This window comes from Colletotrichum karsti (assembly GCF_011947395.1).
Source record: "Colletotrichum karsti strain CkLH20 chromosome Unknown Scaffold33, whole genome shotgun sequence".
Taxonomy (NCBI): domain Eukaryota; kingdom Fungi; phylum Ascomycota; class Sordariomycetes; order Glomerellales; family Glomerellaceae; genus Colletotrichum; species Colletotrichum karsti.
The window spans coordinates 303811-419459 of record NW_024065933.1 but is presented as its reverse complement, the minus strand read 5'-3'; the positions used below and the strand labels follow the sequence as shown (position 1 = coordinate 419459).

The window sequence follows — 115649 nt, the reverse complement described above, 5'->3', positions numbered from 1 at the left end:
AGAAGCTTGGGTCAAGTCACGTCGCTCTTGGAGGTATCGCTACATGCCCAACTCTGGCGGGTTCCTGGAGCAGCGACCACATTTTGCCCCTCCACATCCCTCCATTTCCCATCTTCCCCCCTTCAGATTCTGCGAGTTCGAATTCGGTAAATCTGTTGCTGAGGACTCGACGTCGCGGCTGTTGCTTTCCGGGTCCCCGTTTGTTGACGGGCCAGGCTGCTATCATGACACCACTTTCCCACAACTCGTATTATTGAGCCACGAACACGTATCGACCATCACTAATCCGCCGATGACGCCAGCAACAGAGTTCCTTGGAGGCGAGCCTCGTTCAACAGCCTTCCCGCCAAGCTCCAACAAGCTCCAAAACTATACTTGGTTGAATGTCGCAACATTGAAGAGTTGGCCAACAGGAACGCCGCGATAAGACGCCGGCCGATAGGAACCCGAACAGAGTTGAGGGTCGTCGGAACGGGTACATCCAGCTGGTCCTGGAGCTACATTGCCATTGTACCCAGGGAGCTTAATGACAAGGCCAAGCTTGGTGTAGTCTAAGACACAGAGCCTCGCGCCGGTCTAACGCTTCCTACGTGCGCTACTCGACGTCGAGGGGCAGGTACGGCGCCACTAGACCGAATTCAACATTCCGACAGCTCGGGAGAAGGACGCGAGGGAAAGTGGCAGACACGGCGAGCTCAGACAAGACGCGCCACGAAGCTATCCGTCTTACCATCTTGATATCTCGGGGTAAGATATCTACATACGTTTTGAAGCTGTCTCGCTCTGCCTCATGACATGGCATCAAGCGGCAGGCTGGACAGAAACGGAAGACAGAAGAAAGCAAAGGGATCACGCACGGAAGGAGATACTTTCTGGCAGCTTGTCAATATTGGCTACTGCTGTAAGCCATCTGATGCATGCAGCATGATGATGATAATGCACCTGACAGCTTGAAGCTCTCCGCACAGATCCAGCACTGACTCCAGTCTGGGCTGATGACCAGAATGCTTGGCCAGAATCTTTCATGCCATCGTAGCCTCTTCGAAATCAGCGCGACTTACATCACGATGAATACTAATCTCATCCCATTGCCGCAGTTATTATCCAATCTCTCCGACGGACGTGATGGTGTTGAAGCGCCAGACGTCAAGGCAAGCAAGCAGTGACGACGTCCAATATCCCTCCCTGGCGTCCCTCAAAAATGCTCCACCGTCCCACCCTGCATTCCCCCAATGAAATGGTTTTGTGGGGAAGGGCCCCCTGATCGTCCCATGCTCGATTCGGTTAAGCGTCTGAATATGGTTGAGGAGCTCTGGTACCGGTGCCGTCTGGCGCCGCGGCGACTGCAGGAGAGCAGCTTCCCACCTGCATGGGGGGAAGAAGAGACCGCCGGGAAGTCCATCGTGAAGTGAAGCATGGCAAGGGATCCACTTCTTTTTTTCCCTCCCTCCTTCTTCCCTCGCAAGAAAAAAAAAACACCGAGAGAAACAGAAACAGCCAGTCGAATGTCTCTTCGCGCCCAAGTATGGGTACCCTGTGTACAGTACATGGAGATGACGGCAAGTAGCGGTACCTCTGGCCAACCTCACACTCCAATCCAGTACAATCCAATCCAATCCATCCTCCTTTCTCACGTCCACACCCTTCACCACCGCTTCCTTGAGCCGGTGGGGGCCTTCGCCTGGTTCAACAATCGTCTTTTTCCTGCTGGTCCCAGCACATCCAATCCCTCCCTTTCCAGTTGGTGTCTCTTCAAAGTCCCCCCAAGAAAGTCAATCAAGTGCCAGTGACCCGATATCGAGGGGCCAGAGCCACCATCTCGACCTTGACTTTCATTTTCCATCATATCCAAACCTCTTCCCTTCATCCGTGGCTCTGCCAGTTCCATTTCCTCCCACTTCTTCATCTCCCTCGCTCGCCTCCCCCAGATTGTTCCTCCCTCTCTCTGGCGCGGACTTAATCTCCCTTGAACAGCCCACCCACCGACTGTCCAGAAAAAAAGTCTTGCGAGCTTGTTTGCCCTGCTTCTCTCATATACCCACGCAGGCAACACCAACAAGACGTCTCTTAGGAATCCGACCTCCCACGGCTCCAACGAGACTATTTCCAACAAAAACGTCACTTCGTCGACGACGACTTTAATCTCAATTCCCCGGTTCTCCTCCCAGCTCCGTGTAATTGAGCTTCCAGCTCCTCCCAGCTGCCCAACATGCGTCCCGAAGTCGAGCAAGAGCTTGCCCACACCCTCCTCGTGGAGCTCCTTGCCTACCAGTTCGCCTCTCCCGTCAGGTGGATTGAGACCCAAGATGTTTTCCTCGCCGAGAAGACCGCCGAGAGGGTGGTCGAAATCGGTCCCGCTGATACCCTCGGTGTGATGGCCAAGCGCACCCTCGCCTCCAAGTACGAAGCCTACGATGCCGCCAAGTCCGTCCAGCGTCAGATTCTTTGCTACAACAAGGACGCAAAGGAGATCTACTACGAGGCCGACCCTATCGAGGAGGAACCCGAGCCGGCTGCCGCCTCTTCGAGCGCCCCCGCCGCCGCTCCCACCGCTGCTGCTCCCGCGGCTGCTGCTGCCCCTGCCGCCGCTGCTGCTGCGCCCAGCGCCGGTCCCGCTGCTGCGGTTGCCGATGCCCCCGTCCAGGCCATCGACATTCTGCGATCTCTGATCGCTCAGAAGCTCAAGAAGCCCCTCGCTGAGGTGCCTCTGAGCAAGGCCATCAAGGACCTTGTTGGCGGTAAGTAGCAAATTTTCGAGAAAACCATGCAAAAACGTGTGCTAATAGCTTCAATCCAGGCAAGTCCACCCTCCAAAACGAAATCCTCGGTGACCTTGGCAAGGAGTTCGGATCGACACCCGAGAAGCCTGAAGATACCCCTCTTGACGAGCTTGGTGCCTCGATGCAGGCTACCTTTGACGGCCAGCTCGGCAAGCAGTCCCAGGCTCTTATTGCCCGTTTGATCTCCTCCAAGATGCCCGGTGGCTTCAACATTACCGCTGCGAGAAAATACCTCGAGACAAGATGGGGTCTGGGTGCTGGAAGACAGGACGGCACTCTGCTGCTGGCCATCACAATGGAGCCCGCCGCTCGTCTCGGCTCCGAGGCTGATGCCAAGGCTTTCCTCGACGATGTCACCAACAAGTACGCCACCAGCGCTGGTATCAGCCTGACCACAGCTGCCGCTGCTCCGACCGGCGGCTCTGGCGGTGGCATGATGATGGACCCTGCCGCCATCGACGCTCTGACCAAGGACCAGCGTGCTCTGTTCAAGCAGCAGTTGGAGCTCCTCGCCAGATACCTCAAGCTGGACCTCCGTGCCGGCGACAAGGCTTACATCAACTCGCAAGAGTCAGAGAAGCTTCTGCAGGCCCAGCTGGACCTGTGGACGGCCGAGCACGGCGAGTTCTACGCTGCCGGTATTGCTCCCGTCTTCAGCTCTCTGAAGGCTCGTTCCTACGATTCTTCCTGGAACTGGGCTCGCCAGGATGCTCTTACCATGTACTACGACATCATCTTCGGCCGCCTCAAGGCTGTCGACCGTGAGATTGTCAGCCAGTGCCTCCGCATCATGAACCGCGCCAACCCCACCCTCGTCGAGTTCATGCAGTACCACATTGACAACTGCCCTGCCGAGCGCGGCGAGACTTACAAGCTCGCCAAGGAGCTCGGTGAGCAGCTCATCGAGAACTGCAAGGAGGTCCTCACCGCCAACCCCGTCTACAAGGACGTCGCTGTCCCCACTGGGCCCCAGACCACCGTCGATGCCCGTGGTAACCTCCACTATGAGGAGGTCCCCCGCGCCAGCTGCCGCAAGCTGGAGCACTACGTCCAGCAGATGGCTGAGGGTGGCAAGATCTCCGAGTACGGCAACCGCACCAAGGTTCAGAACGACCTTCGCCGCATCTACAAGCTCATCAAGGAGCAGCATAAGGTGTCCAAGTCCTCTCAGCTTGAGATTAAGAACCTGTACGGTGATGTCCTGCGTTCTCTGGCCATGAACGAGAACCAGATCATTCCCGACGACAGCCCCTCCAAGAAGGACAAGCCCGCTACTGGCCCCAAGGGCAAGGTCGAGACCATCCCCTTCTTGCACCTCAAGCGCAAGAGCCTCCACGGCTGGGACTACAGCAAGAAGCTCACCGGCCACTACCTGCAGTCTCTTGAGGAGGCTGCCAAGGACGGTGTCAGCTTTGCCGGCAAGCACGCTCTCATGACCGGTGCCGGTGCCGGTTCCATCGGTGCTGAGGTCCTCCAGGGTCTCATCAGCGGTGGTGCCAAGGTTGTCGTCACGACGTCTCGCTTCTCTCGTGAGGTCACCGAGTACTACCAGTCCATGTACACTCGTTTCGGTGCCCGCGGCTCCCAGCTTGTCGTTGTTCCCTTCAACCAGGGTAGCAAGCAGGATTGCGAGGCTCTCATTGAGTACATCTACGACACCAAGAACGGTCTCGGCTGGGATCTCGACTTCATCGTGCCGTTCGCCGCCATCCCTGAGAACGGTCGCCAGATTGACAGCATCGACTCCCGCTCTGAGCTTGCTCACCGCATCATGTTGACCAACCTTCTCCGCATTCTCGGCAGCGTCAAGACCCAGAAGAACGAGCGCGGCTACGAGACTCGTCCCGCTCAGGTCGTCCTGCCCCTCTCCCCCAACCACGGTACCTTCGGTAACGATGGTCTGTACTCCGAGTCCAAGCTCGCCTTGGAGACTCTGTTCAACAGATGGCACTCTGAGGACTGGGGTCACTACCTCACCATTTGCGGTGCCGTCATTGGCTGGACCCGTGGTACTGGTCTCATGAGCGGCAACAACATCGTTGCTGAGGGTGTTGAGGCTTTCGGCGTCCGCACCTTCTCCCAGCAGGAGATGGCCTTCAACCTGCTCGGTCTCATGTCCCCCGCCATTGTTGACCTCTGCCAGAGCGAGCCCGTCTTTGCCGATCTCAACGGTGGTCTCCAGTTCATCCCTGACCTCAACCAGACGATGACCAAGCTCCGCAAGGACATCATGGAGACCAGCGAGGTCCGCCGCGCTGTCACCAAGGAGAACTCTATTGAGAACAAGGTCGTCAACGGCCCCAACTCGGAGGCTCTCTACAAGAAGAAGACTGTCGAGCCCCGTGCCAACATCAAGTTCGACTTCCCCACTCTTCCCGACTGGGACGACGAGATTGCTCCTCTCAACGACCGCCTCAAGGGCATGGTCGACCTCGAGAAGGTTGTCGTCGTCACTGGTTTCGCTGAAGTCGGACCCTGGGGTAACTCCCGCACCCGTTGGGAGATGGAGGCCTACGGTGAGTTCTCCATTGAGGGTTGCATTGAGATGGCCTGGATCATGGGCCTGATCAAGAACCACAACGGCCCCATCAAGGGCAAGCCCGCTCCCTACTCCGGCTGGGTTGACGCCAAGACTGGCGAGCCTGTCGATGACAAGGACATCAAGCAGAAGTACGAGAAGTTCATCCTCGAGCACTCTGGTATCCGTCTCATCGAGCCCGAGCTTTTCGGTGGATACGACCCCAACCAGAAGGAGCTTCTCCACGAGGTCGTCATCGAGGAGGACCTCGAGCCCTTCGAGGCCTCCAAGGAGACCGCCGAGGAGTTCAAGCGCCAGCACGGTGACAAGGTCGAGATCTTCGAGATCCCCGAGTCTGGAGAGTTCACTGTCCGCATGCGCAAGGGTGCTGCTCTCTGGATCCCCAAGGCGCTCCGCTTCGACAGACTTGTCGCTGGCCAGATCCCCACTGGTTGGGACGCCAAGAGATACGGTATCCCCGAGGACATCGTCTCTCAGGTCGACCCCGTCACTCTCTTCGTCCTCGTCTCAGTTGCCGAGACTCTCTTGTCCGCCGGTATCACCGACCCGTACGAGTTCTACAAGTATGTCCACGTCTCTGAGGTGGGTAACTGCATTGGTTCCGGTATGGGTGGTGCTGGCGCTCTCCGCGGCATGCACAGAGACCGCTTCCTGGACAAGCCCGTCCAGAACGACATCCTCCAGGAGTCCTTCATCAACACCATGGCCGCCTGGGTTAACATGTTGTTGATCTCTTCCTCCGGACCCATCAAGACCCCCGTCGGTGCTTGCGCCACTGCCGTCGAGTCCGTCGACATTGGTTACGAGACCATCATGGAAGGCAAGGCTCGCGTTGTCTTCGTCGGTGGTTTCGATGACTTCGGTGAGGAGGGCTCGTACGAGTTCGCCAACATGAAGGCCACCAGCAACGCCGTTGACGAGCTTGCTCACGGCCGCACCCCTGCCGAGATGTCGCGTCCCACCACCACCACCCGTAACGGCTTCATGGAGTCCCAGGGTTGCGGTGTTCAGCTGATTATGACCGCCAAGCTTGCCCTCGACATGGGCATGCCCATCCACGGTGTCCTGGCCCTCACCACCACCGCCACCGACAAGATTGGCCGCTCCGTCCCTGCTCCTGGTCAGGGTGTCTTGACCACTGCTCGTGAGAACGCTGGCAAGTTCCCTTCGCCCCTGCTCGACATCAACTACCGCCGCCGTCAGATCAACCTTCGCAAGAAGCAGATCAAGCAGTGGCAGGAGTCTGAGCTTGAGTATCTGTACGATGAGGTCGAGGCCATGAAGGCCCAGGGCTCTGAATTCAACGAGAAGGAGTACGCCCACAACCGTGCCGAGCACATCAAGAAGGAGGCCGAGCGTCAAGAGAAGGAGGTCCTCCGCAGCCTGGGCAACAACTTCTGGAAGAACAACCCTGAGATCGCTCCTCTCCGTGGTGCCCTCGCCACTTGGGGTCTCACCATTGATGACCTTGCGGTCGCTTCCTTCCACGGAACATCCACCAAGGCCAACGACAAGAACGAGTCTTCTGTCATTTGCCAGCAGCTCCGCCACCTTGGTCGCAAGGAGGGTAACGCCGTCATGGGTATCTTCCAGAAGTACCTCACTGGTCACCCCAAGGGTGCTGCCGGTGCCTGGATGATGAACGGCTGCTTGCAGGTCCTGAACACTGGCTTGGTTCCTGGTAACCGCAACGCCGACAACGTCGACCCTATCATGGAGCAGTTCGACATGATTGTCTACCCCAGCCGCAGCATTCAGACCGACGGCATCAAGGCCTTCTCCGTCACCTCTTTCGGCTTCGGTCAGAAGGGCGCCCAGGCCATCGGTGTTCACCCCAAGTACCTCTTCGCCACCCTCGACGAGAAGACGTATGACGAGTACGCCTCCAAGGTCCAGGCCCGCCAGAAGAAGGCGTACCGCTTCTTCCACAACGGTCTCATCAACAACACCCTCTTCGTTGCCAAGTCCAACGCGCCTTACACCGACGAGCAGCTCAGCAAGGTTCTGCTCAACCCCAATGCTCGCGTGACCGAGGACAAGAAGACCTCCACCATTTCTTACCCCTCCAACTTCATGAAGGCGTCTGAGAAGACCGTGTCCCCCACGGCGTCTCAAGCCACGCAGGACATGATGGAGGCTCTGGCCAAGAAGGTGGCGTCCAAGAACAGCAACGTCGGTGTTGATGTCGAGGACATCTCTGCCATCAACATTGAGAACGAGACCTTCATTGAGCGCAACTTCACTGCTGGCGAGATCCAGTACTGCAAGTCGGCGCCCAGCCCCCAGAGCTCGTTCGCCGGCCGCTGGAGTGCAAAGGAGGCCGTCTTCAAGTCTCTTGGTGTTTCCAGCAAGGGTGCTGGCGCACCATTGAAGGACATTGAGATTGCGAAGGATGAGTCGGGTGCCCCGTCGGTCAAGGTAAGCCAGATTCCCACGCCTAAATGATGACGCAGTCTGCTAACATTGACACAGCTTCACGGTGATGCCGCCGCCGCCGCCAAGAAGGTCGGTCTGAAGGATATCAGCGTCTCCATTTCACACTCGGAGTCGCAGGCGATCGCTGTCGCCATCGCAAACTTTTAAAATGGCGATAGACTGTATAGTGCATTTCGAGTTATTGGGATATAGGCAGGCATGGGATCTTGTCTTGTTCGCTTCAATCGTGTTTTGAGATCATACAGGCATGGGAGTATAGAAGGTGACGGCACTTTGGGAGGAGTGTCATCGCCTCATCATCGTCGGATGAATTGACGAATAATGCACGAGGAGGGAACGGCGCAACGCGATAGACTGCTAGTTCCTCAATGCCACAATAGAATCTGTATCAATCCAACCACAGCTTACTGATCATTGCTTGAGATGAGCCTCGAGCGACACATCTTGACCTTGTCCTGTCGCTGCGGGGCTTCACGTCGGGCTTATCGTTATCTAACCTTTCCACCTGTCACCCCTATCCCACCAGTTCGGGCGACAGATGACGATCAGGATGGGGAATAAGCAGCGTGATCCCGGTCTTAGCATAGGGGAATTTCGGCGTGCCCTGCTCGCGTCTGATTAAATGGGACGAACGAGTGGGATGGTTTTCACCCTCGACCGACGTGATTGGCTTGAGGTCGGGGGTGAAAATCCAAGGTTCAGTCCTTCTTCAGAATTCTTCAGAACTGGGACTATTCATGATTGTGTTTTTCCGGCGCCAATTCTCCATGGCGACGAACGTGCTCGTTCACCGTCCGTGGGCGTCCGTTGAGTACACGGTTCAGAAGTAGGTAGTTTTGGCGGGAGTGGTGGCTAAGGCAAGGGCGTGAAAGCCAAGACGTTAGACAAGATGCGGGAGAAGGTCAGTGTCTCAGGGGTTGAGAGAGAGGGACAGACGGGAGAGGGCTGTGCCGTCACGGAATCGGACGCCTGGACGCCGTTGCCGTTGGGGGGAGGGGAGCTTGGACGCGTTGGCTTGGCTTGGCTTGTTTAAGGCGTGGCTTGTCATCGTCATGGTCTTTTTTTCTTTCTCATCGCTTGGGTGACTTTGTCGATTAGAAAGAGTGTCTTTAGGATAGATCAGGTAGGTCAGGTAGAGAAGAGTTGTTTGGGTATTCTCGCTTCTCTTGTTTTCCCGTTTCATTTCTTCAAACGTTGTGTCCATTATGTTGTGCGTCTTTATTTCGTCTGATGATGGCCCGTCACCGTCACGGTGGCATTTCTGACGTGAGCCAAAGATAGCACCCGGCCTCAACTGATGGGAAAATAGGAGGTCGAGGAGGTGGTCTGCATTGAAACCGCGACGAGGAGTGACCCTGGGCAATTCGAAGATCTGAAACTGGTCGAAAATCGGGGCGTCGTCGCTCTCCTCCGATGACTGCCAACCAACATGCTGTCGTCTGCTCGGCTGCCGGCTTGGAGTGGTGTTGCAGTGATCAATTGATCGACGAGGCCCGGGGGGGTTGCGCAGGGGGTTTGCACTGCCGCGACGGGATTTTTTAGAGTCAGAGCCAATCAGAGGGCAGAGAGCCGAGTTGGACCCCTGCAGGTCGTGAATTAAGGCTTTTTATGCGGTGATGCATCCCCTTTTTTCCCCTTCGCGCCTGGCCCTGTCGATCAGCCGTCATCTTCATGGTAGATTCTGAAGTGTAAGGTGGAGGGGCATTAAGTGGTCTTTTTCTTTCTGGTACTTTTTTGGAGTGGCGCAGACGGCTAGGCGTTCAGATCTCATTTCTGAGGGGTGGGAATGTGGTGACGGATGTTTATGCGGACACGGACTGGGGGCGAGGAGGAGGAGTGTTTGAAGGAGGATGGGAGAAGGTATAAGGGAAACGGACGCCCCCTTGGAGGCGCGTGGCGGGCGGATTCTAGGACTTTCTCAAACTTCTGTCTACCTCTTCGCTCGTTTTTTTGTTTTCTCTCGCCGACGAAGGTGTGGGTTTTGTGGGAAAGTCGCACTGCCGAACCTTTAATTCCGTATTCCGAAGCATCGACGTCGACATTGACATTTCGTGTTAATCAGCTCTCAACCTCCACCGAACAACCGACCGACCGACTTTGCCTATTGAGCGGATTAGATCGAATCGAACTCCGACAGAAACAAAAAACGACAACAACAGCAAACATGACCAACATCCGAGGTCTCACGGGCAAGGGCGTCCCGCCCACGCCGTCCTTCTTCTCCATCCTCCGCGTCGCCGTCATGGTCCTCTCCCTCGCCGTCCTCGCCGCCTGCGCCTACAACCTGTCGCTCCTGGGCGGGAACGCCGCGTCCAGCTACAGCGGACCGCCGGGCTTCATGCTCTTCGTCGTACGTTTTCTTCCTCATTCTTTCTTCCTTCCCTCTTTCTTCTTTCTCGACGACAACATACATCCTGCGCGCAAAGATGAAGAACCCTGCTGACTCTCACGACAGACCCTCTTCACCCTCCTCGTCCTCGGCGGCGCCATGGCCCTCGAGCGCTTCGCGCCCCACCTCTACTTCCGCATCGCCCTCCTCGTCGCCTACGGCACCAACGTGCTCTTCTGGCTCGCCGGGTGGGCCTGGTCCGCGAGCATCGCGGCGCTGTTTCTCGGGAACACGTGTATCGGGAGCACGTGCTTCGGGCCGACGACTGGGGAGAAGAGGTACGGCGGGAGCATGGCTGCTGCGGCGGCCATTGGCGCTGTGAACTGGTATGTCGTTAACCTTGCTTCTTTTTCTGGTGATATTTTTCCGGAAAATTTGCGAATGTGGTTTTGCTGACATTGTTGTGCTCTCGCAGGGTCATGATGATTGCCGTCTTGTTCTACTTCATCAAGGGGTGCCTCGCGGACCCGGATTGCTATGGTGTGTCGACGGGACACGGTGCTGAGATGGGGAGTGTCAAGGCTGAGGGCAAGGCGCCTGCTCGGACGTCCGGGTCTGAGTGAGGGTTGCTTTTGCCGCTTTGAATGATGGGAATATGACTTACCGGGGCCCGATGAATGGGTCCTGATGAATGGGGTTTGAGGGAAATGGGAACTGGGAGTGGTAATGATTGGAGTTTGAGGTCTTCACGGAATCGGTCACGGCGGGGGAGGCTCCTCCTGAGGCATCTTGCGGGATGGCTGCTTCCGGACATAGAGATGTCCACGGTTTTTCACGGTTTGGGATTTGATAGAGATACCACTGGCTCTTATTATCTAATAAGATTTGCTCAACATCACAAATATGTCACATCGAGTCTTCACTCGTCAAGGTGTAGCAAGACCTAGAGCTACTCGTAAGCCTTGATTTCATGATGGTTATATAATCTGTACGAACCCTGCATACCCAGCAAAACAAAGAACTTTTGGTGACGAGCAAACGAAGTAATCCAACATGCTGCCCAACTCCGAATTCTCGCGGATTCCGAGAACCCATTTGCAGCCAGAGCTGGACGGCCGTCAAATGAAGCCGATCCCCCTATACCCATCACCCTCGATCCCTCTTGAGCTCATGTGAACAAAACCAGCAAAGGAGGAGAAAGAAAACAGATCCAAGTCATCTACTCCTCCATCTCCTCCGTCTCCTCCGCCTTCCTCTTCTTCTTCTGGGCCCTCTTCTTACCAGGCGCTTTGTGTGCCACCTTCTCTGCCAACTCGGCCACTCTCTCCTCCCCCTCCACATCGTAAGTGAAGTCAAACGCGTCGAAGCGCCGGTCCGCGACCATCTCACGCTTGACATTGCCGTCCAGATCCTTCCAGTCTCCAACCCCAGCACCGAGCCCCACAGCACAAGCCTTCCAGAACGCAAGCTCCGCGCGAAGCTCGCAGATGGCTTCGGCGCGGTGGACGATGGCCCTCTTCTTGCGGTCCCGGGAGCGCGCCGCGGCGGTGTTGTTGCGGAGCTTGTCGTTGGCGCTCTTGAGAGCCGAGAGTACATTGTTACGCGCGATCACGGCGTCCTTGTCGGGGCCCTCTGGCATGCCGGCGGGGTTCTGATAACCCTCGAAGTTGAACTTCGGGGGCAGGGCGGGGATTGTGACTCTGGCGGGCTTCTGGCGGATCCGGTGAGCCTCCTCGACGGCTGTGTCGGGCTGGACGAAGTTCTTGATGGTGGGCGAGGGAGGGGGGAGGGGGTGGTCGGTGTGAGGATCGAGAGTCTTGAACATGGTCTGCTCGCGGTCGAAGCGCTCGATGGGGGTGAGAGTGGAGGGGATCGTGAGGGCTGAGGCGAGTTTGGAGGCGAAGCCGCCGCGGACGAGGTATGCTCCATTCAAATTGGTGGAGGAGAGCTGTGCCGTGAAGGGAGGCTCCAGCTCGGGGGTGGTAGAGCGGATGACGGGGTCGAGGGACGTGTAGACGGGCTCGGTGCTCTGGTCAGCCGTGAAGGTCTGGTACTGGAAACGATCCTCAGGAATGGGGGCCTGGAAGGCGTGCTCGTATCGAGATGCGTCATCGGGGTTCAAGAACGGTGTGGCGTTCTCCTCGCTCATGGGCGGGCTCATCAAGAGGTCGGTGTCCGTGACCGGAATGTAGCCACCCATCTGACGGCTGCTGCTCATCTCGGCCTGAGTAGTGGTAGAGGGGTCGAAAGGCTGCTGGTAAAAGCCGTTGAGGTTGTTTTTGGCGATGTAGTAATCGAGATCGGAGTCTTGGAAGTACGGCGACATCTTGAAAACTAGGATTGCGATGTTTGTTGATAGGCGACGGGATTCCTGACGGGTTTGTGACTCATACGAAGCGAAGCGGTGAATCGGAAATGCGAGCTTTATGCTTCGATCAAAAGGCAAACTAGCAATGTTGCTTCAAGAGTGCCTGTGTTTGTCTAAGCGACGATGATGAAGATGAGAAAAGGCCTGACTCACGAGAAGGAAGAAGATGTTTTATCTTGCTGCTCAGCAAAAACAACCGAATCACTGTGTCGAGAAGAGATGAGAATTGCTGAGGGGAATAAACATGAGATCAAAACAGACCCTCCGAGTCCTGTCGGCCTGATGAGAGGGAGCGCGTCGCAAGGAGGGAAACACGTGAGTAAGGGTGGACTTGGGACGACTAAGCATCCAGTCGTCGAGTCGTCCACAAGGCACCAGACCTCATTGTGCCAGGTGATGCAGCTGGGTGAGCCCCACGATGACTTCAAAACGGGGCTAGGCTCTTTGTGAGTGCGGCTCATGTGACTTTGTTGACATGGGATGACTGACGGGGCACGGCGAGGAAACAAACGTGGGCGGGTGTTTGGAGGTGTTGCAAGACTTCGTGCTTGGCTGCCCTCGTCAAAGGTAGATGTGGCGAAAAGAGCCAATTTCAAAGTGCGAGATCACAAACCTCAAGCTAAATTTGGATATTAAATCGAAACGTTACTGAAGCGATTTGATTAACGAGAATGACTCAAAGCTCACGAGTTCAGCATATGGCCCCGTAAGCGGAGCCATATCGAGACTGATGGCATTGCCAGCCTCGATGGCACTACATACTTTGTCCTTGAGTGAGAACCTTCTGTCGGATATGATAGCATCGATTGTGGCTCTGCACCATACTCTGAGGAAGGCTATGCGAGTAAAACCAAATTGCCCACTCTTCCGTCATTGTACTGAACTGTTGAAGACGTCAGATCCTGACCAGAGCGACCAAGAAAGCCCAATAATCACATATAAAGACAGCGATGTCTGTGACATTAATCATGATCGAAAAACACAGCTAAAGGCAGTGTCGAGTTGCGGCATCAATGGTTGTCGAATCCGCATGATGCATCCTACCGTTCACGTATGGCATTGTATAGCATAGAGAAATCTTCTGCCCTACGAGAAAACGAGTACTGACGTTCTGGTTTCCTCGATTATCCCAAACGAAACCTCGCAGGACAAGGACGCCTCGGAACGGCTAGACAAACATCAACTTATCTAGCTCATGGAATCACCTCGGTGGAATCTCTCGATTAAAGGTACCGCGGACACCCGCTTGAAGCTCTTCGACGCACTCATCGGCCGCTTCGGTCGCTCTGCCAGCTTGCAGGTTTCGCCATAATGTTTCATGTTCATTCTCTTGAATTCAAGGAAGCGTTTATAGCCAAAAACACATCAACTTAACAGCTGACTACGTATCCTAAATGTACCCAGGTTCATAAATGGAAGAGGAATGCTACCCAAAACGGACCCGTGAGCGGTTGGAAAATAATAAAATGGCTTTGGGATCGGATTTAACGCATTCAACGACAGTGTGGCCTTTGCCGAAAAGTTTTCTGGGTGGAAGTGTCTTGAGAGGTATGGACAGATATTGCAGAAAGTCTTTCGAAAAGCCATGAGTTCGCCGTAGAGAAAGAGCAATCACATACCTCTTGCTTCTCGAGTATTCTTACAGCGTCTCACAAGAAAGACGACGCTGGAAAGTGAACCCCAATTGAAATGAGTGTTTAGCTGACGTGAATTACTGACTTGGGTTTGGATTCGTTCTCGAATGAAGATCCACAATTTGTTGTAGCTGAAGTACCAAGTTCCTCAACTTCAGGTGCGCTGCGGCATTGTGAGCCCGGCGGCTCGGTTAGTGACACTTAAGAAGGTGGACTCCGATGTGCTTCACAATTTTACGTCTCCCAGAAATCGTCATCAACCTTGACAGTAGATGGAGGGCTGGCTGCCCCGGCATGATCCTGACCAAGATGGCCAGAATCCCCAGGAGAAGACTCATATTCGAATACATCAACAGAATCACCAGTACGCTGGCACTTCCAAATATAATCAGCACTTGGAACTATTTTCATGTTGAACAGGATCGAAATCAGTTCTCTACATTGAAGGAGCAGATATCCGCACCACTAGACAACAACCCTCATCTTCCCGTATCATTCAACCATTGTCGGGGCCTGAAAACTCACAGACCCCGTGAGGCATCTTCTCCTTCGGTATTCCCGCAGTATTCTACAGGAAAGAGAAGGACGCTGGACGTCACTTGATGTGAATGCTGAGTTCATGCCAAGTCTCTGCAGCCAAACTATGTACGCGTGGAGGTCCCCGCGTCAACATCCAACATCGTAACAGGGGACAGACCTCCCGTTCATCACCGGTTTGGTGATACCGAGCTGATGCTGTCAAGAAGAAAACCCACAGAAACTGAGCAAACCAACGACTATAAATACGTTGACGCCGTCGATCTGTCTTCGCCAACCGTGTATAGGTTCAACCAGTGGTAGAAGCTCGTTACCGCGAACCCATGTTCTTGAGCTGTAGGTGAATGCTCATATGGTGATCATGCATGGGTTGTAGCACAGGGAAATGTACATATTGCGAATTTCGAGATGCGATGCAGCTCTGAGCTTTCCCCACAGGCGACCACCAATCCGAGTGCTGCTGCGGAGAGGCTTGGATGACTTATTCCAGAAGTCCCATCACAGTCTTCGAGATCAGCGAAACACTATTCAGCCTAGTCAGACACCGATCTCAGACATCGCCGTCTGTCATCGCCGTCGTCAATGTATTCCTCGGCCTCTCATTCGACGATATGATTGAACCAGAATTCACTTCTAGTATTGCGTCATTACCGATGATTCGCGAAGTCTTGTTGACTTTAGCCATGGACCGAGGTGCATAGGATGTGTCAAGCTGATCTAACGTGGCCTGGACTGTTCAAGAATGTGGCCGATTGAGATTCACTCTATTTATCCTTTTCTTCCTGATTACCTGGACACATGGCTGGAAATAATTCCTATTCACATAGTTCATCGGAGACTGTAGATTCACAACAGAATAATCAGTCATGTGATCGTTCTTCGGCGCGCGAAGGATGCAAAGGATCCCGTAGAACCCCTGTTGTCAAGCGCAATCACCATTCCGCCTCCTCTTGAGTATAAATTGGTTCGCGAAGACGGTAATGTCTTCGAGAACAACAAATTGATCCTGGCCGTCTCAAAGGGAACCAGGTTTGATAGAAGCAATCTCGGCGTATTTCTCTCTCGAGACGGATCTCCTCGCCTTGTACGTAGCGTAGAGCCGGCGGTGCGACGTATGAATTCCGTCGACAACGTTCCAGTCGCAAATAACCTGAGAATAAACACAAGACGCAGAGAAAAGACAAGCGAAACCACCACCGAGATGACGGGTAGCATATAATCATCACGATGGATGATCATGTGAGAAGATGGATGCAGTTTCAGGATGCTTCCGTAGCCCTGCGAAGAAACTCTCCTTCCGACGCGAGCGATGACATGGTTCAACAATCGCTAGAGAGCTCAAAGTAGCGGAATTAGCCTTTCCTGTATAAAGCTATCCACGCACTGCAAAGTCGATCGAGGAGATAAGATGAGTCTCGCCGATCGACGGCGTTGAATATCCCGCCACGACATCACGCGGGGCTCTGAACGACTACTCTTTTCAGGTTCTTCACATTATTCTTCCCAATGAGCACGAATCATGAAAGTCTCGGACGTTCTGCCCAAAAATCTGTAGCTTCATCTCCCGTGAAGCAGCATGTTGCCTAGCAATCTTGTATGTCGTCGGCGACTAACCAACACCGTGCCCCGAGATGCGGAGATGCGGTTGGAAGTGGGGCCTTCTACCCGGTCGCCGATCCGGGCGCTAGCAGGAAAGCCGGGCCATCAATCATTCTGGACACGTGGTGGCGAAAACGTTCAACAAAAAAGTTGCGAGACATAATATGTGTATGTGCTTGTGTACAAAAAAAGCTATTCAAATTCTATCTTCACATCTATGCCGAGCCGGTTGAACAGACTCTATAATGACAACAGAACCAAGCCAAACGCTCCTGGATATTCCCATTCGGCCATCTTGGGCTCGTAAACCGTAGTTATCGTGTAATGCAAATGCAAATGCTCCCCGTATTAGAAAAAACGCCCAATAGAAATGCCAGTCACCCGGCCGCGGCGCCGTTGAGCTCGCCGGCTCCTCTTCTCCCGTCTTTTTTCTTCTTCCAAAAACACAAAAGGCTGCAGTCGAAACAAAAGGGTCTATAATTTGCTCTTCTCCACGTCTTCCAGCTCTTTGCGAATGAACTCGTTGAACTCGTCGGCGTTGTCGAGGTAGAGATGGTGTCCAGCCTTGGATATGATCTTCACCTTGGCGGACCCGTTCTCCCTCCTCTTCTCCTCGTCCGTGCCGTGGAGCAGCGCCTGCAACTTGGCCTGCTTCAGCTTCTCCTCGGCGGCCAGGCCGCCCGCGACGTCCATCCAGTCGTTCTCGCCGTACATGAAGACGATGGGGATGCCCGTCTCCTTGATGCTCTCGCCGTTCTTCTCGATCGTCTGGCGGCCGACGCCGTCTATCCTGTTGATGATGGGGCTGCGGGCGTAGGCGCCGGGGGCGAGGATGTAGGGCAGGGCGTACTCGCCGCTGCCGCGCTGGCGGAAGATGGAGAAGGCGTAGTCGTGGAGGGAGCCGCGCTCGGCGGTGGGGAGGTGGTTGAAGCGGCGGGAGGTCCAGCCCGAGACGAAGCGCGGGCCGAGGGGCCCGGTGAAGCGGACGATGCTGAAGGGGGAGACGTTGGCGTCCCAGAGCCAGACGAGCCAGCCCGGTAGGGGGCGCTTGGGTGCGTTGGTGGAGTTTGTGGGTGCGTTGGGCTTCGCGCGGGAGGTCGCGGCGTTGTGGTCGTCGCTCGTTACGGTGTTTTGGTCTTGCGTGAACTCGTTCTGGAAGGTCGACTCTTCGGGCTCGGGCATGGCTGCGTTGACGGCGTAAGGGTCCTCCGGGATACCGACGGGGGAGGCGAGGATGAGCTTCTTAATGTGGCCGGGGTATTTCAGCGCGTAGGCGACGGAGAGGTAGCCGCCGAGGGAGTGACCGATGAGCGTAAATTTGTCGATGTTGCGCTTTTTACGCCACTCCTCGAGCGCGTCGATAAACCAGGCCTCAGCCTCAGCGGTCTTAGCCGCTTGATCCTTCGCCGTCACCTTGAAGGCTGGCCGGGTGGAGTTGCCCATACCGAGCATGTCGATGGCGTAGAGCTTCCAGCCCTTTGAGCGGGAGAGGGGCTCGAAGTTCTTGTAGAAGAAGCCGAGGCCGGCGCCGTAGCCGTGGAGAATGACGAGGGTGTTGTCGACCTGCTCGCCGACGCGCTCAACCGAGTACTCGTTCAAGGCGCGGTTCTTGCCGGAGAGCTCGACCATCTGAGACTTCCACACGCGCTGGCCGAAGGGATCGTGCCTGTCGACATCGAGAGAGGCGGCATTTTCGCGGGCTTCTTTGAGGTAGGGGATGTGGGAGAGGACGTTTCGCTCGGCCATTTGAGGTGTTACGCTGCACCACTGGGAAAACGAGTTAGTCCGACGTCAACGAGGCTCGCGCAAGGAGCGAAACTTACCCATTGGTAGGCGGCATCCTTGTACCCCAGGGGGAAGTAGGTGCCGGCAGGACGAGAGCGCGCATCGGGGCGCGCGGGAGCGGCGGAGGCGGCCATGGTCTGGCTGTATCGTCGTTGGACGGAATCTTCAGAGGAGGCTCGTATGCTGGGGGAAGTTGACTTGACGCTCGCGGAGGACGAAGTGATGACTGAAGAGGCAAGCTTGAGTCGCGACCCGTTCACCACAGCAGAGGCAGTTTGTTGCTGTAGCATGCCGGGTAGGAGGGGTGGCGAAAGGGAGGGGGCGAGCGACTATATACGTGATTGCGACAGCCAGCCCAAAGAGGTAGGCGTGGGATAGGCGAGGTATGGTCTTAGTGTGGCTGCGGCCGCCGGATGTACGTGTCCGGAGAACGGATTTTGCGTTGTCTTGAAACTTGCAGGTTGCGACGACTCATCAGTCAGCAGCAGGGGCCGAATACAGCTGCGGACCGGGGGCGTGGTATCGGAGCGGAGGATCAGATCGAGGGAATAGCAAAGAAAGATAATCTCGGGAATCCTTCCAATGGAGGGCAGGACCGTTGCGCGCTGTTTCGGCGTACTATGTAGGCGGGTGTCTTCGGAGGGGGGTGGGAAAAGATGGTGACGCAGATTTGGTTGGCAGGCAAAATACCTAGGTAAGGTAGGGAACAAGAACAAAGACGCGGGATGGAAAGACTCCGTAATTCGTCAAGCTTGTTGAGCAGTTGAGTTGAGTCGACAGGGGTACAAAGTACCAGGAAGACCTCCCCAGCACGCGCAACGGCTCGACCTGAGTTGGGCGGGTTGCGGAGCGGGTTCATGGACTTAGCACTCGGAGTTTGGCGGGATGATAGTGGGGCGGCCTGTCGCATTGAGCCGTGTCGGCGGTAAGGGACCACCAAAGCCCCGATGTCCCGGGCGAAGCTTCCACAATGAATGCTGACTGCTTACGCCCTTGCAAGTGCAGTACGTAATCTAGAATTATTTTTCTACAAGTAGGCAACAATCTCTTCGTTATCCGGTTGGAGTTATGAGCATGTGCCTATTCAAGAGACGCAACGTGGACTCAAATGCATGACATCAACACTTGATAGGGTCTGCATAAAGAGCAGATTGGCTTCGAAAGAAGGGACGAAGTTTATTGGTATCGAATTGTTTCAATATCCATGGATGTGCTCCTCTCTCTGCAACAGAGGAAGGTGAGTTGACAACACTTGTTTGGCATAAATGTTTAACTACGTTCACAGTGTTATCATGTATAATTCTCTTCTTATCTCCTCAAGTCAACAAGCACAAAGACCACGAGCGTTAAGTTGGCTTAAACACAAACTCATGGCAAATTTTAGTCCCTGAAAATGCAAACACATGGACTAAGACCCTTAGCTGCACGCCACATAATAACACTGATTCACCAGTAATCCAATCAGCCAATGATGCTGGGGACACGTTCAGGTCTAAATTGGCTCAATTCTTTGGCTCCAATTCAATTCTCAAGCTTCCCCTGACTCTCATTTTCTTCAGCATCCAGTCCAGTTCCCCAACAAGTCTTATCGCTATCGCTATCGGTTATCGACCAGAGGCACGGGCCACCCCGCCTCGCTATGACGTTCCACCACCTGCCACCACAGCGGAATTTCCAACCCCAGCAGCCAACGGCCAGCCAGCCCACTTCACCTGCAGGCCAGCTTCCGGCGGGCACCTTCTGACATCTGACCACCGTCCAATTCCGCCCTTGTCTCGCCGGCAGAAACATCGACACCGCACATTCTCTCTCCCTCCTCTCAACCCCAAGGGCAGTGCAGCAGCTTCTTTTCGTCGCTCACTCCTGCACCTGCACCCCATACTCCAATTACCAGCCACCGCATCGTCCGACCACCGCGCATGCCTGCATCCACCTGTTGACGCGCCTGCCGTCAAGGTCAAGGCCCCTCCAAAACCTCCAATCCCGCTCCGAACGAAACCTGACCGACAGAGACGGGAAAAACACAATCACTTATTCTCCCGGACCACCCCGACCCGAACCATGGCCGACGTCGACTCCATTGTCAAGGGCGCTCCGCCTCCGGGCAAGGAGAGCAAGGCCGCCGTCGGGACCACCGGCGTCGCCCCGGACGCCGGCAAGCAAGGCGATCCTTTGAGCCACACCCCGAGCTCCCCGTCCATGATCTACCTCAACCTCCTGATCCTCGAGGCCTCCCTTCGCGCCCAGTACCTCGAGCTCCGCGCCCGCCGTCGTCACCACACCTTCTTCTTCACCCTGCTCACCGCCTGGATTTGCGGCTTCGGCTACGCCCTCTTCTTCGCCCCGCGCGAGGATGGCCGCGGCGTTGGCGGCTCCGTTTATTGGGGTGTCGAGACTTTCGAGAAGATTTGCTTTATGGGAGGCGTCATGACCGCCATCCTTGTGTGGGCTACCGGCATCTGGGAGCGTGGGATACGGTGGCCGCGCCGCTGGTTTGCGATTTCAAACCGTGGCCTGCGCGGCTTCAATTGCAAGCTTGTCATCATTCGCAGGCCGTGGTGGGCGGAAATGGGCTCGACGATTGGATTCTTCCTGACATACGGCCTCTTTTCCCACACCGCGAGCTCTTCCTACCGTTACGTTGAACCGTCTATCCTGCGCGAAGTCGAGAAGGAGCTGAGCCTCACCGCCGACAACCATCCCACGCTGCCGATCCTAGTCGAAGATGAAGAGAAGGGCGGACACGAAGAGGACCTCGCCCCCGGAGGAGACTACGTCAAGCTGCTTTTACTCGCGAAACCGTTCACGCCGACATTCAGAGAGAACTGGGAAATCTACCGCACGGAATACTGGGAGAAGGAAAACGAGCGCCGCGCCCTCATCCAGAAGAAGCTCGCCGCCCGCGATCGCCAGGTCGCCAAGCAGCGCTGGGGTATCTTCTGGTGGCTGCCCTGGCACCGCGTCGACCGCATCAACCCGGCCGCGACCGCCCCCTCCCGCCAAGGCAGCGAAAAGACGACGATCCACCCCCGCGCCGCCGCCATCGAGCGCGAGCACAGGCGCCGGAGTAGTACCACCAGCGTCCCGCGCCGCAGCTCGACGAGCTCGGCACGCAGCCTGACGCCCTCCGTGGCATCAGGCGCGGAAGACGGAGACGGAACCGTCAGCAGGAAAGCCAGCACGGGCTCCAACGCTTCCGATAAGAGGAGGAAGAAGCTCGGGTCCATGTCCAAGTCGAAGCGTCCCCACATCGAGTCGAGATCCGTCACCCCTGACATACCCTCGCCCCTGGCCAGAGAGAGCAGCATGACGCGGTCGGACAGCGGTTCTGGGGCCGAGTCCGTGGCCGAGAGGTCGTTACGGCATTCGTCTTCCAAGGCTAGCATCAGCTCTTCCGCCAACTCCGTGCGGGAGAAGCAGCGGAAAGTGAGCGAGGCATGATACATAGGTTTTTCGTGTATTTGATGATTCGAAGAAGGAAGCGAAGAGATGAGAAATGAATATGGCTCCAGCGCATTGCTGCATTTCGTGTTCTTGTCCACCGTGATGAGGATGAGCTGACCGCTATGTTTGCTTTGATAGACAATGATTCTTGCGATGCACGATATCAATGCCGCCCCTCTTCTTAATGTCCGGTAAGGCCCTTGGTGCAGGGTTTGGACGAAGTTGCCAACGTCTTCGTCTACGAGTGCTCTTCGTCTCACGATTCCCACCCCACTCAAGATGACCATCTTTCATCATTCCTCTTCTCGAGCGACTACAGCCGCCTTCCCATTTCGCCTCATTTTGGACTTGTGTCACTCGAAGTCGACTGAAGGTGGCGCAGATCTTTACAAATCACTTGGCTGCTGTGCCACTGGGCGAGAACAGCAAATCACGAGTGTTCGCTTACACTGTCAGGTGTCTAGGCTAACCCTACATCAGGCTGCGGCTGAATGCTTGGGCGTGATTCTGCCAGTTAGGCATTCTCTCCTCTTCTCATCTTCATACGTGTTGAGTCGTCTGTTGCGCAAGTCATCTCCTCTACATCGAGGTTGAATAAAGCAACTGCCCCAGTCAAAGTACCGGGAATTTTTATCTGCGCAAAATACTTTCAAATTTGGTGCCAATCAGAATGCCCGCCCACGAACCGAAATTCGTCTTGGTCTGGACTTGCGTGAGTGACACTTAAAGCCGAGAAAGGTTTGATAACATACTAATCCTCACTAGTGCCAGTGCGGTGACTCTGGAATGAACTATCATTCAACTCCAGGTTGCCCTACATGTGGGAATTACAGATGCGACAAATGCCCTGTCCAAGAAATTAAAGCAAAGAAGCCTCGGCTCAAAGACTTTGGGGCTACGTTCGGGACCACGGCCGTACCCAAGGGACAAGCCACTCCCTCTAAGAATGTCGTTCATCTGAAAATGGGGGCCTCTGTGGGATCCGAACTGGGCATCGGCTCTTCAGCTTTGGGTCCGCTGGTTGGGGTTTCTGAAACCCTGTACTGGCTGGTGCCAGCTCACGTCTTCCATGGACTAACGACTGATGGGCTCCCGCCCGTTGGAGCTAAGCTCGTACATCCGGCTCCGGTCGACTGCTCTCACGGTGTCATACCAAAGGAAATAGGCGTCATGAAATTCTGGTCAGGGGTAGACCTCCAGATCTCTCGGGATTCGGGATCTTCAGAACCACCTGTGTTGCCCCAGGCTCGCATTACAGAAAGCGACTGGGCTCTGTGCGAGGTTCATGACGATATTGCTAGACATCAACGATACTCTCCTCGAGGCCAATCACTTCAAGGAGGGGGCAAAGACACGTCTGCTAATAGTCCCGAACGAGACCCAAGCGCGAATGTAGAACGGGAAAGTCTCGATGAGCAAGATACGATCACCATGATAACGGCAAAGTTGAGGGATGAGACACAAAGCGAAGAAGTCGAAAGCGTATTCATGCCTGAAAACATATTGGATATCTTTGACGCAATTCAAGCCAAGCACCCCGAACTCAGCTATCCAAATCTGTTGGGGGATATGCGGGATACAACGGAGTCGACGTCCGAATGGGGCTTGCTGGATATAAAGACTCGCATCAAGGACTCGAGCAAAACAATCATGCCAGGTCCTGAGCAAATTCCACATGTGTCAGCCAACGCGGAATCAAACCACATCTCGGCTTCTCCCGAAAACCAGCGAGTAACCGAATCTGCATGTGGTCAACCGACAATAGATTCAAAGCAGAGAACGCCTCCGGAACAGAACAATCCTACTTCGGAAGAAGCAGTCACAGGCGACGACAGGGGTCAGCGTCAATCTGTCCAAGGGCACCTCCAGTCAAGTTTGGAAGGACCGGACTTTCCTGACGATGATGAGGTCTTACACCGACGTTACCAGGGGCTATCAACAGGCGATGATGTCATGGTAGAGTTCCGCGCAGATGCCGATACCTTTGCCAAGGAGCCAAACTTGCAAGCCTCTCGGAACGACGGCGCCGAGCCGGAGTTCGACGTAGAGCCCAGTGAAATCGATTCGGTGATATCTGACACTGAGAGCATCTGGTCAGACGAAGGAAGCAATAGCTCGATGTCTTCTGTCCAAGGAATCGGAATGCAAGCCTTGAGGGAGGTTCTTGCAGACCTCTTCGCCAAAGAGGCTGTCGTAGCCTCCGCTTTTGGGGCCGGCTTGAACACAGAGGGTGCCGGGGCAGAGAGAATCGCGAAGGAGTTTCGTCATGGGTTGCGAGACTTGGGTAAGGCATTGAAGGGTGACTCTAGGACCCTGGAGCAGCGAACATGCGCGAGTCGCGTCAGGAGAGATGCAGCTTATATCACTGACATCGTCAGAAAACGCTGCGATCCTAAGTTCGAATCTCCCCATCTGCATCTTGACAACGATCGATTGTCGAGGGAAGCGCTGCGACGACACATCATGACCATGTGGAGCAAGAGCACGAAAAAGACGGAGAACTCACAGTCCGGACAACAAGAGTCCTGGGAGAGCAGTGACGACGACCAACTTGATCCTGAAACGGAGAAGGCTCTGGCAATGAGGATGAAAGAAGTTGAGGGCTTCATCTTGAACAGCAGACACATGACGGCTTTGAGAGAGAGGCTTCAAGGCCTGACTAATATGGTGCTTCTACCCACCTCAGACAATGTAGAGTCATCGAGCACATGCCGGTCGCCAAAGGACTTGTCTCTCTCCGAACTTATCGATAAGTGGCTCCCCCAATGGTTCGACTTTCTTTTGGAAATCCCGGCTCCTCCTAGTGTGGAACGTATGAGATGGACTTGCGTGAGTGCCCAATGCACTGAATACCCCATCGAACAGCTGCTAACGCTTACAGGGATGCGGCAAGCGTCTATATGACGACTATCACGGCCTCACATCTGCTGAATTGGAGAAGCTGAGGATCTTTTTAGACAGCTCAGCCTCATTCCACCAGGCTCAGTCGACAACTGAAACTCAAACATCGACGGGTTGGGTAGGCCGTTTAACAAATTGGACGCCCTCGGTCAAAGCTGCTGTCCGGCGTTCGCCTTTTAGTAGCCGTGACACAAACAACGTCATCCCTATGCATAACGTACAGACCGGATGCCCTCCAGCGAATCCCCAGAGTCCGAACGCAACTTTAGACCGCCTATTTCTATTGTTCTGTGTCCAAACTGGGAAGGAAGGATATGGAAAGGTCTTACAACATGCGAAAGTGGACACGTCCAAGCTAAGAAACGACAACGAGCTTTTCGACTTTCTTTCGCAGAACTACCGGGAGACACGAAATTTGCGATCTCGCTTATCGTTACGTACCGTCACAGAAATCGGTCACTGCAAGGTAAACTCGTGTATCATTGCGTAAAAGATCCAAGACTCATGCATGCGCAGGTATTTGTGGACTTTAGCAAGTTCATCTCCGATCTTCAGAGGCATTCAAAAGCTTGTCCCAATGGTTCCAACTCTTCCTGCCAATGTTGGCCGCCATCAGGAGATACCGGTTATCGCTACATGACCCAAAGGTCCGCCGAGCCTTACCTCATGGGAAAGAATTATCTTTTACACCACTTCCATAACCCGGGATGTCTTGACCCGAGGCAGAACTCTGTGCTCAGCTTCGTACCAATCAAGAAGGACACTCAGCTGGAAGGGGCTGTCAACTGCCCCATGCCCGGTTGGGGCATCTATTTCGAGGAAGGGTGGGATATTAAAACGATATGTGTTGTGGTAACGGTCCTCATGATCGTCACCAGCATCGTGTTGGGGGTCACTTGGTGGAAGGTTGAGTCGGACTTCTCGGGCGGTTGGGGCGTGGCCAGTTTCTGCGTCACGGCGGCGACGTTGGTCGTGACGGTTTTGGTGATTCTTGGAAAGCAGAGTTACTGAGAGATGGGATAATCATGCTATGCGCTGGAGGAAAAACGGTCGAGGGCCTTCTCATAAACGCTACATCCTTTCACGTAAACGCCAATCGGCAAACGGAAGTGCCTCCCAACCAACCTGGCATTAATCTCATAACTGCGTTCAAACTTTTCGAGGTCATCAGAGTCTATGCTGCTTAGCTATACAAGAGTTTCACATCCTTCCGCAAAAGCATTTCTGAAGACTCGTTCCTGGGGGCTTACACCGCGCATGCACTCCTATCAATGTCCACTCTGCGCTACATGATATCAACACCTTGGATATCAGATTCAAATGCCTTTTGCTCAGTTAATACCTGAAAAAAGCTTTACGCTTTTATGCTGAAGGTGTCGTAGTGCATAATGTGACAACGACTTTCAATGAAATCTGCCTTTGAAGGCATTCGAACATGCCGACTTGATTTTGTCGAGCCTGGCTCATCACATCTGTTAAAAGGGGCGATCCAAATAAAAGTACAGGCTAACCGCAAAACGGAATAATGGGCTGCCAGGTAGTGATGTTGTGTTGGTTGCTTCACCCCTGCCCAGCGTGGCTGGGTATGCTTGCAATGATAGAGGTTGCAGGTAACATCAATCAGGCTGGCCACTGAGTGAACAGCCCAGATTGGTTTCCGAGAATGACCGTCCAAAAGAGGATTCCTCAGCTGACACTCAGAGAATCTCACACGCTTTCAATTGGCGCGTAAATTGCTGCGCCGTTATGCTTGTCAACTCTGCGAGCTATCCATACTCTTATAAATAAGATATGCTACTTACCTACGTACGCTGGCACCTCGAACATGACGACTTTGCTATTAATGTCAGCCCGAATCTCTCAGAACTCGAAGACACTCTGAATGCCTCTTCACACGATGAACTCACTCGGGCACACGGGTTGCCGTGAGCGGACGAGATACCAACGCGCGAACGACAGGCAGGAAGATCTCAGCGAATTCTCAGAATATGTTCCCTCTCTCGGCAAGCCAGAGAAGAAAGGCAGGGTCTATCCCATGCATATCGCGACAGCTGCAACGTCGCTTGTTTGTCTCGCCCTGTCCATATTGGCAACTGCAAACGAGAGCATTTCGTGGCATCTCGGCGTCGAAAATCGGCAGCTCATCGTTGTCGGGTTTTTGTTAGGCGTCATGAACTTGTGTCTGAGCAACGTCGCGCCGCTTTTATTTTAACTACCTACTGGAGGCTCGATTCGGCGAATCCACCGTTCAAAACTACGACGCACTGCTTCGCAACAGCTTATTAGCGCCCAAGATAAGTTTCATCTGGCGTGTGGCTCTCAGCTTCATGCTGGTACTTCCCCTGGGGCTCAGTATTGCGTATAAAACCTTTACTGGCGGCGAAAGCAGCATGGAGATTCGCAGTACGGACTATACCGCGAGCGTGCCTTGTTATGGCATGTTCAAACAACCTTTAGGCATCATTTCATATACTGGGGTTCCCCAGTTTCTCAACGCAACAGCATCATTAAGAGTTGCTACGAAAGCAGCACCAGACGGCTCCGGTCCCTCTCTTCCCGCCGCATTCCCACAGCCGTACGGTCAGAATATTCTGACACTAAGCAGCAAAAGCGCCGCGGTGTTAGATACGCCGCATTCAGACTACGTGTTTGCCATACATAATATTCTCAATGCTGGCGAATCAAGGGCCGTAAATGTGCCCGTGGTGGGCACTGTCGCTGTCCTCGATGAATCAGGAACCCGAGAAACATACCAATCCGTCTGCGAGAAAGCAACCCGAGATTACGCATGGTACGATAACGGCAAGACGCTGTACAACAATTGGTTTTTCATCTGGGCCAACCAAAGGGACTTGTCAGATCAATCAACACAGTACGTTGGTTTTGCACCAGAACACCTTAAAGAGAACTGCGAGGAACTCTCGCATTACGTAGACCTCTACAACGTCGACCGAAGACGGTGTGTGGCCACGTGGTCGGTCAGTCGCGGCGGTATCCAACTCCGTGGGGGCTCTTGCGACACTACCGCCTTGCCGTGGGCGCAGCAGCAAAATATCAAGTTCAATAATTCGGGACTTGAATCTTTGTACTTGATTCCCTTGGTCGAGACACTCAGCGAATTCACCGCATCCAACGAGACACTAAATGATTCGGTTCCGAGGGGCAACGAGTCTGCCTGGAAGGTTCCCTACGTTGCAACGTCCGTCGCCGCAATGTTATGGTCAAGAATTGGAACTCTGCAGCCGGACGTCAATTCGGGAACGTTTGATCCGAATTCCCGCGCCATTTCAGTGAACGGCACCGATCTGTGGCACAAAGAACTTGAAGATGTTTATCTTATGAGTCAAGATGATCAAACAATAGTATACAACAGACAAACGTTGAGGAAATCACCTTGGCTGTATCTGGTTCTGGCTACGCAGCCAATCTTGACGATGATTTTTCTCGGGGTAATTTATTTGTTGTATTCGACTCCTGTTGGCGACGGCTTCAACTTGATATCTGTGTTATCGGGTGTCAGCCGTCGGAATCTGGGAAGCTTATCTGGAGCATCACTTTCAGGACAGCTTGTACGACCTATCAAGCTGATTATGAATCCTGCCAAGTCTGACGGTCTGGATAGAGTCACGTATCGGGTGGCGACGTCGCCCGAAGGGGTTAGAAGCGGAGAGTTGACCCCAAATGTCATTTATCATTAGGAAAGTTACCAAGAAGACTCCTTAATTAGTTTAGCAACTGCCACTTTGAGCGTACATCCTTACATCTCCAGTATAACCCAAGACCAATAGACCAAGGTACCGCAGTTGTGAAGGAAGCGATGAAGACTTCAATTATGCTCTAGTAACCCGTTTGCCGTCTGATTCATTATTTGCTATCCCGCCATGACATGATTCTCCACGCCGCTGGTAATCTTTCGTGCCTGTTCTCACAACCTGAGTCCCCGCAACCTAGACACAGATCCTCCTCCCACTTTCTAGCCTCAAAGATTTCCTTGATAATATCGTTGAGAGCCTGAGAAGGGCGGGATACTTGCCTCCTCTCCACTTCTTCCCAGCTGACCACGAAGAATTCTCGCTTCCCATACCAGAACTGCTCCGGAACAGTGCTGATTTGGTCTTCGACAGGAACTACGGGTCTCAGGAACGGCTTCTCCAAGAACTCGCGTTGCGACCTGGCCGTTTCCGAAGCCGTTGGCTCCAATGCTGATGAGTCCTCATCGAGGTCATCCGGGCTGATAAGAATGTATAACACCTCAGGCCGGAAGCGTAAGAACAAGAAAAGGTACAACGTCGTACCCTCTCCCTTCGGGCCGCCTGGCCATTCCAGGGCAACGTATCGGGCCCTTTGTATAGGCAAATGCGGGCTCCGGTGATGAATGCCATGACCGACGCGCATATGAAGAGCAACACCATTCCAACCGTTTCGGACGATGACCAGGTCCCGTGTGCTGTCTACCAGCAATGAAGGCACGTCGACGATCCTTGGCGCTGGGTACTCGCCATGTGAGTTCGGGTCGGTGGGGGGAGTTTCATCCAGGTAGTCCCTCCACATATCGCCGAAGATGTCCTCGTCCTCAACCAGCTCATTGAGGGCATCAATTCTCCTAGTTCGGTTTGCGCCGTAGAGCTGGAGAGTATTGTCCAGCCCCCAGATTTTCTGGAGCCGGAACACCGCTCTTCGAGCGGCCATGTTGACATGCTGGAGGGCGCAAGACATTTTTGCACTCCCTGTCGCTAGCTCTGGGGGCGGAGGAGCGCTTACGAGAACCTCCGCCATGGGAACAATACGATAGTAGTGTCTTGGGACGTCCGACCACTTCCGGATGAATTTCGTGAGAGGAATCTCTTCGAGGGTGGTATAGTGAGCTGAGCGTTGGCTGTCGAGCGCAAAGTCCCATATCACATCCTGTATCTCGGTAGGGAGGTGTGGGAAGCAATGAAACTTTCGCTCTGGTTGTATTTGGGTGATTTTCTTGTCGGAAGAAGCCATGATGATCGGCAAGATTAAAACTTGTGGGACGGTATTCGTGAGCGAAAAGTTTCAGCAAGAATAGGGGGTAGGTGAGTATGATTTGTTTGCTGTTGGCTGGGTAGGAACAGCAGCAAGTATTTATGTTGGCTGTGTGTCTAGAGTCTAGGTGCCTAACAAGTCATCCAGTACCAACGAAAGGCCGTTCTATATTTAGAAGCGTGCCAGCTCAGTTGGGGGTCAAGCGGGAAGCTGCAGCAGACCCCATTACCAGTCGTCCTCGTACAGAGTGCTATACTCCATCCACATCATCACCTTGTTCTTCCCATTGGTGTCCGGATCATGCTTCACAACCACTTTTCCACGCGCCCCACTATCAATCGGATCGTCTGTGACGAGGCCCTCTGCCTCGGTCGTGATTTCCAATATCTGATTTTGGTCCAATAACGCCCAATCAATTTGCCCGTCTTTGTCAAGCTCCTCGCGGGACTTCTTGGTCACTTCCACGGCAATGTCGAAAATCTTAGGATCGTACAGCTTTTCCTCGTTTTGGCGTGGGGTATACTTCACTTCCGACCACCGCAGATCCTGGTTGAGTTGCGGGAACTCCCTCTTCACAAAGGATTCCAACTTTGTCCATGCATCTCTGTATGGGTCGGTGACTGCGTTACCCTGACCGTCCGTAGCACCATCCGAGGGGATAACGAGCCACGCCCGTAGAGATGAATCATCGATCTTTTCCTTGACCGCAGCTAAGGAAGGATGTGCATTTTTGGCTCTCTTCCCGTTCTTGATCAAGTCGATGACGGTCTTGTCGAAAGCGTTCTCCTTACCACCGTACTTCCGGAGCCATCTGGCCTCTGGGTCGAATGATATGTCTTCAAAATAATGTCCCATGAACACACCCCTCCGGCTTACGAGTACCAGAGCAGTGCATCCTACAAGCCTGGCGACATTGACACTTCTCTCCTCTTTCTGATCCCAAGTGACAAGACTTGCAGTGTTCTCACTGAGGTGCACATTCTCTCGTGGACACCCGCGCACCGGAGTTTTTGCGCATTCTTTGGACATGAACTTGTCCATCGCTTCGCGGGAGTTCCCCTCCGGTAGCACTATGGTGCGTCTGGCGAGAGCATTGTGATCGTATCGTAGCGTGATGTTTTGATCCTCAACGGAGTGCAACTGGCGTTTGACCACCGAGCCGCATGCCGTAAAGATGCTGCCGCAGGTATGTCGGCCAGGGGGTCCTCTGACCCCATTCGCATATTGAACGATGCTCTTCGAAAGGCCAGAGACATTTTCGGCCTTGACTGCTTGTGAAACTCCATGATTAGATACCTCTGATCGCCCTTTTCACATGTATCTGGGCTAGACTTACGGACGGATGCTGATGCGCAAAGCAGCAAAGTCGCGGCCTTCATCAGGTTCGAACAGAGCTTCATGACTGGTGGAATGACAGTTTTAAGGTGTTTAGATGCATCGAAACGACCAATCTGATGCTTGAAGCAGAATATGCAAGGATAAAGGTGATGAGATAGGAACTCTTTTGATTTCTGATCTTCATAACGGAACTGAAGCAGGGCAATCTCTCTTCTTTATAGCAAACGCCTGATTTCACCTACGAAAGCAAGCGACCATTGGTATCTATCCTAGACTGCACCGCATGAAGCCATCCGTCCTCAAGAATGGAGCACAATCTGGCCACATGTGCTAAAGCAAAATGACCCCAGGGCCCCAACTGGTTCCGATGGAGACACAGAACGGCATGAAACGGGCATGAGGGATGTCAAAACATCCGCCCCCATACCCAGGAGGCCTGAGATTTGGACATACACACGAGCACACTTATCAGACATGAACCTGTCAGTGGAAGGTTTTGGGCTATGGCTTTTGGTCCCAGAATAGAAAGTAGATTGTGGCTACGCAGCATGGTGTCAGGGTCGGCTAGGGGTCGGAATGGCAGTTCGGATCGAAGAAAGGGAAGGGATCTGGTGACCTACTCTACAACGTTGCTACTTAGGGGCTGCCAAGCTGCGGTTGCATGTGCGTCAGGCGATGGATTGAATATAATATCTGAAAACCAACGACTTCTACTTCAGCATGCTCGGTGAAAGCGTTAACCGCCGACCCCAGTTTTCAGTCTGGCGAAACCAACGAGGTCGCGTCTAACACTTGAGCCCCAATGCTACATCATACATATAATCTGCTGAACGTCTCACCTCGCGGCACAATATTCATGGTGATTCATCTCCAAAGAAACCAGATCTCGTCACATTCAATAATTCGAGACTTTTGTGTTCACAGCCGCTTCTTGAAATATGGCAAGATTTGGCAGTAGCTTTGGAGCGAAACCTCCGTGATATACACAAATTACCAGGGATCCATGCGCAGTAGAAAGCGCTCTGAGTGCCTTAAAGCGAGCACCCAAGTTCTGGGTGCTTTGACCATTGAATCAGTCCCAGTAGTATTAACTATCATGTCATGATACATCGCCATTTCCAAGTATACTAAAAGAGGATATTTCTCTGCAGACGTCTCCCAACACGCCCCCAAAGCAAGGTAGCCTGTTCGCTCCCCCAAAAACGGGCGACGACATCGCCCCTCACCCCCAAATCAGAACAATCATCACAAAACACCATGATGCATACAGCCGCAGCTTGGGGAGGCCGTACCGTCACTCGCGTGACGGTGCGGACGAAAGACAAGTCATAGATACAACAGAATGCATTGAGGTTGTTTTCAAAATCACGATGCAATACGTCAAGCCAAGCCTTGGAGCAAGTTGGGGTTTGCGGCGGAAAACGACACGGCCAGGGTCAGGGTGACCGTCAGATCTCGCGGCTGGATGATATATAACTCATCATTCTGCTGCGTTTTGCTGGCTGCCAGCTGTGAGAAAGCAGATCGACATCCTTGTGGACAGATCTTTGATCCTTGTACATCTCAAGTTCTTCGAAAAACCCCACACCTCAGTGCAGTCATCACAACCTTACCGATTCCTTATTCACGGATTCGAAGTTCATTCCAGCATGCGTTACGCCAATTTCTTGAGCTCCAGCACCTTACTCGCTGCCATCAGTTGGTCGGCCATCGTCACGCTGACGACGGCGCAATCCTCCAACTTTGATCTTGGTAACCTTGACCTATATCAGGGTACTGATGTATGTCAAGTTCCAATTGACGCGCTATATCCATCGAGCCATGGCCATTGACTGTTCTGTCTACCTAGGGAAACGTTCCTTCTTTAGAGGGCGACAGCCTGTGGATGACGGGAGCTGAGGACAGCGGATTTCATTTAGTCCTCTCTGCTGACCTCCAGAAGAAGGTCCAAAAAGGCCTTGATGATTGCGGAGACGTCAAAGATGAATGCTTCCAAAAGCTTCACCGAATCATCAGCTCTTCTACCACGCACATAGACAATGCTTTGGAGAAGCGTCACTTCGGCCACCTGCTCTCTAAAACCTTCAAGAAGGTTGGAGTCATGTTCACGGTGATTTCGAGCATTCTACTGTGGTCGTGGGAGGAGAAGCATACGCCTCCCTCGCCCGTCTGGTTCATTCCCCAGGAAAAAGCCAGCTTGGCCTCTAATGTTGCCAGCCCGGGGACTATTGTCATGTCTGGAGGCGGGGCACCCATCATGACGATAACACCGCCTCCGGATACACCCAGCGCAACTGGGTAAGTACGCTCTTGACACACGCTTGAGCAACCTCACAACACATACGTGCTGGGAGTTGATCAAAGTCAGTGGATGCTTCTTCGGCTAACACCGTTACTTACTTAGCTCCATCACCCCAGAAGTGACCTTTGTGGCCACCGCATCTGCAGGTCTTAAGGAAGGCGATCGCATTGTCAACATGGACGTCGACTTCGCCAAGAGATTCCAGGATCTTCTCCACATCTTCTCGGGCGATGGGGCCTGCAAAGAGGGTCAAGGCTTTGTTGCGGACCAGACCTCCGGCCAGCAGGCGAGTCCCCGGTCCGGGGGGTGGGATGCTGCCATATGCGCAGGTCTGGGTGTCATGCCCCAGGTTCTTGACAATGGCCCGTTGGGCGACCTCCGGGCAATGGCACCACCTCAGCCCCCCATCCAGTTCGACCTTGCCCAGGCGGCGGGTCGTGCTGCTCAGATAGTCATCGAGGCGGCGAGAGACTACGCCCCTCTTTTGAACATCCCGGCCGAGCTCGCTGACGAATACGGCGTGATAATCTTCGCCATGGCTATCAACGCGCTCGTGGAGAACATCGATCTCGGGAGTTCGAACACGATCCGGGCCGCGTCGCTCGTGAGCAAGACCCAGGGACCATCCGCAACGCCCACTCCGACCTGCACGGGGGCTAGGTCATGCAAGGCCTTCTGCGGCGAGGTAGGTGCAATCGAGCAATGCGTCACCGAATGCTCTACAGTCACGTCCGTATGTGCGACTTCTACTACTGGAAATCGCGTAATCGTCACCGAGACAACTAGCACATTCGCCTGGCCAACGGTACCGGTGTCTCAACCTACAGCGACGTGTGAGAGCAGCGATTCGGGCCTGCAGTGGGATATCTTCTATGGAAAGAAGTACAACGTCGTTCAGAAGTTTTGCCAGGCGGTATCCGACGACCAACAGGCCGCCCACGCCTGGGTTGTTGACGAGTTCGGGAACGAGACTTCCTCGAAGTCCCGGAAGCGCTCCCCTCCAGTCACTCCTAAGACGTACAAAGACTACAGAATCGGGCTTGAGTGGAAGCCGGACAGCAGTCTGAGCGAGGATCCCTGCCCACGAAGCTGTACGGAGGCATATGAGGCCATTGCCAATGGACCATGTGAGTTCCAGAATCCGAGGTCGAATGTTTGGAGTGATCTTAGATCTCGCCGTCTTGTCGCTAACTTGTCTTGCGCAGGTGGCCAGAATGGACGTCAAGGCCTGACCTTGGCCATGTCCGGATCTTGGAATATAGGATGCGGCACTTACTCCTGGAATGTCAAGCCGCCATCGAAAAAGGAGCCGACAGCAAGACTGGAAGTCGGCGAGGTAACCTGTAACGATCAGACACAGTTTGGGGCTTACAAGGATGTCCACGAAGGCGATGTGCAATGGGCGGCCATCGGACTTTGCGCCAGAGAGCGGAACACCGAGCTGGGTCCAGGTGAACAATACCCTGCCGACAAGAAGGCTGCAAACATCAATGGTCACTGGAGGCAGTCGGAGTTGCATGCTTGGGTTAAATGGCGAGAGGGCTGCGTCACGACCGTGAACACGCAAAAGGTAGGTAACCCGCTGAATACCGTGACCGATGGTACCGTTACGGGACAAGACCCATGCATAACGACGTTGTTCAACAACTACAAGAAGTGTAAGTATAAACTGATGACTTGGAATGGAACATCGTCATGACTGACAATATTATAGGCACCGGTAATAAGGGGGCAGGAGGCCAAACCGACATAGGATGCTTGACTTACTTCTTGGGACCTGGGCATGTATGATAGGATCGCCTGCACGAACCGGAAGCTTTGATTTAATTCAATTTCTTTCAAATTTGATTCCAGTGGTAGATCAGGGTTTTCTCATTCAGTTGATGATGAACGGTTTTGGTCGAAGGCCACATGCCAGATAGGACATCCGTGATTGCCAACTTCATCACCAAAGCACTGCCATTTGTCTTGTTATTATGTTTCTTTCTCATATAAGTTCTCATCGCATGTATCGTTTGGAGACCAGCGTCTTCTAGCGTTTCCTAGCTTGATGCTTGGAACTTCTCTTACACTATGCATCTTCTACACCCCCACCCCGTGAGTTAGCAATACCGTCCCTAAAGTGCTGGAGAGCTATGTCACCCCAGCGAACAGAGATGGGACTTTTTCACGTTGAGAAAACCCAGTAATACGAGCAGTCCAGCACGTTAGAGTATGAACTGAGAACAGAACTACACATTCCGAGCAGGTATTGGATTCAACAAAAACGTCGTAATTGATGGAAGGTAGTAAACAGCCTCAGTACCCACAAAGCAACGGTTCACGCCTTTCTCGTCATTTTACAAGGTAAATTACGTCAAACCCGACGATGTCAATCTCATGAAGGCATTAATACAAGAAAGACTGTGAAGATTTCTACTTCCTCGATCCAAGATCGTCCTCACTCTCGTGAAACATACTCCTCCTCAACGTCCCCGTCCCGGCAGGACTAACCGGCAGCATCCTCGCCGAGATGTAATCCTCCCCGTCCGAAGCCCCCGTCGGCGGACTCAGCGGACTCGGGTGCCCCGGCGTCGGCATATCGGGGATCCCGGGCGTGGGCGTCTCGGGAACGGTGGCCGGGACGCCCCGGGCGCCCTGCTGCGCCCCGGACGACGAGACCTCCTGCTCCCCGCCGGACGAGGCCGAGCTGACGGTCGCCTGGCTGACGTGTCGGAGGTGTCGCGCCTCCTGGTCGCTCAGCCCCGAGACGTCGGAGTCGTGGCGTCCCGCGGGGACGGAGTTGGTGATGGGCGGGGACGGCGGGCCCGGGGACGGTGACTGGGCGCGCGTCTGGTAGCCGAGGACGCCCGAGGAGCGCGAGAGCGAGGAGGCGTTCTCGTTGCTGGAGACGGAGGCGTAGTAGGAGGACTGGTGCGTCGTGGCGGGGTTGGAGGCGTCGCCGCGGCCGAAGTGGGTGTGCTTGTTGATGATTTCGACGGGGGTGAGGCCTACGCCGTGGAGTTCTGCGCGAGGAGAGGTGTCTGTGGATGATTAGAATCGCGACGCGGTATGGAGATTAGATTTGGGGGTTCGACTTACCAGGCAACTCGGCGATGTGGTTGTCGGCCATTTCATGAGCCACAGCCGGGGCGGGAGATGCCGCCGGAGCAGGAGGCGGTGTTCGGACCTCTGCCATGTCCTGCGTGGAGGCCTCCTCCGTGGTGACAGTCGGGGCCTTTGCGGGTTCACTGGGCTGGCCCCTCATCCAGGAGATGATGCGCGATCCGTTGTCGTCGGTGGCAGTCGCGGTGCCATTGCCGCGACGAAGAACCTTGCGCCGACGCCAGAGGCAGAAACCGACGAGGATGGCCGTGATGAAGACGAGGCCCAGGACAACTCCGAGAACGGGGGCAACCCACTTCGGGGTACCACCACCGCCACCGCCGCCACCGCCAGGGTCTCCGGTGATGGTTGGTCGAGCGCTGGTCTTGTCTTCGGAATAGGGGTACCAGGTGTTGATCTTGTTGGTTGCGTAGGGAGTCGCGAAAATAGCCTCCACGCTGGGATCTGCCCAGCCTGACACAGCGGGTACCGTCGCCGTTGCTGAGCCTTGGCCGTTGCCCCCGATCTTGCTCTGGACGGCAGTAGGAACGGTGTAGTTGGACCACTTCGAAGGACTGTACTCGTCCGACCACTCGGCGCTGGAGACGTTAAACATGCGAAAGAGTCCTTTATCGAGGCAAGGCGGTTTGCCGCCACCGGACTCCGGTGCGAAGCCTCCAATGACCATCATCTGATCGGGGTATGGCATCACACACTGATGGCCAGCACGCGCGTGGAGTTCGGTGCCTTGGGAGACCTTGATCCATTGGAACGATGGCAGAGACAAGACCCAGACGTCGTCGTTGAATCCCGTCTTGCTGTCGACGCCAGCGTATCCACCGTAGTAGTAAACGTTGAAGCTGGAAGCGTCCTGGGCAGTAGCTACCACGGCACAGCCTTTTGTCAAAGCAGGTGGACCATCTTCCGTCTCCTGTTGGAACCATGACTTGCTGGCAACGTCGTAGATGTCGATCTTCTTCATGAACTCCGGGCTTTCTCGCTCCTGAGGAGGTGTCAGTTTTGGCCCATGAACGACAAGCATCAAGTCCGACTTACGTTGAGAACGGGGTCTTTCGACTTGCGAGCGGCGTAGTTAGCGACCTCCGGGTTTGTGACGCCTCCCACAACGACGAGTATGCCTTCCTTGCCGACCGGCACCCACACGACAGATGGATTCGCTCTGGGCTTGATCTCAGGGGGCAGCGAATCGTTCGAGAACTTTTCGAAGTTCTGGTTCGTCATGTCTAGGGTGATGAGGGTGTTTGAGGTATTGCTCGCCGTGAGATTGCTGCTGGTGCTCTGGCGATAGATCTCGCCCCATGCGGAGGAGCGCAAGCCTCCCACGTACCAGGCCTTGTTCTCTGATGGGGCGCTGGCAGCACCTCCATAGGCGACATATCTCGTGATACCGTTGCCGAAGGGTATCTCGCTGCCTCCAGCCTCGAATAGAGGGGCGTTGTTTTCGTTGTAGTAACGCCAAACAGGGGCTTTGTCTCCGTCTGGGGGAGCGGCGGCGTCCGTTCTGATGCGGAGTACGCCCCCATACATAAAAAGCTCCTCATCGTTGTATAGTAGTGCGCCATCGATCATGTTAGCAGAAATGCTGTTACCTTTTGATGTGGTGTTAATCAGCGTGGTGATGTTTGTTGTCGCCTCAAACGACTTGTTGAAGCTGAAGGAGTACATGAGTCCCTTCGGGTTGTCTGCGACCATCAGCCTCTGGCAGCATCGCCGGCGCCGCGAAACTCACTCAGTGAAGATAAGTCACCAGGGCTTCCATCCCTCATGGTCGGAATCCAGGTGAGAACGCCGCCATCTAGCCAAACTGTGTCGCGTATAACAGCAGCTATCCAACAGTCAGTCTACAGGAATGGGAGCATATATGGCACTACAAACCTCGCGGAGAATCCCAATAGCACATCGTGCTTGCAACTTGTTCAGGTTCCCAGCCTTCATATTGGCCGGTCGCAAGGCCGACTAGGGCCACGAGCAGAAAGGAGCGCACGGCAGTCATCGTTTCAACGGCGTTTTGCCCGAGTTTCTCGACCGTTGAGGCGTAATGCAAGAAATCACGTAGCCCTTCGCTGTCTCAGCGCATGGCAGCAGTCCGGGGTGCTTATTTGGGGCGGAAGAGCACTACGCTACCAAGACCAAGTGGCAAATGTTTCTGCGGAAAGGTGACCGCGGACGAGCCAGAGTAAGCAGAGAGAAAGAGAGAGAGAGAACAGAGGCTGATTTGTGGGCAGGTCCACCTTGCTGAGGATACTAGATAGGCAAGCTCTAGAGCCTCTTGAGACTGATAGACCTGGGTGGTGACCGTGAAAGAGTCAGCTGTTGAAAGAGGCACGGTTCTTCTCCCGACGTGTATTGGCAAGAGTATGGAAACGGAAGAGTCGAGAGCACGTTCGAGATCGACGAAACCCCGCGCGTCGCCTTCGCCGGACGCCCGAATGAACGGTTCGGTAGGGTGGCAATGAGGACCGGATGGAGGAGGGCCAACAAGTCGGCAGAGGCACTGATAGGATTGTCGCTGCGAGAACACCAGCCTGTCCAACAACAGTTCAACCCAGTGAATGGTGTGTGAGAAATAGTTTGTAGAGTAAGGCTGGGCCCACTGGGCGAAGCACGACCGGAGGAGGTAATGGAGAAGATGGAGGGTAGCAGAGGGTGCGATGGGCTTATGCAAGTCTTTGGCCCCCCGTCCAGGCATTTGTCGGGCTCGGCGGTCTCTTGGAGAGAACCACACACGAAGACAGGAAGCTCGTACCGGCTCACTTAAGGGTGCGAGGCGATTCCACGGTGATTGGTGGGTAAAGATGGTGAGGGTTGGCAACCCGGAGCAGAGCGACAGTCGCTGTGCTGATCTTGGGAGCTCGCGGAACGTCAGCCTCATCGCCAGCTCTATGAATCATGAACTCATACTCGCTATGGATGAACACGAGATTCAGATGGCAGAAAGCCCTCTATGGGTTTGTCGGCTCTAGGCTTGTCTCACTCGAGCGAAAGATGTCTCGTCCGTAAGTTGTTTCCGCAGCTGTGCTGTTGCCTCGTATAAAGGTCGACCACGAAAACAGACAGTGCAGCACCGTCATGGTCATGGCATAGAGCAGAGACAGATTATGTGCCACAATCAGGCTGTGCCCAGTATGAGGAGACACGGCGGCAGCACAACATTGACAAATGCGGTGGATGAGCAAGCGCAATTGTCTCCCTCAACACTCGTTGTCGGGACATACCAACGCACAAAGGGACCGTCTGCCTGGCAAGCAAACGTGCTGCCGTGTCGGCAGATCGGCGGTCGAACATGCTTTTCACATCCGGAAGAGGACGACTTGACTTTGCGGGCGAATGCGAATTCGAGAGTAAGGTAAGCACTGGTGGTTGTATTAGCTCTTCGCGGCAAGTAGTCCGAGATTATCATGGTGACTTGAACTCGAACGAGCTGCAAGACAGCGCACCTGCCGAGGTGATATGATTCGAGCGAACGATCTGGAGGAGGCAAAAGCTTGCTAGTTGGCAGAACGTAGATAGCTGCTGCCTGTGCCTCTCATCAGCAGCTTCTGGGTGCAGTGGTTCCGACATAAGCATGCATATTTGATGGTGTAGTGGCAGTGGCTGTTGCATGGGAAGGCTGGCTGCAAGTCAGTCAATAGACGGGTCGCCAAGTCAACTTGCAAGGCCTGGATGGTACCAACACAATTGCAGGTTGGGGCTCGGGCTAGGATCGGTGACAGGGGAGCTTGTGCTCGCGCCAGAATCGAGCTCCCAGTCTTCTAGGTCAGGAACAGGCAGAGTCGGTAGCTCACTAAATAGAGTGTGGTAGGATGACGGCGTCAGCCCTGTAGGATCGAAGTAAGACGTATCCTGGACAATAACAAGAGTCGGTGAACCGTCAGACAATTCAAGGTCTTCGGCGAGGTATTCGTGCCCCGACATCAGCCTGTTTGGTGATCATTTTTGAAAGTGCACAGACGGATAAAGATGCGCCAGGCCGATCGAAACGGCAAAAGCATCCGATGGCTTTCTCATCTAGATGGTCTCATCGGGGGCGGGGGCGATGGCGAAGGCCAGCCACAAGGCCAGCTGTCGTTTAGAAGTCGAAGCATCAATTTAAGGTGGAGGACGGGAAGAAGGACGGGAGAACAACCGGCGGCGATAAACGGTCGGAGGAGTCGAGGATTCCCTTTAGTTACCTAAGCCAGTTAAAGACTAGCGCAGATGAGGTAATCCGTTTCTGTCCAATGGGATGTCGCGTTTTGAGAGGCTGGTGGAGTGGCAAGCACGGACGGAGCAGGCCCACTTTCACCCATTACCCCTCTTTCCCTCTCCAGGATTAGATCAGCACGCTAGTCCGTAAGTAGACAGGTGGACCCGGGAAGATCCTCTCATAGGGCAGGAACAATGCTCCCCTGCCATGGCGCTAAGCTGAACTCGGTCTAGTTCATCTCTATTGTGAGCGCGTTTTTGGCCCCTGTTCCTGGTCATCTCATCTCTGCTGACTTCTTCTCCTTCACATCACATTTTCCACCCGGCCGCCGTTCCCTCAGCCTGCCCTGCCAACCACCCCGAGTCTCTTCGGATGTCGTTGCATACGGACTTCACAAAAGCAATACCCATGTACGACGATGTCATGGCTTCTGACATCGGTCAAGCAACCAGACTCGCACTCGCACGGTGGCCACAAACTGGGCAGCGAACCTGTCATGAATGACCTTACAAGCCCAATAACACCATTAGTCTACTACTGCCCCCGATACTTCGTGGTCGAGACTGAACTATGCTTACATTCCTTTCAGCCTCGCCTTCAACCGTCGCAAAAGACGAGTAGGAAAATGGAAGGCCCTCTGCCGAGAGAGACCCGCATTGAAGACGGCACAGCATTATCCAGCGCATGGCCATGGCCTGCTGCCCCGGAATTCCTTCGTTTGCTTGCACCGCATCGCCGATGATTGCATCAATACGACCGCATTACACGAAATCTCCCTGAGACAAGAATCCGTCACCAATTGTTCTCTCAAATCGTGTCGTAATGTGCACAAGTGGCGCATCTGGGCTCATGTTGTACGACTTGCATTGCTTCACAGCCCCATTTCCCGCTGCAATCGACCGAGCAATGGCATCTTGGACGACTCGATAACAGGCTGTTCTCTCTGTTGCCGTGGATCGATCTTCCGCAAGGGACTCTCGGACGGTGCCGTCAAGCCATGCCTGTCGCACAGCTTGCTCGGGTTTTCTGTCTCTTGTTTATTCGTTTTGCCACAGTTTGGCACCTCGACCAACACGTCTTTCGCCGTCCCTGGCAGTCCCGAAGCAATATGGCCTGCGTCCCTGGGACGATGATCGTCAATCTTATTCCCCACGCCGGAGCTCAACCGTCGCAGGCGCTTCGCATCCCGCATGCCTGCTACCCTACTGCTTTCCCGACACGGCCAGGCCCCAGAGTTTGTCTTGGCCCAGCACCAACACGTATTCTTTGAACCGTACAAAGTATTTGTTACGTTACTTATCATATCCACCTTCTTCTACCTCTTCACACCAGGCCGATCCAACGAAGCAGGCAATGCAGGCATATACGCACCTCTCAACCTTGGTATGCAGCGTGATGGTTGACTCTTGCGCAAGCGGAGCCATCGCTGACCAGTCACATCCGCCATCCATGCAAAAGTCCCCTGGATGTGCAGGAAGCTCTTCGGCCTTGGCCCTTGTCAATGCCACCCGCCCCCGACTTAAGCACGACGACAACGGCCGGCCGATGCCGCCCTGGCGCGCCCGACCTCATCCATGTGGCCAGGCTCGTAGAGGGCAACAAGTGCGGGTCGCGAGTTGTTTTTCTCACCCTCCACCATGTGAAGGACTCGGTTTTGTCTTACAGGACGCCCAAGTTCATTTTCTCGCTCGTCTCTTCTTCCTGTTTGCCGTTTTCTCTCTAGGCCAATCCACTTGGTTTGCAGCTGCCTTCACCTTCAGTCTGGATGATCAAGCCAATTCCCGCCGAGTCAATGTACACCGATTTGCCGCGAGTCATCTGTCTGTCAAGGGTTTCGGCCCAAGTACTGACAGCCTCGTCGATACAAACGCCGACCGATGCCGTCTTGAAGTCAAGGTGGTGGATGCATGCAGACTTTTCTCGGGACGCGTACCCAAGTAGTCCATGCTGTCGTTATCACTTTTATTGATCTTGGCAGCCATTGAATTGGAAGTGTTCCTGTGTGCTGTTGTCATAGATACCCGTCGTCTTCATAATGCGCTTTGCCTTCCTTTCAAGGCAGTAGCTTGCCATTTACAGACCATATCCCTGCCGTCATCTTCGCGGGTCGGAGCAAGGATCTCTGTGCCCATGTTCCCACACCCCTCCTCCGGCGTGCAAATCCACCGGCTTTCTCGCCTCTCGTGTACCATTTGCTCTTTTCCCGACTTGAACATTCGCCAATGACCATCGATTGAAGCATCATGGCAGAAGCCCACAGCTCCATTTGCCCCGACTGCCGTCCGAGGCACGCCCCACGAAGGTGGTGGCACGTCAGTACACGAGGGCCTAGAGCTTAGCTCCCATGTTGTTGGATTCCTTCGTCATCTCATTGTCCCGTGGCTCCCTCTCTGGCTGGCTTAATTAGCTAACCCCTCCCCATCTGCGTGGGAGAGGAGCGTGAAAGATTACCGGTTCACAGGTCGTCCACGTTTGTCAACACCATCTCGGACGGAGGTCCCGCCTGCCGGACACTACGCTGGAAGCTTACGAGGTACGGACTGCTTTCTCTGGCTAAAGCCTGCGGGGAATCTCATCCTGCTATTGAACGGAGTCCTCTTCCTTCCTTCTGGGCTCAGGTAAGGCTGCCTCGCCAATTCAGCTCTCAGCCTCTCTTCCCCTCGTTGCATCCCATCATACATACATATGAGCCCCCAGGTACCATTCTCACCCCGTCTGAGTTTGTTCTGCCCCCAATTCCCACCCAGCACATTCTGTGCGCGCCTTCAGCTTCAACAGTCGCCCTCCCACACTCGTTAGTCGATCGTCGCAACGCAGCAAGCTTGCATACTGCATTGACAGTGGGCGCCTTGGGGATCCGTCGTCGTTCGTTCACTTCAGCTTGTCACCATGCTGTTGAGATCACTGCTGGTCTTTGGGACCTTGGCCATCAGTGCCACCGCGCAGGAGGATTTGTACGCCAGACAGAATGATTCCTATACGGTAGCCTCGGTACTCTCTGCCGAGTACACTCCTTCGCCTTCGCCGGAGTCGATCGCCGAGCCAGCTTCCTCATCCACAGCAAAGGTAGAGTCAGCAGCTGAGCCAGCTTCTTCGGTCGCAGCTCAGCCAGAGCCAACACCTACCAACGCTGAGAAGAAGACCGGAGATTACGGTACCAACACCGACGACTGCGCGCATTGGGGTTCGAAGTGCCCTTGGGGAGAAAAGGTTACCGTCACTGTCACCGACAAGCAGAAGTACACAGAGACCATCACCAAAACGGAGAAGGAGACGGTGTACGTTACCGACAAGAAGACCGTGACTGAGGAGAAGACGATCACCAAGGATAAGACAATCACGGAGGAGAAGCCCGTGGTTTCAACGTAAGTCAACGGTACCGTCGCAAAGCGTCCTGACAGTCTTGGCTAATACGATCACAGTGTCATTGTTGTGTCTAAGGAGACCATCTACACAACCGAAGCTTACACCACCACGGACTACGAAACCACCACGGTTGTGAAGACTCAAGTATCATCTTACCCGGTCACAACAACAGTTGCTGTGTAAGTGAAGCTCACATAGTGCTCGACTCTCCTTCATATATCTGACTGATTCCAGCTGCAAATACCCCTCTGAGGCCGCGTCTACATCTGGGCCGGCCGGCTACCCGACGCAAGGAGGATACGGCAGAAAGAGAACCGACAATAAGATCTGCGAAACCAAGACAACAACGGTCTGGAAGACTACAACAGAAAAGTTCACTGAGTTTTCCACCGTCCCCGTACCAACCACGATTGAAGTCACCAAAAAGTACCCAATCACCGTCACCCACAAGGACGTCGAGACCCAGAAGTTCACGGAGACCAAGGATCGCACTCAGACTCAGAAGTTTACCGAGACTCAGCAAGTCACTGCCACCAGAATCCACACTTCAGTCTCGACTTACACGACGACTAAAGTGTACACTACTGTCATTCCCACGACCGTAGTCTCCAGCGTCACGAAATACCTCACGACAACGTATACGACAGTTGAGACCTCAACGGAGAAGTACTACTTCACGGACACAATCACTCAGAAGTTCACCGACACCGCAACTGTGACCAAGGATGTGACCAAGGATGTGACCAAGGACGTGACCCAGAAGATCACCGACACCGCTACAATCACCAAGCCGGTGACCCGGACCGCTACCGTAACTTCTGTGACAACTTTCACGACCCCGACCACCATCGTGTCTACTTACAAGTACACGACCAAGATCCCGTACACGATCACGGTTGACCACACGACAACCACAACCGCTTACAGCGTGTCTACCTGGACCAGCTACGTGACTTACACCACTCCTGTCACTATTACGGCCTCTTTCACGGACTTCCAGACCAAAACTGCGACTGCTACTCAAACAGCCACGGTTACCGACAAGCAAACTGAGAGATACACCGAATGGCTTACTTCGTCGACAACCATCTATGTCTCTACCACATTCTTTGACACGATTACCATCTCGACTAGCTACCCAGTCACGGTCCCAGTGACTGTCACGAACGATCGTACTATCCGGGAGACTTCGTACACCACTGTTGTCGAGACCTACATCTCCACGATCATTTCAGAAGTGCCCGTCATCTCGCTCATTACTCTGCCTGCCTCTACTGTGAGAGTCCCTACGTCAATCTTTGCCACGGTTACCGCACCTGGCGCAACCATTACTTCGCCTCCTCAGACTGTCACGCTTCCTGGAGAGACAAGAATTTCGACTATTGCAGGCGAGGTTACGACAATCACTCTTCCAGGAACCACTTTGACTCTTACCACGACTGACCTTGACACCGTCACTCTCCCGCCTGAGACAACCACTCTCCCCGGTAGCACCGTCATTACCACTGTGATTGAGACCGCACCTGCGTCCACAGTGACTATTACTGAGGACGGCACGACTATCACCAGCATTATTCCCGGCCCGACTTCCGTAGTCACCACGACCTTGACTGTGCCGCCCATCACTATTACGTTGCCTCCCACAACGGTCACCCAAACTCAGACAGCCTGCCCCGCTCCTACCAACACCGGTCTTGCCGTCAACTCTGTTTTCGACCCGAAGTCAGACCTCACCTGGGGCTGTAAGCCTGGATGGGTCTGCAATCCTCGCAAGCCTGCAGGTTGCAAGCTGTGGCAGGACTCCCCGGCAGACAACTTCGTCTGCGACCCCAACGACTGTGTTCGCGCGCCGCCCTTCACTCTAGCAAACTGGAGGGACAACGAGACAGGTTACGTCCCCCCGAACGAAGGCTATTTCAACCTTGACCCCAGGGCCTTCGGTCTGACGTACGATATTTTCGAGTACGAGGTTATCGTGAAGAAGATCAAGGGCAAACACGGCTGGAAGAAGACGACTATCACAACAGGCAACTGGGCCTCCGCCACTGACTTGACTCATTACCCACCGACCGCTTCAGCAACAACGATTGCACCTGCACCGACTTACAAGGCGGAAACGGGCGGTAAGCATTACCACAAGGAGGGCAAGACTTACGAACGCCGCGCCTTCCTCCGCAAGCGCGACGAGACTGTGTACCCTTCTCAGTGCTACGAGAGCTGCAACAACCCGTATATCGAGCTTCAGAGCATTGGTAAAGACAACAGCCAGCTTTGTGCCCCGGGCTCAGCATTCCTGGAGGGCGTTGACACGTGCAAAGTTTGCGTCGACTCTAACTCTGACGAGAAGAAGACTACGGCTGCTTATCTTGACCCCAAGTTTTCTCAGTTCATCAACTTCTGCTCAGGTCAATCAACAACGCCGACATCGACCTCTGCATCGCAAGCTGAGCCTATCGTGACCGGAACCTCAAGCGTCACTACGGCAAGCCAAGGAGCTGGTGCAACCGATACGTCCGCCGTGCCTATCCCTGACACCACAACGACGACGTCTGCCCCGGAGACAACCTCTACTCCAACGCCTACCCCCACGCCGTCTAGCAGCTCCTCCGTGGTTCCCACTACAGAGTCGACTACAAGCACCACAGAGTCGACGGCCTCCACTAGTTCGTCTGCTTTAGAGACCCCGTCATCGGAGTCTTCGCCTTCAAGCACGGTCGCCAGCCCGTCTACGACCACGACAGTGACTGCTTCCGCTTCTGAGACAGCTTCACTCTCTGCGAGCGAGTCTGCGTCTGCGACCGTGTCTCTTTCTGAGACCGCACAATCGACTGCCACTGCCACTGCCACTGCCTCGGCTTCGGCGTCGGCTTCAGTTTCAGCTTCGGCTTCAGCTTCGGCTTCAGCCTCCACCGCACCGCCCTCGACAGAATCCACCGGAAGCGGAACCGCAACCACCGGCACCAGCCCCAGCACCTCGGTATCAAACCCATCTGAATCAAGCACGGTCGTGCCGACGGCGACCGGCGGAACCCCTAGTTCCAGCTCAGGCGCCTCCACGACCGTCACCGAGCCCAGCTCATCTTCAACCGCGTCCGCCCCGTCCAGCGTACCCACCGCCGGAGCGGCGAAACCCGCCACCTCCACCCTCCTCGCCATCCTCGCGCCGCTTTTGGCTATTCTTCTCATCTAATCTTCTCATGCACTCCTTCTGACCACATATTTCCACCTTTCTTCTCTTCTTTATGGATCTATACCATACATTCAGGCGGGAAAAGTTATTTTGCTTTATAATTCACGACATTCCCTATGGCTCCAAGCCAATGACAATTTCGGCGTTTTGACGAAAGAGACCTTTGACGACACGATTCGGTAACGGCATTCACGACACTCCTTAAGAATAATGAATAATTCGGCATATTATGGGCGGGTAAACACATTTTGCATATTTATTGGACGGATTGACTGGTTATGATACCCCCCGACACTCCTTCACGGCGCGCGCAACCCGGGAGCCCGGTGAGGCTTTCGGCAGGGGTTACTGAAGATACATTGAGGCAAGAAGGCTTTTGTCTGCGATGAATCTAATGGATTTGAGATTGGAAATGTTAGAAATTCTTGACCTTTTGGAGGTTCGATAATGGGAACTCGGGTGCAGGTTGAGGCGAGGTGGCCTCTGTGCCTGGTGGTTGTATGTGAGAGCACGATATCCATTGCATTAATGTCTTTTGATTCTCCGAAGTATCCCGCGCGTGTATGTGATGTTTCCATATTCGGCTTTTGACTCATTTTAAAGAAGCAATCTGTCCTCTATTCTAGGCTCCGTGTGGGTTTTGAGCGATCAGACCCGCAATCGCGCGGCGGCACAGCAGAAGTCGGGCGACGACGTGACTCTCGGTGATCCTTTGGGACTCCGCTTCAAACTCATGGCCTGTTCGAACACGTCTTCTTTGAACATGATGAGCACGATAATGAAGACGTGTTTTGAGATGAAGCCACAGGCTTCAGCCTGCTTTCGAACGCTGTTTAAAAGAGACATGAGCCCGTCACGACGAACCACGGGATATGAGCAACTCATCACACCAGCTTTTCATCACTCAATCTCCATCCGGCCTTTACCATGAAGACGCGATCAACCCTATCCCTCTTCTTCTTCTCCGCCCTCCTATTTCAAGACCTCGCAGCAGCATGGCAATTCCCATCCCTCCAAGTCCCCCTCATCCCCTCATGGCATGGCAGCAGCAGCAGCGGCACCCCGGCAACAAACAACATCCCGCAATTCATCCTCGACACCAAACACCCCTGGCTAACAACCCATGCCGACGACCTCTCGCGACTCCGCCCCGACGACGCGTACTCGCTCTTCTGCGACCCCGTCCCGGCCGAGAACCACCAACCCGGCAAGCACGGCGGGCTAGACCTCCCCGCTGACCTCTTCCACCGCCTCCGCGTCAAAGACTCCCCCACCGACATCCCCAGCTGGACCAACGCGCGCGCGCTCCTCAGCGAAATGAAGCATTGCCCGCGCGCCCTCTCCGAAGTCCGCGAACTCGGCGTCCACCTGTACCCGCGCACGGCGGACTGGCTCCTTGAAGAGCTCAGGGAGCCCGTGCTCCCGCCGGCGGGCTTGCCTGAGTTATTCGCCGAGGTGTTGGGCTCGATGAAGGGCTTGGAGAAGCTGGATTGGGGGATTAGGGGGTGGGACCAGAACCAGGTCATCCGGGCCGCGTTTGAGGAGCACGGGGTGAGGTTGGATGATGTGCGGGAGTTGGGGGTCGATATGTACGCGTCCTGGATGCTGGATGTCGCGCCGAATGTGCAGAAGTTGCAGATTCGGAGGGCCGAGGGGGCAACGCGTCCGGAGGATCCGAGGGGGTATAAGATGCAGGTGTTTGGGGGTTTGAAGAGGTGGAGGTTGAGGGAGCTCGATCTCGAGCTGGAGAGTTGGACGCCGGAGATGACGCGGCGTAGGTTCCCGGATGGGCGTTTTGCGGAGTTGACGCTAACGAACGATCACAGTCCTGCCCGAAATGCTCCCCGAGATCGAAGACCTCCGCTTCCAGAGTTTCGAGAGAGGTCCTCGCGCTGCTCGGGGAGAAGCTTTACAAGTGCGTCGAACCCGACGAGCCTCCTACGGAAAGCAGCACACTAACACGAACAACAGAACCTGACGCGAGCCCTCGGCTCCCTTAACAACCTCCGACGACTTCACCTCCCGTGGTCGGCCGAGCTGGGGCTCGGCTTCGACGGCGGACCGCTGTGCGGAAACTTTTACGACGGCGCGGACGGCGCCAGGTTGAGGCGCCGGGTCGAGATGGAGAACATCAACGCGACGGAGCGCGCGGGGGAGATTGTGCGGGCGAACGTGCCACGTCTGAAGGGGGTAGATGTCGGCGGGTTCTATGGGAACTTCACGGTGGACGGTGAGGGGAGGGATGTGACCGTGTGGCCGTGGACTGGGAGGTTGGAGGATTGGCTTTTGGAGATTTATATCTGATTTTGTGGAAGCTGTTGTATGGTTATCTCGGGGTATTATTATCTGCCCGTATAATGTCATTGGACTTTTGTCGATAGACAACTTCAAGCTTTTTTCACGTCCAACTCACTTCGATGGGGATGGAGATGGTGATGGGAAAGTTGCAATTATCACCACCATGCATCTCAGCCCCGATTATGAACTAGGAAACCGCAGGATTGATTACTCGGGATGAACTAGATAATACTGCTGCATCTCTCATTTATCGTAGAATATAGTAAAGCCCTCCCTACTTAACCAGTCACGAAGCCATTGTTGTTTTTGCAGGTCATGGTCCGCTCCGTCTTTCATTGTTGGCGATGATTACAGAAACACCGTTTCACGGGTTGTGATAGGATACCGCTGTGTGTCGGCATGCAAGTTGACCAATGAAGTCGATCACGTAGAGCATGCACAGCCACGGTATCTAACGCGTAATTCTGAGCGTTTCAAACAGTGATTGGGTTGGTCGCCTTTGGAGATGACGCGGCGGGGTGGCGTGAGGCTACCTGCGAACATTTGTGCCAACATCGTTCAATTGCCTTTGAACCTTACCCTCTCAACTTTCTGCAACGTGTTACAAGAAGCTCACGCTGCCTGCTCGACCGTTCAACAGGAAGCATGGAAGCAGCCGCTGGTATCGTTGGCCTGCTCGGCTTCACTGGACAGCTGCTGAGTGGGCTGTCGAAGCTTAACGAGTACCTCGAAGACAATAAAGAAGTGGGCGGCAGAACCGAAATCGCCACAGGAGAGGCATTGAGACTGGTTGTGACGGTCAAAGAGGTGGAATCAATCCTCGAAAGTCTGAAGACCAGCCGCATAACCAAGAACCGAGATTCTTGGGATACAGTGATCGCCACTCTTCGAAAACAGCTACAGCGATGCAACCAGGAAATAGACGAATGGGTTCAGAATCACATTTTGAGGAAGGATTCTTACTCAAAGGTGCAAAACTTTGGCGACGTCTTGCGAAATCGCAAGGTGAGGGCAATCGAAAAGTTGGAATCCAGGCTTTCATCACACAGAAGCCAAATCACCATGAGCATCTCGGTTATCAACACGTGAGCATCTCTACCTGAACTTCTTGGTTTAATAACTAAATGATGTAGGTCTCTTTCTGGAATGGGGATGGAAAAGCTGGACCGGTTTGAAGCCGGTGTCCAGCATCTGACGGAAGCTAATCTGAAGTTCAGTACGGAGAACAAAGAGCTTACCTCAAATGCCATGGCAAAGTCAATCATGCTACACGAGACACTGGTGGGCCACGTATCAACTTCTTCGGCAGAGCAGATGAAGAGGAGTATGCTGATGCATGAAGAAACGCTCAGTCACATCTCCAGTCTCAGCAACAGTCTATCTAGCATTGCTAGCGCTACTGAGTCTCTCAGCCGAATGGTAATAACAGCATCATTGGGGGAGAGAAAAACATTTGAGGCGACTGAAAAGCCCCACGGGAAACATGAAAAAAAGGATGATGTTCCATTGATTGCTTCTCAATCCCCTGGGGGCTCTGGCCAGTTAGGTCAAAGCTGGTCCTGCGGAGCAATTCTGGGAATTGATGAGACATACGTTGAGTCAACATCGCATCACTTAACTCGGTGCCTGTTCTGTTTCGGAGACCTTCGCAGTCGCGGATTCCGTGCAAAGGCCAAACACATTGTCGAACGGCACAATTATTCAGGATGCGACCAAAGTACGATGTATGCAACGCTCGATGATTTCAAACTTCATCTACAGGCGGAGCACGCGGCCACAAATCTTGAAGTCTCTGAGAGGTTTCTATCACGTTTTGCAGTGTGTGCTGGAACGCGTTGGGACTTGCGGCATCCAGGAGTGTTAGGGAAGCCGCTCGTCGTAGAGAAGGCTGCGGAACAAACTCTCTTTGCTTGGGAGATGACATACTTGCTTGCTAGGACACCACACCTGAGTTCCATGAGATCAAATAGTGTCAAGAGCAACGGAAAGGTATATCAGGCGGTCCCTGTTGAGTTTGGAAGACTGAATACTGCCATGGAATGCCTGGCTAAAGACGTATTTTCACCAAACACGTCAGCATCTTCACCCGAGTTGGCAAGGATATTACACCAAGCTGCAAACCTGGAGCAAGAGTTCATCGTCAGATTTGACCGGCCGTTTCCCAAACGCTGGGCACCCGTTCCGGACTGCTTGCTGGGGGAATCATCTGGGATCCAGCGTCAGGAGTTGATGATGGACGACAGCCAAATTCACTTGCGGCCTTTTCTACACGGAATGCTCTGGCCGACAACCAGCGAACACGCAGCGGCAACAAATTATCAGTGCTGCCGTGAGTGTAGTGACCAGCGGAGGAAACGCTACTACACAGCCAACGCATCCGGGCTGTGTAACTCGCACCAGGCCGCAACTCTGCGCAAGATCTGCCCCGACAGTGCACACGAGTGGTGCTCACTTCGAAACGACTTAAAAGTATCGGCTCTTTTCTTCTCGCTGAAAGACTGGATCTCTCCCAGAGACAGGGTCGATTTGTGGATGCTGGATGTCCTGCACAAATCCGACCATCTCTTGGCCATGTTTCGGTGCGGTGCTGTGGTCGGCAAGCCGTCAGACTGCTCGGCAGCCAGCTCGCCCAGTCCAGTGGTGGACGAGGTGCTACTAGACACAGAGCCGCAGTTCTGGGGCTGCGAATGGACTCAGGACTTGCTTGGCGCTTTTGAAGACACGATTCTCCTTGACGACGACTGCGACGAGTCTGCTCACGCCTTCTTTGGCGCGGTTTCCGAAGGGGCAGTGGACAGTCGTGATGATTACATTGGTTTGGCGGCGTCTCTGCGATCGGTTTCGAGAAACAAACGAGATACTGGTGGCAATGTAAGCCATGACGAGAAGGTGAAAGCTCCATAATCACAACACAGAAAACCTCTCTGCATTGCTGCGCGGTGAAAGCAAGTGCTAACGTCTATTCTAGAATAGTGTTTGTTGAATGAATATCATTATAACCTAGAACCCTGCCCGTCGGTACCCTGAAATGCCCTTCACAGTTTCCTGGTGCCCAATACGGTAAGACCAGGGATATTCAAATAGACTTGAAGCAAATTGAATAAGATTCATCTAACTAATCTTGACTTATCGGGAGAGGTACGTGGAAAGTTCACATAGTTACCCTAAAGCATGGCTTTTGAAGCCATCTTCACATCGTAATAGATAGGCAAACGGTTGTTACTGTATGTATCCAATGACTCGATATTTGTTAGGGAAATGCTCTGGTACCCGTGAAAAATGCGGAATATTTGCTTTGGTCTGATTACCCCTCAAGGGCTACGACAACGAGGCTGTGGAATGGCCATCCCGTCTTGAGGCTTTCATATCTTGTGTTCGATGATCCCTTAAGCCTGACCCAATGATAGCCAATCCAGGTTGAAACCATCATCATCGTCTTCATCTTCCACCTCCCACTCAGCTCTCTTGATTGAGTCCCAGTTCTCCGGCCGGTATCCAGATCCTTTGCTCTCTGCGGTATATTCGTCCGCCGTTATATGTATACCACCCTCGTCCTCTTCGGCCGCCTTCACCCATCCCCAGAAGCTTGTAGACATGTCCGCCTTGTCTTCATTCTCAGTATCTCTCATGGTTTGATACTCACCGTAGTCTTCCTCGTCCTCCGAGACCTCTCCGACCTCCTCGACCACAAATCGTCCGCCTGTTGCTGGTCCATACCCGTAGGGGAAGTACTTTGCCGCCTTCGCAAACACCGCCTGCTTTGCTCTTTGCCTCTCGCCTGCATACGCAGAGTCCAGACCCTCATTAACGTTGATCCTGTTGTTGGACGCAAAGACCTTGGGCTTCCACTGGTATGGGTCCATCGGCAAACTTGCAAAGTGCGCTGCATTGTCGGCGCCCCAGTCCAGGTGCAGCACATAGATTGGAATGATCTGCGCTGGGTCGAAGACGATGTATTCAAGCTCGCGGTTCGCCACGTGTGAATCAGCGCCCTCGTATGGCCTCGACTGCGTGCGCCAGTTGTCTTCGCGGAACATCTGGCGCGCGCGACCCATGATGGTGGCGCACACAATCAACTTGAGGCCGAAGTACTCGGTCGGCGATGTCGGCCGCGCCCAGTAATCCGTGTAGCACAAGGAAAAGTCCGCGCTGGGCGAACTGTAGATGCCGCGACCGTAGGTCGACCCACAACGGACCTGGTGCACGTTTCCATCGTATCCTCCTTTGTCGCCCTTTGGCACGCGCGAGCCCGGCTTGAGGAAGCCGTGACGGACGATCGAGGGAACGAAGTGGCGCTGCGTGCCGTGAAACGTCATGCGTGGACGAATGAGATGCTCAAGCTTGTCCTCGAGACGGGTATGCTTCACGCAGCAATTCGGAAGGCTTTTGTGGTGGAGGAGGAGCCTTTCGCGCAACCGAGCTCGGCAAGCATCGAAGCGGGCAGCTAGATCACGCCGGATGACACACTCGACGTGAAGAACTCGGTAACACGAAGGAATCGTCTCGCAGATCTCCCTAGCCGACATGCCCAGGTACTCTAAGGCGATCTCGTTGGTTGTAATCGCCTGGACGGCCTTCCTTTGAAATTGGTCCGATGGTATGCGTCCCTTTTCGTCGGCTTTCTGGTTAGATCGACTTTGTACCGCCTTCACCAGAGCATCCACCTCTTGGGCCATCTTCAAGACAACCTTGGTCGCCTCAAAGATTCCATACGTGCTATTTTCCCTATCAAGCCATTTTTCGACGCAGTTCGTCTCGGCCGCCTCCTCGATCATGCCGCGAAGGGTAGCACGGAGGCCATCTATGTCCCTACGCGAGAGTGTGAGGTTGATGAGGTCAAAGGCGGGTGCCCTGACAGGATAGTGAATACCAGCTGTGACTTGGAGGATGAGCTCTTCGTGCGTAAAGCAGAGTACGTCGTCCATCGGTGAGGATAATCGGTGGTCGTCGCTGAGGAAGCCAGCGTCGATGAGAGCGTCTGTTTCTTCATCACGAAGTAGGGATAGCTGAACGATATCTTCTTCAGAGAATTCGAGATCAGCCATTCTGGAGTCACGGGCGTGGCCTGAATCCGCACGATGCGGATAGTCGGTCGGTGTGGGAGGGAGACTTTTGAAGCGTTTATGAATTCCCCATAGCTAGCGCGGCTAGCGAATTGTTCAAGGAAATAGCTCACCAAGAAAATCGAAGTGGTGAGCTCGATTGATAACAATGCCAATGTAGGTTGTCTCAGTGATTAGGGGTTAGGAGAGGTTTTTCGGCTGAATTTAGTTAGCAGAGGATTAACCTAGTGTAAGCCATTTTGGGCTCACCGAAGAGTCATCGGACTAAATACACTTCGGACAGCACTAGCACTATTTTTGGCAACCAGTGAAATGCAGCAAACGTCAATAAATCAAAGCGTAAATCGTGCTTTCCCCACGAAAATCAACGTTGTCTGTTGACCGACCTCAGCGTGAGCCAACAAGAAAGGTCAACAAGGCAAAGCGTGAAATGCAGCAAGTGAAAACCAGCCAGCCAGCCCCATGAGGCCTCAGATGAATCACATAAATCACTTGTTGACAGCGCAGCTACTCAAGTAGGCGTATCAAGTCTGCCATCCCGAAATTTAGAGAACGCAAAACCTTGTGGAACAACGTTCAGGGACTTGACACACTCTTGAGCTGCATTCTAGAATCCCTGAACAAGCCAGTTCCACTTGATTCGACCATCGACAGCGACCTGTCTGGCATTTTGGGTCAAAGAAACCATCAACAAATGCAATAACACTTGGAATACCTTGGGTATTCTGCGCTAATCATGCAGTGAACCAATGAGAATAGCCTGGTTGAACTGCCTCTTTTGTGATATATACCCCGCTTTCCGCACGTCATATTACTGAACGCTCACCCAGGCAGCAGTCCATCACATAGCCGCATATTCATCTTCTATTTCTAGTTGGCGTCCATCCTCAGTCAAGAAACACATACGCCCTCACTGGGCTCTTTACCATCCAATCAGTATGGCTCGCACGAAGCAAACAGCAAAACCCTATCAAAAAGGGCTGACAACATGGACACGATTTTATCTACCGCGGGAGCAAGAGTGGCCGACATGGTCTGTAGACCACGCTGATGTCCACGTTGGCCCGCTTGCAGACGTAACAGGTTGTCGGAAACCATCATTAGGAAGGATGGTCGAAGACCCAGAGCAGGCCGCCTATATCATCGGTGAGTATAATCTGCATCGAAACGGGTGGTGAATATCTCGACTAATCGTGTACAGAATGGACCACCTTGGATGACCTGAAGAACTTTCAGTCCTCCCCCGCCTGCGCAGAGTTTCTGCGAAATCTCCCTGAAAGCAAAGATCCACGAGTCTCTGTCGAATCCGGTCAAGCTCTGGGGCATCTGAGCTTCGAGGATGCGTCCGCTCAGCCGTCGCCTGCTTCGTCGCGCTTCTTAACCTTGAAACATATCAAAGAGGAAGTGACATCAAACGTCGAGGGCCGCGTGACGTTTACTGCCTTCTCAATACCGCAAAAGATCGACGACGTTCGGGGGATGTGGAACGACAAATTCAGCAGTGCGTTTGGCACCTTCGTCCCACGCGGCTCCGAGTTCATGAAAAGCCATCGCTATTTCCGACACCATCTCTCAGCCGTGTGGTTCTGGGTGCTTGAGGAAGACAATTGGGTGGCAAACAAGTTCGGAAATTCGGACCAAACACAAGGACATAGCCACGGCCGGACAGTCTTCTGCCAGTTTTACGTCTGGCGTCGTAGACTGGATGTCACTCCGGAGCACGAAGAAGCCTCGGCAGCGGACCCGCAGGCGAGGGAGTCGTGGGAGCAAGCGATAGCGCAGGTTATGCCTCCGGCCACCGCCTGGGAACAGGAGCGTTGGGACATCCGGGGTGTGCCACGGTTCTTTCCCCCCGAGCCCGATGTAGATCCCGAGTATCCTGAGTATGAACTGGAGCAGCGAAGAGCCTTGGATGAGTATCTCCAAATGCATGGTTTCAAAGTCGGTGAGACTTCACAAACTGACTAGCTTTACTACACTAAGTAGGCAACTAAACGAGAACCACAACTAGTATTTACAAGAATAGATCGTAACTGCTCCTTTGGGCGGGCATTTGCAAGTTCCCGATTTGTGACCTTCGGCAGCGCGCATTCTTTCCAGCCGCCTAAGATGGAGGCTATGCTGCCCCAAATACCCGGTTTTGGCCTACGCCTTGGTGTCTAAAGGTCCATTGGTGTGGAATAGACCACGCTTCATTGGCATCAGGAACTCCAAATAAGTGATACATGTGAGCAATGAAGAAGACGTAGTTCTCGGGGTTGATCTCAGCCTCGTTCGGGTTACTCCTCGCAAGGTTCTGGCAGGCGGCAATGTCGTCTGCCAATGAATGTGTTAGCATGTCTTCTCTACACAAATGGAAAGTCGGGTACTGCTGGAAAAAGCCATACATGTCTCATCATCTCCTGCTAGAAAGTACCCTCCGTAGAGAGTGTGGAACATCTCATGAAGAAAGGTGGCACTCTTGGGAATGGCATCCGCGAGATTCGTCGGCGGGCTGTCGGTGATCAAGTTGTTTGCGTCTCTGTAGGTATTTGGCATGTCGGTTCTGTCAAAACTGTGCGGGCACATGATCAGGCTTGTTTTACTGTCACCAGTCACAGCCTGGCCGTTGGCTCCTTGAATGTACGGTTGAATGTCGGCGGTGACGCCGAGGTCGTCATCGTAGCAGTAGTTGGCGCCGTATTCCGTGAAGAAGTACCCCTTCATGTTTTCCAGGAGATCGCCAGACCACCAAGCCTTGTTGTCGGGATCTTCGTTCAGCGCAGTCCGGTATTCCGGTACGCTGTCAATGGGAACTGGGTCCCCGTTCTGGTCTCGAATCTCGTTGCCTTGGAAATCGAGTGCTGGGTCGGTTCTTTCATGCAGGGTGAAGAAGGTGCTGTCACAAAAGAATAGGTAGTCGTCTCTGTTGTAATCAGGGTTGTCGTTGAGAAAGTCTCTAACGCGTATGATGTTTTCTATTCACACTGTCAGTCCAACCGGTGCTTTTGGTATGGGAAGACTGAGGGACGGGAGATGCGTGTGGTTTTCCAGCGGCATCTGGAAGAAGTACCGAAGAACTAGATGGCAATCGAAACTTACCTCTGACCCTCATTCTGGCTTGATACGAGGGTGTATTAACTCCAGTCCTTGCTCGGTTTGCAATTCCAAAGAAGACGCTCAGTGACCGTCTGACTTCTACTTCTCTGTCATAGTTGTCAATGGCGGTCACTGCCGCATCGGTACTGTAAATGGATTCTGTATGCCAATCATCCAAAACGGCCAGTCTGTCGTTGCAGCCGCCATCATTTGAACGGTCCTGAAGCGTAAAGATGTCGCCGAGCTCGAGAGCGAGGATTCCTGACAGGAAGAATAGGAGGCCTGAGAACAGCCGAAGAAATGCAGAGCCCTTCGCCATAGTGTGAAGACTCAGACAATGCGCGAGCAAAAGGGCTCTTAGCTTTGATGTGCCTAGGGCGAGTGAAGATGAATCTAGGACGAAGAGAAACGAGGGACGACAGCGGTGTTAGTGGCAGCGGGCTCGCGTTGACCGGGCAGAAACGATCACCACCATATTCATGAACTCCTGACCACGCGCGAGGCAGCAACCTTCCCTTCCCTAGAACCGGCTCATCCGATTGTCACCTCGTGAGCAGCAATTTACAAAAGGCCCGGCGAAATCTCCGCGATGTACCTAGCATGATGTTGCGTTATGGCTTCACGGTTGTAGACACTCTGCATACAGGTTGGGGGCGAACGAAGGATTCTCGATAGTCCCCAAAGCTGATCAGGCGAGTGTGACAACCAGGACGAAGGATGCAGTCTGTGAGGCATCCGTATGAAGTATGTGATACTGCTGAGCCGCGAAAGCACATGGCAGCTAGACGGCTGCGTGCAGGCCTTGATACCGAAGTCCTTACATGATACAACTCTACCTAAGGACCTTCCTTTTGAGGCGATAGCTAACAAGCTGAATTTTGATAGCGGTCAGCTTACGTGCATGATCAGGTATTCCACAACGTCAGGGGGAGAGTGTGCCTTGCATGATGGTTTGCTGGTGTAAGAATCAAAGAAAGCCGGACCTTAGCGGCGTGGGGTAATTCTCAGAAATACCACCATTGTAATAACAGGGTCCTTACGTTGGTCAGCCCAGCCAGGCAGCCAAGGCTCATCCACATTCGTTTCCTCGGGAAGATCACTTGGCTTCCCATGTGGACTAGCGTTTATATGCATCCCGGTATATCGACATGGTTTCTGTCATTTTAATTGGCTTGATCGGGCGGAGAAACAGATTGCGAAGGATTTAATCACACTCAAGGCATGGGAGGCACGGGAGGCACGGAAACGAAAAGCTTGGAGCGCCACACGGGAAATGCTTGATTTATCTCTCGCATCGGCAGTTGCCAGCTACAGCCTAGTCTCATGTCGAGCTATCGATATGCAGGCCCAGTTCCTACGCTCCCGAAGCCACAATCTTGACGATGATGCCACTGGTAACATAGCCGGCAGGGTAAGTTGAGCCCGAGTACGTCGGGTTGGCGGTGTTGACAATCACCCCTTCGGAGCCGCCGTCGGTGCCGCAACCGATGAGAGCAGCAGCCTGCTGGGTTGAGTTGGCGTTGACTCCGCCGTCGATGGTGGTGGCGATGTCGGCGAAGAGCACACTCGAGTTGACGGTGTTGTCGATGTGTTTCGCAAACGCCTGCGCCGTGCCGTGGGCATAGAGGAGCCATTCGCCGCAGTCAGGCGCGTCGGAGGCGGCCATGTTGAAGAGGCGGCCGGTCCTGACCTGCGCACCGTACGATCGAAGGTACGCGGCTATGAACAAGACATCGTCGAGCACCACATCTTGCGGCACGTTGTCCGGCGCCGTGTAGCAGAGCTGACTTGGCGTCTCGGTCTCGTAGCAGACGCGAACTGTTGGGCCTTCAATGGGGGCTGCGATAGCGCCGCCAAGGAGAGCGAGCGAGATGACGCTGACGAGATTGGAGAGCATTTTGAGGGCAAATTTGAATCAGCTGAGGTGTTCCGGTAACGATGGCGAGTAATTCGGGAATGCGGGAGCTGAATCGTATAGATTGTCGTGGCGACTTGGAAACGAAAGTTCCTTGGCCAACTTATAATCGCCCAAGTCTAAGTTGTGTATCACGACAGTGAGAAACCGTGGAAAAAGCCTCGGTGCGTGAAATCACGGTTCCTAGCATCCTCGCATCTTTCGGTTTGCTATCTAGTACGTATTCAACTGACGCCGGACAGCTGGGGAACTTCGGTAACCAACGCCAAGAGTGAAGTAGACAATCACTCGCCGCTGCGCCGCTTCAATACATTTTACGTCGTAATCTCAGGATGACTGCATCAGTCTTTTCACTAGAGATATTGCAGCCATGCCTGCACAGGAAGGTTGCAAAGACGTAAGATGAGGCCTGCACGATCGGCCCGCTGACTGCAGCCGAAAGCTTGATACCTGCAATATGAAGAATCCCTCGTGAAAATGCACCATGTTGCGGCCTGGGTCCGGATAAGACGGTGATAGGATCATGCATGCATGAGTTGCTAGGCTTTCAAACCACAAGATTCTTCAATCCTAGGCCACAAGGAATGATCATACGGGATCAGGATGGTTACTCCGATGGAAGGCTGGAGCCTAGAGCATCGTAGTCATCTGATCAGCTTTGCGACCAGATGGTGTCCTTCCCAGGAGGGCAAATAGAACCGAAGGCGCGGCAAGTACGGAATAGGGGCGAGCCCGGGACGTGGTGAGGCTATTCCTAGCTCGCGGTTGCTTATGGTGAAATGATGGGAGTGCCCTTCCCCCCGAGCCAAGTTTCTCTCCGTCAAAGTCACCGCGCTTCTCTGCGTTTCCTCGAGATACTGCTGTCCGTGTTGGACTCATAGAGCACAATGACGGTGCTGTTCACTCTTTTCTTTACTTTGCTGGCCGCGCAATGGAGCCTTGTGCGGTCAGCGAGCACGGCTCGTGGTCTCAACTCAACTCACCCATCTCTCAACACAACCCAGGGCGCTGGTGGTCCTCGAGTACGTGTGGTATCCTGCCATATTTGAAGATAGTTACTGACATCTCTCTTCGCAGCCGGCACCGGCCTACATGGTTGATAATCAGCACAACTATTACAAGACGGCGCCAGACAAAGGCAGGCAAAATGGTCCAGTTTGGACATACTCAGGTAGCCTGGATAACTACTTGACCAATCTTCAGAGTGGTTTCGTAGTCCGCGGCGGCTATGCCAGATCCAATGGCACTAGAAGGATGAAATTGAAGTCCAATTCGACTGCTCAGAAAAGGCAATCATCTGACTTTTGGCTGTCAAGTCTGGGACCTTTGGGAACTGTGAGTTCTACGTCCTACTTCTGTTATAGATGGTTCTAACTGAAAAAGCAACCGCACGCTGGTGGGGGCGACTACCAATTCTTCCGTAACGTCGTGGAGGACTTTGGCGCCGATAACTCGGGAGAAACAGACGCGACCGAGGCACTCAACGCGGCTTCGGCCAGTTGGAACAAAGACTCGGTCGGTGGCTCCCAGACGCGATGCGGCGAGAAGTGTGGCAATACGTTCTCGCAGGGAGCCATCGTCTATTTCCCCGGAGGCACCTACAAAGTCTGCACGCCAGTGATTCAATATTACTACACGCAATTCGTCGGTGACCCGAACGACATGCCCATCATCAAAGGTTGCGACGACTTCCAGGGCATCGCCTTGTTCGACGTGGATCCTTACATCCCTGGCGCCTCGGGTTCGCAATGGTACATCAACCAGAACCAATTCTTCCGTCAGATTCGGAACTTTCGCTTCGATCTCACCGAGATGCCTGAGTCGACCGCCGAGAATGACCAGGACCTCGTGCCCACGGGAATCCATTGGCAGGTGTCTCAAGCCACATCGTTGCAGAACTTGGTGTTTGACATGCCTACGACAAGCACCACGACCGCCGTCGGTATATTCACTGAAAACGGCAGCGGTGGCTTTGTATCTGATCTTGAGTTCAACGGTGGTAACATCGGTTGGCGTGCCGGTTCTCAGCAGTATACGGCGCGCAACCTGGTCTTCAACCAGTGCAATACGGCCGTTCAGATGGTCTGGGACTGGGGCTGGGCCTGGCAGCAGATCACCGTCAACGGTGGTTCCATCGCCTTCAATATCTCTGGCGTCGGCGGCGACAGCGGGCAAGGCACCGGCAGTGTGTCCATCATCGACTCCACCATCAGCGACGTGGAGACTGGTGTCTTGACAAACAGCCTCTCTACCTCCCCCAACATTGTTCTCGATAATACAAACTTCAAGAACGTGGCCAAACCAGTCGCAGTCGAGGGTGGAAGCACCATCCTGTCGGGAAACTCCGATCTATGGGCTACCGGGAAGCGATACAATGGCTCTGACGGCTCAGTGCAAACAGGCGCCGTCACAGCCCCTGGAAGGGGAAAGGGACTGGAAGATTCCAACGGCTTGCTATACGTTCGTTCAAGACCGCAGTACGAGAAGACCGGCGTCGGTTCTTTTCTGGTTGCCACCACAGATGGCGGATGCAAGAACGACGCGACGGGTGATCAGGCATCTTGCGTCAACGCGTTTCTTCGTAAGGCTAGAGACGGCGGCCAGATCGCCTACTTCCCGGCCGGAGTCTATGCGGTTGGATCTACGGTGAACATCCCCACCGGTTCAGTTGTGCAGGGCTCTTTGTGGTCACAGATTGTAGGGTCCGGCTTCTACTTCAGCGACATGAAGAACCCTAAGGTCATGGTGCAAGTCGGCAACAAGGGCGACATCGGCACCATGGAGATCACCGAAATGATGTTCTCGGTGCGTGGTGCAACAGCTGGCGCCATCCTTATGGAATGGAATGTTGCTGCTAAGTCACAAGGAGCGGCAGCCATGTGGGATTCGCACTTCCGCGTTGGCGGTGCTATAGGTACCGATCTCGACCTTAGCAAATGCCCCAAGTTCAGCAACAATGCCGAGTGTATTGCGGCCTCTCTCATGTTCCGCATTACTCCCCAATCCAATGGGTACTTCGAAAACGTATGGGCGTGGGTGGCTGACCATGACAACGACAAGTCCATCTACAATCAGCCCGACTCAAGCTCAACTCAGATCTCTATTTTCGGCGCCCGCGGCATGTTGATCGAGTCCGAGGGACCATCGTGGTTCTACGGCGGTGGCTCCGAGCACTCGGTGCTGTACAACTATCTCATCAGCGGCGCCAAGAGCGTGTATATGGGTCACATCCAGACTGAGTCACCTTACTACCAGCCCAACCCCGGTCCCCCTGCACCTTTCCGCGCGGTCAGCGGCGCCAGTTCCAGCTTTCCCAATGACCCAGACTTCAGCGAATGCGAAGTTGAAGCCAACGTGTGGGATGATCGGTGCAATTACGCCTGGGGACTCCAGATCATCGATTCTAAAGACGTCATGATCCACGCCGCCGGGTTGTACAGCTTCTTCAACGAATACTACCAGGACTGTATACCTACCCACAACTGCCAGGACCGCATCCTCGAGGTGAAGGGTTCGACCGGCGTCGTCATCTACAATCTATTCACGGTGGCAACCATCGACATAGCCAGTGGTATCGATGACACCAGTGTCCCGCAGGATGGTAATCAGCGTGGCTTCACCACCGAGGTCAGCGTATGGATACCGCTTCCCGGTTCTGACAGTGTTGATATTGTCTGGGTTGGTACCGACATCTGGGCCTCACCCACTGTGAGCTGTCCGTCCCAGTCGCGGTCCTGCATGCTGGTCATTCCGACGAGCTCCTTAGGAGCGACAACCACTATCCAGCCCAAGAGCTTTACAACCTCATTGGAGTATGGAGGATACTCAAGCACCACTATCGGCGGCGTCGCAACCACCGTGTTCGTCACCACAACCACGACTTTGACCATCTCGGTGCCTGCCATTACGACTGACGGCATACCCTTTTCCAACGTCAACGTGACAAAATCGGGAGCCACGCCCATCACCATCTATCCCAGCTTGAGCGTTCCGCCAGTCATCGTAACGTTGCCGAATGGGGAGGGCGGCTCGACCACACGAACAATTCCCCTTCCACCCTGGCCGCAGATCGAGGGTGGTCCTTTAGTCACTTACACGGATCCGGCGACCTTGCCGCCCAACAGTGGCTCAGGTCTTCCCACCAGCACGACCTATTATACTCCTATCAGCAGCACGATCACGGTTCCCGGTGCCACGGTGACGACGGTGACGTTCCCTGGCTCGACCGGGGTCATCACTATTGAGTGTCCCGCTACCACGTCAATTGTGTTCGCTACGCCCCCGGTTGCCGTCGGCACGACATGTACCGGCTCGTCTGATTTGACACTCAACTTCGCATGCCCGCCAACTCGCGTTCTCACCTTCCTCGGGCCGGCCACAGCTGTTGCTACGGTCGACTGCTCCCTGGTCACAGCTTGGACGACTGGATCTACCTCTACTACCACACCGCTGCCCGTATACACAACATGGCCCCCGTACGCTTCAATCATCCCCGAGGAAGAAGAAATCGAAGACCCCGAGCCCGACGATGATGGCGTCCATGTGCCATGCACAGCCTGGTTCTTCTTCTTCTGCATCTCATGGGACAACGTTCGCGTTCGTTCGTGGTATTGGATCTTGCCCCCGGGTATCTACGGTCCTGGACCCCCGCCCATCAACATCATCCACCCCCCGCCCGGCGTCACGATCCGCGGCAACCTGCCACCTTGGCCGCGAATCACCATCGGGCCGGACCACCGCCTCACTACCGAGTCGGAGCCCGAGTGCGAAACAGAGACGGCCGAGGCTTGCACAACAACCAACTACGTCTCAGCTGGCACGACAACCTCGTCGACGACGCTGTGCGAGACCATCACCGGCTGCTCTATCAGCGTCTCGGACTCGTCCACGGTCGTGATCGGCAGCCAGACGGCCGCGCCCATAGGCCATTTTGGCGACGAGCGGTGGGCAACCATGACCTTGGGCGACGCCTACACCAACTCGGTGTACGCGGCCATCGAGTCGGCCCTAGCACGCGACGACGCCAGCGCCGGCGGGACCACTCTTTCCTTCACCCCGGGACCCACTGCGGGGCCGACCTGTCGCGGCGCGAGCACGGCGTGCGGCGGAACCGTCTGCTCCGGGTACTGGTGCAACCCCACACCGACGGGCCCGCCACCCGGGTACCAAGACCCGAAGGACCCGAGCTCCGGCGGCTACTCGGCGCCCACGACATCCATCGGGCCCTCGACGACGACCACGCCGCCTACGAGCGCGCCGACCCCCGTGACGCCGCAGACGCGAGGCCCCATCAACTGCTTCAACGAAGCCGACTTCCCGGGCCACGCCGACATTCAATCGGGTGATCAAGACGACTACTCGACGGCCTTCAGCGACCTGCGAACCCAGATGGGCGACAACGACTTGATCGGACCCGGCGACCCAGCCGTCACCCTGCGGCGCACGGATTCCCACGGCGTGAACTACGATTACTCCTGCAGCTGGGTCCCGGGCTGCAAGACCGAGGTCGACAAGCAGAGCTTCGGATTCCCGCTCGGCTCGCCGAGTCTGATCACTGCTTACTTGCTTGTTCGTGAGGATTATACCAAGTGTAAGTTGCACGACCTCGTCACAATTCGAATCGATTCCCTGCAGATGAAAGATCCTAGGCTAACTCTCTCTCTCGCCTTGATGTAGGCAATAATGGTGGCGTAGGTGGCACATGCCAGGTCGGATGTCTGTTATACACGTTCGAGGGTGCGCGGGGCGACGAACCATCCGACCCGTCCGATCCATGTGCGAATTACGACTGCAGGACTTGCGGGACGCCGTTCGACCCTCCCGAGTGCCGGCAGTGTTGCAACGGCCGTCGTCTCGAAGGCCCCAACAACGCCGGCAATGCTAGTACAAATGTTGGCGGGACAATTGTCGATGATGGGTTGTTGAGCGCCAACCTGTTCCAAACCACGGCTTAGTGTAAACTAGTCATTATTTAGTTATTTGTATATATTTTTGGATAATGTGTTAGCACGGGTGGTAAGAGGAGCATAGGCCTTTGGCAATTTCGACAAGTTTCGTCTGCCAGGCTCTGTCGACGTCGATTCATCCAAGTCCTGAAGGCATTCTTGCAGATGCGCCTTGAGTAGGCCAAGTGTCAGCTTCTATGTGGCATCTCTATCGTCGTTGTAGTTGAAACCTGAAGACTCCAGAAACGACTTACACTGGCACACGGATAAGCTTCGAACCTCTTCCAATAAGAAGTCATTGCGGCTATCCGGATCTTCGATATCCTGCGATAAATCACCTGGTTTGCCCGAGCCGCTAAGAGCATGGCCAACAACCGACAGGCGTCCAGCGATACTAGCTGCCCCAGAAACGGGCTCCCTGATGCAAAGGCAAAAATGTGACTGACGTCTTCGCTGTCACGTTCGCTCCTGAGATAGTGCGAAGGTGCCGTCAAGACCGGACTCAACCGCTCGCGATGAATTCTGTATTTTGCTTTGGGAAGACGTCGAAGCTGCCCTACAATAATTTCAAAAGCCTATCCTTTCCGATCCCACCGAGTAACTCTCGCATGTCAGGCCGATGAATCGTTACCTCGGAATCAGCTAGCTCAGCTGATTCGAATTCTGGTGTTCATTTCGATTGATGTAAGCTAGGATTCTAGTCCATTGGGCACTTCCTCTACTAAGCGCCGGGTTGAAGAGAAGCCGAGAGATGTGCATTTGCAGTATACTCCGCACTCAAAGTCAACTGCTCCGCCATCTCCAGAACGACATCGCAGCACCTGACGAAATAAAGAGACGGAAATACCTCAGGAAAGAACCCTTTGATGAAGTCTCCAAGGGAGCTTCGAGTCGCCATTATGTCCGAATCCGTCTGCTTCAATCAACAACAATATGCACAATCAATAGTGGCCAACAAAGCAGGTATGAATCCCCGATTTAGTACAAAGCACAACCATTCACAACTTTTCAGTACCTCGGAGTCAACGGGACGCCGGCGACAAGGGAGACTGAGAATGGGGACGCATCTTTGTCGATGGCCAGACTTGCGACAAGAGAATGGGAATGCGACCGGAAACGAGAAGCATCAGAAACGACCATGACGGCGTCGTCCTACGAGATATAACTTACTTGTCATGGTAGCTAAAAGATCTCACAATGTCTTCCGTTATACCATAAATTCCTTTACCTCGAACCCAGACTCATTCAAGATCCGAAAAAGACCTCCAAGTTCAAACGTTAGCATCTGCCGTTGAGAGTGACATGTCCGGACGAGTCCCAGACAAGATCGCCCTTCCCACGGGAGGGCCATCACAACAGCAACAGTCGAACCGAGTGCCGGACCAGATCGCTCTCCCCTCCGGCGGTCGAGACCCCACGCAACCGGATCCTCCTCCGCAGCAGGAGCCGCAGCCGCAGCAGAATACCTGGGCTCCGCCATCCGCGAACCCGCCAGGCCTGCAACCTCACAACGACACATACAACGCAAAATATCAGTACTCAAACCAACCTCCGCAGAACGGATACCAACCAAACCCGCCGCAGGAAGTCGGGGCATTCACTCAAGTCGTCCAAAACTGGGGTCCGTATGGCTACCAGCCGGCCGTCCCAGGCCAACAACCATACGTCCAACCGCAGGAAACCGTCCTCCCACCAGCTCCAGGGGCAAAGTTCATCAACCACACCGTCCAAACCAACGCGAATAACGAGCCCTACTTCGCTCCCCTGCCAACCCAGCAGCAGCAGCAGCAACAGCAACAGCAGCCGCAGCAGCAGCAAAGCCAACCCGGCTCAGCTGGGCCCAAACGTTACTACAAAACATGCAACACCTGCCGCCGCATCAGGAGACGATGCTCCGGCACACGCCCCTGCAAAGCCTGCGTCGCGGCCGACGTCGACTGCGAGTACGACCTCATCGGAACCGACAAACCCTCGAACCCCAAATCCCGCAAACGCAACCTCGACGCCGTGGCCAGCGGCAGCGTCGGCGTCGACGACAACGGAGAAGGCAGCAGCAGCAGCAGCCCCCCCAACGCCAAACGCCAAAAGTCGGTCCGCTTCGCCGAGCAGCCCCTCACGCGCGTGCGCCCGCGCTACGCCGTCCCGGAGAACGGCAACTGCGAGCACTGCGACGCGGGCGGGCACGAGGGCCGGCCCTGCGACGCGAACCACGCCGAGCAGATCGAGTGCTCGCAGTGCACGAAATACCGCAACCTCGTCGACGCGAACCACGTCTGCCGCGCCGCGGGCGGCGAGTACTGGCAGAAGCGCTTCGCCAACTCCCGCCCCGCGTACCCCATGTCCGACACCGAGGCGAGCTGCTGCGTGGGCTGCAAGGCCAAGCGCGGGAACCACAGGTCGGCCGTGTGCGACGTCGACGTCCAGCTCAAGATCGGCTGCTCGACCTGCTCGCGCGAGGGGCGGCTGTGCGAGGCGTACGTCGAGCGCCGCGCCAACGGGCAGGTCACGGGGCCCCCGGAGCCGTGGGAGCGGATGTGGGACCGGCCGCGGCCCGGGGACGGGAGTCTCGTGCAGGGGAGGAGGCCGTGGTGGAGACGCATGTGTCAGGGGTGTATTGGGGATGTCGGTACGAGGAGGTTGAATCCCTGTTCGTGGATTAACGATGTCCGGCTGGACGGGTACAAGTGTCTCAATTGCGTCGAGCAGAACCGTCCCTGCGTGGAAGCCTTCACGGGCCAGGAGTTTGTGAACGGGTACGTCTGGGACGGGCAAGGCGATTGCCTCATCGTGAACGGCAGGCCGGTTGCTCGGAACGGGGCGGCCAAGTGCGAGAACTGCAAGGTGAACCGGACGTCCTGCCGGGGCTTCGACGGGCCGGATGAGTTTGCTTGTAGCAAGTGTACCGCCTGGGGGTTGACCTGCGTCGTTCAGCGCGACGGCCAACCCGTGCATCTGCCGCATCCTGACCGGAAGGCGATCGGCTGGACGCGGAATACCGGTGACACGGGGCATCTGTTCGTCGCCTGCGTGCCGTGTCGGATGAACAAGCGGAACTGTGACCGGAAGAGGCCGTGTGACAGCTGCGTCAAGTTCGGGTCGGACTGCGATGCTTTCCTGGACGGCGGCGCGAAGATGAAGAGGGACTACAGAGTGAGCGGCGCGGACTCGGCAGACTACTACATGGCCCTCGGGTACGGACCGAACGGCGTGGATTCGAATCGATGGAACACCCCCGTTCACGAACTCATCGGACCTAACCACCCCAGGTGGGTGAGGACGGAAGCTCAACCGACGCCGCGGCAGGTGGCGGCGTATGAGCAGGCCGAGGCACAGGTGGTTCAACATCCGGCTCAGGATCTCCCGGATAGGGAGTTCGGCGGTGTCGAGCCTGACGAGGAGGAGGAAGAAGAGGAGGAGGTCGTCCCCGAGGGTCTCAGACGGAACCCCAGGCGATCAACAAGAGAGAAGAAACCAAGTGAGAAGGGAAAGGCAATACCGCCTGCCAGGCCCGCACCCAAGCCCGCGCCCAAGCCGCCCTATACCGGACCCAAAAGGGGTCGAGGTCGACCGCGAAAGAATCCACCACCCGCGCCCGTCGAGGGCGTCGGGGAAGGATACGACAACTTCTGGCAGGCCAACGGGTACGGCGGAGTAGAAGACAACCGTGTCGGAGACGATAGCGGGATCGGATTGGAATCGACCTGGAGCGACAACGACATCTCCCTCCTCAACAACCCGCAGCATATCGGCCAGCCGCCGCAGCAACAATACTTCGGCGACAACCTCGCCGCCGCCAATGCCACCGAGAACGGCCAGGACTTTGAGAACTGGCTCACCAACTTCAACGACTACAACGCCTACGACCAGCCCCTCCAAGACCAGGTCCCGGCGCCCTTCGAAGGCCCGCCGGACCTCTCCGAGATCCAGCGGTTCCTGGGGCAAGATGCCGTCATGAGCGACTCGGATGCCGAGAAGCTCGCGAACGAGGTCCTGGACCCGCAGTTCTTCCAAATCGCCGACGACGTCGCGCAGGAGGCCGAGAAAGAGGAACAAAACGGAGTCCTCGCGCAGCTCCGCATGGCCGTCCTCTCCTTCAGTGCAGACCAGCGCTTCGTCCCCGTCGAGCTCCGCAACCTCCGGATCCCGGAAGTCTCCGACCCGCCCGCCTCCGCGCAGGTCCCCGCCCCGGAGCGCTTCCTCCTGCAGCTCAGCGACGCCGCCGGGGCCCTCCCGCCGCAGCTGCCCTTCTCGCCGGACCCGGCCGAGTCGGCCTACATCCAGAACATCCGCACCCTGCTGAAGAAGTGGAAGCGCCCCGGCTGGAACATCCTGAGCTCCATCCCCGACCTGCCCCTGGCCGAGGGCAACCCGCAGTACACCGCCGACAACGACGGCCGCACCTGCGAGGAGTACCAGGCGGAGCCCATCACCGGCGACCTCTGCCGCAACGACGTGGGCCCCGGCGACGCCTGCGAGAGCCTCGAGCACGCGACCGCCCGCCCCGCGCCCTTCATGGTCTGCGACCCGTGCGACGGCCGGAGCAAGATGGGCCTCTTCCAGGGCACCCAGCCGCTCACGCGGGGCGAGTTCCTCCGCATGCGCGCGTACGCGTGCGCCGAGTGCGCCCGGCGCGAGATCGAAAGCGGCGCCCCCGCGTTCGGCATGCCGGGCCGCCCCACGCACCCGGTCACGGGCTGCGCCTGCGCGACCAAGGTGGTCGGGCGCCGGCTGTGCGTGCACCACCGGTACCGGCTGGCCAAGGAGCTGATGGTGCAGACCATGTTCGTGTCGGAGTGGGCCATCACCAACTTCGGGCACCGGACGTGCCTGTTCTGCAAGGTGATGCCGGCGCGGACGGATACGCGCGGGGACGTCTTCGGGAGCCTGGTGTACCTGTGCCTCAACTGCCAGGGGGTCGTGGCCGAGAGCAACGAGCCTCACGTGGCGGCGGGCGTGGAGGTGTGGTTGGGCGGGACGGTGCCGGAGTCGTTGAAGGAGCAGGTCTGGATGGGCATGGCGACGCCGCCGGGCGGTGATATTTTTGGCGACATGTCGGATTTGACGTAGGACGGGCCCAGGCCTGTCAAGTGAGTGTGTGTGTGTGTGTGTGTCGGACTGGGCGTCTCGGCGGTATCCGCGTATTTTTTTGATAGAATCAACCGAACGAAGTCGGAAAAGAAAGGAGGACGTACCTATGCAAGGGGGCACTGGGGCAGTCCAACCTGACGTTGACAACGGTGTACCGTCTTTTTTTTGTTGTCTGGAGATGATACCACCATGGCGGTGAGTGGACGAGGGCTTGCAGGTGTATGTTTCGGAAGGAGGACAGGCGTTTTTTTTTCTTGGTTGTTTCTCGGTTGAGAGGGGGAAAAGAAAGCATGTTCCTATCTTTCTCTCACTTTCTCCGTTGGTGGTGACGCGGGCGGGACGGTTAACGCAAGGGGGAATAGAGAAAAAGACACGGCAGACAAGACAAGGCAGGACAGACACGGGCGGCCGTTGAGATTTCTCGGCATGAGGGTCTCAGTTGACCGCCACCGTGTAAACTTGTAAACTCATTAGCTACGGAGGCTGGGTATGATTCCAGAGCGTGTTTGACTTGCCTTGCCTTGCCTGAGCTGAGTTGTTGAGACGGCGTTGGGGTGAGAAACGTGTACGTCTCTTGGCGATGATGCCGTTCTTTCATCACCTCGAAACCATGCTTAACAAATGGATATACACTGAAGTCTTCACTTGCATCTGGTACAGCGCAGCTTCACAAATCATTTCCAACACCTCATATTGCTATTAAAAAAAGACGGTAGGTATTCTAAAGCCACAGGATTTGTTGCTCACATGATCAGAGGAACGGGGGGCGTGATGACAATGCCGGCCGTCAACATCACATGAAACTGTCATCAAAAGCAGGCAGAGAAACGCGCGCGTGTCTGTGTTCGACCAACGAGAAAACAAGGGAATTTGTATGACTTGACCACTGGACTCTGACCTCGAAAGAACCTCGCGGTGTCTCGGAAGAAAGAAGAAAATTACAGGTATGAAAGAGAAGAAAAAAAAAGAGTACCGATATAAAAGAAGAGACAGAGACAAGCCGATGTTTGGTCTCAAATAGCCCTCCCAGTGCGTAAAGAATCTCGAGTCTGCCCCTCGCGAGGTCTTGCGGCCAACACAATCTCCGTCCGGGCCGACGCAGACCAACATGTCCGCAGCCCTCCATTGTTGTTCTCCGTGGCAGTCTGGTGAGGCACACATCCATCGTCAGACGGTCCTCACCCCCACCCACGCCATCGTACAACCCGGGTGACAAAGGTCGTGTCATGAAGTTGCCCTTGAAAGAAAAACACGTTCCAAAACAGCGCAGCAAGTCAGAACCCGACTCCCCGTCCGATGCAGCACAAACAAGTTTTTGATCATTGATCCCCGCGCGTCAACATGTCGTCTCCAGACTCTCCTGGGCCAGCTTGGGCCGCCTGAGAGCCCAGACAGAGAAACCGTGCGTTCAGCATCTGCCAGCATCCAACCGGCCAGTCAAGGTCCAGGTATTTTCCACGTCCGTGGCCGCTCGGTTCGCCACTACCCCTCCTGCTCTCGCCCTCTCCAAGTCGCGAGAAAGGCCGCTCACATTATTACGCACTTGGAGCAGCATCCTGCTTCTTGCTCGCCGCCCTCGACGTCCATGGGCTTCGGTGGGCCGTTGATGCCGGAGGCGCCGCCGCTGCCGGTTGAGTAGCCCTGCATCTCGCGGTTGTATCTGCGGATCTCGCGAACAATGTCGTAGAAGGCCTTGTCGACGTTGATGCGGGACTTGGCGGATGTCTCGATGAATTTGCAGCCGAACGACTTGGCGAGAGCCTCTCCCTCTGTAAAAGTTGTCAGTTGCTAGTTCGCAATAGGAAGAAAACGATAGAAAAAAATGCAGCGACGCGGCGCAGCAGGGAGAATGATGTACCTTGTCGTGTGACTTCTCTCTCGCCCTCCAGATCGCACTTGTTGCCGACGACGACCATGGGGAAGTAGTCCTTGTCCTTCACTCTCAGAATCTGTTGCTGGAATGTGGTGATTTCCTCGAAGCTCTGTCGCGACGTGATGGAGTAAACCAGCAGGAAACCCTCGCCCGTTCTCATGTACTGCTCTCGCATGGCAGAGTACTCCTCCTGTCCGGCGGTGTCGAGAACATCGAGCAGGGCGACCTCCTCGTCGATGACGCACTGCTTGCGGTAGGAATCTGCGATCGGGGTGGCCAGGTTAGCACGCGATTCATTCGCGGTCGCATGGGGCGACGAAGAGGGTGAGCGACGAACCTTCGATTGTCGGGTCATATTCGTCGACGAAATGGCTCTGGATCAATTGAATGGTCAAGCAGGATTTACCGACACCACCGCCGCCGACGACGACCAGCTTGTACTCCCTCAAGAACTGCGAGACGGGGGACGGGTTAGCAACGGCAGGCGACGACGCGAAGAAGAGAGGCGAGGGCGACGAAGGGACGACTCACCTTGGAGGCCATTGTGAAGTTTGAATGAGTAGAGGATGCCGGTGATGACGACTGTTATCCTCTGGATGGTTTGTTGATGGCTTGAAGCGGGCGAGGAGTTGGCGACGCTGGAATCCGGATGGCAAGTCAGGAGGTAACCAGGCTCAGGCGGATGAGAAATGGACCGGACGGCGTTCGGTTCAGGGCGTTCAGGATTGTCTAGTCAATTTCGATTCGACGTTGGATGGTCCTCAGACGGGTTTGCAGCGAGCGAAACGGCAGGTGGAAATCTGGGACGGCACAGGCCGGATTGCGAAGTTTAAAGGTGAAACGACGAGGTCGATGGCAGAAATCCGGGACTGACAGCAGAGACGGTCTTTCGAGAAGGAGAACGAGAGAATGGGGTGGTGTTTCGTTGCTAAGGGGGGCTTTTTGGCGAAATGTGGAGATGGGGGTGACGGGTCGGTCCAGTCGTAAGGAAGCAGGTCCTTACATAAGGCACCGCGAGGCAGGGTACCTAGGTACTTACCATCATGTACATCCACCATCTTACCACTCTAAGCAAGGCGTATCGCACTAAGCGTGCTTCCAGCTGCAGTTATGAGGTACCGGGTTCCACGTCCATACCTGGGCTAGGTAGGTTGCCTGCTCCTGCAGCTGCTTCCACCCAATTTGCATCGTCCTTAGCCTGCGGATACCTTACCTGGAGCCTTGAGGTGCCCAGCTTCCTTGCTTTTCTCCTCTGCCAGCAGCATGTAATACGGATACGTATCTCTCTTCTTACTTATCATCGCGTACAAGTACTCGGTGAGTGAGAGCGTCCAGTCTTCCAGTGCTTCCAGCGCTCACCTTACCTGTCCAGAAACGGCACCTTTTACAGTACGGTTATTGCTTCGGAGACACTGGGGGCGCACACTCTCGCTGGCTGTAATTAGCAGGCCTGGCCATGTCCTCTGTCTGGCCCCCTCTCAGTCTCACAGGTCTCTGGTCCCCCTTCTTATGAGACGAGACGAGAGACCCAATGCGTGCTGCTTCTGCCACACCAACAAAGCACCAAATCGCTTGCTCTACTGTACCTTACCCAGGCACATTGACGTGCCATTAGTCCATCTTGTCAGGGCAGATTGGGCAGATGCGGTTGGTCGGCGCATCGTCGATGTTAGCGCTGGGGTTATGATTCGACGACGGCTACAGTCGCAGGCGGCCCAGGCACGGTCGAGGGCGCACACACACCACTAATGTCGAGGCAGGATACACTGAGATGTCCTAAGGTACGCGTGCGTGCTGGTAGCCGTACAGCACACGCGGTGATAGTGGAGGTAAGGAAGTAAGGTAAGGTACGAACACCCATCCCATCCTTCGATCGATGGATCATGGCCGTCTGGTGGAAGCGCTATCGCAACGACGGCGCCAACAGTGCCCAGTTGGATCGAGGTATGCCTGAGCCGAGCTCCGAGAGAAGGGGCGGCGGCGGCGACATGGCAGGAAATGGTCGTTGGAGTTGAACTGGCAGTCAATACCGAATGCAACCGCATGGTCGCCATCGAATTGATGACCTCCCGTACGAATCGTGATCAAAAATTGGACGATACCGAGATGGCTCGAGTGAAAGTCGCGTACGACCGGGGGTGCTGAGAAAAAAAAAAAGAATAAAAAAAAAGGGACTCTGGATGAGTTTGTCGCGGCGGCGGCGTTCTTGTGCAGTAGCGTCGGCTGCAGCAGGGGGTGCCTAGAACCATAAAAAGAGGCCCGGTGCAGACGCCTGCACCTCAAGCAGCGAAAGAGCGAGGGGGCCCAAGACTTCAAGGGGGGGAACCACACGGCGTGCAAGGTGCAAGGTGAGTGATCAACAACGTGAGCGAAATCGAAGACAAGACAGGGGGGAGAAGTTCGCCATTTTGCGTGTGGACTCAGCGGCAATTCCAAAATCAAAAAAATTGTTGACAAGGGGCATGTTCACAGCGTTGCTAGTGGGTGGGGTCCATGCAGTTATCGAGCTGCGAGACTCGTACTATGCAACTAGCCGCAAATCTCATCGACATGCAGCTTTCCGCATTGCAATTCAGATCGCGACACTGACGGATGTACTATGGAATACAAGGTCTGCATATCCGTAGAAACAGCACCATTAATATCGACGCGACCGACGCATGCTATCGAAACACGACATTGCCTTTGAAATCATTGTCTGTTTTTCCTTTCCTTCATCTATGATATTGATCTACCCCGACACCACAGCAAGAAAAGGGACGTATCGCATTCTGTCGTCCTACGGCCCCACCGCGCTGATTGCTTTAATAACACGCGAGGCGAAGGGGACCTGAATGCTCCTTTGGTCTCTGTGCGCGCTCATCTCACTTTACTGGCAACAGAAGACACCTCATTACCGCCTTTTCTTGCCTCGGCCAGGGTTCTTCTTCGCTTCGACTAGACCCGGCCATTATAAGAGACAAGATAGCAGCTGCCATCATTGAAGGAAGACAAAAAGTCCACGGCTCTGTCTCGGTCGATTGTTGGTGATGCGTGTGACCAGCACGCGTCGCTCCGAATGCGTTCCCGGTACGTTGTGGTCAATGATTATCCGTCATTGTCGCCGTCTACGAATACGGAGCAGAGACAACTTGCCATTCGAAAAGCAGCCAAATCCATCTTTCTTATGCTTCATTTGACGACCAAGATTGAGGAAACATTCTTCCAGGGACCCAGGGCTCCCGGCCCAACCACTTTAACGTGCCTTGTCGATTGGCGATGGGCCGGAGCGGGGAGCCGGGAGCATGGCCGTATGTAGTTAAAGGGGCCCCATACACTAGCGGATACTGACTGGTACGGTGCCCCCTTGTGCCTTCCTGCCTTTCCCTGCTCCTTCCTCCTGCAAAGGGCAGGAGGTAGAAAGCTCTGACCACAAGTGCCTGCTCATTCGGTCGACACTGTACGTACAGTGTCTCACAGTGTGTCGCGACTTCCTGGTTGGAGGTGCGAGATGTGAGGTGCGATGCCTGGTGCCGCGTGCCTCTCCCGGTAATACAACAGAAAACTCCAATCCCGCGGATCAACACCCACAAACAATCATCCAAAACCCGATATTGGTCACCCCTTCAGGGGCAGCCCGGGCCAGAGGGCCAGACCTGCATCTGTTGTCGACAACCTCGATCCTTCCCGAGGCAAATTCTTGGGTAGGAGAGATAAGGTATTCTACCCTCAACCTTAGAAGATGAGCCAAGTTCTCGAAGCACCGCTTGGCTCGACCTTTTCCAGGTTCGCCCCAACATCGTCCAAATTCGCCTCGTCGGCCCCTTCGACATCCTGGACATTCGTCAAAGTCAACCTCGCCGTCGGCAAACATTCGAACGGTCACCCTTGTCCTCAATGCAAAAACCGGCCTGCACCACCAAAAACAGACTTCGACGCCTCCCTGCTCCTCGTCCCCGGTTCCTGCTTGCCTGCACAACTTGTGCTTCAAATCGCCACCAGCTGGACCACGGATCCATCTGCTTGTGTCGCATGCTCTTCTGGCTCTCTACGGATACTCGAGTAGATTCTTCACCTTGGGATTTGAGCCGCTTTGCATTCCCCACGCCCACGTGGACTTCGTCGTGCGGCTGATCATCACGACAAGGTTTGTCACCATCGTATTGCTGACGCTAACACCCATATCGTGCCCAGATGCCGCTCAAGCCATGTTTGCATGCCAGCATACGTTGCTCGTGTATGTTTGCCCGGCGCGGCTTGCCACGATTCTCATTCCAGTCGTTGCCCGCCTGTTTCTTCCAGCCAGGTTCTACTGTACCCAACGACCGGCAAAGACGGACTCCTGCAATTCCTCGCGCCGCACCCGGTAGTCTGACAAAGGGACTTCTACGACGTGTCACGACTGCAAAAATGCAAGGGGCGACGCGTTGGAACGCTCGACCTCGCCTCCCGACCCCGTACACGGCGTACGGCATCCCGTCTACACTTGCTGCAAATGCAGTTGACGATATGGACTGAGATGCAGTGTCACTGTTGAATCTATCGACCACTGTTACGCTGCTGAAGGGCCACACCAAGGCCACGATCAGTCCGTTGCCTCAAGCGATCTGAAGCCGAATGCAGCTAATCGAACATCTTTACTCCTTGGCTTTACTCAGCCGCCGTCCGACACTAAATGCAGCATCATCGCGGCCGCATGCGGAAAACCAAGACAATGGAGATCACAGTTAGAACGGCCATACAACACGCCTAGATGGGCCTGAGACCTTAAGCTGTTATTAAGGGAGCCTCGGTTTACAGAGCCGTCAATGAAAAACTACGCGCGGCAATGTCCATCTCGAACAATGCCCGCTCTTGCAACGTCGTGATGCCAGGTCCGACGTTGAAATTGGATTGAGCCGGAATAGCACGCAACATCGGGCCCGCTACCTACCCAGGTACCGTACGCTTGGCTCCACATCACACGGTACCACGGCCGTGAGAAGCGCTCCGCATACGGCCCCGATGCACGATGCCAGTCAAGACCGGGGATGATAAACTGCAGCCATTCATCTTCTTTCACCTGCATCTCTGCTGCCCTCGTTCGGCTCAGGGCCCCTCAAGTTTCCCGTTTCAACGTCTAGGAGCATGGGCTGCTGCACCCCATACCGCAAAGTGTTGCCGGGGAGCTTCTGTCATATTGACAAAGAAATATGCTTCTAGTACAACAACCTCGTTGGAGCAGTTAATCATCAGAATCAGCACGGATTATCAGCTTCCATTTGGCTAGACTTTCGCCACAACAAAACTCAAAACTTCAGACCAGAACTCTGGCTCATTTTCGCCCTTCCCTGCGACCAACCGGATATCGGCCAAGCTGGTCTCGCCCTGACATCTCAACTCTGCTCTGCTTGCTTCTGCCAGAACGCCTTGACTACGCTGCGACTCTCGTCAGACAGCCGCCAGCCAACTCCCGATGAGCCGTCAGATGTCAAGGCCGGGTGTCCATGCGCCATCGACAAACGTTCAGTCTGGCCCAGCAAGCCAGGACGTCTATTTTCTTCATGAATGCGCCGTTGATTCGTACAGACTCGAAGAAGACCATAGCGCAAGTTCACGTATTCCATCGCATCTTTCCACGCGTACGGCATCTTGTCCCGGTGAGACAGCGCCGATCAGACTCCCAAACTCATCAACTAGCTTCCACGTCGATCTCTTGCGATGATTGCGCTCAGGTCTCTTCCGTTCGTCCTCTCGAGTCCAACAGGTTTCTTCGCCTTGAAGTGGATGCGACAGGGGCTTCTCGGCACCCGCCAAGGGGAAAATGCACAACACAAAAACGACGGAAGTCACCTTGGCGGGGACCGTTCGTCATGTCGACCATCTGCTAACCTATCCCTTGAAGCGCGTTCTGCGAAGTGTTATGGAACAAAACAGTTGTTTTTGAACAGCCGGTGACCCGCAGTCTGCGGCCTCCTCTGATTCTTTGGCGATCCTGGACTCGGGCAACACCGTCCTTCGTGTGCCCCAGATTTGGGCACCTGCCTAGCATGCATGGCGTGCTGTAGTTTTCGAGGCAACATGCGCGAAGAGGTTGCGTTAGCTTCTAGAAGACTTGGCTCCGAGGAGCCCCTGATACGGCGATGGATCGTCAGGAGCGTTACCGTCGTTCAATGAGCCTGATGAACATGAGGCGGCGACTGCTGCCTACCGTCCTTTCGTCCGCTTCATGACCGTCGCAAACGCACCGGTCTCTCGTTTAACCGTGCTTCATCTTTGCACCCTTATTGACAAACAACTGACGAGGCTTTGGGAAGCGACCCCAAGGTTGTCCCAGCGCACAGTGCGGCGATTCTCATGGGGAGGAGGTCCTTGTAAGAGAGACAATATGGGCGACCAATCCATGTCTTCTGGAGGTGACAATGCAACGACTGGGTTGTATTCGCAGAAATGCTTTTGTGGAGCATGAACTGACCTTCAACCACGTCCTCACCTTCGGCTGACTCGATGCAACAGGCATAGCGTTGTTGAAGCGGTCGCTGGAAGTCTCAAGATGTTTCTTCTGGCGCCAGCGGTCAGTGAGAGTCGAGACGGATCACAGCAGGCCGTTCGATAAGGATCCGCAAGCAGCGGCCCCCATTGTGCCGTCACGCGACGGAGATGCGTAGCCAGACGATATCGAGCTCGGTCCTAGATTTGAAGATAGCACCGGGTTCTAATCCACACTCATCTCCCGCCGAAACGGAGCCAGTCTCCAACTGGTAGGTAGCCGGGCGACATATCTCGCTCTCCCACGGCCTGTCATCTTATTGGCGACGCAAGAACGGACTGCTTCCCGTTGCGTGCGGTCGACAACAAAACCGTCTTTTTTCTAGAAGCCCTAGAAGAATCATTACCAGCCTTCACTCCCCTGACTCTGCAGCTGCGTGGTATTAGTGGCACAAGTGACAACGGTCACGGCGGAGACGCGTCCGGCCGGGGGGTATGGCGCGCCAGCATGCCCGTCATTCCATTGAGACAATTCCGTCCATGTCCATCTTAATCCACGACGCCGCGAATGCGTCGAAGTCGGGCAAACTACAGCCCACGCCTGGCATTACGGGATCAATCGCCTGCGACGCCGAGGCAGTCTGTGCGAGAGTTGCCCTCTCCCGCTGCCGTCGACGGATCTGCGATAGAGTCCACCACGCTCCCCACGTGGGCCGAAATTGGCTGCCAGGTTCGGAGGGACGGCCGTCCCCACGTGCGGCCTTTGCGCATGTTGCGCCGTGTGCTTCTTCCTAATTAGCCTCCCGGAGGACTCGAGCATCTTGAACGCAATGCCGCAGCAACCAATCCAAGTTAGGAGACCGAACGGTTTGACTGAAGACTCGGTATCAACATATCACTACGGTGCCCGGCAGCGAACCACAAAGCCTCTGAAAATAGCCGCATCCATGGTTCAGCAATATGGCAACCACACATTCAAGATGACAACGTTACAGTCGGGATATCCGACAAGGACATGTAATTGCCGCAACGGCGCCACGGTCTTCGGATCGTGGGGGTTCGCTATCTACCTCATTTGAGTCTGTTGGAATCATTCCAGGCCCTTGCCTGCTTTGGCGTTGGAATCGTCCTCTCCCTCTACGAACACGCGTTTGCCGTTGACGCCCTTTACAACCTCATCTACGATGCTCTCGATGTAAGCCTGATCCCTGCAACGTCGTCAGCATCTGTTCACACAACAACCGGCGAGGGCAACAATAAACCCCCGATGCGGCCCGGGCAATCGCCATCTTACCTTCCGACCAAGGTCACGGTTCCGTTCTGCTCCCAACGGGGATAACTGCCGACCTTGACGCCCTTGGGTTCCACCTTGGCGGCGAGCGTAGTCAGATAACCGGCCACGGCGCTCTCCGGAAGCGGGGTGGAGATGAGCACGCGGCAGAGACCCTTTCCGTCCGGGTCGGTGAGCCGGGGCACAACGACCGGCTTCAGTCCGTCGAGGAGCTTTTCAACTGTATCCCTGTTAGCCGACTCGGCTCATGAGAATGAGCCAAATTATCTTACAGAGACGCGGGACACCTGGCAGGATATGGATGTTTCCGTTGACGACATTAACGGGCACCCAGAGGTCCTCGTGGGGGAACAGGAACTGCTTGCTGGGGTCGCGCTTCTCGTCGGTGGGGAGGATGACCATTCGCAGCTTTGCTTGCAAGGCGGGAGAGTCGACGTTCCAGTCAAAGTCTGGCTGGCCCGGGTGCGGCTTGGAAAGCCTCTTCATGCGCTCAAAGGCGTCCTGGTTGAGAACCAGCGGGAGGTCAAAGGCCTTGGCTATTGACTGGTAGGTGATGTCGTCGTGCCTGGTCCTTGTGAGCTGCAGCCCTGAAGTGATCCGTTCCTACTTACGTCGGCCCGATGCCACCACTATGGTCACAGATTAGTTTTCGTTCCGATGTGTCTGGGAAGCAGCACAAACCTAGTGACTACGAAGTCGTAGCGGTCACTCATCCGCCTCACAGCCTCGACGATTTCGCTCTCATCGTCCTCGATGACTTCAACCCTCTTCAAATTCTGGTCTCTGTCAGTACACAAGCCGGACCTGGGAGCTGTAGATGCCGACATACAATGCCGAGGTTGAAACACCACTTGGCCATGAAGGCCGAGTTGGTCTGACCAATAGGTTAATACGCTTCCAAGCCATGTCGCCAATCTCACGGCGCCGAAGCAACCGCACTCACATCAACGGTCTGTGGGCAAAGGACATACGTGTTAGTCATGAAAGCGGGCAATGCGGGCCGGCGTGCTTCTTTCTCACCTTGCCTCCGAGGACCTCGTCTCCGATGATCAGACACGCCGCGGTGTGGATGGTGCGGGTGTTGCGCTCGTCGGCCGAAACCATGATGCCGCGGGCGAGACTGGAGGCCGGGACGACGGGCTTGAACGTTTTGGAAATTGTTTGGGCCGAGGGGAGATGCCGAGATAGCTGGGAGAGGCGGGAGAACATGGAAGAGTTCTCGGCTTGGTGTTGAGTGTTTGGATGAGAGGAGGGAGATCACGACGAGCAACTGGCGTAAGTTGACCTTATTGCGTCTTTCGGGGAATACTGCGAACAAGGGGCTGGAGAATCGCACGAATCAAGTTAACAGACGGAGCGGGTATGCAGAATAGAGCGGGATTGCATCGAATCGCGAGCTTCGGTCGTTGTCGTTCGTACCTTTAGTAGTAGTACCTGACGGATACTGAGAGTGCCGCTCTTCGGAGTTGCTGGGAGAATGTCGGCGTCACTGACCTGCTGGCGAGCTCCACGGGTTGGGGTTGGTGGGTGAGGTCACTGGTGGGGCCCCGTCCAGTCCTCTCACAGCTGGACAGCGGGGCAATGGTCTCAACTGACGGGAGCCCGACGGACCTGAGGGCGGGGGAGGGGAGGACCTTGGCTTGGGGAGGGGTGGCTTGACTTTTTGGTCTCGGTCTGACGTTCTTAGTGTTGCGGCTCCGACCAAGATCTCGACCTTGGACCCTGAGGATCCAATTGACGACTGCTTCAGATCACAACCTGATTTTTCAATCCTGTGCATTTCGACATTCTCCGAGCTGTAGTGACTACAGGTCCTTCGTCGCATACCTCCAGCGATCCCGAATACCTTCGCCTACCCCGCCTCGAATCACATAACCATGGTGCGCAAAGCTCCAGCTCACGCCGCGTGTCGTCCGAAAAAAAAAAGAAACCCGCGCTGACCTTTTCCCTTGTTGCCGTGCTCTCGTCTAGGCGTCCGAGTCGAGGCTGTATACCTTCTCCCAGGAGACCAAAGACCACCTGCGCAAGTTCCGCCTCGGGACCTCGCGGTCGAACGATCCCCAAGCCGTTATCTGTATGTGCGTCTCCTTGGATCTCGAGATGGGAAGGAAGAAGAAGAAGAAATCAGTCGCCAGGCACAGGGAGGGAGGCAGATCGCTGACGATCGGCTTTCTGGGGGACAGACTACATCGATAAGAACACCCACGAGATCAAGCAGGACGACGACAAGGTCGTGTACAATACGCTCGAGGAGATCGGCGACGACCTCCCGGACCACAGCCCTAGATTCGTGCTCCTGAGTTACCCTTTGACACTGGTACGTCTTGTCGATCCTAGTCTTCGTGAGGAGGAGGATTGCAAGAAGCTGACAAGCTGACGACCGACAGCCCTCCGGCCGACTGTCGGTGCCGTACGTGCTCATCTACTACCTCCCCATCACCTGCAACAACGAGATCCGCATGCTCTACGCCGGCGCCAAGGAGCTGATGCGGAATACGAGCGAGGTCGGCCGCGTGATCGATATCCAGGACGTCGAGGACCTCGAGGAGATACCGTCCAAGTTGGGATCTGCCGCGTAGGTGTTGAGGTACGGGCAGGCAGGCGGGCAAGAGGGAAGTCGGTTTATATAGAGAGAGAGAGAACACAGGCTGGCTGGCCTGCGATGGGTTGGCGGTATGCGGCACGCACATAATACAAAAAGTTCCAAGCCGTCTAGTACGGAAAATGGGGATATCTTTGATTCAACATAATTTCGTAAACCGGTTATAAAACAAACAAAAGCCCAACCACGTAACAAAACAAGTCTACTCCGGCAAAACCTCCTTCTCGTCCAGCCCCATCTGCCGACTCACGTTCCTCACCACGTCCTTGAACGCCAGACAGGCGGGGCTATCCGGGAAACTGTCAAAGAAGCTCTCGCCGTAGTCGCACGCCATCCCGATCCTCGGGTCCAGCGGCACGCTGCCGAGGAACGGGACCCCCATCTCCTCCGCCAGCGCCCGCCCGCCGCCCGTCGTCGCGCGGAAGATCTCGCTCTGGCCCGTGCACTTGGGACACACGAAGCCGGCCATGTTCTCGGCGAGGCCGAGGACGCGGATGCCGGCCTTGCGGCAGAAGTCGATCTCCTTGCGGACGTCGAGGAGGGAGACCTCCTGCGGGGTGGTGACGACGACGGCGCCGTCGATGCCCGAGTCCCGCAGGAAGGTGTTGACGGAGAGGTGCTCGTCCGAGGTGCCGGGGGGCGTGTCGACGAGGAGGAAGTCGAGGGGCCCCCACTCGACGTCCTTGAGGAACTGTTTTATCAGGCCGTTCTTCTTGGCGCCGCGCCAGATGACGGCGGCGTCGCGGTCCGGGAGCATGAACTGGATGGACATGACGCCGAGGTTGTCGAGGACCCAGACGGGGGACCAGCCGGCGCCGGAGACGTGGACGGTCTCGGACTCGACGCCGAGCATCTTGGGGATGGAGGGCCCGCAGATGTCGGTGTCCATGACGCCCACCGACGAATCCGGGTTGGTGGCGAAGGCGTGGGCGAGGAGGGTGGTGAAGGTGGACTTGCCGACGCCGCCCTTGCCGGAGAGGACGAGGATCTTGTGGGCGACGCCGGACAGGCGGGCGGCGATGAGGGGGATGTCCGGGTCCGGGCCCTGGGTCGCGGTGGCGGCGCAGACTTTCTGGTTCGGGCAGCCGGCGCAGGAGTCGGCGGTGCCGGCGGCGGCGGAGTCCGGGCCGGGGCAGTGTTCGGGTTCGGGGGCGACGAGTTGCGGGGTGGCTTTTTGGGGGTTGGTCAGGACTTGTTGGATTTCCGTGTCGGTGTCTGCTTCTAGGGAGGGGGCCATTTTGGCGCTGTGCTGTGGCGGTTGGAAGGTTGGATGGAGAGTGTAAAGTTGGCTGAGACTTGAGGGCGATGAAGAGAAGTGTGGGAGGCTCCGGCTTGAGGCGAGGTTGTAGGTCCGGGACCGGATGTGAGGTCGAGTGAGGCCTTGTTGATTGATAAGCCGGGACTCGAGGGGCGGGACTCTACCGACGTGTTAGAAACGGGGTCTTAGTAATACTGAGTTATGAGATAGACTGACCTGTGATACACGCTTCTTGTAAAGTTGTCCGAGTTGGAGATATAGAGGTAGGCGTGGTGTTGTTGTGAGATGGTGTAAGTTGAAGTGAGTTTTGAGGGTGACAAACGAAGTTGCTATGAGTGGTGGCGAGTCGCCGTCGAAATCGTCCCGCGGAGATGGGAAGGCCCCACTTAATAGAGTCACCAACCAACGCTTGCAGATGTTCACAACCTTTGAGGAACAGAGTTCGCTGTCAGTCTTCTTCGTCCCAAGACGGTCAATATTAAAGGCAAAAAGATTACACAACAAATACCGACGATTCCAGGTCAGATGTAGCTGGATCGGCAAAACAATAGGTCCATCCAGGATTCGAACCTGGGCTTACGGAAGGTCTGGGTGCTAATCAGAATCCGACGTCCTAACCAACTAGACTAATAGACCGTGGAGTCTTGCTTGTTGTTGAGAGCACCTTCCAATTTGCGGCTTATGATCGTCTGTCGTCTCGCGCAGGAGAAGCTGTAGGAGAAGCCCCTCGCTGCAAAAAAATACCTGTGGTCTGCTCTGTGGAACCGTTGCAGGGCCTGTTCAAGTGATGGTGAGGGGCACATCTTATCGGGCGTCACCACCCCGCCGCTGCCCCTCGCAAAATTTCTACAATCTCTTTATCAGATCCGAAAGTGAAGGCGCAGTGACTGATTGTCGTCCGCGCCGCCCACACCACCACGAGCTCGGAGGTAACTCTTTTTTCTCTACCCCTCGTACGTAACGGTACCCCCCTCTACATAGAAAATCGGCCCACGCCAATCCTGTTTTCCTTCTTACATTTCTGTCAACTTGCTTAGATTTCTCACTTTTTTGGTCCTTCTTGCACATAGATACCCCTCCCTTCTCTTCAACCGGAAACATGTCACCCTCCGCCGAGATGCCCGAGTCGCGCGAGGCCCTCGAGGCCATCGCCGCCGGCGAGTCGCAGTCCAAGACCATCGCCGAGCTGCGCAGGACGCTCACCTCCGAGGCGAGCCCCCTCCCGCTCCGCTTCCGCGCCCTCTTCTCCCTCAAGCACGTCGCCTGCAAGGACAAGAGCGCCGACGCCGAGGCCGCCATCGACGCCATCGCCGCCGGCTTCGCGTCGCCCTCGGCCCTGCTCAAGCACGAGCTCGCCTACTGCCTCGGCCAGACGGGGAACCTGTACGCCGTCGAGCCGCTGCGCGCCGTCCTCAGGGACCTCAAGGAGGACCCCATGTGCCGCCACGAGGCCGCCGAGGCGCTCGGCGCCCTGGGCGACGCGGGCCAGCTCGAGATCCTGAGGGAGTTCAGGGACCGCGAGGGCGAGGACGTGTGCATTGTCGAGACGTGCGAGATTGCGATCGATCTCATCGAGTGGCAGAACTCGGAGCAGAGGAAGCAGGAAAAGCTTCGCAAGAGGTACGCTGTAGAGACTAGTTGGAAAGAAAGGGTATCATTGCTTTTTGTTTTTCTATCGTTGCTAACGCCTGACGCACCCGCGCACACAGCGACTTCACATCCGTCGACCCCGCACCGCCCATGGAGGAGTCGCAAAGCACCGTCCCGGAGCTCGAGAAGACGCTCATGGACACCTCGCTGCCGCTCTTCCTGCGCTACCGCGCCATGTTCGCCCTGCGCGACCTCGCGTCGCCGCCCGACCTTCCGACCGCCGTCCCCGCCGTGCACGCCCTGGCCAAGGGCTTCGCCGACTCCTCCGCGCTGTTCCGCCACGAGATCGCCTTCGTCTTCGGCCAGCTTTCGCACCCGGCCTCCATCCCCGCGCTGACCGAGGCGCTGAGCAACACCGAGGAGGCGAGCATGGTGCGCCACGAGGCGGCCGAGGCCCTGGGCAGTCTGGGTGACGAGGAGGGCGTCGAGGCGACGCTGTTGAAGTTCCTGCACGACAAGGAGAAGGTCGTGCGGGAGAGCGTCATTGTCGCGCTCGACATGGCCGAGTTCGAGGCTAGTGGACAGGCGGAGTATGCGCTGATTCCCGAGGGAGCCAAGGCGGCTGCGTGAGAGCATGCACAGGAGATTTCGTGTTGGGAAAGTTCGTTTGGGCCGGGGCGGGAATTAGATCATTAGTCGGGATAAGGTACTTAAAAGCGACGGGCAAAAAGTTTAGTGTATTTCAGTTGTTATGAGACCATCTGGAAATCGTCAGCATTTCGTCTCTCACTCGATCCCGAACGTCTTCGGTGGTAAAAGGGGTCATACTTGAAGCCACAGTCGCAGGTGAAGAAGATGGTGCTGCCTTCGTCTGCACTGCGCAGCTGGACGGCCGTGAAGCGGACCTCTTCCCTTCCGCACTTGGGGCATGTCTCCTTGATGGTGGCCTCGGTGTTAATGTTCTTGTCGACGGCTTGGACGTTCGACTGGAGCTTCTGTCGCAGCTGGGAGGGAAAGTCGGAGGGCTTGGTCTGGGTAATGATAGTCTTGGAACCGGTGTCTATGAGACAGGAATGTCAGCTAAAAGTCGTCGAGTCTGGCCATCAATCGGCCGACTGTGCTGGAGATCGACGTACCCTTGTTCTCGGCGCCGCAGCAGTCGCAGACCAGAATGTTCTTCTCGGTGCCCATGGACGCGGGCAGCAAGTTGCCGCAGTCGTGGCAGAAGACGAGGGTTCCAATGGCAGACATGGTGACTGTGGTGTCCGAAGTTCGTCGAATAGGTAATGCTGTAATTCGATTGGAAAGTCGGGGGTGTCGCGCATCAAAGTCCGACGAAATATTTTGCTGGAAGATTTTCGGCAAGTTCTTATCGTTATCGGCCTTCTTTTCTCTTGTCTCTTATTGCAATCGCTTATCGCCTCGAACCGGGAAAGAGCCACCCCTGTAGTGGATTATGTAACCGATCCAAGACAAGGCAGCAACCGCCTCTGGGGAAACAGGCAGGAGCGGATTAACTGGCCACTGGCTGGGCAAAGCTTGTGCACGGACCATTCGATGGACAAGGGTCTTTCCACGCGAGGCTGTCGCAACCTTCCCACCGTCCCAAGCAACCCAAGACGACGCCGACAGATCGCGAATCAATCCTCTCCCGTGGCAGCTGCATCTGGCGACCGGACGATGCAGCTACTCCCTTTTAGACGGTGACACCTCAGTAGAATTCCCCCACGACCGACTCGTAAACGACCGACGTTCTCTCCGTAGATGCGACAATAACCGAGCGCGCGACTCGCCAACACGAGCTTGGCCGCCATCGACTCGATCCCCTTCGCCTATCTCGAGAGAACATGTCTGTAGGAAAGACGTTGGTCTGAGGACAGCTTCAAGATGGTGAACCAAGGGATGATGCCGAATGGCCCTCCCAACGGCATCTTCGTGCAGCCGGACCAGCCTCCACGGCCATTCACACTCCCCGAGGCATTGCCATACTCTCCGCAGACCTCCGTGATCCCATTTACCTCCGGTATGTTGGGCTCAGGGCTCCATGGCTTGAGACTGTCTAGCTGACATCCAAAAGACCTCATTCCAGATCCGACCATTGGCTCCGGTTCATTGGCCGCGAGTGTCTCGCACCTCTTCAGCAGCCAAGAGTACGACAACCTCAACAAAGAGGCGACCGGTCCGAACCAGAATCATGGGTTGAAACACCTGAAATATGCAGTGGATCATGTGCTTCACGATCTGAAGCCGAATCAGCGGACTTATTAGTGAGTACCGGGATGCCAGATACCAGCAGCACGGATACCGTTACTGACCCTCATGGTCCTCGCAGCAAGTTCAAGTCCGTACCCAAGCCGAACCTCAACTCCAATGCGAACCCGACTGGCGGCCATCAAGGCCTAAGTGCTGGACTCTCCCCGGTGGCCAAGATGATGTTCGATAGGGCACCAACATTCATCAAGCCTCCGCCGGGAGCTGCACCGCAGAACGGACAAGTTGTGTTGAATCCTCCGCCGTCGCAACCTCCTCCGACACCAAAGAGCGTTGCACCTCAGCCGAAACATACGTCGGCTCATACAGACACGCATCAAAGGAGCAATTTCAGATTCGAAGTCGCTATTCCTTCCAAGAAATTCGATCCTAGCGCCTATGTCGAAGTTCCTGACCACGCAGCCCCGCAACCTGTTCGCAAATCAAATGAGAGGGAAGTCGCGACCCCGACCAAACCTCTTTCCGCCCAACAAACACCAACGCAGGCTCCCAAGCCATTACCACCAGCACCTGCGCAGTCAACTCCAAAACTCGAGCCCGCCCAAATTGCTCCTGCCGAACCTGCACCTACCGCACAACCACCTCAACCTCAACCCACCCAACCCTCCTTTGCACCCAAACAACTCACTCCGCCAGGAGCGCCCGACGCTCCGAAGCGCCCTGCTATTACGATAGACCTTCCTCATGCACCCGGTTTCAGCAAAGACGAGTACCTTGAGATGGTCGTCCCGGATTCACCAGACGAACCAACGGGTCTATCAATGCGTCGACTAGACGGCGGTTACCAAGACAGAGACGACAAGATCAACAGCAATCTCAACACACGACAGCGAGCTGAGGAAGCATTGCAGGAGTTCGAAAGACTGACTAAGGGAATCTTCGACGCCATTAGAAATGTGCTGGGAAGTGAACCTGGCTATCAGCATATCGCAACGCTGAGCAGCGACAACGAGCCCATCCTCACCGCTTCGATACAGCAGAAGCTGCAAACGTCGGTCCAGAAGATGATTGACCTTGGGAGCTATGGCGACGCCTCCATCGACGAACTTCAACAGATCCAGAAGTTGAGCGAATACGGTCTGTCGCACATGCTCAACCTGGATTTCAAAATCGACGAGTCCTGGGGAGGATCGGAGGTGTCAGACTGGCTGAACCAGCTACCCGATATCGAGATGGGTCTCAAGACTGCGCGTACCTGCCTGCGCATAATGTGCGGCGGCAGAGAAGAAAAGCAGATTTACTCGGAAGAGATCATTCAGAAATGTGTCGACGTATTCAAAGGTGTGGTCGATGGCATCGTCATCCCGATTGTCGAGATGCGTGGTTCCGGCTCCACATCTGCCCTGTTCAAGCTGCTGCAGCCGCACAAAAAGGCGATTGGCACTGTTTTGACGAACTGCCAGAAGCTCTTCGCTTTACTCGCCAAACTCGTCACTTGCATCGATCTGTCAGATACCGCTCTCGGCAGCTTAGAGTTTGCGGCTTCCGGCCTGTTGTTTGTCGACAATGCTTACCTGGACAAGGACTCCGTCGTCGGCACCCAGAAGTTCGACGGTATTCGCCTGGTTGCCATGGACATGCTTTGCCAGATTTTCCTCGCAAAGCCCGATCAGCGCCGCGGTATTTTTGACGATATTCTCACCTCTTTGGAAAAGCTGCCCGTCGGAAAGCAGAGTGCCCGCCAGTTCCGTTTATCGAATGGCTCAAACATTCAACCAGTCTCCGCTTTGATCATGCGTTTGGTGCAAGCAAGTTCTAGCAAGGTGGAAGAGAAGGGCGCACGCAGCCGGATGGCAATGATGGACGATGACGATGATGAGGAGATGCCTCTCGCCGGCAAGCACGACATAAAGGCCACCATCAAGTCCGAAGAAGCTGGAGCCTCCCAACACGAACTCGCACTCGAGGAACTCAAGGCAGTGGCACTGCCCCTGGCCGAAGGCGCGACTCACCATGCTAACTACATTGTCAACTTCATGGTCAACCGTGCCTTGAAGTCTACCAAGTCTGGAGATACGCCCTACCGCAACTTGCTGGACCTTTTCGTCGAGGACTTTACGGAATGTCTCGATTCACCGGACTGGCCTTCTGCGGAACTCATTTTACGACAGCTAACTTTCTACATGATGAAGCTATGGGATGGAGAGAGAACGGCAGCCCCTGCCAAGAACATGGCCCTCGAACTACTTGGGGTCATGAGTGCTGCTATCTCCAAGTTGCGGTCTCATGTTCGAAGAACAGCCAATTCCACCGACAGCAACGGCAGCGAACTGTCCCGCTATCTAGCTGATTTGGCAACATCGGCCTTGGAACAGAAGTCTCGCATCGAACACGACGTCTCCTGGTCAGGCCCTTATCGGGCGACCCTTGAGCATCTTCAGGAGCGCAGCAGCGATGATCCTCATGTGCAGGGCGCCATCTCCTTCATGATCGCCAACTGGGCTTACAGGATCTTTGCGGGATACGACGCAATGCAAGATACAAACGATTCCCTCGACCAAGAATTCGGGCGTCTCGCATTCCGGTTGCGCATGATGATTGAGGACCGCCGATGGCTATCGAACGAGTACACCTTCAAGAATGTCAGCAAGGAACTGGGAAAGCTTTCGTACGAAATCATCTTGCTTCGGACACCGTTCTGTGAGCACTTCCAGGCAATGCTCAACGTGCTACTAAAGGCCATGGCTAGTGACCAGGCCACTGTTCGTAGCAAGAGTCTGAAGAGCATCAACCACCTCCTGGAGACCGATCCTGCCATCCTCGATGGCGATTCCGTCGTTGTCCACCTCATCATCACCTGCGCGGGCGATTCATCCCCTCAGGTACGCGATTCTGCAATTGGTCTCATGGGCAAGTGTATTGGCCTTCGCCCCAGATTGGAAGACAAAATGGCGGAGAGGATCATTGAGAGGTTCATTGATTCCGGCATTGGTGTGCGCAAGAGAGCGATGAAGTTGGCCAAGGACATTTATCTGCGCAACCAGAGCAGAGAGATCCGCAGTGCCATCGCCAACGGCTTGCTCCATCGCGTTCAAGATCCAGACGAGGGCGTGAGAGACCTTGCTCGCCAGATGATAGAAGAAGTCTGGTTCGCTCCGTTCTATCAAGTCGACGACACCGCAACTTACAAGACGTCTCTCACCGACCACGTTGCCTTGATGATTCAAACTGTCAAGTCGGGGAATGTGGGTGCCGTCCTAGACAAGGTGCTCCAGTCTATCCTCGGCGGCCAAAACAAGGCTCATAACGGGCCCTTTGGTGTCAGCATGAAGTTGGTCGAAAAGATGTTCGAGCTCATCGACACTCTTGACTCAGACGATCCCACCATTCCATCCGGACGAGATGCGCTTCAGGTCCTCCAGATCTTCGCAAAAGCAGACGCGAAGCTGTTCACCTTCGAAGAGATTCGACTCTTGAAGCCTCATCTTGCCAGCTTCAGTGGTACAGACGACCTGACTGTCTTCAAGGCCGTAACTGTCATCTATCGCCAAGTTTTACCGCAGCTTTCTGCCAAATATGCGGACTTCCTCCGTGAATTGCGAGAACAGCTACAAAATTCTGTTGGTAGGTTGAACAAAGTCCTCCTGGACGACGTCATTGCCTGCTTGTGGATCATCGCGGAACTTCTGGACAACCGCGATAAGTTGGCCCACTTGGGTGCCTCCAGTCTCCGTGGAGTGGCTAGCATGCGCAACACGGCGATGGACGCCACCAAGCTGCAGAAATTTGGCAGATATTCTATTATCGTGGGAATGGTCGGCAAGCACTGCGACTTGGACTCTGAGATTGCGGTCTTCAAAAAGATCTTCCCCAAGTACTCTGGCACATCCGTCGCGAAGCTCATGGTCGACAATCTAGCGCCTTGGGCCGACGCCTCACAACCCATGGAGGCAAGAAGACATGCTTTGGACGCTATCGGTCTTATCTGTCAGGCGCACCCCAGAAACTACGTCTCGCCGAACGTGTACACCAAGTTCCAGCAGGTGTTCGAGACTAAGATTCCGGCTCTTGAGAGCACCATTCTCCGGTCTTTCAAGGAATTCCTTCTCACTGAAGAGAGACGGTCCGAGGCTGCTAGCGCTGCTGCGGCCGGCGGCCCCGAGGGTGACAAGAAGCGCGAGCTGACTGTCATGGGCGGAACCAGCTTCGACGACGTCGCGAGTGCAACAACTCAGCGTTTCTTGAAGGAGATCACCCGCATCGCCCTAGCAACACAGGACGAGCATGCTTTCCTCGCAGTGGAGGTACTCGGCAGCATCAACCGACAAGGTCTCGTGCACCCAAAGGAGACGGGCGTCACCCTCATCACGCTAGAGACTTCCTCGGTCCAGCGAATTTCAGAAGTTGCCTTCATGGAGCACCGAGCTCTTCACGAAAAACACGAGACAGTCATCGAACGAGAGTATGTGAAGGCGATCCAGGCTGCGTACGAGTATCAACGGGATATTGTCCACGACACGCGCGGCGCTTCCGAGAACCCCTTTCAATCCAAGCTTCATCTCTTGATGGAAGTGCTCAAAGTGAGCAAGACGAAGAACCGGCAAAAGTTCCTAGAGAAACTTGTAGGCCAGGTGGATTTCGACTATTCCAGTCTGGACGTCTCTGGCCAGATGCCGCCTCATGTGGATTTCTCGCGATTTATCATTGAAAACCTTGCCTTCTTCGACTACATCACTGTTGGTGAAGCATTGGTTACTGTCAACACCATGGAGAAGATCTTCTCGTCGACAGGCTCGAGCATGGCTCACGTGATCGAGTCCGAGGTCTTCAACATGCGCATGGACTTGGATCAGCCGGCCAACCTGCAAGCTGATGGTCAGCCGCTGCACCCGCAGCCAACTATTCCAGAGAAAAGGCTACGACAACTCGCGTCGGGCTCCATCATCTTGCTGTGTCTTTGGGAAGCTCGGACGTATCTTCGACGTCTCTACGGTCTCAAGCGTGAGATGAAAGCCAAGCCGGCAGCCAAGGATCTGAGCAAAGCGCCTACCAAAGTGCAGGGTGTCACAGGCGACAAGTTCTGGGAGGAAGTAGCATCACACATCAACGGTCTCTCTTCCCAGGAAGCCATCTTGGCAAAGTGCAAGACGTTTGTCGAGCTGATGAACGTTGATAAGGAGTTCAAGGTTGCTGAAGAGGACGATCTTGACGGCGAAGGCGAAGGAAGCCATAGCGAGGACGAGGAAGAAGGAGCGGCGGCCGATGGAAGAGGTCGAAAGCGCAAGGCCGGCAGCAACCCCGTCGGACGGCCCAAAAAGCGACAGCGCTCTACATCTCGCCCGCGACCCCGAGGACGCCCACGCAAGAACCCAGTCGAGGTGGAAGAAGACGCCGAAGCAGACTTGGACGATATGGACTTCATCTGAGCGTCAGACAGCAGTATTGGTTCGGAGGTGTGTCATTTGCGGCAAGAAACAACTGCGCTATAGAAGAACAGTGGGGGGTTCTACCCTCCGTGTACATGTACATCATCATCTCTGCACACACATCACATAAACGGCATACTGGGGCAAGGAGTCTCTGCATTGAGAAGGGGAAAGACTTGACAGGTTCGAGGCATGTCTTTTTAGTACTTTGGTTTTGCGTATTTTCCCCTCAAAACCAGTGTACTTGAGAGATGGAGAAAGAAAGTATTTGCCTGCAGCAAACGGGGAGCCTACGATGGCTGGAAAAAAAAAGGGGGCGTTTTTGTTTTCTTACTTTATAATGTTACGAGCGGTAAATGAGAAAGCGCGGGAGGCTCTCAAGATTATGGATGGGGATAAAGCTTTTTTCCGTCTCTCCACGTCACCCACCCCGCGCGCAGAGACGGGACGGGCATCTTTTGCTTTTGGAATGATACCTCCTCCTCACTTGCACGAAGTAGCTAGTTTGCGAGGAAAACACGAGCTAGTTGATACATGATGTGCTTGTCGCGGTGAATCATTGTTTGTGTGACTCTAGTGTTCTGGATTCGAAGTTCAGAATTACGTTAACCCCGGTAGGCTGAACCCAGACAGAATCGATCCTCGCACATCCTTGACTTGGCCAGATGAGATGAGAATACAGAAGCACCCAAGACATCGCCAGCATCAGAGACCAGACGTTGCCAGGAAAGTTTCCTATTACTCTGTTTGCAGTCCTAGCTACTATCTACCCTTGAATTGATCACCCATGACGCCTTCCCGTTTGCCCCCCGCTGTGCGTGTAAATGGTTCAGAAACGACAAGAGCATGCGTGCGTGCGTCTAATCCGTTACAACCGGTTCCCCCGCGTACCCGCAAAAGAACGCCAACCTAGGGGCTCGTGGGCCCTCATGTAAACCTTCCCATGCCCATCCACTCGGCCGATGCTGCTGCTGCTGCTGCGCGCAAGCATGTCACGAACACACACTCTCTCAAAGAGCAAAGAAGCTCGCGTCTTCTTGTGCTCCGGGGTATCAATTCAGTACTTTATCGGTTTCTCACTTTCTCTTTCTTACGTAGGAAAAAAATTGGTTTGGTGGTGGTACAGGTTGTGGCAGGCTACTGCTCTGCTATATGTCATTACGTCGTAAACTCACGGGCTGCTGTCTGGCATACCCGTGAGTGTGTTTTAGGCTTGATCGGTGGAGTCGACGGCGTCGAGCCAAATTCGGACGGCCTCGCGGAGCGCACTCTCTCGGTCTCGGTCTGTATGGCTGTTGGAATCCGCGTTCTCGTGATCTCGTTCTTCGATGACGTCGCGGATGATCTCGTCCAAGGCTGACAGGACCACTGTCTTACATTGGTCGCGGGGCACTTCTTGAGATGGTACCGGGATGCGGGTGGTGTGATGCGAGTCGACGGAGGCTGAAGCCTCGCTATTGCTTCGGTCTCGGCGCTTGCTTGTTGATCGAGAAGAGTTCGACGAGCTTTGCTTGCTCACTTCGCTACTCTGAGCAATCACCCTCTCGACTGCTTCGATGAGGACCTCGTCAAGGCTTGCAATAGGTTCCTCGATGAATTCGTCGTCCAGTTGCGTCTCGTAAGGGAGTATGGACGGAGTCATAGGAGCTGCACTGTATGAGCTTGAACCAGCGGAACCCAAGGGGGCTACCCTATCAAGGAATGGTTTCGGTCGGATCAGACGGCGATACCGGATCCGCGTGATTGTGTGCGTGGTCGTGTCAGCAATGAGTGCGCTGCTTACATCGACCCAGCGGTCGGCTGGCTGTTCCATCGAGTAGAACGGCTGTGTGACGAAAGGGGTAGGCTCGGCTCTCATTGACTTCTTGATGTCGTCCATGAGGGTATCTTGGGGAGGAACGGCTTGCAGTATCATGTCCTCGTGGTACCTCTGGAGAAATCCAGCCACGTTCATGGGCGAGTCGCCGTCTATTGTGATCCTCGAAAACTGCTCAAAGCCCTCCAGCCCGCTACCAACTCCGGGGGTGGACAGATAGCCGCTGCTGGACGGTGAGCTGACGGCCGTCTCGAACGAGGTGATGTAGTCCGGGAAGGGAATGTCCACGTCGATGACTCCATCTTCGGCGTTGATCGATGTCTTGACGGGTGACTGGAAATCGCCACTCGGGTCGGGAACTCGCTCGGGAAAGGTGAATCTTGCAGGAATGTCGTCGACGGCTTGTTCGTCGAGTCCACGAGGGGTAATTGGGCCGTTGCCGTTGCCCTCGTTGAGTCGGCCGCGATCTTCCATTCGCCGATAGCCCTCCGTCCTGACTTCTCGAACCATCTCCGAAAGCTTGTCTCGGCGGCCAGGCATAGATTTGGTCGGGGAAGTCGGGTTGCTGCCGTAGGGCATGCTGGGGGTCGTGAGGCCGGTCGAATCCCTCCTCTTCCCATTCCACAACGTGCTGATCACACTGCCCCATCTAGAACCCGACATCCGAGAATCGGTACTCGCAGTGCTGACGTGACCCGAACTTTCTCCACGTTTCAACGTTCGCTTCAGGTCATCTGCGGCCATGCTCCCGCTACTCCCCGGCCGCAGACTCCTCCGCGTTTCGAACCTCTGGGCCGTCGTAAAATGGGGAATGGTGGTCTCTGGAGTAATGGTAGTTGTCGTTGCTGCGCTGCTCTTCCTGCTGACCTGCTCGTTGCCGGGAATAGGAAGGTTGGACCGGATCGACCCTGCGTCCGAGACACGTCTTTCATGTCGACTTTCCATGCTGAGATGTGCCAGTTGGGGCGGAACACCAGAAGCCCGGGTACTTTGGCTGACTGTACGGGAGTGGGAGGCTCGCCTAGGCCCGGTTCGTCGATTGATCTTGCGACGCAACGACTCCTCTCGCAGGATCGGTATGATGAGAGAAGGTGGAGACTGAGAGAACGCCCCGAATGAGGTGGAGGTGCTTGGCCGATGAGGTCGTGTTGACGAGATGTGCTGATGTGACGGCAGGAATGCGGACAGAAGGAAAATCAGCCTCCGCGCGAGCATCTTATCGTTGGCGATTATAATGGTTCGTGCTGGTAGTGACAGATCCTCCTCACCCTTGGCTTTTTGTTGCTGGTGGTGCTTCCGTCGATACCACGCGGGACTCATGGCGTTCAGCCAGTCGGTGTGCGTAGCGAGAAATCCGGTTAGAAGATTGAAGAAGAAAAACCCATGCTCTTTCTCCCCGACCTTTCTCGCCATCCATCTGGCTTCGTCCCTCCAGATGCCCCACCTTCCCTGCGCTGTGATCACTCGCTGAGCGCGGAGGCCTGTAACCACCCGGAGTCTCGCCATATTTGCTTCCTGCGCAATGCTGTCGTCTTGCTGTAAGCAATTGGGCTGCAGAGCAATGTTCTTAGCATTACTTTTGAGAGGCTTGACGAAATGCGGGTCGTCGCGTCTCCCACTCAAGGATGGAGCTCTGCCCACATACGACGAAAACGACGAAGGGTACGGATCAGGAGAGGATAGGTCTGCTTGCTTAAGCAGCGTACCAAGCGTAGATGCGATGAAGCCCTGCAGATGCGTCAAGGTCCGCATGATAATGTCCCAATGTTGGGTGATCGTGTCCATCCTGTCATCGACATCGGTCGAACATGAAGACTCCAGGGAATCGATGGGAAACCCGGACCCAGACAGCGTCCATCCCGAACGCCGAGCCGAGCTCATGGAAGACGGGAAGGAGTCCTGTTCGGTATAAGAGCTGGCGCGAAAAGTGGACCGCATGGTAGAAGGAGGGATTGGTTGAGCGGATGTAGGAGGTAGCTGAATCACCAGTACAACCGCGTACATTGGCGTACGTTTCTGTTTGGGATGTGGCTTCTTCTTCTTGGGTGGGTTTGTGTCGTCTGCAGACTGCGGGAAAGGGAAACCCGTGTTTTGGTCGGAGAAACGACTCAAAGGGGTATCACTCTGTGCATCAGCGTCGTCGCTGGGCATCAGGACAGGAAAAAGCCGGGTGATGAGTATTTTCCTCCTCTCTGGAGGGGTTCTTGAATTTGGTGCAGAGGTAAATGATTGTGGGGGGTGCATGGGCGAGACGTTGTCTGATGTGTATGACTGAGCCAGTCGACTAGACCGCATGCTCGAGCGGCCAATGGAACCGCGGCCATCTCCAAGATACGAGCCCCCATACTCGGGGCGACTATCGGTAGGAACGATATGAACCTTTGTTGAAGTTCCTTTGTAAGACATGAGTTCCGAATTTCCAAAGACGGATGCTGTAAAGGCGTGAATCTCGTCGTTGTACTCGCGTCGAGCCCGCTGGAGGTCTGTCTCAGCTTGAGATTGAGTTCGGCCTTGCATGGAGGACCTGCGATCAAAGGCGCCTTGGCGGGGTTGGGGGCTGTCCGGTTGAATGACCAGAGGCCGCGATGTCTGGTTCAGACTGCTTTTTCGAGGCGAGGTCGGGTTTCTCTGGTAGTCCTGGACGGTGCCGATACCCGATACCGGACGTTCTCCCGTTGACGGCGGCTTTGGGGGGGCGGGATGGCTGTCGTAGAGCAGCTGGGCCGGGAGTGATGCCACAGCATCTTGCATAATGAGGACTCGTACATGGCGGGTGTCGAGGTCGATGTCTCCGTCGTAGTCGAAGGCGCTTGCGATGGATGCTAAGGGAAGAGCGGAGACCATAGAAAGCGGAAAGACCTGTTCGTTTCGATGTTGATACAGGGCCTCGGTGTCGGGAAACAGGAGGTTTCGGGTGTGAATGTCCTCCTGCATGGACTCGAGTGATTGTGGAGAGTCCTTGTAAGCATTGTTGTTGGTTTGTGAAGGGGCAGGAGCGTTTGCCGGGCTCCCAGTGCCCAGGTTGAAGAGCTTCCCCAGCATCTTGGATGAGATGACCGGGAAGTGTGACGATAAGAGAGCTCCAGTCGTTCAGAGGTTGGGGAACGGTGCCATTTTCTCAGCACGGCACGCAGTGGTAATTCTGGCGGAACAGCATTGCTTCTGGCACAAATTCCATGTGATTGAGGGTGAGCAGGGTGAGGAACCGTGATGGTGCAGGGTGAGGCTCAGTGTCGAGGCGGCATATGGTGGCTAGAAGCGGGCTGAGAGCAACAGAGTTGAGGGGTGCACGGAGTTTTGGAGAGCTAGCCGGGCCCAAAGCTTAATCGTCGTCGGAAGGTCGTGGAAGGTTTGCAAAAAGAGCGTTGTTGGCTTGCCGGATCGTATAATACGAGAGTCTCCAAGTTATGTCGTCGACTTTATATGAGGCGCAAACAAGTCAAATTGAGGTGATGTGAAGTGCAGGCTCCGGATCGGACTGCGGGGGATGCGTGCGGTAAAAGGTCGCGAAGGAGTAGATGGCTGGGGTCGTCGCGGGCGAAGGGGCGAGCGCGTCAAATCGGCGGCGAAGGGCGCAAAGGAATGTTGGTGCGAGGGAGCAACGGCGACGCAACAGGACCATGAAAACCGGGAGGTTGTAAAGGTTGACGATAGGCGAAGAAGGGAGGAGTGTAAGAGACACTGGATGTGACGCAGGTGCGAAGGGTGCCAGATGGTCGGGACAAACGCGGCGAATGGCAGTGGCGGATCGAGAGAGACCGGGGTGTGTTGGAGTTGGTCGTCGGTGTTTTTTTTCGCCTTCGTGCCGACTTGCAGACGGTCGAGATGGTTGGAGATCAGTATTGGACAGGTCGCATCTGTCTTGGGCGGAGGAAGTTGGAGTGCAGAGGGGGGCGAATGTTGGTCAAAGTCGAGGAAGACGAAGAGGCGCCTGTGATATTTGGACCGGAGTAGTCTCGGTGGTAGTGGAAAGTCAGAGGTCGGGTCGGGGATCGGTATGAAGTAATGCGATGTGTTGTTTGGAAGGGTCGTCGGAACAGTGCGGTGCGGTAGGGTGCGGTAGGGTGCGGTGGGCGAGTCGAGGTATGTGTACTAAGTAAATGGATGTGCGTGTGCGCGCGATGGGTGTGTAGTAGGGTGGTGTGTCGAAATGGAGGGCGAATTATCCCGTGAGGTATCCGTTACTCTTGTGGACGAATATCCGTAGCTTGGCGGGGACAATCAAGACGGGAGAACCTGGTCAACAGGCAGAAGAAACGAAGGCGTCGGGTTGGGATTTGGTGTTGCGGTGGTCGGGACGTGGACGTGGACGGTGGACCAGGACGAGCGTCGGATGGTTGCTCAAGGCGAGGATGATGGCGGAAGGATTGACATGGACATGGCCCAGAAAGGGTTGGGGGAGCTATGTTGTCAGGGTCAATGGCAATGTTGCGTGTGCGGCGGCCATGGTGGTGGTGTTTTGGAGAGTTGGTGTCTTGGATGGTGGTGGTTGTTTGGAGGGGAAGAACGGGAAAGCAGAAGCAGAGAAGAGAGACAAGAAGCTGCCCGTGGACCGCTGAGAGAAGCTGACCAGTGGCAGTGAAGGTAATTAGTGGGCAGCCCGTAAGTGAGTGCGGAAGTGCCGCAATCGTCGGTAGCCCGCTTGGTGGGAAGAGGTACGTACCTGATGGGTGACGACGGTCGCTGAGGATCCTGTTTCTTTCCTTCTTGGCTGCCGTATCGTGGCTCAGTCAGGCTTGGTCAGCGGGTTTTCATCGCCTTACCTCACCCATCACCAGCCAGGCACTGTCAACTTCCTAGGTCCCCAGGCACTGGACGGTACCTAATAAACGAGCTAACGGGCTAACGGGAATGGCAGCGGCAGGGGCAACGGTAACGGCAGCCACCTCCAAGCTAAGCACCTACCCTCACGGCCTCACCTGCTTCCTTCCTTCAACTCCAAGCTGTAATCGGTCGTGATCAGTCATGGACCCCCGTCCTTTTCTCCGGAATCAAGTCATCAACCGAGCATCAAACATCATTATACATGGAGAGCAGCTCAGCAAAAATGCGGTGAAGACGGCCCTGGTCCATCCTGCCTGTCTTGCCTCGCCCGCTACTGCGCACGCACATTAGCGGCTGCGCGTGCCTGCCGTCTGCCCCCCCAAAAATGGGAATGGGAATGGGAATGGGAATTCGCGGCAGGCGCATTTGACATTCTTTATTTTGTTTTTTATTTTTATTCTTCTTTCCTTCGACAAGACGAAACAGCCTGCCTTGGACTGGGGTATTCCTAGCACCAAAAAGAGTCCCTTAGGTAACACGGAAACTGACTGCCTCCCGCTTAAGTTTTACTCCTCCAGGCGCTTCAAGACCCTGAATTTGGAGCCCGTCTCCAACAATTCGACTCCCCTCGACTTCAAAGCCCGCCTCCAATTCAACTTCAAACCCCGCCATCAACAGCGACAACTGGCGGTGGACAGCTTTATCGACCTTGTCCCTGCCTTTACTTGTTTTCTGGAGGCCAACTGCTCTTTTGCCCCGTGGTAAATTGCATCGAGCATCCCCGGACCCCATCACCAATCATCCAATTCGAATTCGTCTAATTCCATCTTCAGGACCGGACCCTGCGTCTCTTCCCTCCTCACTCCGACCTCACCTCCGATCTGTCTCTCAGCGTTTCTCGCCCTTCCTTCTTCAGGGTTCCATCCACCTCCCATTGCCTCGTCAGCCCTGCCTGACTCCTGGTCCGGGGCTTGCTGGACTCGACTGCGACAGTGCAACCCCCGTCGTCGACCCCGGCGCCAACGTCGTCGTCCGTCCTCCAAGGTTTTCGTAGGGCATCAACGGCAATAACTTCATCGGGCCCCTTTCACGATATCAGACTGAGCCTGGAGCGGCCCTCTTGTCACGTCTCCAGCCCAAGGGCAGCACGAGTCTGTCCCCTCGCAATATCAGGCAAACACCAATCTCGTTTGCGGCAGCGTAGAGACGATCTATTCCTGGATCGCGGCCGGAAACATTGGTCTTTCACGTCTCACAACATATTGCGCACAGCAATCGCCAGCGTCTCATCATCGGAGCCGACCCGACGGACCTGCCCCTGTCTGCCCACACGCCCACGCCCACGTCCACGCCTCCACATCCACAACGCGCCAATCTGAGGCCTCTGTTGGCTCTTGTCCAGCATATCCCTGCGACACGCGCAGACGTTCGACTTTCAGCGCTCCGCAAACCCCCAATTATTACATCAGGAGCTGACAAAGGGTCCTGCCGCCGACTAATGGCTGTCCGTCTGTTGAGAGAGAAAAGCCGCGCTTAGCAACATCTTGAAGGGGCAGCAGTGCGAATCGACATTGAGCATCCACACGATACTGCAAGTGACCTGCTGCTGGTCATCGATATGCTTGCCACAGCGAATGGGCAAATAGGGCCACGCATCTGCATATCGACTCCATGCCGACGACTGTGGCTGGATTCCCGCCCGTGGGGTGTCTCCCCATCACCCCGGTCAGAGACATTCTCCCGCCGCACAATGTCCACCATCTCGATAAAACACCTCGGTGTGAGACCGAAGTCCCCCGGGTCAACTCTCCAACCGACTCAAGCTCTGCCATGTCACCGTCCTTGATCGCCAGGGAGCTCGGGTCCTCCGGCGCAGTGGCACGAACCTCTTGACCGAGGCGACACACATTGTAAGCCTGATCGGCTGGCCTTTGCTTCTTCTGTTGGCCGTTGCTGCCCAGACGTCAAGCTTGCCGTTATCCAGCTTTATCAGGCTATCATGTCTGCGTTCATGCTTCCGGCTTGTTGGGCCGGAAACCAGAATTGGGTTCATCCATGACTAATCCCGGCAGCGTTGAGATTGGCCCAAGTGGTATTCTGCGGTATACAACAACAATTATATCAAATGGAGTCTTTCGTACATACCTTGACTCACACGCCAGATGACGGCCAAACGGTGTACGCAGACTTGCACACGCGCACCACACACACTATGCTGCGTTGCACCGCCACGAAAGTCGTTCATCTAGAGCCTACGAATGGACAACATGGCGCCGTTCACGCGCAAGAGCCAAGTCAAGATGCAGTGCGAGCTGCAGATAAGACACATCCACGTAGGGCAGCTGCAAGCTAGTTATTGCGCCTACCGTGTCTGAAGGCCGCCTCTTTGCCAATGGCGTTGTAGCAGACAGGGTGCAGCACAAGTCGGTTCACCTCAAAATTCTATGCGAAGACGCATCTGAACCACATGCATCATACCCACGTTTTGCCCACACCAGCATCTGAACATGCGAGGCGGACATTGCATCGACAAGCGACCAGGACGAGACTTGCGCCGCCGACCAACAGACACTTCGCCACGTCTCTCCCTCGGGTCTTGATACCCGGCGGCCGGCTACACAGCATTGCTGGAAGCCAAGACAAATGCCCATGTCAATCATGTCGACCCGCCGATCAGGTCGTGGCTTTGGATGCACCTTCCGTGATAGGCACTTGATCAAGCACCCCTGCGCGATCCCTTGCAATCCTCTTTTGCCGGAGGATGGCAATCAACTGCAAGTCGCAACCACCAACTGATTTATCCCCAACACAATTGTCGGCCGGGATAATCCACCCCGGAGTACCTTCGAGCCCGACTCCCAGGCTCCTGGGCGCCTTCGCTGCCCAGTCATGATGCCGTTGCGAGAACGTCCCACCGTTCACCGAGACTCATTCATATCCCACAGGCCGTTTCGTTCTTACCGTGTTTCCTGACAACCAAGCCTCGTTGAAGCTTTCGCCTAAATAGTGCCAGCTTGGTCCGTCTCTGCTTTCTCCAATGTTCGGCGGATTGGGCCTATCTCGCGGAAGCCGGAAGCAGCCACGCGACAAGAACGGGCGCAACTGCGCACGCCCGTTGCAAACCATTCAAGACTTGGAATACGTTGACCGGGCGAGCTGCAAACTTTCTCGGCTCATCACCTCGTATGATTTCACTTCTCATCATCCCGGGGGATATTTTGCCAGCTATTGGCCCCTTGAGCCATCAAAAGGTAGCGGTGAGCCTTGCGCCGGACTCAACGCAAACCCATCTCCGTCCATTCACCATCCCAATTCTCAGACAGGGCCAGCGACTGTGCACACCCGGCGGAACGGCTCCCCGTCGTTGATATCCCAGTGACATCAGCCATGGAAGATCTTCCCTAGTCGAAACTCTCGCATATTGCGCCGCGCGCCTGTTGCTCTATACCAAATACCTCGTTATGCTGCAGCCTCACTGCCAGCTGGCCCGGTAAGTTCGGTTGACATGTCTAGGAACGACACCAGGTTCGTTACTCGTGCAACCGTTGTTGCCACGCCCTCGGCGGACGCCGCCCGTCTTTGCTGCCTCTGATGGTTGAAGCCGTCCCTGGTATTCCCGACGGCTTCTCCGACCATTCCTAATTGGAGACCGCCGTTCATCTTACATGTCGATGCAACCTCTTCTCACCCCGAGCTTTTCCCCCGTCAAGTTCGCGGGCCGGCCCTGCCCGGCTTATGGCAGCAATGCGACGATCTTGCTGAAAGTGGCATGTCGGAAACGAAAGGCTAAGCAAGTCACGGAGTAGTCGATGGAGATGACTGATACGCACGGCAGCTTTTGGTCTGCAGCCAGCTTGGCGCCAGCTGTAACGAAACCCTCGACCTCGGCGGCAACGACGCCTCCCATCACGCAGTAACCGATGGTAACAATTTTGCGAGAGAGCAAGTGGCCAAGGCACACGCACGCACTTTGAGTCACAGCAATACGACGTGTCTTGACGTCACATGCCGGACTTGTGATATCGAGCACATGCGCCTATTCGTTGCCAAATTTTGAGGCCGGGACGTTTGATATGCCAGGTACTGCCGACTGAACTGGAACGGAAGTTCCATTTCTCTCAAACGACTTTGTCTCGTAGCCAACGCCCGATCCCCCCAGCTACAAGTTCAAAACCACTAGTAACTAGCGAGGCCAAGAAGATATCAGTCCGCCTTTCGGAAATGCAGACTTCAGTATGCCCTACATGCATCCACCTCTCGGCAGGTTAACCCCCACGCAGATGGGGGGCGCCCACTACTCCCCGCAGAGAGGGGGACGCTTACCACGGTGTCGGGTCCCTCATTCTTCAATGAAGATAGCATATCATGAGGCGATATCGCGGGGAATGGCGATGACCAATGGTCATGCTGATTTGATCCTCAATAGCCATCCCACGTCGCTGGACAGCGGAGTTGCGCGATGAAGAATAATGGTGTGGCTGCCTTGCCTCTCGTCGATTATGTTGCCGCTTGGCTCAATCATCAGAGCGAGCAAGCATGGGGAGCCAACGGTGATAAATCTTACAACCTCCCGGTAAACGTACAGTAATATCGCCGCGCCTCCTTTGTCATTTCTTCCAATCAACGGTTCAGACAGGCGAGTGGTTCACACCGACACCATCTTCACCCATGAGACGGGCTGTTCTCGTCCCTTTTCGAGGCAGAAGCGACACAAAACTTATGCAGCTTGCCGGTAGTTTGTCTACGCTGGATTTCTTCGGTGAATGACTTGGCCGGCAGTGAGACGGGCGATTGGCAGACGTTGTCTTCGGATTCTCACATCATCCACACAGAAGTCACGGTAACATTCTGGTCACACGTCAGAACAAGCAACGCCAGGCAACCGTCTATTTCCAGCTCCGCTGAGTGGTTAACTCGCGGCAAATGAATATGCGCGTGATATTTCTAGACCTCGCATTGGTTGCGAGAAAGATCACAGTTGATCATCACCAGGGGAAATTCGGAGAATCTCCCCTGTCTTCGTAATCTGCACCTCTCGCAGATCGATCAGAGGTCGCTTCGGAAGTCACGAGTGCCTATCATTCTCGCAGCGGTATCTCACAAAGCTGAGCCCGTACTTCCATCAGCCACGCGCCGCAATCTTGCTTTTCTGCCGAGTCTCCTTCAGCTGATCTCGGGGATCTCTTTTTGGAGTGTTTGGAGGGGCTCCAATGCAACGGCTTGGATCCCGTGTAGCTGCAGATACGCGCGGATGGCTTTCGCTTTCGTCTCGAAACCGCGGAGACTGTCGTTGGCCACTACTACCTGGGCAGTGGCGAGCGTCGTTCTCTGGTCGATGCGCCAAACGCGAAGTTCTGGGATAGCCTGAACCCCCGAAGTCTGTGATCGCTCAGCATCACGGTCATCTCGATCAAAAGGACATAGTATCCATACCTGAGCAGCCTCGGATTTGACATTGTCCAGGTTGATGCCAGGAGGCGCACTCTCCAGCAAGATGTGTCCAGCTCGCTTACATAGAGGCCATGCCGAAAGCATGATGGTCAGCGCGATGAAGAGACTGACTCCAGGGTCGGCGTAGAAGCGGCCTTCGCCGTTGCCCTTCCATATGACAACGGCTGCGACGATCACGCCGGCGTTGTTAATGGCGTCGCCGATGACGTGGATCATGACTCCGAGCATTCCGAGGTCGCGGCCGGTGGGCGCCTTGATGACTGTTTGTTCGGGATCTGGGCATGATTGCCTTGGCTTTTCGACGTCGGCCTCATGTCGCAAGATGATCGCTTGTTGAGGTACGCTACGCACCGAATATGGGGGTTTTGTGAGTTCCTTGCTATCGAAGTTGCCAGTATCGTGGCTGTGGTCATGGTCGTGATGCCCCTCTAAAAGCAACTTAGTTTTGCTTGGGTGAAAAGTAGGGAGGCCGACGCTCTTACCGTGCAGGAAGCTCATTACAAGAACATTCAGCCCAAGACCAACGCAGCCCATGATCAACATGAGAACGGGGTCATTAACCTCTGCAATAGGGTCAGTCTTCCGCATAGTTTCTCTCAAGCCGTAAGCCTACCGCTCAAGTTGATAAATCGTTCAACTGCCTGGAGGAGTATGCTGACTCCCAAGGCAAGCAGGAACACGCCGTTGAAGAAGGCACCCAGGACTTGGGCGCGCTTCCAACCGAACGTCAACGACCGAGGCGCTTCCTTGCGTTCCGAAAGCTGTCATCATTATCGTCAGTTTGGGTACGACGTTTGGGTTTCAGAAACGTACTTACGACGACGGCTAGTAAGGCGACGAGGAATCCGATCAGATCGTTCATCTACGTCCGAGTCAATAATGTTGGCTCTGGCCTCTTGTGGACTTTTTTGAAGGAGTAACGCACGTAATGGAACGCGTCTGCGATGAGGGCCAACGACTTGGTCCGGAACCCGACTACGAGCTCGGCGATGAAGAAGGCGCCGGATATGGCGATCGTGGCGACTAAGCGTTGTTTCTTGGAGATCGCGGGACGTGCCATCTCGGAAGTCGGTTCTTCGTTGATGCCGTTGGCTGTGAGATGAAGCAACGTTCACGGTTCGAGGGTGTCAAGAAGGTTGGCTTTTTGGCATCATGTCTCGGGGTTTTTCTTGAGAAACAGTTTGGTCACGGAGGAGAATCACCTTGATGAGGTTGCGCGATGTACTTCCGTGTTCGGTGATTCTCGTACACGCCGCGGACAGGACGCACGCTGACACGGGTACATGAGACTGGTGATTCGGCTGGGCGCCGACGGGAAGTTGGGAGTTCCGGGGGTGATTCGCGCGACGTGGCATGTTTGCTTGACGGGTGGGACTTAGGATGGCAGGTGGTACGGGAGTCGCGGCTCGGATGGTTGCTTCGAGTCACGGGTCGGCATGTCTAGCATTGTGAATAGCGGGAAAGGCATGAGTGTCACGATACTACTGTTTGGATGATCAGTATTGCTTCTAAGCGGCGTATGTGGTGACGTGAATGGCCTCACCCTCAAGGTCGAAGGGCCAGGCAGGAAGGACCTTGAGAGCCTACGCACTAGAGATGAGTCAAGCTGGACTTCGCATCGTTTCAATTTTCTTTCCAAACCCTCTACAACACACCTCTTTCCTTCCGCTTCAACCACCACCACCACCGATCCTCCCAACTCCACCTCCGCCATGACAACACCACAGAATTCCAACCACGCAGTCATCAGCAATGCCACAAATCCCACCCCGCCCTCACCCCCTTCCACCCCGGGCAAAATCGTCGTCCTAAACGGCTTCCCGGGCACAGGCAAACTCACCATCCTCCAACGCGCCAAAACCCTCCTGCCCCCCGCCACGACCCTCCTCGTGGACAACCACCTACTCATCGACCCCGTCGCGGCCGTCATACCGGAGCGGAGCGCCGAACACCACGCGCTGCGCCGCGCCGTGCGGGCGCCCATCTTCAAAAAACTCGCGGAGCGCGCGCGCGCGGGGTGCGTGGTTCTCATGACGGCGTGTCTGGCCGAGGGGGACGAGACGGACGCGGCGTTTTTGGGGGAGTATGTCGATATGGTGAGGGGGAGCGGGGTGGAGTTGTTCTGGGTGAGTGTGGAATGCGAGCAGACGGTTTTGGAGGAGAGGGTTAAGAGTGCTGGGAGGGGGGAGGGGAGGATGAAGTTGACGGATGTGGGTGTTCTGAGGGAGATGTTGGGGAGGTATAGGCTTATTGAGGCGGGGAGGAGGGGGGATGGAGGGATGAGGGTGGTTGTGAGGACGTTGGATGTGAGCGGGTCTGTGGAGGGTTCTGTCCGCGATCTGATGAGCGTGATCGGTTTTCCGCAGGGTGTTGTCGGTTCGGGATGAAGGCTGGGTTGACTGAGGTGGTTTATATGAGGACGGTTTGCTGAGCTGAAGCGGCGGTATGGTTGCGTCACGGGGGGAGGGTATGACTTGTAACGAACGACTTAGAGGTCTTCAACAGTCGCAGTTATGCAAATAAAAAGCGTATTTTCTTACCTTGACAAGAGTTCTGTCCTGGACACATGAGATGTCTGCCAACTGCCCAGAATGATCGACGATTTTGTGGCTGTGGCTTCAAAATATCTAGGTCATGGCTTTTATCGACAACATACCGGCTTCCTAAACAACATGGTCAAAACCACTAGACGACGATGTGGCTGTATTACCGGGGGTATAAAATATCTATCAGCAGTCCGTGCCGCTAGCTAATACTGAAAACCAACATACGAACACCCAGACCGAGACCCTGGTAAGTCTCACCGAGGTGAAGATGGGATCTAAGACACGGTGAGACTAAGGTACGGGCCTGCAAACATCGAAATTCTGGGGAAGCCGAGAGTAGAAGGCGGTGTGCGCATCCATCAAGCTCGACACCCACAATTCTGCCGTCGCAATCGAGCTATCAACTGCAGTGATGCATCACCGCGACCACAGCTTCCAGCTCAACTGATACCGATAAACCAACAACGCGCATTGTTTTTCTTACGACACAAACAAAGCCATTTCAATCGCGACACCAGACAACCCGAAATGTCACAGCGAACCCACACCACAGGGCCCCCGTGACCGAACCGAATCCACCCTTTCCCGACCCCCCCAAAAGCGATGCCTCCCCCACCGCTACGAAGCGGCGCCTCCACGCGCAAAGGTCCGAACTGGCCCTCCCACCTTCGCCAATTCAGCAGAACCAGTCTCGAACCGCCCTCCGCCGCGTCCTCCGTCGAGTCGCCCCGCTCCCCGGATACCGTCTCCAGCGCCTCCACGATCCGCGGCGACAACTCGAGCACCTCCGTCAAGCAGCGCAGGCTCGAGAGGCGCTGCGTCGTGGGCGTCAACGAGGGGTACTCCCGCGACGAGGTCCTCCTCAGCCCCGAGCTCGTCAAGGGCGATGTGCGACCCGGTAGCCTGGTCGCCATCACCGTCCTGAAGACGGAGGATAATAAGACGGCGACGAAGGATCATGCGAGGACGGGGACCGTCGCCGCCGCCGCGCAGGGTGACGGCGCGCAGGCGCCCGACGGCGCGGCGCTGGGCAAGAGGTACTTCTTCGTCGCCAAGGAGATGTCCAAGGAGCTCAAGAACCGGCTGCCGAACGTGGACATCTACGTCGTCAAGCACATCGCCGACGCCTTCGGCATGAAAAAGGGCACGCAGGTCCTCCTGACGCCCGTCGACGCGGACAGCCCCGCGACGGCGGCCTCGCACGTGGAGCTGAGCTTCAAGGACCAGTACCTCTCGCGGTCCGACATGTGGCGGCTCGCCATCGGGGAGCTGACGGAGCGCACCGTCTACAAGGGCCAGTCGATCCTCTTCATGGGCACCATCAAGGCGCAGGTCACGGCCGTCTTCGTCGACGGGCGCAAGACCCACTCGGCCTTCTTCACGAGGGACACGCGGCCCATCTTTAGGAGCGAGTCGGCCCGCTACGTCCTCTTCATCCAGATGGCGCGCGAGATGTGGGACTTCGACTCCGAGGGCAGCGGCGAGATCCTCTTCAACAAGGTCGTCAACGGCTTCCTCCCCGCCCTGTTCAAGAAGTGGGCCAAGCTCAAGGCGAAGCACCTCGTCAGCATCGTGCTCTTCGCGCGCGTCGAGTACGACACGGGGCTGAGCACCGAGCTGGCGGGGACGGTGCACGGGGACTACTACACCGGCACGCAGATCTCGGGGGAGAAGAGGCCGTACAAGGACTTTTACCGGGTCGTCGTCAGCGAGATGGCGAGCGGGGAGTGGACGACGATCTTGTATCAGTTGAAGAGGGAGTTCAACTTCTTCAGGCGAGACATCAGTTTACATCACCAGAAGGCGGGGAGCGCGTTCGTGCCGCTGGCGGAGGAGGGAAGGGGGGTCGCGAGTAATAGGGTCAAGGCGGAGTCGAGCTTGGCCATGTACGGGAACTTTCTCGAGGCGATCAACCTCGCGAGCAGCCAGTTCTCGCACGACTACGTCGACCGGGATCTGATGCGGACGGGCATTTCGATCGTGGTGATCAGTCCAGGGCCGGGCGTCTTCGAAGTCGAGTACGAGAGTCTGCGGAGGACGACGGAGGCGCTCGTGGGGAACGGTATCGGCATCGATCTGATCTGCGTGCCGAAGATGCCGCTGCACTCCGTGCCGCTCTTTCGCTACCGCAACCCGCAGACCTCGGGTGATTCGCACGGCCTGTCGAGGACGAGGAGCGTGAGGAGCAGGGAGAGCACGCCGAAGCAGCAGGCCACGCCCATTATTGGAAGCTACCAGTCCCTTTCGGAGAGCCTGTCGCCTACCAAGGGCCTCGAGCTTGCGCACCGGATGGAGAGGATCGCGAACCCGCAGGACGAGTGGTCGTATGCGCTCCCTCAGTGGCTCCACGTCTCGTACTGGACCGGGACGAGCGAGGAGGCCTTGTCGTACCAGGGGATCGCGTTGAGTGTGTCCAAGGAGGAGGAGGAGGAGAGGAATGCGAGCGAGGAGTTTGCGATCCGTGCGAGGATGTACGATTTACAGATGAGGAGCGTGCTCGAGACGAACGAGATCGAGACCACGCCGCTGCAGGCTGACCCGCTGTTCCCGGTGACGGCCACCGAGACCAAGAGCTCGCACAAGTTGAGGGCCGGGGGAACGGACGAGGTCGCCGTCATTCCGCCCAAACGGCACCCGGACGGCCTGTATGACCACGTCTACGGGTTTCAGAAGTTCGTGCCGGATCGGCTGGTGAGGCCTGGCGAGAAGAGCCTGTGGAAGCAGCTGCAGGAGTTTGACGAGACGAGGGCGAAGCTGCCCAAGTCGAGACGGCCCATACCGAGTAGGGCTTCCCGAGATCTGGAGGAGACGACGAGGAGGCAGTTGATGGAGGACGCGGGGCTTTTCGGGACGAGTCTTCCTGAGAAGAAGATCGTGCTGAACCAGAGCCTGGCCACCGTTGCTGCGGGGCGGAAGCTGTCGGTCAACATCGGTGACAGCGAGAAGGCGGAGATCGTGGCTGCGGCGAGGAAAGCTGCGCAGCCGGCCTCGACGGCCGCTTCCACGTCGAATTCTGCGACGCCGGACTCGAGCAGTGCCGCGGGCAAGGTGTCGTCCATGAGCTCCCCTTCGAAGCCGCCCAAGTTCATGCGGCAAATTAGTCTTGGGATCCGCGGGTTCGGCGTCGCGGCGCCCAAGGTCGTAGCGGCTGAGGCCAGCTTCGAGACGGTGGGCGCCCTGACGGAGCAGAGTGTCACGAGCCCCACGACGCCGCTGGTCATGTCGACGATGCCGCGGCCGTCGTCGCCGCAGGTCATCAAGCCGGCGATGTCGTCGCTCTCGCCGGGGTTGTTTCGGTCGGACTCGAGGGATACGCTCAAGGATCTGCCCAGCACGCCCAGCATACCCATCAACCCGAGGTCGTCGCGGCGGGGCGAGAGCTCGGGGGCGCGAGAGCATCGCCACGGGTCTGTGCTGCCGTCTTCGTTGGCGAGGAAGGATCTCTTCCGGGAAGATCGCGACCAGAGACACTCGAACGTCTTCAGGGCGGAGGACGACAACCAGAAGATGTTCAACAGCAAGCTGAGGGCCGGCGCTATGCCGGAGCTCCCGTCCACGCTGTCCCCGACGACGGCCATCTCGCCGTGGTTGACGGTGCTGAACCCGTCGAACCCGGACCGGCACAAGGTGGACGACACGGTGCTGTACAGCCGCTGGCAGCACGTGTTCCCGCGGACGTCGGAGATGAAGGTGATGAAGTGGAAGGCGCTGTGCTGCCCGGCCGCGGTGCCGCTCACGACGGAGTACTTCCCGAGCAAGACGCAGTTCGACACCGAGTACCAGCGGCAGCCGTACGTGATCGCGCAGAACGCCGACGACGAGCTGAGCGAGGAGTCCAAGTCGCGCGAGGAGTTCCTGCGGGAGCTGATCAGCCTGCGCTTCTCGCAGGGGTTCCAGGTCGTCATCGGGCCGTCGGTGGCCAGGGCCTTCGGGCAGAGGCTGATCCGCATCGCGGACATCTTCTCGCGGGGCCACGCGATGGAGGACGGCACGAGCATCTTCATGAGCGTCGGCAACGTCATACACCAGCTCTCCTGCGTCAACGGGACCGAGGTCGAGGTCAACATCTACATCCGGAAACCGGCCGAGTCGACGGTCGGCGTCGGCAGCAACGCCAGCTCGGGCCCGCTGTACCGGCCCGCGATCCGCACGCTGATGGACGCGGGGTACCAGACGCAGGAGGTGGACATCTCGACGCCGAAGCCCGAGAGGAACTGGAACTACATTGACTCGTACCTCGCGGGACACCACGACGAGATGACGGAGAACCTGCGGTTCTGGCGCGCCCGGTTCGTGCTCATCCCGATGGTGTCGCGGTCGTCGGCCGTGCCGAGAAACCAGGCCGGCGACAACGCGGAGGAGGTGCGGCTGGAGGGGATCAGGAGGCTGTCGCTGTCGTGGCAGAAGCACCGGTACCTCCCACCCCTGGAGAGGAGGTACCAGACCGTCAACGCGCGGCGCGATCCCAACCCGCTGGACATCGTGTACAAGACGGAGGACCCCTCGGTGGTGATCGCGGCGGAGCTCGACAACCTGCCGCTGGTGGAGGGCATGGAGGGGAACCGCAAGGGACAGCTGATTTCCTCGCGCGAGCGGTTCCGCAAGTCGAACCTGAACATTGGCGCGCTGGCGGAGGCGATCCAGCAGCCCGTCGAGAACGGCGGCGTCAAGCTGCAGAACCGACGGTGGCATCTGCGGTTGCATTATAACTGTTTTATCGGGTCCGACATGACGACGTGGCTCATGGATAACTTTGAGGACCTCGACAGCCGCGAGGAGGCGGAGCAGCTGGGCAAGATGCTCATGGTGGAATCGTACGAACGGTCTGACGACAGGAAGGACCGCGGCGGGCTCTTTGAGCACGTCGAGCGGCGACACCCGTTCAGGGATGGACAGTACTTCTATTCGATCGCGAACGAATACGCAAAGCCCCAACCGGGATGGTTCAACTCGAGAAGAAAAGACCTGTCGGTCCCGTCGACGCCCATGTCGGAGACGATGCCGCGAGACTCCCCACGCCCTGGCATGATCTCGCGCCCCACGTCCATCAACGAGGGCAACTCGCCCAACTCGGGCTCCACCACGCCGACGGCCTCCCTCGTGTTCAACAAGAAGATGCCCAAGGTGGTCCTCAGCAAGGTGATCAAGTACGACGTCGACCACCGCAAGCGCTCGTACCGCCCGGAGCGCATCGACCTGCACTACGACAGGCTGCACAACCCGGACAACTGCTACCACATCCGCATCGACTGGATGAACGTGACGGCCAAGCTGATCGAGGACGTGGTCGAGGGCTGGGCGCGCGAGGCGGCGACCCACGGCCTCCGCCTCGTCGAGGTGCCGATCAAGGAGGCCTGCTCCATCACCGAGGTCAACCCGTTCCGCCGGCCGTACGTGATCCGGCTCGCGGCGCCGCCGCCGCACCAGCAGCCCGTGACGTACTACGAGCCCAACTCGTTCGCGCCGCAGACGGCGCCCGGGAAGCACTTTTACCAAAAGGTCATCATGCGCAAGTTCGATTTTGTCTTGGACATGGAGGCCGCGAGCAACTTTCCCCGGGACGTCGAGGTGAGTTATAGTTGGGGACGGCCCGAGTTCAAGTACTCGCAGTACATCCACCGCTCCGGGGTTCTGCTGGCGGAGATCACGGACGACGGGCACTTTCTGGTGCTCGCGAACCGGCTGTTCAGCAACCGCGCGTCGGCGGCGCGGGACAAGGAGCTGAAGGACATGAGGGAGGCGAGCGGGGCGGGCGGGGGCAACAACGTGGTGGAGAGGGGCGGGCGGATCATCCCGGTGGGGAGCTACACGCCGTTCGGGATCCCGCCGGAGGCGACGCCGATGAACTCGCCGATGGTCAAGCCCGTGTTCTACGCGGGCGGCTCGCCGGCGTTGAGAGGGGCCGACGGGACGGGAAAGAACGTGGGGCGGGAGTCGGCCACGGCGCCGGCGGCCGACCCGGTGCCGATCCTGGAGGAGCTGGAGAGGTTCTGCGGGGACGCGGCGGGGCTGGAGGTGTTTTACCGGGAGACGCTGGAGAGGGGTCCGCCGCAGGCGATGACGACGCCCGGGGCGATGAGGCCGACGACGTTGGAGGCGGTGCCGGAGGCGAGCATCCCGAGCCTGAACATGCCGGCGGGGGTGTTGGGGGATGTGATGGGCGGCGGGGGCGGCGGCGGGCCGGTCATGGAGAGGGGGGTGGGCGGGAGCCCGAGTCCAGGGCCGAGGATGGGGATGATGAGTAGTCCGGCGGACGGGATGAGGTTTTTGAGGAGGGCGAGCGTGCAGGACGGGCTTGGGCTTGGAGGGGGGCCGAGGGGAAGGGAGAGGGAGAGGGAGAGGGAGAGGGAGTGATGAAGGGGTGTAGATGTTGATGTTGTAATTATGTGTGTGACGATATCATGAACATTATGGCCACTTTGTACAAGGTGCGGAATATATTCTGAGTGAACTTTGAAGTACCATGACCTTGAAAATAATTATGAGAGTGAATTAGGTAAACTGTCATGGTTTCTTGAGAGTGTACGACGCCGGTCTACATACATATTCGGACTTACTGGGTCTATGATATCTGATAAACATTGTTTTGGGAATACCTCGTTTCGTCTCAATGAGTAACTAATGAGACCTTCTTTGAGGCCACAGCTATAGATAGATGTTAAAATCCTGTATTTATAAGAACTCGTATTGCTAACATTTTCAACTAGAAGACGTCTACTTCTTTTGCAATCCTTCAAGAGTTGAAATGTAAATATCCTAGTTTTGACACATTTGAATCAAGGCGCTAAAAAAACAATTTGTCGTAGCATATTAAGCGGGATTACCAGCGGAACAAATGATAGAATCAGATACGATAACTGGTTTTTCTGTACAACTAGAAGGACATTCTAAGAACTAACCACACCGGATTTCCATGGAGAAAAGCAGCTAGGAATGTCATTATGGTATCGTTCAATGTAAAACCGATGGCTACGGAAATTCAATCATAAACCCGGCACAAAGATCGCAACGGACTTCGGAGAACAAAATCACGGTCCGCAGACAACGGTTTCTGTCCGGAGACGAAGGCCAGGACTTGTCGTTGGTCGCGTGATCAGAACAACGTCGACGACGCTGAAGAGCTGTGGCTGTGCTGGGTATTTGTTGTCTAGGTCCTTCAGGCGGGGTTCCATTGCCTCGGTGTAAGCCCGCCAAAATCCGCTGCGCCACGATCGAATGGACTTCCGGATCGAGCCCCAGGGATCGGGATGCGGGAGAGATCAAAGCCCCAGTCATCAAAAACACACATTCAAATGATATTCTACTAGCGCAGACATTCAAATCACGGATACTGTGGCGGCATTACGGGCGTCGAATGGAATCAGGTGGGATAAAGCTGAGCGTCCCAGCCACAGCTGGAGCCCGGGTGCCCAGCCTCAGCGGCCGGGCGCGATGGCCTCTCGAGACGGGGTATCACCTAGAAGCTAGACTCGCTTCCCGCGAGGCTTGTTCGAACTCTAACTGCCGGACCAGTTGGAGCGATGAAATCCCAATCGGACGGATCTAACCATTCGAGACCGGCCTTTCTGCAAGCTGGAGCGAGGCGGCGAATTTGAGTTGGGCTTACGGGACGAGAGGCCCCTTTGTCAACGTTAACTCGGGGGTGGTATCCCTGTCGGAGGGTACGGAATACGCCTTATTGCGGCCCTGGGATCCCCCGTTTTCTGCGCTGATGTTTGGATAGAGGGGGAGATAGTCGTATATCGGACTAAAGAGTATGGGTGTGGTGAGCTTTTCCATGCACGGGTGGTAACCTGCGACGGTCTAGCCGTGGGTGGTGAGTTGTGGTGTGGCTGATGTCATTCTGCAGCCTCGATTTGCCGTGTCGTCGAGAATTACCTTCAAGCCACGGGCAGGAATGGAATGGCATGCACACGCGCGCATTTGTTTGGCCGCAGGACCGAAAACCCGGGTTTCTCCAACGGTCTTGTTCGTCTTCTTTTGTTCCACGACGTTGTATGTACTCATTCCTGTTCATCGTCGGACTTTTTGGGGGAAAGGACCGAAAAAAAAAAAAAAAAAAAAAAAAAAAAAAAAAAAAAAAAAAAAGAAAAAACAACCCAAACAATCAGAAAAAAGACGACGGTGCGTGGGCGGGG

General features: G+C 55.4%; 27 protein-coding genes across 27 annotated transcripts; 13 read left to right on the top strand and 14 right to left on the bottom strand.

Annotated features, from left to right (window-relative positions):
* Positions 1-2209: 2209 nt before the first annotated feature.
* Positions 2210-7902, top strand: CkaCkLH20_09384 (uncharacterized protein; the record flags this gene model as incomplete). Its single annotated transcript, XM_038892099.1, has 3 exons — positions 2210-2738; positions 2798-7737; positions 7792-7902. 3 exons carry the CDS (start codon positions 2210-2212, stop codon positions 7900-7902), a joined length of 5580 nt encoding a protein of 1859 aa, XP_038742682.1.
* A 2017-nt stretch (positions 7903-9919) lies between these two features.
* On the top strand, positions 9920-10707 carry CkaCkLH20_09383 (uncharacterized protein; the record flags this gene model as incomplete). The annotated part of the gene is made up of 3 exons (XM_038892098.1): positions 9920-10105; positions 10211-10470; positions 10560-10707. The coding sequence occupies 3 exons, from the start codon at positions 9920-9922 to the stop codon at positions 10705-10707; spliced, it is 594 nt and encodes a 197-aa protein (XP_038742681.1).
* Positions 10708-11303: 596 nt separating this feature from the next.
* On the bottom strand, positions 11304-12410 carry CkaCkLH20_09382 (uncharacterized protein; the record flags this gene model as incomplete). Its single annotated transcript, XM_038892097.1, has 1 exon — positions 11304-12410. One exon carries the CDS (start codon positions 12408-12410, stop codon positions 11304-11306), a length of 1107 nt encoding a protein of 368 aa, XP_038742680.1.
* A 4286-nt stretch (positions 12411-16696) lies between these two features.
* On the bottom strand, positions 16697-18297 carry CkaCkLH20_09381 (uncharacterized protein; the record flags this gene model as incomplete). Its single annotated transcript, XM_038892096.1, has 2 exons — positions 16697-17989; positions 18046-18297. 2 exons carry the CDS (start codon positions 18295-18297, stop codon positions 16697-16699), a joined length of 1545 nt encoding a protein of 514 aa, XP_038742679.1.
* Positions 18298-20068: 1771 nt separating this feature from the next.
* Positions 20069-25363, top strand: CkaCkLH20_09380 (uncharacterized protein; the record flags this gene model as incomplete). The annotated part of the gene is made up of 4 exons (XM_038892095.1): positions 20069-21433; positions 23381-24280; positions 24333-24470; positions 25079-25363. 4 exons carry the CDS (start codon positions 20069-20071, stop codon positions 25361-25363), a joined length of 2688 nt encoding a protein of 895 aa, XP_038742678.1.
* Positions 25364-28216: 2853 nt separating this feature from the next.
* CkaCkLH20_09379 (uncharacterized protein) lies at positions 28217-29341 on the bottom strand (the record flags this gene model as incomplete). Its single annotated transcript, XM_038892094.1, has 1 exon — positions 28217-29341. One exon carries the CDS (start codon positions 29339-29341, stop codon positions 28217-28219), a length of 1125 nt encoding a protein of 374 aa, XP_038742677.1.
* Positions 29342-29587: 246 nt separating this feature from the next.
* Positions 29588-30762, bottom strand: CkaCkLH20_09378 (uncharacterized protein; the record flags this gene model as incomplete). Its single annotated transcript, XM_038892093.1, has 2 exons — positions 29588-30633; positions 30699-30762. 2 exons carry the CDS (start codon positions 30760-30762, stop codon positions 29588-29590), a joined length of 1110 nt encoding a protein of 369 aa, XP_038742676.1.
* A 1587-nt stretch (positions 30763-32349) lies between these two features.
* Positions 32350-34793, top strand: CkaCkLH20_09377 (uncharacterized protein; the record flags this gene model as incomplete). Its single annotated transcript, XM_038892092.1, has 5 exons — positions 32350-32481; positions 32550-32998; positions 33105-34129; positions 34208-34660; positions 34717-34793. The coding sequence occupies 5 exons, from the start codon at positions 32350-32352 to the stop codon at positions 34791-34793; spliced, it is 2136 nt and encodes a 711-aa protein (XP_038742675.1).
* Positions 34794-35417: 624 nt separating this feature from the next.
* Positions 35418-38100, bottom strand: CkaCkLH20_09376 (kelch repeat protein; the record flags this gene model as incomplete). Its single annotated transcript, XM_038892091.1, has 5 exons — positions 35418-36025; positions 36084-37089; positions 37143-37789; positions 37837-37932; positions 37983-38100. The coding sequence occupies 5 exons, from the start codon at positions 38098-38100 to the stop codon at positions 35418-35420; spliced, it is 2475 nt and encodes an 824-aa protein (XP_038742674.1).
* A 5082-nt stretch (positions 38101-43182) lies between these two features.
* Positions 43183-46849, top strand: CkaCkLH20_09375 (glycoprotein X; the record flags this gene model as incomplete). Its single annotated transcript, XM_038892090.1, has 3 exons — positions 43183-43658; positions 43716-43838; positions 43894-46849. 3 exons carry the CDS (start codon positions 43183-43185, stop codon positions 46847-46849), a joined length of 3555 nt encoding a protein of 1184 aa, XP_038742673.1.
* A 927-nt stretch (positions 46850-47776) lies between these two features.
* On the top strand, positions 47777-49153 carry CkaCkLH20_09374 (uncharacterized protein; the record flags this gene model as incomplete). Its single annotated transcript, XM_038892089.1, has 3 exons — positions 47777-48623; positions 48676-48764; positions 48821-49153. 3 exons carry the CDS (start codon positions 47777-47779, stop codon positions 49151-49153), a joined length of 1269 nt encoding a protein of 422 aa, XP_038742672.1.
* Positions 49154-52533: 3380 nt separating this feature from the next.
* CkaCkLH20_09373 (uncharacterized protein) lies at positions 52534-54192 on the bottom strand (the record flags this gene model as incomplete). The annotated part of the gene is made up of 1 exon (XM_038892088.1): positions 52534-54192. The coding sequence occupies one exon, from the start codon at positions 54190-54192 to the stop codon at positions 52534-52536; it is 1659 nt and encodes a 552-aa protein (XP_038742671.1).
* Positions 54193-55319: 1127 nt separating this feature from the next.
* Positions 55320-56178, top strand: CkaCkLH20_09372 (uncharacterized protein; the record flags this gene model as incomplete). Its single annotated transcript, XM_038892087.1, has 2 exons — positions 55320-55356; positions 55412-56178. The coding sequence occupies 2 exons, from the start codon at positions 55320-55322 to the stop codon at positions 56176-56178; spliced, it is 804 nt and encodes a 267-aa protein (XP_038742670.1).
* Positions 56179-56326: 148 nt separating this feature from the next.
* On the bottom strand, positions 56327-57607 carry CkaCkLH20_09371 (uncharacterized protein; the record flags this gene model as incomplete). The annotated part of the gene is made up of 3 exons (XM_038892086.1): positions 56327-56526; positions 56598-57167; positions 57292-57607. 3 exons carry the CDS (start codon positions 57605-57607, stop codon positions 56327-56329), a joined length of 1086 nt encoding a protein of 361 aa, XP_038742669.1.
* A 1035-nt stretch (positions 57608-58642) lies between these two features.
* On the bottom strand, positions 58643-59185 carry CkaCkLH20_09370 (uncharacterized protein; the record flags this gene model as incomplete). Its single annotated transcript, XM_038892085.1, has 1 exon — positions 58643-59185. One exon carries the CDS (start codon positions 59183-59185, stop codon positions 58643-58645), a length of 543 nt encoding a protein of 180 aa, XP_038742668.1.
* A 905-nt stretch (positions 59186-60090) lies between these two features.
* On the top strand, positions 60091-70215 carry CkaCkLH20_09369 (putative glucan -beta-glucosidase protein; the record flags this gene model as incomplete). The annotated part of the gene is made up of 4 exons (XM_038892084.1): positions 60091-60225; positions 60281-60538; positions 60587-64793; positions 66470-70215. 4 exons carry the CDS (start codon positions 60091-60093, stop codon positions 70213-70215), a joined length of 8346 nt encoding a protein of 2781 aa, XP_038742667.1.
* Positions 70216-71763: 1548 nt separating this feature from the next.
* Positions 71764-72652, bottom strand: CkaCkLH20_09368 (ras small monomeric GTPase; the record flags this gene model as incomplete). The annotated part of the gene is made up of 4 exons (XM_038892083.1): positions 71764-72005; positions 72095-72370; positions 72447-72561; positions 72626-72652. The coding sequence occupies 4 exons, from the start codon at positions 72650-72652 to the stop codon at positions 71764-71766; spliced, it is 660 nt and encodes a 219-aa protein (XP_038742666.1).
* Positions 72653-79646: 6994 nt separating this feature from the next.
* CkaCkLH20_09367 (molybdenum cofactor synthesis domain-containing protein) lies at positions 79647-81056 on the bottom strand (the record flags this gene model as incomplete). The annotated part of the gene is made up of 8 exons (XM_038892082.1): positions 79647-79764; positions 79851-80067; positions 80120-80412; positions 80459-80476; positions 80529-80623; positions 80677-80721; positions 80791-80799; positions 80868-81056. The coding sequence occupies 8 exons, from the start codon at positions 81054-81056 to the stop codon at positions 79647-79649; spliced, it is 984 nt and encodes a 327-aa protein (XP_038742665.1).
* An 810-nt stretch (positions 81057-81866) lies between these two features.
* CkaCkLH20_09366 (gmf family protein) lies at positions 81867-82426 on the top strand (the record flags this gene model as incomplete). Its single annotated transcript, XM_038892081.1, has 3 exons — positions 81867-81921; positions 82031-82164; positions 82235-82426. 3 exons carry the CDS (start codon positions 81867-81869, stop codon positions 82424-82426), a joined length of 381 nt encoding a protein of 126 aa, XP_038742664.1.
* Positions 82427-82651: 225 nt separating this feature from the next.
* On the bottom strand, positions 82652-83686 carry CkaCkLH20_09365 (uncharacterized protein; the record flags this gene model as incomplete). Its single annotated transcript, XM_038892080.1, has 1 exon — positions 82652-83686. The coding sequence occupies one exon, from the start codon at positions 83684-83686 to the stop codon at positions 82652-82654; it is 1035 nt and encodes a 344-aa protein (XP_038742663.1).
* A 1120-nt stretch (positions 83687-84806) lies between these two features.
* CkaCkLH20_09364 (deoxyhypusine hydroxylase) lies at positions 84807-85927 on the top strand (the record flags this gene model as incomplete). Its single annotated transcript, XM_038892079.1, has 2 exons — positions 84807-85327; positions 85417-85927. 2 exons carry the CDS (start codon positions 84807-84809, stop codon positions 85925-85927), a joined length of 1032 nt encoding a protein of 343 aa, XP_038742662.1.
* Positions 85928-86046: 119 nt separating this feature from the next.
* Positions 86047-86548, bottom strand: CkaCkLH20_09363 (transcription factor S-II; the record flags this gene model as incomplete). The annotated part of the gene is made up of 2 exons (XM_038892078.1): positions 86047-86357; positions 86434-86548. 2 exons carry the CDS (start codon positions 86546-86548, stop codon positions 86047-86049), a joined length of 426 nt encoding a protein of 141 aa, XP_038742661.1.
* Positions 86549-87184: 636 nt separating this feature from the next.
* Positions 87185-92934, top strand: CkaCkLH20_09362 (AT hook domain-containing protein; the record flags this gene model as incomplete). Its single annotated transcript, XM_038892077.1, has 3 exons — positions 87185-87320; positions 87375-87564; positions 87630-92934. The coding sequence occupies 3 exons, from the start codon at positions 87185-87187 to the stop codon at positions 92932-92934; spliced, it is 5631 nt and encodes a 1876-aa protein (XP_038742660.1).
* Positions 92935-94141: 1207 nt separating this feature from the next.
* CkaCkLH20_09361 (uncharacterized protein) lies at positions 94142-97792 on the bottom strand (the record flags this gene model as incomplete). Its single annotated transcript, XM_038892076.1, has 1 exon — positions 94142-97792. The coding sequence occupies one exon, from the start codon at positions 97790-97792 to the stop codon at positions 94142-94144; it is 3651 nt and encodes a 1216-aa protein (XP_038742659.1).
* A 6885-nt stretch (positions 97793-104677) lies between these two features.
* Positions 104678-106073, bottom strand: CkaCkLH20_09360 (cation diffusion facilitator family transporter; the record flags this gene model as incomplete). Its single annotated transcript, XM_038892075.1, has 6 exons — positions 104678-104893; positions 104948-105393; positions 105448-105528; positions 105579-105726; positions 105783-105827; positions 105891-106073. 6 exons carry the CDS (start codon positions 106071-106073, stop codon positions 104678-104680), a joined length of 1119 nt encoding a protein of 372 aa, XP_038742658.1.
* A 604-nt stretch (positions 106074-106677) lies between these two features.
* CkaCkLH20_09359 (chloramphenicol phosphotransferase-like protein) lies at positions 106678-107352 on the top strand (the record flags this gene model as incomplete). Its single annotated transcript, XM_038892074.1, has 1 exon — positions 106678-107352. The coding sequence occupies one exon, from the start codon at positions 106678-106680 to the stop codon at positions 107350-107352; it is 675 nt and encodes a 224-aa protein (XP_038742657.1).
* A 762-nt stretch (positions 107353-108114) lies between these two features.
* CkaCkLH20_09358 (vacuolar membrane-associated protein iml-1) lies at positions 108115-113865 on the top strand (the record flags this gene model as incomplete). The annotated part of the gene is made up of 1 exon (XM_038892073.1): positions 108115-113865. One exon carries the CDS (start codon positions 108115-108117, stop codon positions 113863-113865), a length of 5751 nt encoding a protein of 1916 aa, XP_038742656.1.
* Positions 113866-115649: the final 1784 nt, after the last annotated feature.